Raw genomic sequence first — 124990 nt, 5'->3', positions numbered from 1 at the left:
TTGGGCAATAGAAGCTACTTGGTGCCCCTAAAATCTCAGCAGTTCCCAAACTTTGCTTCATTCATTCATTCATTCAATCATGCAACAAATATTTAATGAGTACCTGCTACCTGTCAGTACCAAGATGGAACTAGTGATACCACAGTGAACAAAATACACAATAGTCCCTGCCTGTCATGGAGCTTCCATTCTAGAGGGCCAGGCACACTGAATCACACTGAAGACTTTGATATAATTCATTTCTTTTTGATATTGAGCCTCAATCAGCCAAATCGTTTAGGTTACAGTTTAGGGTCCAATTATTACCCAGTGTTTCACAGAGATAAAACCCATCTCCTTTGTTTGAAATTGAAAAAGGAAATTTCACAACCCATTCTTCAAGACATAAAGATATTTGTACTCTTCATGGGCAGTTGTGCAGGCATCATGGGTTAATTGTCCATATTTATCAGCCCCAGGAGACTCATCCTGGGCATAGCAGACTAGTGGGTTGACAGGCAACTCAGAAAAGGATACGTTTAAAGCAGTTCAGATGGAACCAAATGAAACATTTCCTTGATCTGAATGCAAGACTATACCAAATTATTCTGAAGTGATTAAAGAAAACAAATACAAAACCAAAAGGCTGATGCTCTTTTTTAGCAATTAGGATTATATGACTAATAGCAACTTTTTAGAAAGCACTGGCTTGCACAGTATGTCTGAGGCAACAAGGACGGCTAGTCTGATTCCTAGCAGGACTTCAGCGAGAATGTTCAGGGTGTGATGGGTGTGGGTGTTGTTGCTGTTTTTTTATTTTTAATTAACAGGAACAAAGGGCTATCGTGCTTTGTGCTGCTACTCTTCTTTCTGTGCCACAGTTCCTTCAGTGTATGCATTCTGTCCTTGGGTCGTTAGTGTTGGAGTATCCTGCAGTGGGCAGCCATTTTTGTAGATAGGGCTCCTAGAAACTTGCAAGCTAATGATGAAGGCAGGATATGAATACAACAACAAATTGTATGAATATGCAAATATACTAAAATGCATGAAGTTATATAAAAGAAATGGAGGATTCTAATTATGATATTTTCTGTAAAATGAAATAATCTATTGGAAGGCAAAATTATCATTGATTTATATTAAATTATAATTTTAACAATCGTGTTAATATACAGTCACTAAAAAAAAAAAAAACACACATAAAACCACCCCAAACTGTATCACATAAATATTATTTAACATTTTAGTGATGTACATCCTTCCATGTAAAACACTCTCTTCTCCAAGCTGTTTTTTTAAATAACAACAATATATCATGAACACCTTTTCAGTTGATAAATATATTTCAGTATTATTTTAATGGCTATCTAGATTACTGTAAAGTCCATCCATGTAGTATAGTTTTATAACTTTAGTTAAATCTTTAGATGACTTTTTGATGAGGAACTAATGAGTCAAAGGACAAAACGTTTTAATATCCTTGCTATATGTTGCCAGACTATCCTCCAGAAAAATTGTATACTCTCCAACATTATGGTAGTACCATTTCAGTTTTTTTCCTCACCAGTTTTTAGGGAAATATGAGCCCACATTGAGTTTTTACATGTATTCTAATAATTTCTTGGGGCATCTTTCAGCTTTCAATACATATAGTTCAGTGGATTACACTGAATCTGGATTTCTCTGATTTTTTTCATTGTGGCTCTCTCTTTGTTGCATTTTACACAGAGGGTGCTAACTCTGAGATTATATCTTGCTCATCATCTTAGTCTTTAGAAATGGACTCTGAGACAGGTTAACGTGCAGGATAGTTATAGGGGAGTGCTCTCGGGACCAATACCTAGTGGAAAGAATGTCTGGATAGAGGGAGAAGTTGAGCTGTGATGTGGTTGCAGTGAAGACCTTGACCGGTCCCATGGGGCACTCGGGAGGTCAGATGGTCCCTCTGAGTTGTCCCAAATCAAAGAGAAGGCCTTTGATCTCAGCATCAACCAGTCATTGGATGCAGGCTGCCCTTGGGGAGGAAGTGTAACTTTAGGTGAAGCAGCTTTTGGTCACGGGCAATTCCCAGAAGGAAATATGGCTATGAGCCTTCAACAGCCAATGCTCCCAGCAGCTGGTGGAAAATGAGGTCCTGAAGAGGGTATCTGGGTGGCACATCACAGTATCCACCACAGTCCATCTTGCATCTGTCCATCCACTTGCTTGGTATAATTAACTCTGCTGCATCTGGGAACAGCACCTCCAGGATCCTGGTTGGCTCTTTCCTGTGGAAACTTACAAGAGGAAGTTTAGTAGGATAAATTATAGCTCTTGCAACTGTAGCTGATCTTGTGGCTACAACTGATACTCATCATGACTCCCTCTTCCACCTTTTCTAGATTCTGCTCACCCTCAGCCAGCACCTTTACTGGTTTAGGTGGCTTACTTGAGGTGCCTGAGTCTTTGGTCACCATACTTTTCTCTGGCCATGGCTAAAACTGGTTAGTGGTTGTATGAGAAGAAGCCCTACTGAATTACCTGGTGTCAAACATTTTCCCCAACCCCCAATGTGTAACAGCTGTCCTCCCTCCTCCTGCCAATCAGGTCAATTAAACCTGCCAATATCATGACTCTTTCTTGCCCCCTGGTTTTTGGCATGAGGAACATAAAATGGCAGAGCAGCAGCTGTAGCTTCAAGTTTATGGGGTTCTACTGTGTCTCCTTGTGGAAGTGTTAAGTCTCTGAGAACCAGGACCTCTATATATAGTCTCAGGCTGTGGGGAAGGGAGTACAAATTTCCCAAGTAGATCACCGGTGAGCAGGGCCACCCCTTCCACCTCTTGTGTCCTGCACCTTACAGTGGTTGTTGTCCTGGAGGTGGTATCACCTCCTTGCACAGTATCGCCACGCTGATGCCTTGGCTGAGGCTTCAAAAGGCCCCTCTATCATTCTATAAGGCTTGAAGCTTCTGAGTGGTATAGTATGTAATAGAATTACATACTACAGTATATAATTTTCCTACAGTTTCAGGAGCTTAGCTGAGTTGAGAAAGAACTGAGCTGTCAAGAGTTCAAGTAGTTGATTAAAGCAATGAGCCAAAATGAAAGTTACACCTTTAATCATTTACTTCAATGGCTAAGCAAGAGGCTAAAACCAGAGAAAGCATTCTCATTTTCCCCCTTGGGAATGACAAGTGGTGGATGTAGGAGTCATCTCACTGTTGAGGGAACCTGGAACAACAGGCTCAAGCATTTTATGGATCCTGAGGTGGAGGATAAGGTGAGGGGAAAGGGCTAAGAATGGAAAAGCGCTGGATACTGAGTTGGAGTGGGAAAAAGCATCTTCAAGGTTTCCCTCTCTGCCCCTCTTCTATAAGGAAGTCTCAACAGAGGTACCTGAAGAAGACTTCTGCTCCCAGTCTTAGATAAAGGACCTGGGAATGAAGGTGCCTTGGCTAGAAATGTAAAAACATGAAGCATACGGCCAACCAAAGGGGTCTGAGTCCTTGACTTCGCCTCTCTTCAGAGACCGCAGTGCACTGGCCATACACCAATTGTCTTGTGGGAAGAGCAGCTTTCCCCTATGAGGCCTGCCAGGTAAAGGCATTGTAACCTATAGCCAGGCATGAAAAATCACACATAGATTTTTAAACAGGAGCTGGACTCCTTAATTGGTAGATACCATGGTATTGTGCCTACTGCTTTGTTACAAAGGGGGCTTCTGAGTAGCAGTGTTGGGTTCCATGTTGGTGGCTCAAACTTTGTGAGTCCATGGATTCTTCTACTAGAAGATGCCTTGTGGGCAGGAAAGGAAAACCTGTACTTGAAGTATGCAGAGTCAAGTCAAGGTGAACTGCTGCCCTTTCCAGAGTGAAAGGCTCCAATGTAATTAACTTGCTAAAAAGTGAATAGTTGGTTTCCTTACAAGATGGTGCCACACTGGGGCTCCTCATGATTTCTGTCACTGACAGATAGGCCATTTGGCAGTGAGAGTAATCAGATCGGCCTTAGTGAGTGGAAACTCATGCTGGGCCAATAGCCATTATCTCTGCCACCTGGCCTATTGTGCCAGTTGTGCAGTGGCTGATGACAGATGCTGGCTGATATCAACTGGCCAAGTCATTCTATCTACCAGTGCCCCATCTGTGGTGGATATTCTCTGGTGGGCATTAATGTGTTACTAAGGATTTTACATTTCGAGCCTACTCCCGTAGATTCATCCACACACCTCTTCTATCAGGTTCCTGATTGCCAAATTTCTATTCTTTCTCTTTCCTGGCCTCTGACTAATCAGCCTAGCCATTTACTGATGCCCACGAACGTATGTATAGTCTAACCTTGGGCCACTTCTCGTTTCGTACAAAACAGATAGCCAGAAGCACTGTCCAGTGGAAGGATTTCAAGTCTTTCAAGGCCACCTTTGAGTAGTAGTAGTGCAGCAGCGGCCACTTATCAAATCAGCCCAATCATGAACCAACCAAACATGGCCCTTTCCTCCTCTTCCAGCTGGTTTTAAGGGTGTCTCCTTTGTGTTCCCTACCCCCACATGTGACCATAAGTTTGAGCTGAGGAGAAGCACAAAAGCAACACTGGTAATGGCAAGGGGTCCTGGGAGTCCTGATTGTCTGGATTACTTGGGCCTTTTTCTATTCATGCCCAGTACTAGACGTACCAACCACTATCTTTTGATGGACAGCTTTTGATCCTTATGAAAAAAGCGGATCCGAACCCCAGCACATAATGAGAAAGTCTGGCCGCATGGTCATTTGATGTCCTACAGTCAGCTGCTCTATTTCCATCACAACCCTGTAAGCAAGCCAGAGGCTGTTTATTGAATGGTGTATAATTCTCTGTTGTAAAAGGCATAGCCTTGTTCCAGAAGTTAAAGAATCTATTGGGGCCTCCTATAAACTCCACATGGTGTTTTTCTCACCACTGATACCATTAGAACCACGGGTTCTTGAACCACAGCCTGGACCTTCATAAGAGCCCACTCCTGTTCTAAGCACCACTCAAACCTCACAGCATTCCATGTAGATAGGTCAGAACAGTATTCTGTGAAGTATTCTGTTCAATAGTTATTAGTTCCATGTATTCGAGACTTGGAAAATAAAAATAAACTAGGACATTATTACTATTACACTTTTTGAATATCTTATAAAAATGGAGTAACTATAAAAATTTTATGGAGGAAATTTCTTTTTAATCCACATTCATAAAACCAGTACAGTGCATTTTACAAGTAGTGCTGTAGAAACCACCAGGGTAAAGGTAAGGAATTCCAGTGAACAGATCTTTTAGGATGCTCTTCTATGATAGGTTTCTTTAAAAATATTCAAGGAATATTTTAATTTCCTATCACCTTAAAACAAAGAAACAAACCCTCCAGCATTTCAAATGATAAGTCACATAGGCATTTTCAAAAACCAATTTGTATATATAATTAGCACCCACCATGTCTGCTTTCCTTGTTAAATACTCTAGTGACAGCAATAAAAACACAAAAGAGTTTTGCAATTAGCATTTTAATGCTTCTCCCAAGTGAAAAATTCAATTAGGTCTGGTTCTGCAGAAAATATTAAATTGAATATGTAAAGGCTACGACTAATAACCAGTCAGAGCAGCAATAAAGCTATTTGTGTATATGTCAATAGTTTTTCTTCAAATTGGAAATGTTAGCTGTCCCAAATCAGATCTAGTGACAGCCCAGATGCAAGAGTCTGTTAGGGGTATAAAGCATGTTCTGAGTTACTCTATTTAAGAAAGTAGACAACTCATCTCATTTAATTCATGAAACTTGCTCCTGTTCACAAATTCCTTAATATGAATTGGTGCATGATCAACTCTTCTTTGTTAGAACAACTTTAAAGAATACTCATACAGAAGTATGTCTGAATGAATATTAAAAAAGTAATTAATTTGGAAACTTGCATAAATATTTGACTAAATTAGAAAAATAACTATTTTGAAGCTCAGAATAACCCATCAACATATGTAATCTACTTATTTTTAAAAATGGGAAAAAGACAAAGGGTTAAAAATAACATTACTATTTATATCCTTTCAGACCTCTTTCTGAATACATAAATATATTTGGATATGTACATATAATTTTCTACAAACAGTGTGACATTAGGTAGGGTGGGGTCCTGGTGGAAAACATATGGTAGACTCAGGGAAAGTATGTCTGAAGAGAGTTTTGTGAAGATGCCGTAAACAAAGGCTTGGGAAGCTTGGGATGGTGAAGCACCTTAGAGCTAGCAACTACAGGAAGCTATTACCATTTCTAGGCCTGAAGGAGCAAAGAGAGGAGTAGCAACTGGGATCTATGGAGAAGCTGTGGCTATAGCAAGGGAACTGTGATCTTCTGCTCAACCGAACCTATGGCCTTCAGGAGAAGAGAGAAGCCATGGCCGAAATGTGGCCCAGCGGAGAAGGGAAATAAATATCTTGACTTTTCTCTTCTCCTTCCATCTGATCTCCTGTTGGTACTTTCCAATGACCAAACCCAATTAGAAGCCATTGGGAAGGGTCCTGGTTGCTGTAGTCCATAGAATTTGGCACAAAGCAGATTAGAAAAGGGCAGTGAGTGGGAAGGGGAAGGGGGCAAATAGGTATGTCTGGCTCACATGAAGAGCTTTTGCTGACAATGAATATACATATATGTAGTCCTGGTTTTGCATAGTTCTGATAAAATAAAATTTTCAGTTACTGTTTTGTTAAATTATAGCGGTCCCTAACAATATGGTTCAAATTGGTATATTAACTATGAGTAATTGAATAAAATCCAAACTGCATTGCCCACTCTTTAGTCCACAGGTCACTTTGTAAATAACAGATGTCCATCATGATCAGTAATTAATCATGCCACTTCTTTCAAAGTCTTTCAGTGACTGGTCACTGCACATATTATTCAGTTCATACAAACAGCAAAGTGTGTGGCTGTGTTGCTTCCTTGTCTCTCACTTATGGACTCATGTGACATTTTACAAAAATAGGTGATTGAAAGAGAGTTGGCCAACAAAGATAAACATGTAGCAAAGAAACAAAAAATGATAACCCCAAGAATAAAATGTGAATCAAACATAAGTAGAGTTATAAAACAAATAGCTGACTTTGGAACTATTGATACTACCACTGTTTGAGAAAATCCAGATGCAGCTAGAGGAACTTAGTGAAGATGAACTTAGTGACATAAATTGGTTGGATGGAAAGAAAGGATGAAAGTATCTCAGAAATGACAAAAGCAAAAAATTTCACATTAAAGGAACTCTGAGACATTTCATGACATTGCAAGTAAAAAAGATAAAGTGTTGGAAGATTATATGAATTTAGGAAGGAGTATGACAATTTAGCAAAGCATATGAGAGATGGTCACCTCATACTGAAAGTTATGTGACAAGAAGCAAAGCACTGTTCAGATTACCATTGAGTTTTTTTTTTTTTTTACAAATGAATGAAATACATTAATTCTCAATGTTTCTAATGTTTTATATTATAATGTACTAAATATTAGTTTTTACTATTATTTCCCTATATACTTATAATCAATGGTTAAGAGAATTTTTGATGTTTGACAAATTTTAAAAGCCGCAGAACAATCATAGTTTTCACCTTAAATATTAATATTGCTTTGCAGTTTTGGTTTGTATGGTAATTTTTAGAGACTGACACAACTGTGCAAAGCAAAGACTGCTTGTATTGTACTTTTCAATGATTAATATTCTATAATATGGATAAAGCACTACTTAATGCTCTATTATTGGAAATTTAGGTTCTTTCCAATTTTTTCACTGGTATAAACAATGCTGCAATAAATATCCTTATAATATCATTTTGTGCACCTGTATTCTTAGGATAAATTCTGAGTGGTGATTTATGGGGTCAAAGACTATGTGCATTCACATTTTGATATATTGTTAAACTGCCTTCCAGAAAGGCTGGCTGAGTTTCTACTTTACTAACACTGCCTTAAAGTTCCCAACTCTCCATCCTGTGGCAAACAATTAGCATGTTTATCATCATTGCCAGTTTGATATCTCACAGGTGTTTCAACTGGATTGCCAGGGAAGATGAACATCTTGAAGAGATAAGGTTTTAAAGTTATTTGGGAAAAGAGTTCCCTAAAAAGATTACAGATGTTGAAAGTAGACAGAGCATTTATTTGTTCTAGGGACATGATGCCATCTTTATCCATGAGAAACAGTGGCAGCCAATAGTCCAAATTTCTGGGCAATAATTAGGAGTCTGGCAGCTCATTTTAATTAACCAAGGTACACACAATGATTTGAAGAAAGGGTGTACAAAAAAGTGGTATGACTTTGAAAATATTCACTTAAAGGAAAAACTTCTTTTTAAGTCTTATATATGGTTTCAGCCAAACAAAATTTTACTTCAGAAAGTGCTCTCTGTAAAAGAAGTTAAAAAGAAAAAACTTGAAATGCAGGAAGTTATGCGGGAAGGAGGAGATGGTCCATGACAAAAGCCTCAATATAATTTGACTCTACTCCAGAAGAACCCTTTGTTGCTCCATGCAACAGCCAAAGAGAGGACTTCCTGTGGAGCCTGTAGCTTTTAGCCACTGCAAATGTCAACTGGGCAACAGCTTTGTTTAAAAACTACTGTGCTAGGAGATAGCATCTAGTCGTCGTTTAAATATTTTCCTTTCATATTGTAATTAAAATGGTCCAATGAGTTTACATGGGATAACCCCTTCTATCTGAACACATGTTGAGAATGGACAAAAATAAGACAAGCAAAATATTTTATAGAAGAGTATGATAAAGAATTTATCAAAAGGCATAAATGATGGCATAACTGCCACCAATGTATGAATAAAAATAAGCATAAATAAGAATTAGAAATTTTAGAAATAAAAAGTCATTGAAATGTGAGACAGAATAGAATAGTTAGAGGCCCAAATTTAGCTAATTGGAGTTTTAAAAAAAATGGAGAAAATGGTAAAGAAACAATATTTGAAGAGATATTTGCTGAGAATTTTTCACAATTAAAAACAAATGTGGGTCCTAGACAAAAAGTACACTGAATACTGAGCAAGTTGAATAACCACTGAACAGATCACAAAGAACTGGTAGAATATCAAAGATAAACAGGCAACTTAGAAGCTATTAAGGAAAGAGGCCAGGTTATCTACAAAGGAAAAACGGCTATATTGATAGCACACTGCTCATAGGCAACAATGTTATAATATTTTAAAGTGCTTAGGGAAAATAATTCCTAACCTATAATTTTGTCCTGAGCTAAACTATCATTCAAGAGTATAGGGTAGTTTATAATCAATAGACTCTAACTTAAATATGAAAGGAGGTACTTTAGTGAGAAGAAAAGTGAACCTGGATGAAATATACAGATACAAGAAACAATGGTGAACACAAAACGTGATAAAAATAAGTCAGTATTTATTTATCTACTGACACTAAAAAAGAAAACTGAAACTTTGGAAACTAGGTGAAAAAACCTTTAAGAAATCCAAAGTAAGGAAAATAATATAAGGACAGAAATATATGAACTAAAAAAGAATAGAAAGAATAAGATCAAAAGCTAAAGACATTAACTTAAGAGATTTTAAAAAAGATAAATGTCTAATAAAACAATAATTTTAAAGTTATGGAAAAGGCACAAAAAGATAGTTAATTTTTTTTTTAAATCATGAGACTACTATGAACATTATCCCATTAGATATAAAACTTTCTCTGTCTCTAACAGTTTCAAAAAACAGAGGCTAATATGCCATAGAGTTCCAAACTGGAAAGAACAATACATAGATATAAAATCCTTCAATATAAAATTAGCATCTACAAGTGGACTATAAAAGTTAAGAATGTATATTATAATTTCTAGATCACTAAAAAAATTCAAATAAGTTTAGTTAAAATGCCAGTAAGAAAACTAAAATGACATTCTAAAAAATACTTAAAAGTCATTTAAAAAAAGACAGGAAAGGAAAAATGAGAAACAAAAAACAGAGGAAGCAAATAGGAAACAATAACATGGCACGTACAAATCTAATCATTTAAATAACTACATTAAATCTTTTGAGATAAACTCTCCAATTCGAATGTAAAGATTGTCAGAATGGATAAATAAGACCCAAGTAGATGCTGTCTATAAATAAAACCCACTGAATAGAGACACCCAAGTGGGATAAAGATAAAATGATAGTAAAAGATATAACATGCAAATAATAAGACAACGGAAATGGCTATGTTAAGAAAAAACAGATTTCAAGAAAGCATTACAAGAGTTACAAAGGGGCACTTCATCAGATATAAGGGCCAAGTATTCAGAAAGACATAACAATCATTAACAGTGTATATGCCTAATAAAGCTTCAAAATGCATGAATCAAAATTTATAGAATTAAAGGGAGAAACAGACAATTCCAAAATCAACTGCCTGATTTTAGCAGTTGATAGAACTAGACAAAAAAAAAAACCCAAAACAAAAAAACACACAACCCCACCCCAAACTGGCAAAGACACAGAAATTCTGAACTATACTATCACCACTGTTTATAGCACTATACTCAACGAGGACAGAATATTTGTTCTTTCCAAAAGCACATGGTTAGATTTACAAAGAGATGTGATGAAGTAGTACATGGAACACTGAAAACTACAATATATTGCAAAGGGAAATTAAAGAGGACCTAAAAACAATGAGAAGATATTTCATATTCATGGGTTGGAAGAAATCAATATTGTTAAGATAGTAATTTGCATCCAAATCAAAATCTTAGGATTTTTTGAAGAAATTGACAAAATGATATAAAATTTTAAATGAAAAGGCACAGGATTTAGGATTAGTTACAATAATCTTGAAAAAAAAATTTGGAGGACTTTTACTTCCTAATTTCAAGATTTACTTAAAACTGCAAAAATCAAGACATCGCGGTATTGTTGCAAGAACATATAAATCAATGGAAAGCAGAGTTTAGAAAGAGACCCATACTTACTGGTCAACTCTTTTCCACAAAAGGTGCTAAGGTAATTCAACAGGGGAAGGATAGTCTGTTCAACAGATGGTGCTGGATCAACAAAAAGCTATATAGGGGGTGGGGTGGGGAGAAGGACCTTGACCCTTACAAATACCGTATACAAAATTAACTTGAAATGGATCATAAACCTAAAAGAGCTCAAATTACTAAAAAACATAAAATATAAAATACTTGTGACATTGGGTTAGGCAGAGATTTCTGAAACAGATCACAAAAAGCACAACTATAAAATTAAAACTTTTGCTCTTTATAAAGAAAAAGCAAACCACAGACTGAGAGAAACTAGTTGGTAAACATAAATCTGACAAAAGGCTCATACTCAGAATATATACAGAGCTCTTGTAATTTAAGTAGAAGATAATTAACCCAATAAAAGAAATGGGCAAAAGATAAGACACCTCACCAAAGAGGATATTCCAATGGCCAATAAACACATGAAAAGATGCTCAACACCCATTAATCAATAGGGAAGTGCAAATTAAAGCCACAATGAGATACTATGAAACAATCACTAGACAGCTAAAATTAAAAAGATACATTTCTAAGTTTGGTGATGATGTAGAGTAACTTAACCTCCTATTCACTGCTGGTGGAAATGTGCAATGGTACAGCTACTTTGGACAACAGTATGCCGGAATCTTATAAACCTACACTTCTCATACAACCTAGGAATTTCATTCCTAAATACCTACTTAATAGAAATGAAAACATGTCTACACAAAGACTTGAAAACAAATGTTATTTATAGTAGCATTATTCATTATAGGTTAAAAACTGGATACTACCTATATGTCCATCAACTGATGAATGGATAAGCAAATTATGGCATATTCATCCACTGCAATACTACTTAACAATTTAAAGAAATACACTATTAATACACACAACATGGATAAATCTCAAAAATATCATGCTTAAAAAAGTCAAACACAAAAGACTATATGTATGTTATACTGTTCCATTTATACGAAACCATAGATAATGCAAAATAATAGTGACAAAAGTAGATCTTTGGTTACCAGAGAAGGTGACTGACTATAACGATGGCCTTTACACTCGAGATGAATTTTGTTGTATATATTAGCAAGTCACATTCCTAAAATACATAGTGATCATATAATCTTTACTCCAGAAAAATATCTGTAATTTCTATTGTAATTTACCATATTCAAAACTAAAAGTAGAAAATAATTACAACAAATACAAATAAAAGTATTCGATGCTTTAGAAGTATTTAAAATTAAATCAAAATGAGAAAAGCATGCCCCTATTACTGCTTTTATTCAACATTCTACTGGAGGGCTTAATTAATAAGTAAATATGATATAAGAAATAGGATGTTATGAAACTCTTCTAATTTGCCGGACACTATTCTAAGTGTTTCATACTTTTCAATCCCCACAATAGTTCCTTGAGATGGGATTATGCAAATTAGGAGAGTTCAGGATAAGCAAGTTACCCAAGATTATACAGCTAATAAACAGCAAAATCAGCATTTGCTTCCAGGCAGTGTAGGCACTTTTTCTTACTATGCTATTCTTTCTCACATGTCTACTTTGAAAATACAAGACACTCAATTACAAACTATTAGAATTATAAAAAGGCAACACATAAAAACTGCCAACTGATAGTGTTTTTATGCCTTAACTATTTAAAAATGCAGTAAAAAAAAACCAAAAAAACCCCCAAGCTTTCAGCTTTAAGAGCTCTATCCTTACACCCATCTAAACTTGTATCTTCATATGAACACGTTATGAATACATCAGTTTTCATTTGTTTTTAGGCATTTACATAAAAAGTGCCATAGTGCATCATTATAGAAAAAAATTGTTAGGTATTATAGCATAAACTACAAATTAAAAACCTATTTTGAAAGATATTAAGAATACCAATATATTTTACAATTAAAGAATAAAATGCCAAAGATTAAGGGCATTCATTGAATGACTAAAATGCTCATTCATTTAACAAAGAGGAAGAGAGAAAAGAGGTAATTACACTTAAAATCCCATAATATACATATCAAATTAATTTACAAAAATGTTCATAGAAACAAACATTTAGTTAAAATAGAAAAACCATGAAAAAGAATTTAAAAACACTGAATTCATACAGTAGTTACTACTAGGATAGGAAAGAATAGAATCGGGGTAGGTACATTGGAAACCTTAAGTGTATCTACAATTTCTTTCTAAAAAAAATATTAGAAGCAAATATGATAATGTTAAGATTTGATAAAGCTGGGTATCAAGAAAAGGGATATCCTATTTATCATGCTCCAATCTCACTGGCATGTTTGAAATATTTCATAATAAAAATAATTAAAAAGATATCATTCCAAGACTTTACAAACTTTTTGGAAGAAGCTATAATTCTGTAAATTCGTTATTCTTATAGGGCTTAAATTTATTAAGCACTGTTGTCAAGAGGCTTTGATATGAAAGCTATAAAAATTAAGTCTCTATTTTCAAAGAGCTCAATCTAGATGATGAAATAAATTAACTTTCGAAAATAATGGGCAGGTATTTACGGTTCAGGGGTAATAAAGTCCAATATTTCTATATTATTTTTCTTTTCCCACAGGAAAATATATGCATTACATTGTTTTGATCCTGCCCATTAAGTATGGTTCACTGTGAAATTAACATTAGCATCAACATATTTAATAATCTAGAAGGAAAGTGTTTCTAATTCTAATTCTTACGAAGAAATTTCTTTTGGGTAGGGAAAATGGGAGTGCTTTTTAGTGACATTCACTAAATGCTAGTACCAGTTAAAAATGAAACAAAAAATTCTGCAGTTTTTTCATGTGAAATAAACTCTGAAACAACCCAAGCTTTCACCTTTAAGAGCTCTATCCTTATACCCATGTAAACTTATATCTTGATATGAATACGTTATGAATATATCCATTTTCATTTGTTTTTAGGCATTTACATAAACCAGTTACACATTTTTTCTTTTCTCAAATTATAAATGCCAAGAATCAGTTATAAAATCAGACTGCCATGAAATTACACAAAGACCATAATTACCTTTAAATTTTTATTGAATTTAAAGTTTAGACTTTAAAATGTAATACAATATTATATTGCATATTTTCTAACCAGTATTCTCACCTGCATTACATGATTTCTGGATATGACTTTTAAGAACTGATACTGTCTACCTAATTTTCCATAATATACCAATTATACATTCATTAAAATCTCACATACCTCCCCCCAATTTTTTTTTTGAATTTTTATGAGTGTATTTGAATCGAACTCATGACATATACTGAGGAGCAAGATCTCAAATGCGCCCCAGTTTTTCTTATCTCAATGTCAGAATTAAAAAATATAAGTTCAAATATTGAAAATTTAAGACATTAATATTATAGCCACTGTAATATAGAAAATAAAAAAATTTACAATTCTGTTTAAAATTGTTAACATTAATTGTACTAATACAGTATAAATTTTTAACATAACCATATGAATTTTTCATTAAAACATTCAACCTTTCCTACTGAAGTGTGTCCAAAGTTATAAAAATTTTCTGTTTTAAAGTAACTTATACTGAATGAATCCAAAATTAACTGTGGCACTTTAGATAAGACATGTATTCTACTGCATATTTTAAGTACCTAAGGTACAGCCTAATCAATAGTAGGTTGCTGGAAAAAATGTAAAGTATAGCTTTCTTTAAGGAGTGAGTCGCTTGGGATCACGGGGGAACATTGAGGTCTGACGAATATTGTGTAGTCCCAAAAACAGCATAGTCACTCGTTCCAACCCTAGGGAGAACAAAAAAAGTATTGATTCCTTTTCTGAAACTTTTCAGGGTTTTACTTATTGAAAACTACCAACATAATACCACTCATCAACAAAATACTTTCTTTGTTAGAAGGAAAATGACTTCTATTATTTTGAGTTTATTTACAATTGAATGTTTTGGGTCTGATTCAGAAATAGGGATGATGCTGTATGTGGGAAGGACAAAAATGAGATATCCTTAAGTAGTATGGATTCTGTGAAATGTGAACTACAACAGTCGATTAAATGTCTAAAATTTATGATTTAAACAAACAAACAAAATACCCATTTTATAAGCTTGTATATTTTCAAATGAGACCAGATTCCAATGAGTAGTATAGGTCATCAGTATAAGATGAGAGCCATAAAAACTTGTTCAAGGAAGTTTATTAACGGAAGTACCAGAAATTTATTGTAATTCAATAGACATGTAACATGGTCGTTCTTAGTCTAAATGACTCTACAGTACATTACTATACTAAATGCTTTTGAGTGTAGAAGAGGCTGATTTTGACATGTAATTTAAATATCATATTACTAACAAGAATTAAGACCAAGTACCACCTAATAAACAGAGCAAAACTAGTAAGGGAAACGTTTTATGTGCAATTTGGTTCATCTATCACAGAAGCCATGGAAGACTAATAGACCACACAAAGGAGAAGTTAGAGAATATTTTTACATAGCAACAACTTTTAATTTTAAAAGAATATATTTAACTCTAAAATAGAAATATATATAAGAGAATTAACATTTTTATTTGTATTCTCTACCAAAAAATATCTGCAGATGTACATATGAACCGTGTATCATAGTAATCAAACACTAATCTAAAAAAACCACTATGTTCCACCTTCCTTTCAAATGTTAATTATCAAAAACAGGTGGTATTTTAATAACTATTCAAGAATCTTTCTTCACAAATAATATTAAAATTTATATGGTCAATCAGTCATAAAAGTTTGTTATATACAATGCACATTACCGAAAACTCTAACAATAAAACGCTGGTAACAACCTCTATGTCCATCAATAGGAAGCTGGTTAACAAGATTATGGTATAGCCTATCAATAGATTCCAGTAGTGATAAATAAAAGAAAATGCTCTTTAGGTATAGGTATTGATAAAGTTACAAAATAGAGTAAGTGAAAATTGCAAGGTACTGACTAAATGGTTTATACAGTATGCTACAATTTGTACAAAAAACATATTTTAGAAAGTATGTATATTTTTGCATATGAAAAATTACCTTTGCATAGGGAAGTGAATGCACACTCTTCTACTCCCTTTTAAATTGAAAAATTTCAAAGTATATTACCTATTCACCTCTCTCAAATAAACAACAGACAAAAAAATTCAACAGAACTATAAATTCAGAATTTTTTTAAAGAGTTTTTGATATGGACATCCAAAAGTTGAATTAAACACTCATTTTAAATCATGAAGCAATATCTTACATATATACTTTAGAGGTGGTCCTAACAAAGTCAATGACATGTTACATTTCAGTAAAAACATTTAGCAGTGATCTGAGCTAACTTGAGGGAGAACTTTAATTTGGCTAATCTGATACAGAAAGATTACAGAAAGAAAACAGGACTTTCAATTTATAAGACATTTTGCTTTTAAACTCTTAAGAAAAAAAGAATGGCTAGAATTTTATTACAATATTTTAGAACATACAAGTTAGCTGTTCGTTTTATTCCTTGGAAATCTAATTTTAATTTAGTCATAATGCACTTCAAAAATTCTTATAATTCAAATTTGTATTACGCTTTAGCACATATGGACTTATTTTTAAGCATTAACAATATTTACTTTTTGTAGTCTAATGCTAAAGAAATTTAGTTAGAACTGGATGAACACTGCCAAATAAAATCTGGGTTGTAAATATTGTCATCTTAAAGGAATATTACCAATGCCTCCACCAGCATGAGGAGGGGCTCCAAAGCGGAAGGAATCAATGTACGCCTTAATTTTCTCCAAATCTACAAAAAAGCAAAACAAACATAATTTATCATCTTATTTAGCTTAAAAAAAAAAAAGTACAAAAGCAATTACTGTTCAATGAAGATTAAAACAAATGACTGTGTTTTTGAGAAGTCTTTAAAAGGTTTAAAATGTATTGTTTTAAGAATATATATACTCTCCCAAATATATTTAAGTTGTTTACCAATTCCATGATGTAAGGCTCTGTCTGTTAGCAGCTGAGGATCATGTATTCTTTGAGCTCCTGACAGTATTTCTTCTCCTCTCATGAACATATCGTAAGAGTTGGACTGTTTCTGCAGGAAAAAACAAACAAAAACACCACTGTTCAAGTGGCTATCATCCTATTTCCATTACACATACGTGGAAAAAAAACTGTTGCATGAAGAGCAAATTCATTTTTTCCTACAATTAATGGTGTAACCTGCTCCAATGAACCCAATTTGTTTCTCTAAAATAGGATTAAACTAGTGAGGGCTAAATAATAACTTCTTCCTTGCTTCTATCAGATTTTATGCTCCTCTTCTACTACACATTCCAATAACAAATCAGAGCACCATATCTAACTTTTAAGAATTATTGCTGATTCTTATTTTGCTTTATCAACTGAAATGCTTTTAAATGTGATATGCTTTTTGGGTCACTCTTGGAACTTCAAATTACCAATTAATTTTTTTTTTATTTTAAAGAAAGCAAATTAAACATCAATTTACCATAGCTTACCCTATTCCCTATCAGGTTTTAACTTACTTTCCCTGTCTTTGAATAAACTGGAGGTTCTCATTGTGTGAGTCCTGAATCAGTGGCATCAGTATTACCCTGAACTTTTGCACATTAGCAAGCCATACCCCAAACCAATTGTAAAGTCCGGTGATGGGGCCCAGAAATCTGTGTCTTGAAAAATCCTCTAAGGGATTCTGATATACACTAAAGTTTGAGAACCACTGCAATGGAAAAATAGTAAAAGACCACAAGACATTATTCAGATTAGCTCCCAGGACAGAATGTAAATTCTTAGTTCAAGGTCAATAATAAGATAATTTGCTAATGTCTCTATATCTATTAATACTATTTATCATTTATATGGTGTTCCTTGTAAATCTTCAAAAAATAACACAGAAAATGATTTCTAATATAGGTTTTAGGGACTAATTTGCTAGAATATTCAGATTTTATTTTGACCCGAACTGATAGAAACTAGTAGTAATACATATAACATTGTGACCACTAAAACTGCAAATTACTAATGAAAACCATTATTCTTGTACAATTTGACATAGTGACAATAAAGTTTTCCTTCTTCCCCGAAACAGGTTATTTAAAATCAAGTTACTTACAGGATTTCTTGGGTCAGGCATGGTATAGAAAGGTCGTACAGCCAATGGATATTTATCAAGAATATAAAAATCTGTATCATACTATGAAAAGAATAAATATGATTAAAATAGTTTTTTAAAAAGTTTAATAAATGTAAAAAGGCGGCTAAAATTTTGGTAATCAGCTGTCTTTTTTTATGCACAAGTTTTGTGTTTCAAGATTACTGTAATAACACTTTATATACAATAAGTATTTTCCTTCTTTCAAGTAATATCTTTAGCCTATAGTATTTTGCCATGATGTTACAAATTCTTCCAGCTCTTAATTTTTAGGACTGTTACGTATAGTCCAAATGTTTATTTTATTTTTCTCTGAAATATGTAATCTCTCCAATTTGTCCCCCTCTGAAAATTATGCTGCTTGCAAACTTTTCATTTTTTCCTTTGCCATTCTAGCTCATTTAGTCCTTCAGATACATTTGATAGCTTTTTATGTTAAATTATCCCAAATATCTTAGTGTTTTATAAAAAGTGGCAAAAGAAAAGAAATCTATAAATTATTTTGGGAAAACCGACACTTCTATAATATCCATCTTCAAAAAACCTTATCTTTCCAATAATTAAATTTTAGTTTAGATATCTAAAAGAAATTTGGTAGTTTTCTTCATATGACAACTACAACTGAAATAGATAATATGACCATAAATTATAACATTTTTGTTAGAAAGAATACTATGTTACCTAGATATAATTAAAAAGAAATCAATATTTTAACTGTTCTGATGTTTAACATTTTTACTAAAACTGGATTGTAGAGGGCATGTCAACAGAACCGATAAACTGAAATTGGCTCTGCTAAAACAGCATTTTAAAGGCATAAACTCAACATAGCGCAGTTTCAGAAATGTTAGTTCCCCAGTTTAACAGTTGAGAGTGCAACCAGCAGGAGGAGCTCAAGGACTGTTTTCATTTCATCACACAATTCTCTCAATTTCTTTGAAGAACACATTAAGTTTAGCTTATCATCTTTGGAGTTTTACAAAATGAGATGACTGAAAGTAGCTTTCACATAGAGGCAGTAAGAATACTCAGGGAAGACTATTTCTAAATAATATCTAATCATCTTGAGATCCTTTCTAATCTGATACTCTGACATAGATATCACTTTTAGAGATATCTCAGTACAACTTAGTACAAAAATTGAATATTGAGCTAATCAAACCGTTTGGGCAAAGCCCATCTAAATATTTTTTATTTCTCAAGATTTTTTTAAACAAATATTATTCTTCTAGGTTTTAATTTATTCTGGAATCATACTATTCTAGAAAAATTAGTCACCTCTGCAACTTAATGTTAATACCAGAATACATTCAGATTTAGAAAAAGAAATACTGCATGTACAAACATCCTACCTTTTCCTTTACCAAACGACCCAACAGTTTTTCATTTGGTGTACTGAAAAACAAAAAACATGAAATGAGATGTTTGAAGATCAAACAGCAACTTAAAAAAGTTAGTAAGTTAATAAAGCACCTCTTTTATTTGAAGTTCTCAAGGGATAAAAAAAATTCAGCCAAAATACATTGTTGTTTATTCTGCTTCATTTTAAAAAGGCAAGTACTACTGAAAACAACTTATAAATACATGCACCTGGAACAGTGACTAAACATTTATTAGATGCTGCTCAATAATATCTAAATAAAAGCATAAATAGAATTTAGCAATTCATTGATTCAGAAATAACATGGATGTTTTGAAACAATTTCCTACAATTACATATAGTAAAAGTTCACAATACTAACATAGGCTATTCTTGCCATTAAATGGTTCCACTTCAAATCCATTACTCTTTATCAAAGGTTTGTAAAACAAAAATCAGTATTTCCAAGTCTTTAAAATATAGTGTATAAACCAGTTAAATCTCTAAAGTCAATAGGTTGCTACTTTACATCTATCCTATTAAGAACAATTTCTAAAAACTTAAGAAAATATCACCCAACTTAATTATAAAATGTTTGGTTTGCCTTATGATGCCATCTAGCTATGTAGCGGATGCTTAAAACCATACATATAGGTATATTTGTTAAACAAATGAAAATAAAGGGTTTTAAATAAAATGTTAAAAAAAACCTAAAATATGGCAATCATATTATCTCTTTCCCTCTTACATACATATAAATTGTTGTGATGTCTTAAATACTTATCTCTTGAATAAAATAATAGATGGTTATTTCATACCTATATTAAATTAGATAATTTGCTTCAAAATTATAAGTTGTATGATCTCAATTTATATCATCTAAATAACAATGATTTTTGTAACTTTTGGAAAGCTTGACATTTGTATGCCTAATCCTGTATGGGGATGGATTTAGATTGCTGTGTACTTTCTCTACCGCTGATTGAGGTAATATATTAGATGATAAAATCACAGGCAAAAGTCCCTATATCCTTAAAGCATTACAAATATGGTAGGAGGAAACAAACATTAGTGTTTATAAATAAAACTAATGAAGCTCAGCCAAACCACATTAAATCATAACATTTTATTTCAGATCATACATTAAATAAAACAGCATTATACCATATATAAAAAAATTTTATAAAACTAAAGTTTATCAGCTGGGTGAAAAAAGTAATCACTCATTAATATATTCTTTCATATCTTAAACCTAATTACTTAAGTTTTAAAAATCACAAAGACAAACCTCAGATCTTCTTCATCTCCCATTTCAATTCCAGCTTCTCTAAGCATAGCCAATGCTTCACAATACTCTAGTCTTAAAGTTGGCTCCAAAAATTTGAATGGCTCACAGGGGAACTGCTTATTTACCGTCTGAATTTCAGTTTGAAACCTATTTGAATAATAATTTAGTTAATAAAAATGTGTGAGATAAATGTTTTTTCCACAAGAGGTCGCTGTGGCAAAACATAAAAATCATTTAAAAAATTTCACTATTACTAGCAAAATAAGGAGCACATACAGCTTTTACTCTTCCACTCACTTGATACTACACATTTTTTTCTTTTAACAAAGAAACATTTTTAACATTTCACAGTAATCACTATACGTGCAAGGATGAGGAAAGGGTACTGGGAGGTTCAGGGGCAGAGGCTCCATAGCCAGCTAAGTTCCTTCCTCCGCTGAACCACTCAGCCTCGCAGAGCCTCCTAGCTGTCCAGAGATCCTCTTCCTCGCAGAGCCTCCTAGCTGTCCAGAGATCCTCTTCCTAAGTGGCTAGCTGACAGGAACTAAGAGCCTACTGTATATACTATTAGTTTTGTGTTCTACTGATAACAATTTTGAAATTCAGAGTAATTAAAAAAAAATGTTTTTAGAGCAGTTTTCTGTGTAAAATCAGCCTCAGTGCATATTTGTCTCAGGGACTTTAGGCTTGTCAGTAGTGGCAGCAAAAGCAAAGAAAAAATATCTGGTAGGTATTGAGTACCTATCTTTGTCACATGAAATCATCTTTGAATCAGTGTATCTACCACGAAAAAGTGTTATTAAGAAATTGTTTAAGTTAAAGAATGAAATTTAAACATTTAAAATATTTAATACCATCTTTCAGTCTTATGTTGTTTGTCACCATGGTGGCGCTGATGGATTAAAAGTTTATCTCATATCAGCTAACTGTTAGAAACAAATACCCATTTTACTAGGGATTAAAAATTTTGACTTTTCAATTCTTTAATAACTCTCGTTATCATTAAGGAAGACCAAATTAATGAATACTTGTCTCGTCCTCCTCCATTCCCAATACACTGTAAGTTTTTTTCATGAGAATGCCAAATTATTTCTCATTTTAATAATTAGTAGAGTCTAGCCTCTAAACAATAGGCGTAAGACAAATATTTACTACACTGAACTGGAGGATAATATTTTATTAAGATTAAAAAGTATATTTATGGATGAAATGATACTTGAGATTTGTTTTGAAATAATAGGGGGTGGTAGAAAAGGATAAAACAAAATTGGTTATGGAATGACAATGGCCGAAATTGGGTTTTGAGTACACAAGGTTCATTAGTCAACTTTTCTGTTTTAAATTTTTCCATAATTAATAGTAAAAAGTATGTTTACATTCTGTGAAAAGAGTAGAAGTCAAAATACTATCAATTCCCAATTTGTCTTAAAGACTTTCATAGGCACAATAAAGGTTGGCCATTGATTTATTCAAATCTTGATATGAGTTAAGATGACCCCAATAATTGATTATTATTCTTCTATAAGATAAATATTAATGAAAAATATGAAGGGACAACCCAAGTAACCCAATTTACAACTGACACAAAACCTTGAAATTCCTAAATGACTTATAGATACAGAAAGAAGGCTTGTATTTCCAAGTAGCCCCTTTAAGTCTACTGAAGAAGTCCAGTGATCATGGTATCTGAGTCTCTAATTTGTTAGTAGAGGTATGATTAATCCCAAAGGCCCGATTCATGGTTGGTCTGTTGTTACAAAAACCAAAGTGGCAATTTCATATTCCCGTATTAAATTGAACTGTACTGAAATGTTTCAGAGAACAAAGATTTTTTTTTAAAGGCCGTGTACAACTGACTAGTCATGAAAGGTATAATGCAATGTAGAGAATGCCTGGAAAATATTGGCGTATATGCTATATTTTTTAAGATCAGTAATTAATTTGTGTTCTTAAAATTACTCATTAGACTTGCATGGAACAAATAGATTCATAATATTTTTACCCTCTTTTTAAGTATCAATGAAGCATATTCAATCAAATATATCAATTAATAGTTAAATCAGTGGTCTTCAAATAAAAATTTCAAATACAGTACTTTATCAGTTACCAAAGCACTAGATAAGTCTCTTATAACCTACTTAATATTGAAACACTGTCACAAGTATGAAGAAAGGAAAAAAAAGACTCTTGATCCTATTTAACTTGCTTTTCATTTTCTTTTCTTATTTTCTGTTAAACATTCACAAGTAAAAAACTTTCAATGACCTTGAAAAAGGGAGAAAATGTTTGCCAGTTTAGAGGATGTACCTTAAAGAACATTACCATTCTACATAATTCAATTTCTGAACATCAAGAACATGTCTAATAATGTTCTGTAAATGCTTTCAATTTGCTAGGCCCAAATAAGTTAAAAGTCCCTTCAGTGTACTAGTTTCTAATTTTTATTGGGCACTCAATGCAAATATAAATTGATCTAAGAATTAACCGTTCCTGACATAGGCTAAATTTACACAGACAAGAGTCAGTGAAGATTAGAAACAAGTGGACTGAAGGAATCTTTACCTCTGAGGTAAAGTAATAATACTACCTTCACTTCACTTATAACAGCAAAGGAAACTGACACACAGTTAAATAACTTGCATAAGGCCCACACAGATAGGTAGCAGAGCTTGGATTTGAATTTAGGCTACCTGGATCTAGCTGAATCCAAGCTCTTAATCACTACCCCATACTAACTTGCAAATGATAAACTGCTATAAAAGTGATATTGGCTCTATTTCTTGGGACATTCAGGATGTCAGTATAAAGGAAAATATGAATATAGTTAGGCTGTTCACAATCTGGTAAACTTCCCTACGAAAATGAGGTTAACTAGCTGAAGCCCCAATTGACCTAGATACAGAACAGTATTTTGAGTTGGATTTTTTTTTCACTAATTAACTGATCATCTAACTATCAAGTCTTTATATATACACATATGTTCAATAAAAATTTAGTTTAGATGTTTCAACTCAAGAATTGCTTTATTTTGAAGAACTCAAACTGATTCTTAAGTCCATTTAGGGATATGAAACATACATATATTTTACCTTTCTTGAAGTCCTTTGAATATCTGTACTAAGGTGTCAGCAATTTCTTCCACGACCTCATGGTAATGGTAATTAAAAGCCATTTCAATGTCCAAACCAACAAATTCAGTTAGATGTCTGTGGGTATTAGAGTCTTCAGCTCTGAACACTGTAACAAAAGAAATACATAGTAAATGATGTTTTAAATTTTGGAGAAATTGGGACTTAAATACAAAATTCTATTTACTAGTATTTGAATGGTACTATTTTCATTATTATTATAGGGTTGGAAAAACCTTTGATAAGCCATCTGTTTCAGCATTCTCTTGGATGGCAAGTTCATTACAAACTCCTACAGTCATGTAGTAAAAGCTGTAACAAATGTAAATTAATAAATGAGACTCATGAGAACCCTGAGAGAATGCAGGATCTCATGAGCCTTCTCAATAATTAAAAATAGATTCAATATAGTGAGTCCTCAATTTTATTAAAACTTGACTCAAGCTAAACGAAATCTGTATAAACAAAGTAACATTATACATATTTCGGCTTCAGTCCAGCTCTTACCCTCACTGCATTTTCTTCCTTTCCAGTTTTCCTGACTCTAGTTCTGCTCCATTTTTCATATTAATATTTCTATAACACATGCTCGCTCAGTAAATTACAATGGTTCCCAAATGACTACTGTAATAAGACATAAAATGACAAAGTCTAAAAGCTTTATGCTCTCATAATTTAAGCCTACCCTATATTTCCCATTTTTCTTAATACTAACTAGTCTTATTTTTATTTTCTTCCATGTTCTTTACTCATCCTGTTTCTTTTGACTAGAATGCCATCTCCATTGCCTTTATCTCCTACTTTGTCCTCAAAGCCCTTCTCAGTGGCATTTTCTTTTATGTGACTCTAGCGAACTCCATCTTCTCCCTCTTTTTACACTATCTATAACACATAATTAACATCAATCTGTTGACCGTATAGCACAACCTGATTATTTGCTGTGAAAATCAGTTGACTATTCCTTGTAACTGTTTTATGTATACATGTCTTATTCTGTCCTGGGAGCAGACACCATGTTTATTTCTTGTCACTCAAAGCATGGTCCACAAATTAGCAGCATCGGCAGTACCTGGGAACTTGTGAGAACTGCAGAATCTCAAACCTCACCCTAGACCTACTGGTCAGACTTTGCATTTTAACAAGATCCCCAGGTGATTTTTGTGCACATTAGTATTTGAGAAGTACTGGTTGATTCTTCTTTTATGTACAAGATATCTAATGGAAACCTATACATGCAGTAGGTGTTCAACAAATAATTATTTAATATATTCAGAAAATTAAGATGTTTAATGATCTTGCCAGCTTTCCATTAGCAAGTATTTAATTTTTACTAAGCTATCAAAAGACTTACATATATGAAATAACTGGTAAGTTTTAAAGGATGAAGTAAAGCTAGTCTTTGCTTATAATTATCTTCATAAAATAATTTGCTACATGATTATGTGCCTGCACTCGACTTTTAAGCAAATATATCTTAAAAACCATGTTAATATAATCTATTAAATCAGGCATTTGTAATTTCTAATGATCTTTAGCATATTGTAACATTAAGAACAGTACAAATAGTAACAGTAAAAAGAATAGCTTTGGAATAAAACTAGTAGCAAAGTATATAGAGGCACATTTGTAAATTTACAACAGAAGTCAGAAATTATTAAGGATGACAAAATATATTATTTGGAAGACTGCAATATTTGTTCATTAATGTTGATGGAGAGTTGAAAGGACAGTCCAAATAGGAACTAATTCAGTTCTAATTGTACTTAAGTATAATAAATAATATATTTAGATATATTTTAAAGGGTATGTATTTTCAAAGCACGCACTTTAAAAATAAGATATTCTCAAGACAAACGTTTTCTTCGGCATTCTTCTGTAAGAATATATAATGCTTATGATTCTAGTCATATAAATGATGCTCAACTGTTTAAAGAACTATTGAACATACATATTTTTTGAAATGTTTACCCAAGCATATTATCATTTTTACCTTAAAGTCTAGTGTTTATGTAGTCAGCATATAAAAGAATTTAAGCTTTAAAAATCTCTTTATGTAAAATGTGTTTCTAAAACCCTAACTATGGTTTAATTAATGAATTTTGAAAGAACTATGACTGCTAAAACCTTACCTGGTCCAATACAGAAAACCTTCTCAAAATCAGCACAAATACACATTTGCTTGTACAGCTGTGGGGACTGAGCTAGATATGCATTATTTTTAAAATATGACACAGTAAATACATTGGCTCCCCCTTCACTGGCAGCTGAAACATAAACATTTATGTGGTTATAATCAATTATAAGCTTATCGATGCAAACTTGTTAAAACGTTTATACTTTTGATTCATGTACTTCACTAAACAAACAAACAAACAAACAAAGAACTGGAAAATCAAGAATTGCAGAGAAACCATAGTCTATATAAATCTTATATCCGATTCTATACAGTTTATATTTAGGAGAGATTTGCTAGACTTTCATTTTACTTCTTTGGATAAATATGCTTCCTTTCTGTATCACTTTCGAATCTATTAAAGCTACTTAATTGTGAATGTATTTTAAAAAAGAAAAAAATTCTTAATAATTTTTCTAATGATCAAGAATGCAATGTTCAATTTTTTATTTATAACTAAATGATATTTATAACACATTTTAGTGTTATTTAAGCAACTCTAAAAAAGATGAAATGATTTAGATAAGGTTCTCATATAAGAATGAGAATTAAGAGTTTTACCATCTATAGTATTTAGTATTAATTTTACAATGCAGTTTATATAAAACAAAATTACAATACCAATTTAAAAAAAAAACCTACATGATGAAAGTTTCTGGTGCAACTTATATAACAACAATTATGCTTTGTGTGCTACTGCTTCATTTTATAATTATTATCACATAATGATTCCTGAAATAAGGGAACATTAGTGATATGTGACTGCTGCTATACAGCATAGTCTTCAAAATATATAGTCTCATAGAGATAAACCTTAAGGGATATTTGGGATTCTCAAATTAAAAAATAAAATAAAATAAAAAACTAATATTAATCAACTTAAGAACAAGAGAAATGTCTTAAAGCATACCTGAGATAATTTTAGGAGTCTGGATCTCCACAAAACCCTTGTTAATTAAAGTTTCTCGGAAAAGATGGCAGATGCCAGACTGGAGACGAAAGACTGCCTGACTAGTTGATGTCTATAAAATAACAGACTATAATTAAATCAATTTGTAGGGTTTAAAGGACATAATGCCCCATCTAGAGTGCTAGCTGATGTTGCCATGTGGGCCCAAAATTGCCAGATTCACCTCCAACTTTTTAAAGAAAGTCGTCTATCTAATGTACCACGCCCCCCTCCCTTTTTTCAATGGTGGCGATGAATTTAAATTAAAAAAAAATTGATGTGGGGCAAAGAAAAATACTCTTTGGACCAAATTCTAGAAGCATAACCAATTTCTTGTGTGAACGAACAGTACAGACAAATATAGTATGATGTCTAATTGCTGTGGCCAAAATTATGAACCCTGAGGTTTCTAAGGAGTACCAAGAGGACTTTTGATTGCTAGCCTTTTCTATATACTATAAATATGGAAAAGGTACCAGCAGACAAAAAAGCAAATAATCGGGGGAAACATATGCATATATATGAAAAGGTAGACCTGTATGATTGCAGAAAAGTTGGAAAGAACTCATAAGGTGACAAAGACTTTAAGTCTTAGGTAGCATATGTTACGTAAAGGAGGAAGATGTGGTCAAAACATTAAGAAAGAAAGATGACATTGGTTTTACTACAATGATGAAACCACTGAACTCTTTCACTTGCAACCAAGCCAGAAAGGGAAACAGAAGACCTATAGGATTACTATATAAACCACCAGGGCCAACTACTTCTTTATTGTTAATTCTGTGTTTAGATCGAATTCAAAGGATTGAGGCATTAATTACTAATCTCTACCCAGTTGTTCTAAATGTGCATGTAATTTCTTTCAGAATTTTGTAGGGATATTAATGGTTATGTTTACATTTGCTGACTACCTTGTCTAAAACAAGTATCACCTAGAAGCAAGTCCATTTACTGGATTCACGTTCCTTTGTCATTTTAAAATGAAGTAAGTCAATATTCTGTGAACTATTACTCGACTATCCTTATTGAAAGCAATTCTTTTTAGGGGAAAGGTCAGTTGGAAAGTTGTTTCTCATATTATCATACTTACCTATATGCAAATGTCAATTAGTTCTATAAACCCGAGACAGGTATGTTATCCCTGCCCTCCTTGATTTTGGCATAACCAGGTCGCTTAATAAATAAATGAGGCCTACCCTAAGATCAATGACTCTGTTGTCTAATCTTGTATCCTGGTTAACAGTAGCTCTTCCTTCCTAAAAAAAGATGAAAAAAGATTTTACTAATTTTTTTTGAGAACATGAAAAACACTTTTAGAAGCTATGCTATCTTTTAAGTGACAATAGGTGTGTTTATGTACATTAATATTAAACTCAAAAATGAGGGATTCAAGAAACAAGAAGCAAGGCTAGAGAGACATTACTGTTAAAAGAGAGAGAGATGGAAAGAAGAGAAATGAGAATGAACAGGGAGTAATGCTTTCTTTCAGTCCCCCATCCTTCATCTCCAAAAGCCTCGCCTCATTACTGGGGCTTCAGAAGAATTAACCATCTGCACTTTTATTGATTCCTGGATTTTATCAGCTAGTAAAAGACTGAAGGAGCAGATAAAAGCTGATAGAGTAGTAGTTCTCATTGTATGTTCCGGGCATCAGTGAGACACTTTCAGGCAGTGCATGAAGTCAAATCTGTTCTTCATAATATCTTTTTATTCTCATTTTCCCCTGATTATACTGAGGAGTCTTCCAAATGCTTCATGATGTGTGCTATCACAACAGAATGAATGCAGAGGCAGATATGAGAATCTAACTGTTGTCTATTAAGCCAGACATTACAAAGATTTATAGATATATTTATAATATTGTTACTTTTAATATTAAAATTTTTATTTTAACTTTGAATACTGTAAAATATCGACAGATATACCTATAAAAACAAAAACTTGTGAGTCAATTATTTTTAAGAGTATAAAGGAATTTGTAGACCAAAAAGTTTGAAGTTTGATAATAGTTGATGTTAAGAGTACATTTAGATAAAAATAAAGCTCAAATCAATAGGTACCCTTCATATAAAAGCAGGGCATCAAGTTTTCAATGTTTTGCAAACTGAACATACAGAGGAAGCATAGTATTTCAAAAGTATAATTTGTACCTCTTCTCCTTCCACCTCAGGCCGAATGGCATCATCTAACTGCAAGGGCAAACGGGGTTCAGCCAAACTGATCACATAAATCTGAAAGTGAGAGATTACCAAAAATATCACAAAACACACAAAACCTGTTATGCCTTGCTTAAAAAAAAAACAACTGCAGTTGACTTAAATATGAAGCGATGTTTGCATACCTCTAACTGAAACTACTTGCTAAAATCAAACAAGATGGTACATGTTTTTTTTCACCTATAACATGGGGATATTTCTTGCCTACTTCCCTGGGTTGGTGAAACAGTCAAATGAGAATAAATAAGTAATAACTGGAGTTGAGGAGTCTGGGTTTAGGGCCTTACTTTGTCACATAAAAGCTATTGTTAGACAAATCACTTAACCTCAGAGCTTCAATATTCTACTCTGTAAAATGAGTTTTGAAGGTTCAAGGGGTCATTAACAAATTGGTTTACTGTTAACAGCATTTAGCTTTTTCTACCACTAAGGCCAAAGTCAGCCCAATTCAGCTGTACTTCTTCCTTTCCTCATTCTTTTTCCAAACATCCCTTCATTGTCTTCTTTCATCAGACATACTACATATGATTTTCTGCTGTTCTCCTGGGTGGGAGCTGCCATAGAGGGTATTCTTTTTTGGTGTTAAAATCCTTCAATATTCACTCACACTAATTGTGCCTTTTTGTGCAAAAACAGCAGTTAGGTCATAAAGAATTAGCTACTCTTAAAATACCTATTACCCTATTAATTATTCCCAATTATGCCTAGAAAACCAGCTAAGCACAAAAGAGAAACAGATCTCATTTAGTTCAGGAAAGGAAATTATATTCTTCCAGTTGGTAGATCATATTTAGCATTCAGCTGAGACACTTCAAGAAAAAGTATGGAGGATACTTTTACTATAAGTACTATGATACTATTTTACTATGAGTCCTCCTCAAAGTAAAACAGATTTATTTGTCACTACCTCCTACACCGAAGTTGTAGTGCTTCCTGCTTTGGTCAGTTAACTGCAACTCGATCTCCAAAGCAAAGTTGGAGAACTGGGCAGCTACCTCTTTTGTTTTTATAACTAGTACATATTCATCATCTCCTTCATTAGGTTGTGAGCACGTTGAACCCCAGAACATCACATAGTGCTTGGCACAATGTATATACTCAGTAACTGCTGGCTGAATGAATAAATAAATATAGAGAGTCATTGCTAATTATGAGAGAGTCAATGCTTATTGTAAGATTCTATTTAGTATTCAATATTTATTGTTTGTGAGATGCTTTATAATTATTTTTACTGAGGTGAAATTGGTCTGTAATCTCATTAGGCTTTATATTATTAACATTTATTAATGTTATACTAAATGCTAGATAATTAGAATATTTTAGAAGTACATTTATTTGCTCTATTCACTAAAATTTTGAAAAAGACATGCTGCTTAGAAGACAGGGGGTTGTTTTCTTGGTCAGTACACCCTCAGGTTAGTTGTCGTTTACCAGGTTACAGACTTTCCTGGTGGGGTTGGTTTAAAATAAAACTTGCACAAAGAGAACAAAGTAATTTGGCAAGTTAGGTCAGTAAAAAATACAAGGTATTCTAATTCTTGTAGAGTTCTATGACAATTCCAGTTAAATAACCTTACTCCCAAATAAGCATGCATGTATGAGTCTATCTTTCCGCATCTGTCCGTCTGTCAGTCTGCCTGACTGCTCTATCCTACATATGCTCACAGGGTGTGTATGCATGTGTGTAAGCATATGGAAGATAGAGCAATCGGGCAGATTGCTTAAGAGAAATTTAATGATGCATTTTGTGATACAAACTAGGCTTGGATCTGAGAACTGTAGTTTTAAAACTGTAGGGTTATTTCAATAGTACTAAATATATGTGAATTCACTGATAGTATTTTGAAAGTCAATGAAAATGAGCACTTCTAGTTTTTATGTCTGAGAAGAAAATAGATGTGGGATAAATCTTATATGAAAAGAAGTTATTGTTGGAATACAAGATCAATACTATTTCTTTTGATTTTTTTCAAAACTGTAAAATATCAGAAATAAAATGATTATAAGGAAATACGATGATTAAGAATTAGTATAATTAATCAACACTTAGAAGTAAATCATTATAAGAAAGTTCACAGTAAAACAGTTTCATGATATTGAATAAAGCTTTTTTGATGTTTTATATTTTTCCCTATGTGACTATAGTAGATTGCAAAACTGGCTGCAATAATTCCTCTTCCTCCTGAATACATGTCCTTTTCCAATGATGCTGCCTCTCCTCCCATGAAGAGGTAGAATCTACTTTTCCACCTCTCAAATTTGAGTTTTGCCATGTGACTTGCTTTGACCAATGGAATATTTAGCAAATGTGACACAAGAGAAGCTTGAGAAGTTTTTGGACACTAAGGCTTCCCTCTCTTGCTTTTGGAACCAATCTGGCACCATGTCAACAAGCCTGGGTTGGCTGCTGGATGAAGAGAGGCCACTGGAAAAGATGTCCAAGAAATACCAGTGAGCCTAGTCAATGACACATGGAACAGATGAGCCATTCCAGATGGGCCAACCCTATATGCCCAAATAAATAAATGTTTGTTGTTTGAAGTCACTAAGTGTTGAAGTAGTTTGTTATATAACAAAAGCTAACTGATTTGAGAATATAAATCTCAATATTTTATATCAACTCTAATTATTAAGAACATACAGATTTAACGTATAGTTATAAGTACTCAAAACTATTTTTGTATACAATTTTATATTTTGAAAAAAGTTACCTTTTGAACATGTAGCTCTACATCTTGCTGTGTACAGCTTCCAATTTTCTGATTCACTTTTCTCACAACACCTTCTACATCTATGATGCTCTCTTTGTTGATGCTGTTAAAAGAAAAAATTCCCAACTTTAATCATCTCATCAGAGGTGTCAGAACTCATTTGGTGTTTTAACAGTAAAGCTGAATATATTAAAGTCTTCTTTATAGAGTAAGCCACCTGAGATAAAGCCAGTCTATTTAACCTACTTACAATAAGCTATTATGTAGCACACCTTCTGAGATTCCTTGAAAAGATGATTTCTAGATGCCGTAATTTAGTTACCATTTATAAAATACTCTGGACGTAAAAGGCAACAGGACCAGCACTGAACTGTGAAAAGTAGGAAAAGTCTTTCAATTATTTATTAAAGAACATTTCCCTCCCTATAGTTGAAATTTACTAAGATCAGCATTTCCTATAACAAGAAACACTGGCTTCAATAAATGCAATTACTGGTATGTAATGGAACTAAATAATAGAAGAAGGTCAACTGAAAAGATTTCAAGGTAATAAGAAAATATTAGGTTGCTGCAATTAAATCCTCACTGCTCATAGTTTGAGTACACACTGTCATTGACTGGATTTATGGCAGACAGCCTATTGGATTGTGTAATCCCATTTAAGAACATCTATATGAAGCTTAATATACACTAAGAGTAGAATAAATGCATTTTCTGGGCTGTTTAGTTCTAAAACAAACTTGAATTCTAAACAAAAGACACTCAAATTCTGAAATATAAAATTTATGAAGTTGCTTATTAAACTCACCAACTGATTTTTTGATTTCTAGTATGTAACCAAGAAAGAAAGGGTATAATCTAAAAAGGTGGTTCCCATACAAAATGTACCAGCAGTCTCACTTTTATGTACATTCTTGTACTGATAGACTGTATCACAATATAGTTGTAGAAAAGGATATGATTTAACTTTCAAGTCTTGGAAAATGATGTCAGCACCATGGCAACTAAACTGGCCAAAAGTAATTTCCCATGTAAAACTATCAACTAAAACTCTCAGGTGGTAACTGGAGCTGCAGAGTGAGGTGAAAAAAGAAAGGAAGAAAAATGCAAGATTGACAATTGGGAGAGAGTAGAGTTCTTGGGCAGGTAGAGTAATAGAAATGACAAACATATATTATGAAAATCTGTCTTGGGCTCCCTGTTTATCTGCTATGTGATAAACTCCAGTTAACTTTTGTATTAATCCTCTTATGGTTCAAGTCTCTACCTAGAATCTTATAGTTTTAAAAGTGACTGTAGCAAATTGAAATTTTAACCTCTCGAATAAGTAAAATACCTACTTATAGGTGAAAGATCTAAAAAAGAAAGAAAATAAATAAACTTGTAGGTAGCTAGGTGACTCATTAGAAAATGAGAAACATACTTGTGACTCATCAGCTACCAATAAATCACTTAACCACAATGACTAATATGAAGAAAAATATAACAAAACATAACAAAATTCATATGCATACAAATAACAGCTTGAAAAAGCCTTTTATTTTTATTTTATTTTATTTTTTAAGAATCCAAACATCTCTATGCTGGGAGGGAGGGGTGTAACATAAGAGCAAATAGCAAAATGTAAATCTTTAACGACTGCTATTCTAATTAACTACAGCCCTTTAAAGTAGTCAGTTTAGCTTACTGCAAAAACTTGCATTTATATTCACTGTAGACCTTAGTAGCAATCAATACAAAAAGGCCTCTAGGGGTGCCTTCAAAAAAATTTGTCTTTACAAGACTCAGCCATAACTAACACAGATTAACATAACTAACTCTGTGCATTACTTTAAAATGGCCTTAAATAAAAATAATAATACAAAAGGATGACTTCTTGCTTGAACTCAACCACCAGCCACTAAATATTAGAAAATTGATGTCAACATAAGATAGGGAATCCAGAAACACAGGCTTGGATATGTATCCCACCTTCCTGTTTCTAGACAAATTCCATTTAAGGATCTCAAACCATTTTCAGTACACAATTAAGGACCTGTTCTTAAATATCTCTAGGGAACGAAATGTGCTAACCTTCCTATGTAACTCATGTGGATGCTTCATTTTTATATGCATTCAACCATGAGAAAATTGATCTTTCCGACAAATTGATTTAAAAAAAGTGTTGAAGAGTCCTATGTCACTTAAATCCAATTGCTAAGTCAACTTTTCAGATTAGTGCACTGATGAATTGGATATTCCTAGGAAAGATATTTGGAAAAAACAACTGATCCCATATTAGGTTCCAATGTTGCTCTTAAGGAAAATACTCAAAAGCTAGAAACTGCTATTGGTACATTCTAGTCAGTAAGGTAAAGATAACCTCAGATTTAATATCTAAAATAAATGCTAAGATAGTTATCTACTTAAGGTATTAAAAGTGACCTCATATTTTGCCTTTTAAATGATTAGAAAACCCCAGCTGGAACTATCTGATTTGATATTTTTAATAGCAGAGTCCTTGCTTTATTCCACCTGGTTTACGGCCAGAGGGAATAGAGTTAAATGTAGGGCCTCATGGAATTAACATATAAATACCATTATTTCTCCCACTTTGTTGTGTAGGAGTTCACATGTTTTAAATGTCCGATCTTTTTGGATAGCACTATTCAAAATTAAAACAACTTGATAATAAATAATCTGTAGGCATTCCTTTAGTACTTAAGATAATTATAAGCATTTCATATACAAAAATTGATTTAAGACAGAATGAAAATTAAGAGGATAAAAATGTCCTTTTTTTCCCTCATGAACATATTTTTACCTATGCTATTTTCCAAATCAAAGATTCTAGCAGAATGGTCCGTTGGCTCACTAACTAAGCTGCTGGCTTCTCAAAGTGAATATTACTAAATATTCATTTGAGTTACCTCATGCTTTACTGGTCCTCAAATTTCTAAAGTAAGCTAAAAACATCTATAAGTAAGGATTTTTGCTTTATTTAAATAAGTAACAGAAACCACCGGAATTTATCTGTTGTTCATGTGCTGTTTTTAATCATCATAGGAGGCTGATAATATATTAAGTGATGGAATTCAAAGTGTTTTCCAAATTTTTCTTTTCTAATTCTAATTATACTTAGAAACTAAGGAATAAAGAGGAAGGAGATCCTGAAGAGTTCACTGAAACAATGAAAAAAAAAAACCCAGGAGGCTATAAACCTCTATTTTCATGATAAAGTAGAATATATACTATTGGGCCCTGCTGAAGAATAAAAATCAATTGTGCCACAAATGCACAATATACTCTTTGGTGTTAAGATTATGGAATCGAGAGAGTGGCAAGAGAGTGTGTAGGGCATTTGCAGGGGAAAAGAAACAAAGAGGGAACAGATGGATAAGGATGCAGTGAGAGTGGTTTTAGGAATGGAACTGAGGTTGTATGAGGTCAAAAGGGAATAGAAAATACTAAGAAAATGGGGAGACTGATAAAAAGACTAGAAGTCTTGATGAGGTCTAACAGAAGATTATGAGGCAAGAGAAAGAAGAAAGGTGGAAATTAAAGTTAGAGAGAATGACCACTATAGTTTAAAATGAAGTTCAGAGGGGCATAATCCAAGCTATGGCCATGGGAGTGAGTTGTTAAAATGAAGAAATGGTGACGACAGTGGAGGAAAAGTAAGGAATTTTAAGGCAAAGGTGTTCCACAGAGACCTTGAAAAAATTTAGAATAAGAAGAGCAGAATACTGTCAGCCAGAAAAATAATATGGTTTTCAGAAAAACAAACTATTTCAGTGTTTAGGCTTTTCACAAACTCAAAAGTCTGGATCTTCTCTCTAATTTTTGAGGCAGAATGCAAAGGGACTTCCTTTCCCAGTCATCAACATATTTCAATGACATTAAGGTTGTATTCTAAGTGAGCTGTATTGTAGAGGGCTTTGAACTAAATATCATTACACTACCTCAAAGAGGCAGGATAACATAGACTATAGGTGGGTGAGCCCTAGAGTCAGAGACTTCAGTCAAAATACTTAGTATTTTAAATCTCAATTTCCTCATCTGTAAAAATGAATAGACAAAAACAAAACAAAAAAACAAAAAAACAAAAAAAAACAAAAAAACCAAAGACAAAATAGTATCTATACCTCACAGTGTGGAGGAAATACAAGTACGGCACTTTGTAATTCCATACTTAGTATAGAGTAATAGTTAGCTATAATAGCTGTTACTATTGCTATAAGCAAATCTTTCTGTTTTGGTTGTTTCCCTATATATCAGGGAAGCTGCTGGCAACTAACATGAGGAACCTTTACAGGGATGCAGTGCACCCCAATAAGTATAAAAATTCAATGTAGACATTGGAAAGCTTGACAAGATAAAGCAAGGGCAGTCATTATGTGATTTTTAATTATAAGTTAAATTTCTTAAATATTAAAAATAGTATTTCACATGCATTAAAGCTCTGGGTGTGTATGGGAGGACTTCTGTCCATGGTTTTTCATCTAAAAATATATGTGGTAGCTGTTAACAGAGGTCATTACAGACTATCCTATTATTATTCATATAATCTACTTGGTATACCCAAAATCATAATTAAATGGTTACCAGCATAACCTTTATGAATAGTGGTTTTTACCTTTTATTTCCCATTGTTTTAGGTACCACAGATTTAAGTCCCTTGAAGTGCTTTATTATATTAGATTGTTACAATAAAGGCCTAAATATGTATGTATATGAGAAATCCTATAAATTGATATATGTTGATTGTTGTCTGTTAATAATAGGGATAAACTTGGGAATGGTGAAAGCTAGTTGAGGAACAAAATTATAATTTTAGGTAATTATCATATTTTTCAAAACTATTCCCATTTTATTCCTATTTATTCCCCTTACTCCTCCTCCAAACAAACAACAACAAAAAAATCAATAATGGTGAAAAAGACACCATTTTAAGCTTTTCTTTCTACATATTTACATATTCTAATATCAACAAAAATTGTTAAAATTTTAATACCTATAGACACTTTAGTGTTAAAGGTTTTCAGCAAAACTAATAACAAATTCGCTAGCTTTCTGATTGTGAGGAATAATTTGTTGAATCTTACTATACTCAATGAGAAATGTGCTCCATAGATTTACATAACCACCCACATTCAAATTAATAATTTTTAAATGTTGGGAAAGGTGTAATAAAAGATTAGTTAGAAAAGAGGACAAGCTATGAAGTTGCTACACACAAGTTTTTCAAGGTACCAACATAAAATACTTCAATGATGTAAATTAAATTGTACAATTTACTGAGACAAAGAATTCAAAATGCCCAAACATGCATATATTTGCTAGTTAAATAAAAAAAAAAAAATCCAAAACACATAAATTATATAAGTATTTAAAAAATAATAAACCATCTTTAGATAATAAAAATTTATATTCCAATTCTAAGGCAGGCACAAGTTTGTTTTACACGCCAATTATAGTGAATTAGTACCACACTCAATCTTAGACTTTCACATTTCCTAGGCAAGTACAAATAAAGATGTTCAAAGGGTCTTAGCTCTAAAGAATAAAGTCAGACTGAGACTAGCATACAATAAACAATTTATGAAGTCACATGGCTAGTTTGTGGGGGAAACAAGCTTCTAGGCATTCTGGTCCTCTATTACACTCAGCCTGCCTATTAAAGGTTTAAATTATCTTAGCAATTTTATGATTACTTATTTTGTGAACTCATTTTTCTTCACCAAAACCCCAAGAATTTTAAGTTCAAAATAAGTTTGGTAAGAATTAAGCACTACTTAATATGACGTGGACCAGTGGTTCTAAAACTGCCGCATGGGTTCTGTTTAGTGGAACAAAAAATGTCAGGAACCCTCAGTGAACATTTAGTTTTGTTATGTTACTTAAATATCTACAAATATAAAACTAGTATAAATGGCTTACGCTTACAGCCCTTAACTTTAAATCAAATGAATTTTTAAACAAAATAAAAACAACTATAAAAAAACAAAATTCAAATGAACATTATTAAAGTTTGCTAAAACTAAATTGCTGACATTTGGTTAACTGTGTAAAGCTGTAGCCTTGGATCCAGTTCTATGTTTAATGTTTCTGTATTTTCACTTTAAAACTAGCAATGTGAAGAATAATTACATAAAACAGGTTCAGGATAATAAGAACTCATAATTAACCAAAATTCGGAAAGAGCAATGCAAGAATGACAAATTAAATTATCAGTCAATAATTTCATAAAACCATCTTGCTCATGTGAAAGTTAATAATGTAGCACTGATAACAGAAATTTTCATCAAACAGGTATCTAATCTGATAACTACTAGAACTGGAAACAGAAACATTTTTCCTTGCATGGAAACTATTATACTGCTAGTGATTCTTTTGCCCCATAGATAAAAATAGGATTCAATAAATCTGTTTGAATGGCATAGGCTTTTACAGCTTAAGGGTGCCTCTTAACTTTCCAGTACCACTTAGTAACCCAACTTGTTCACAGCATGTGTCACTATTCAAACAGTGAAATCTTTATTTGTATAGCACTTGGATATCATTTGGCTTCAGCTGGCATGAGCACAATTATCAATATGATACTAAATGCTAAATGGAAGTACTAAATTCACACAGCAATTGTCTAAGTTAGCCTTTAAAATGATATAGATTAATATCCTTATATAACTTTATATTCAAAATGTACACTAAAAATTAAAAAATAATAGAAAACTTCCGGCCACCTAAGAACATAACTGTGACTCCAAAGAAATGAAAAGAGAAACCAATCAATGAGGTTCATGAAGGACATGGGCTTAAGCTTAAGCTAAGTGACAAAGAACGAGGATTTAATGAATAAAGCCAAAGCCTTTAAAATGAGTAAAGTAAAAAGGGAGGTCATTGCAGATATGCAGTCTACCCAATTGAAAGAGTGTATATTGAGAAGTAGTGGCAAATAATATTGTAATGAGGGAACCAGCAGGCAGAATTTATATTGGACCTGATTGGAAATAGAAAGTCATTATAAATTTTAGATAAAAACAGCACTTAAAAGGAAACTTCTGGCAAGTATGAACTTAAGGAGGGAATAGAAAAGAGCCTGTATCTATCAGTAAATATTAGTTTAATAAATGATGGGACTATTTTGTTCTAACTCAGTTAACATGTGGCAGAAATGATAAAAAACAACACTAAAAAGAGAAAAAAAATTGAAGCCAAAAATCTTGGAAAACTCATTTAGACAAATAGAAAACTTTACTCTCAAATGTTTTTTAAAATTTCAGTAAATAATTATAGTATTACTATCATTCTAGTGCCATATCTGAAAACTGGATTATCCTTCAAAACACAGCAAGTCCATGTGAGCTTCAGTTAAGGATTTTGTAGTATGGTATAACAATAAGTTAATATAGTCAGATCACAGCAAATTAAAAAAAAATGCTTACTTTTTATGTCAATGTCAAATAGAGAAATTTTTTTATTGCTATTTATGCTTTATGCTTTAACAATATAACCTTACACCTTATATTCTTGTTTTATAGAAGTGTCAGCTCACCAAACAGCTCTACTTCACAGTAGAGCCAATGCACCCCCATTTTAAATAAAACACACTGTTTGTTAAGCCTAGCCAATACATTTTTAGGAAAAGGATTCTGAAATATTTTGAAGGATGAAGGAAAAAAAAACAACACATTGTTATTCTAAGTTCTGAAAGTTCTTTAGAATTTATATTACAGCTTCGCTTGATTTATTATTATTCATAGAGCAGGTCACCTTCAAAGTAAAATTTTTCTGTTCTTCAATTTCTTCTTTAAAAATTGGTACTTTGAAGACAAAATCATACTTCTGGCTTTCTGTCAGGAAGGACATGTGCTTTAGACTTCTACTACCAAGACAGACCAAGATTTCTGAACTGCCTTACAAGTATAGTCTGAAATCAACATAAAGACATGCTGACTGACCTATCTAGAGCATGAAATTATGTTTCTAAGAAAATTATCAACCAATCACAAAATGAAAAAGTCATAATTTTTTACCACAAAATCTTAGTCAAGAGAATTTTTCTTTTTTACAAGGTAGCAAAAGCTATTAACACATTGACATTTACTCTTAATTACTCAGGGTAGATAACATATGAGTAGTACCAAAAGTTAAATAATTATAACTAACCACCACATGTTAAGCTTATTGTATAAAACTGCCTCCATTCACTTACAAATAACCAGTCAAAAGCTTTATAATCTTCAATAGCTCCATTATGAAACCGTCTTTTCCCACATATTACTAATTATATGAAGTCCGGTTTTTTTAAGGGACTAAAAATAGCTAGATGTTCTAATGCTTAAAAAAAAAAAAAATCCAACTCACAACTTAATCGTTCAGCCTGAATTACAACTAGATCTTGGCTGAGTTCCACTTCAGGATTATGAAATACAAGCTAAATGATATGAATTCTTCCCTCGCCTAAGAGAAAGCTCACCCTTACACTATCCTATTTAGATGAAAACCTTTCCTTACTTTATATATCATGAGGGCATTAGTGAGCTAAGTTCTGTTTGGGAGACCATTTGCAAGTAGCTCTTCCAGCTAGAGCTTTGGATGGCATCTGATATGGTCAATTGCTGTTAGTTAAGTCCCAGGAGTTTCTGAGAAGATCCAAACAACAACAACAAAAAATCTATTTATGGATGACTTTAATTTGTCTACTTCTAAAAGCATCAAATGAATTGACTGTCTTCTTGTCAAAAGAATGTCCGTTAGAAAATATTAAGAGTAAGTGGGATTTTCAAGATTTTTTAGACTAGAATTTTTTCTTTAGGAATGTAACAGAGGTTATAATGCAATTTAATGGAAAATTATGTTCTATATGATATTACCATCTTAACATATTAGTTTTCAGAACCAACCAATAAAGAAGACAAAAGGCATTAAGGTTGTTTGAACTGAAGTTGACCTTCTCCCAGTATTTTTTCTTTCAGTATATTAAATATAATTTAGCAGACATGTCTGTGGTTTTCAGAGGCTCTTTTTATTAGAAGGCTCTCTGTGTAAAGTTCATATATTCTAGAGATTAAGCTTATTTATATCCTACTTCATTGGATATAGATTGGTCTTAAAAGGCTAGATGACAAATACATCCCACAAGCACAAACCTTTACAGAGTATGAGATAAAAAACAACAACAGCAAGCCTAATTACCAAAAGATACAGGTAGAAAAGATGAAAGTGACACTCTCTGGGCAACAGGACTGGGAAATAGGGAAGGGTGGGCTACTGTGCTAATAGTATTAATAGTACTTAGTTCATCAGTGAATTGATGTAATTAATGGCACTGGAGTTTTCAAACTAGAGTGCAAGTATTGTTATGATATAATAAAACTAAATTTGATAAATACGTCTCTAAACCAAAACCAGTATCTGGGGGCCAGGAAGGGAGGGCCCAAACATAAATTAGGCTGTTAAATTAGATAATTTTTTAGTATCTTTCTAGTTCTCAAATGGATAATTCTATCTATATTGACTTATCTTTGAAAGCCTACATCTAATGACCAGAGATAAAAAGCATTTACTTTAGATCGAATTTCTCTTAAAAAATATTTATGCCTATGAAGTACTCTCTTACTTAAAATGTAAAAATTGTCCAATTTCCAAGTCTTTGATCATGGAGATAAAATTTCAATTAAATTGAGAAAAACATACAAACAAAACTAGCCACATCACCAATTATTACCTTAGAGCTACAGCATATACAAGCACTACACTATTACATCTTGCCTCTTACAAACTGAACCCTTTTGGTGTCGAAGTTAAAAGTTATAATATGTTAGGACTTTACTTCCTTAAGGAGGGACTCATTTGCAAAACTATATTCTTTTATTTTATACACTTATATTATTCAGTTAGAAAACTTGTTGCTTAACATGCAAATCCCAAACTGGGGGAGGGAGGGAGGACATTAAGCTCAACAAACACAACAAAATAAAGTTGCTCTGCTGTGTTGAGGCTGCCAGGCTTTTTGTTACTCTACTTGAAAGTAAATGTGACTTGTCTGTAGAGAGTGCTGCTTCAGCAGTTCCAAATGAATTTCAAGCCTGCGCTCCATATTTTCTCTTTTGTAAGTTTAATGTATTCAGCAACACTGAACTGACAATTTAAATAACTACATTTTTAAACAAACGAAGCATTGATGTTAATGTATGAAAATGGTCCAAACCCCTGGGAGTCTTGGTTCCCACCATTGTTTATTCTGACAACAGGATATAATTGCTTACTTACTTGGCAGCAAATTTAACCATCTGCTTGCTTGCATGGTCTCCCACTGCCACAAGAGCCTGGACGTTAAACTGCTGCTGACGGAGGACTAAGAAACACTGCTTCCCTGAGTAAGACAGAAAGAACACAAATGTATTAAAGAGAAGCTTCTTTGGTTTTAAAAAGAAGGAAAACGCTTCTCTACTTTAAAATTGGGTCAAAATTTACTACAATCATCAGGCACGTACACACATGTGTATCCGGCTTTCACAGCCCAAATACTCAAACTCAAATCACAAGCTTCAAAGAAACCCAAGTTCCTAGTATGAGTAACAAAACATGCTTTTAACATATTTGTTATGAAAACACAAGCAAATCATTAATTTAAAAAAATTGTAAATTAAGATAATGTCATTGCACTTATTTATTAACCAAATTTCTAGTAACCTCTGATCACTTTCAACATTTGTTCAATAGCTAGTATATTCTACAGGCAGAGGCACTGTGTTAAAGGAGATTCAACAATGCAACCACAAAAGTACTAATAAAGAGCTTAGTAACAAGAACAGAAGCATTCTATGGGGGTGGTCCATTTTACTTCCTACCAAAGTACATTTAAAGAGCATTTAGAAGGATAGGCTAGTTTCTTTCATGTTCTATTTTCTTCATTCTTCCTTTATTGTCTTCTTAATCATTCATTGTTTATAATAGTTCCAAATAGTTTTTTACTCCAAATAACTTATTTTGTCCATAAAAGATTGTTCTTTTCATGCCCTATAACCAGTTTTATACATATTCTGGGCCTCTTGATTTCCCTTTCCTTTCATAAGGAACCATCATCATTTCTTATTCTTAATCTTCTGGAAACTGTAATTCACAATAGATTTCAGTCACTATGAATCCTTGTGACAGCCCTTTCCTTCAAAGTAGATCCTTTTTAAGTCTCTGGTCAAGTTTTAGAAAATTGCTTCCTCATAAAACGAGATAAATCTTTTCAAGACCACTTTTCTCATCGACCTCTTATAAAACATCAAAAGATGATTTTGGTTTTTAAACTAAGAATTTTACACTGAGAATCAGCCTTGCTATAAAAAAAAAGCAAAAATGAAAGCAGATTTATAGTTATTACTTTTAACACACAGTATTTTGAAATGCAAATCAGAGAGCAATCATGAGTTAAAAAGAAAGACAGGTTGCAAACAAAGTGCTAACATAAACATAATCTATGGACTTCTGAGTCATATATGATTAACATGTTTTTATTGCTAAATACACCAATTTTCCCTTCTCTGGAGTATGATCCGGGCACAAAGTAAAATTTTTAAAAAGAAAGTTACATGTACATAACAAATTCAAAGGGATTTTAAGATACTGAATGGATAAAGATTAATAAAATTAGAGAAATTTGCATATGGATCAAAATGACAATATCCCAGGAACTACTGAAACCACAGTCAGATATTAGCCCACTTAGAACAGAATGTTAGCATAAAGTGGAAGCTAATGTGCATGATTTACTAAGTATTTTAGCTGCTCTATTAGTACAGACAGTGGCAGTAAACTCAGCTGCCATCTTGCAAGAAACTCTAATGTTATACAAAAAGACTCTGAGAAAGAATGGAGAGCTCTAGAGGACACACAGGAAAATGTTTCTGAGTCAGCTCTAGATGGGTAAGATTTTAGTGTAAGGGTTTGGTAAAGAGTAAAGGTTTTGAAATCAAAAGACTTAAGATCATATCTTATCACTTCCTATGAAGGAGCCTGTGTGAAAGTTATCAAACCACATTATGCCTCGGTTCTTCATTTGCCAAATGGAAAAAATAACAGTATATAACTCAGGAGGTTTTCCTGGGGTTTCTTACATAATCTTGATAATTATATAAGTAATACAGAGTTGTGACACTCAGTATTAATTATGAATATTAAATATTAACTATAAATATTATTATCAATATCAGCACTACCACTGGTTACTTATTTGAGGACTAATATCCCTATTTCACAGCTGAATTACTATGTGCAAAAACTATGCCAGGTACTTGGAACACAAAATAAATAAGAGACTAATATGTGAAAAAAAGTGATAAAACCATATGTAGAATACAATCTCAATTATGTGTAAAAAGTATATTAAAAATATGTAGAAAAAAAATTCCCACCAAAATGTAGCTAGTAATGGATGGTGAAATTACAGGCAATTATTCTGCTCTTTGTATTTTTCTGTATTTTCTAAACTTTCTACAATAAACATGTACTACTTTTCCAATAAAAAAATAAAAGAATGATAAATCAGAGAGATTAAGTACCCAGAAAAAGATAAGGGTTGAAAGGAAGTTTTCACGTTCAAGATTCAACACAAGCAGTAAGTAGAACCTGAAAGTTCTAGTAGGCTAAACATAGAAACAAATGTACTCCTCAAGATTTGACATGCCTGCTAGGGAAAAGAAGTCATTAAATCAATGGTTATGGGTGAAGTGAAGAATGTTCACTGTTCTCTTTTAATGTTTAATGTATTTATTATATATAATTCTAAAAATTAAACCTTTTTTTTTTTTTTAAAGCCAACAGATGGGAGGAAGGGGGTGAAATAGTAAGACCGGTACCATGAGCATATTATATTGTAAACTTACAGTAAGTAAAAATGTATGAGCGCAAAAACAACTAGATCAATGGAACATAATGAAGAAAGAATTGAGAACAGACCCAAGCAGAGAAGAGATTCTAATTCTTAGATGGAATTCAGGAGTTTTTAAAAAAAAAAAAACCAAATAAAAAACTGAGTAAAAAATGGGAGAACTTTTAAGTTTAAAAATTATAGAATGTCTATATACAAAAAGTTAAAACACTAAAAAAACATTTGCTTAATGACATATAACTTAAATGAGTTAATATCTTTAATATATAAAGATCTTAAAAATTTATGAGTACAAACATTGAAATCTCAATAGATAAATGGGCAATGGACTTGAACAGATCATCTGAAAGAAAAAGAATAAAACCCTATTAAGGAAAAAAATGTTACTGGAAATGAAAGTAATGCAAGTTGAAGCAAACAATAATGACATATTATTTACCTCTCAAATGAACAAAAATTAAAAAATATGTAATATTATCCAATGTTTGGGAGAATTAAGTGAAAAAAAGTTCCTTCATAACTTGCTGATGGCAAGTAAGCTTGCACATGCTTTTGGAGAACAATTTGGCAATGGACGTTAAATGGCTTAAAAAGGTTCTCTTAGTCTCAAGAAATACATTTCTTAGAATATATGTTAAGGAAATTAAGTATGGAAAAAGTCTAGTGGCGAAGATGTTCATACAGTGCTATTTATATAAAAGAACTGAAGTTCTATTATCACTTCATATTTATATAGTCTTCACCAATGGAACAGATCTATATGTGACTCCAATGCTATAATCTACAAGCTTTTTGTGTTCAAAGCACTTTTAACACTAGAACCTTGATGGTTCACGCAAAAAAATTTTTTTTAAAGACTCGAAACAAAACAACAAAAAAATCAGTACTGGTTTCCTGCTACTGGTTGTCTGCTCTGACTACTTCCGCCAAGTACTTTTGAGATCATGTTCTTGCCTGGTGTTACAAAATAAAACTATTCTTTCTTGGGCTCTGGTTGGTAATACACTGCATTGCATTATCTCCTTAGTTCAATGTTTTGCAAGCTACTATTTACTACACACTGGTGAGTGATAATAAGGAGCAGCGTTTGTATAACCCCTTTTATGTAAATTTAAAAAAAGATATACCATGCTTGTAAATACATTTTATTTTTCCTTGAAGGACCCACAAGAAACAATAGTGGTTATTTTTGGAGGGGAAGAGGTTGTGATGGGATGAAGGAGCTAGAATTGTGAGATTTCTAGTTTTCATTTTTTATCTTTCTGAACTATAAGGATCTTTATTTTTACTATATCTTTTTTATTCTAAGAAACAAATACATAATTTTCTCAGTTTGGCAAAAAGTTCTTACTACATAAGTTAGTAGAGAAACTATATGACAGATTAATCAACTGTTAACTACTATCTTTCTTGAAACTCTCCAACCTGGAAGCAGTCTGTATGTTCAAAACAGCTGAATGAATTCACTATTTTTAGACATTTTACATTCCAGTCCTTTACAGGTAAAATTTTGTGTTGTATTTTGATTTTTAAGTTTTCAGAAGAAGTATTTTTTCCCTTTAATTTACATGGGAGTCCTGTTTTAGAAAATGTAAAGTTGGAAAACTGTTAGAGCACCAGGTACAATCTTTATTTCTGAGCTGAAGAACAAACATGGTAGATAGTCAGGACAAAAAGTTAACTATCATCTCCATCGTGGTGATGGCTCCTATGAAATGGGCCTTTGTAGAACCTGGTTATCAAAAATGTGAGGCAATCTTATGTTTTGATCTCTTCCTACTGTTTTTTAGTTTGCCAAGCTCCTTAATACATTATTTAGACAATGTACCTTAACTTCCTAATTCCCAACATTAACATTTTCTATCATTTATGTTAATAGGTTAGAGAATAAAGCAGTAAAGATTTAAATGTTTTAAGTACTATCCATTTATTTCCCCTGAAATATTCTTGCATGGCTGTAAGTTGAGGTTCTGACCTTCGGTATTAGAAATCCTAAACTCTGATTACCGAAATAAATGACCTATTTTTGAAGTATAAGTAAGATTTTAGGAAAAAAGTATTGAAAGAGAATTATTTTATGCCAATGACTTCCATGCAGCATGTATAAAATTTGAAAGGAACCACTGATATTTCAATTACTCTTTTACTATGCAGACTTTAAGCTCACCATCAAAAGAAACTAAGTTTAAATGTATCAATGAGTTAAACATTTCTCCTTGCTCCTATATAAAACACTTGATTTTAGGAATCTAATATATGAACTTGCTGTAAGAAATGATTTTAATTTTTAAAAAGGTATAACACACTGCCCTTTAAGAAAAAAAATAGATATTTGTTATAGACTCTATTTTTTTTTTTTTTGCATAATAGGATTCTAGTTGTCATACTTTTGACACTATGATTTTTACACTTCCATTTCCTTATTTATGGTTTTTCAAAGGTTTGCTCTACTTGAAATTGCTAGCAGGTTTGTTTTTAAAAGCCCACTTTTAATGTGTTATTATTTCTGGAGTTAAAGCACATGAATAATTCCAAGCAAGTCATATTTATTGACTTACTTTTTCCTAGTAATTTGTGGGAAGAAAGGAATAGCAGCAATTGGGGTTTTGCAAATTCAAAGCATAAGAATTTATTTTTTTAGATAATTTATTTTATCAGAAATCAGAATATTGACAATCACTACTGCAAGGATGTGGGAAAAGTGGTACCGTCCCATACTTGTGGTATTTTAACTGAAGATAGCTCTATTGAAGGGTAATCTGGTATTAGAAATTTTAAATATGCATATGCATATCCTTCAACCCAGTAATTTCACTTCTAGATATCTATCTCAGAGATATACTGCCTTATAGATCTGTAACTAGTATCATGGAAGAATCTCCAAGAAAAACTGTTCACTGAAAATTTTTAAAATTACAGAATAACATGTAAAATATGTCATCTACATAAAACAAATTAAAACTCATGCACACAAATAAAAAACTGTGTGTATGCACATACATGCATTAAAAAGAAAGATTTTCTGAAAGACACTGAACAAATTATTTAGAAAAGGTTGAGGCAGAGAATAAGCAGTAGAGAAGAAAAAAGTATCATTTCTGTATTCTTTGAAAAATCCATGTGAAAATATTAGCTTATTACTTGGGTTAAGTTACAACTTAAACATACACACACATCCATAAACTTAACAAAATAAGATTTTCCAATTAAAAATTATGACTAGATTATTGCAAAATTGCAAAAAAGAAATTTTTGAAATTTAACCTACCAAATCCATTTATTTCAAGAGTCCATTGACAAAAGAGTCAACATTAAGAAATCCGTTATTGTAAATCATTACAATTACATATAGTTGATTCTTATTGTTTGTGGTAGTTATGTTCTACAAAGCCTCCACAAACAATGAATTAGCAAATACTGGACCACTGCTCCTAGGGGAAATATACAGTTAGGTTCCTGTGAGCCTCTGGTCACAATATTTTCATCAGTCAACTAATACATAACATTGTTTTACATGTTTCTGTTTAAGGACACCTTATTTAGTATACAGAGCTGGTTCACAGAGCATTATACCTCATGCTTGAACGAAGCTTATCTAACACAGGTATTTTCTCTGTAAGGCATATTACAGCCTTCTTGCAGTTAGAAACACTAGAAAACACTTCAGCACTATGCTTGGGGGCCATCTTAAACAGCCAAATCACGAACAAAAAGCACAAAACTCAAGAATGTGGCATTAAACAGATTGTGAAAAAGACACTTGTTGATGAGAGCTGATACAAGGCAAAGTTTCACTGTGTTTGACATCAGCCGGGAATGTGTGCACTGGGCAATTCAAATTTTTTGCTACTCTGCATAAATGTGTGTCTGCTATTATCTGTGAATACCAGTACAAGTGCTACATGTATTGATTTTGGGGTTACAAAAACAATTTAGCAAGTAGGTGAATTTGTAAATATGAATACACAATCCATAAAAAGTGAGGATCAACTATGTTTTTTATTATATGGAAAATTTCAAACATAAAAGAGAGAACAGTATAATGAACCTCTAGATATACACATTCAATGCAATTATATTTTGAGGGAAAAATCTGCTGGAAAGGTCTGGTAAAATTTAACATCTATTTCTGATAACAGAAAACTTGGACTAGAGGAAAACTTCTTTAATCTGTTTTTTAAACTAGGGCATTGCTTTCTAATATATTTTACGCAAAACATCTAAAATCATAAAATAATTCATCAAGAGTTTAAATCTTTGCTGTATGAAAAATCCTTCCTTGTGGGAATCCCTGCAGTACTGGAAAGAGTCTACTAATTATTGCAAAGAGAACAAGAAATAAGATAAAACATTTGAAAGGACAAAATGATGATTATTTGTAAATGATACCAATGTCTACCTACAATCCTCATGTACTTTAATAATTATCAACTCATGGTCATTCCTGCCTCAGCTTTACCCCAATCCACTTATCCCTCAATTCCCGTACTATTTTGAAGCAAATCTTAGCTATATTATTTCACCAAACATAATCAGGAATGGATCCCTGAGAGATAAGAACTTTTTAAAAATGTTACCACAGTACTATTATCTTAACTAAAAAATAAATACGTTTTAAACACCAAATAACCAGTCAATGTTCAAGGATACAAATAAGTAATGAGTACAGAGATATCTTAAATCTGTTTTAATCCACCAGTTCCCCCTTATCTTTCAATTTATTTTTAAATAAAGTGGTTGTTGCCCAGTAGTTTTCTAGTCTAAATTTTGTTGATTGCATACCCATTGTTATTTAACATGTTCCCTTGTCCTATGTCTTCCTGTAAATTGGTAGTTAGATCTAAAGGCTTAATGAGATTCAGATATACTTTTTTAGGCAAGACTACTTCATTGGATGGTGCTGTATTCTTTCATGAATAAATATAAAATATTTCAGGCTGTCTCTCTATTGTGTTGTTAGCAATCAATGATGAACAATGCCCAGATAATTTACCAGGGGCAAAATGGTGATATTCTAACACTCTTTTTCCTTTCTATTAGCTGGAATAGTGCTCTAAAGAGATATTTCCTTGAAAAGTAAAAAATAAAATAAAAAGACATTTCGCCACATCTACTATAAGATTAGTCGGTGATATACAATTTATACAGAAATAATACTTCCTCTTTATCAGTTTTCAAAATAATGAGCTGTTCCACTGGTGACCAACTAAGTTTTGTTTGTCTTAGCATTATTATAAATTTATGAATTTAAACATATCCGATATGTTTCAATTCATTGCAGTTATCCTTATTGATATTCGAACTGCTCCATTTCGGGGATGGGTGTGAAGAGAAGTACTCTTGTTTCAGCCTTACATGTAGCATGCATTCTATCTTTTAATTTTCTAAATAACAATGTTTAGGAAACAAAGTGCCCACTTTGGACAAAACAAACGTCCCAGAAACGGGAGAAAGACAAGTAAGTGAAGGATTACAATACAGTATGATTTATCTCCTGGTAGAATAAATGGCCTAACCTTTTAGGAATAAAAAAATCAGCATTTTTTTAAAAAGTTAAAACTCCGCCAGTATTTTCAAAATCTACTAGTAGTCATCTACTTAGGGGGAGAATTTTAGTAGAACAGACCAACTTTTAACAGTAGTGATCCTGAGAGAGTGAGACAGATGTATAAAATGCTGAGATTTTAAAATAATGGGTTTGTGTTAATTCTATAATAATTATTTTAAAACAGAATGTAAGAAATGCTATAACACAAAATGTATTAAATACTATAGAAGCAATTAATTCTGTTAAGGAGACAGAGGGTATCTTAAAAAGCTTCTGGATTTTGTTCATGATCCACCAATTACTATGAGAACTTGGACAAGTACGTTTATCATTCTGAACCTTACTCTCCTCATTTATAAAGTGGAACAGCAATGCCTGTTCTGCCTACTTCATAAATTTGTAGGGATCATCAAATGTGAAATAGTGTGTGAAAAGAATAAAGTTATAAACTAACATGTCATTAATATTTTAAGATAATTCTAATAATTCTAGGACAATTTTCCATAAGGAACTGAGGTTTGTCTAAAATACCCTTTTCTTTCTTCTCTGTTGTTAATGCTAAATTCTTAGAACCATCCAATCGAAGGTGCTACAATGATAAAAAATATTTTGTATTTGTGCTAATATGGGAGCCACTAGCCACTCTGGCTATTAGGCACTCAAAACACAGCTAGTGACTGAGCTGTGAATTTAAATTTAAATAACTACAGATAGCAAGAGGCTACTGTATTGGACAACCCAGTCTTAGCCTATTTCTCTTCCACTGCTCTCTTTATTGAATTATTAAAAAATAAGAATATTAACAAATGAAGCTTCTCAAAAACACTCACTTCAAAAAAATACTTTTGAGAAATGCTAGAATAGTACATTAATTTAGTCTGAGATTTCATCTGAGTCTTTAAGGCCAAATTATATTTCAGGATGTCTTATAAGAACCTAAAACTAATTAATCATAGACCAGTTCTTTATAGTGATTTAAGAATAAAAACAGGTGTTTTGTTTTGTTTTGAAAGATTTACTTTGGTAAGTGAAATATAGTCAAAACAAAAAATTCAGAGTCCTTACCAAAAGAGCTTTAGTTATTAAATCATTCTTACCTTTAGCTCTGCTTGTATGAACTCTTGCACGCACCCAAACAACTTCATCAGCTTTTTGTACTGTCAAATCACTAACTCGCACCAAAACTCGATCTGTAGCAAATAAGTTAAACAATTTTTGTAATTGAGAGTTTACAAAGCAATCACAATTATGTTGATCTGACAGCCGGCGTAAGTACTTGGTATTATCTTAAATAATTTTAAATGACACTTTTTTTTTTATCATTCTTCATATGCAATTTGCCTCAAGTTTTATGAATTGTACTTTTTAAATCTATCTCTAAAATCTATCCAATTCTCTTTTCACTGTCCCAAGCCAAGGTACTACTACCTCCTGCCTCAATTAAAGCAATAACCTTCTAACTGGTAATCTCCCAAACATCTAATTTGGTCTATATTGGAGTTAAAGAGTTTCAAAATGCAAATCTGCTGAACACTTCAATGACTTATAAGGCCAAACACAGTCTATTCTCACTTGCACTTGCCTAAGTGGACTAGGTATTTTAACTTGCCTACCAGAGTATGTAAGTCAGCTAGCTGTAGGGGAGGATTCTCTGCCAGGCCTAGCAAATCATAGCACCCCATACCCCAGGACACAATGACTTATCCAGAAAGGCATGTTACTCAAATTAAGCTAATCATAGTCCTTCTCTGAGGCTTAATACAGATACTGGGAATGAATGAAGCTCTCTTTTCTGGAGTCACCGAGATGGTATAGGCCCAGGGCCACTGCCACCATCTGTCCCATTACCTGAGTTTGCAGGATGAGAGTACGAAGCCAATAACCTTAAGGAAGCAGAGCCAAGAAGTGGAGATAGAAAGCCCTGAAGACACTGCTTGAGCCTCTAGGTGTAATCATGTCTATTCCATCTCCCTTTGTTTCCTATAGTTATATGAGAAAATAAACTGCCCTTCTGGCTGTTTAGTGAGCCCCCAAAATTATTCCCCCCAATACTAATTACAAAGTACTACATCCATTTAAGTCCCCCAAACAGGAAAAATGCGACAAAATAACAATTATGTTAAGATAGTGATATGAGGCAATCATGATCCAGAAATCATTTTATTGTTTTAAATATGCAGTAATTTGATTAAAGAAAAAAATTTAAGTATTAATTAAAAGCATAGTAATAGACATGACATAATGTCAAGAGTAATAAAAGATCTCTATTTTCAAGGGTTATATTGCCTAACTAGCCAAATTTGTCAATATCTCATACAGTAAAACCTAGTTATTAAGATACCAAAAACACATTTTTGGGAGGATATTATAATGAAATCAAATTATAAATATATTTTACCTATTTTGTCTAAATGTATTCATAACTTGTCTCTTGAAGCAAAGATGTAGCTTAGAGAGAATTTGATTTACAGAATACCATAGTTCCCATCACCAATAGCAGAGAATAAATGAGGACTTTTTAAGCTATTGGGCAACATGAGAGAATCTCTACAGAACATTTCCAAAGAACCTTATGAGTTAAGCCAACTTCCAAGTCTGCTTTGTAAACTCAGGCAAAATAAAGTATGAAAGAGAAAAGACACACAAGAGTATAAAATTTTAAGATTTGAAAATGCTGAAATTAAAAAACAATCGACTTACTAGGCAATCGAAACTCAAAATCAAATGAAACATAAGAGTAGACTTATAAATGTCATGATTGGGGTAATTTTAATAGTACTTTGAAAAATACAGAATAAAGGCCCTTTTTTCATGTGGTATTCTAACTAATTAGCCTAGGTGCTCTCAACTTTTAACATATCTACACATACTTGAAACACACAAATGTCACACTCCAACCAGTATGACTGGCTGAGGCAGTGATCAGTGGCAGTAGGGTTTCATGTTTCAAAAACCACTGCCTCCTCTATACTTCTAAGTTACTAGTATTAGAATGAAGAATTGTAGAGAAATGGAAGCAAACAGGAAAGGAAATTTTATGTTGAACAAATATTAGGATTTAAGCAGAGGTAAAACCAAAGGCAGAATTTTATTGTTGTTACTATAATCTGGTAACATACATAGTTTATCTTTCCCTCTGGTTGGGAAAGCTTCTAAGAAGACAGTTGTCTGGATTTGCCAGCCACATGGGAACAGTAATTGCGACAAGGGGTGATTGGGGCTTATGTAAGAGACTGAAACTCCAGTGAGCTTCTTTGTGTTAGAGTTCAATAAGTCTAGTTCAGGAAGCTACTTAAGCTAAAAACAAAGTCTCAAATGACCCTTCCTGCTTGCCCCAGCAGGGGAATGTCATTAAATTCCAGTGCTTCAATCCCATTTTATATTCAAATATTTTACTTCATGTTTATCTTTTAGAAATGGTTTATTTTTAGTAAATTATGTTGGTCTTTTATTGACACTTTCCCAAAAAAGTTGGGAAGTAATTTTTTGATCACGTAATAACTCAAATCTGTAACAATAAAACTGACCCAGAGGTATGTTATTTCTAAAGCATAAAATTCATTGGCAGGCCTCTAAGTTATAAGTATTTAAGTATGTTCAGTGGGCCAGAACTTAAATGTCTGCAGTTGGACCAAAGATTAAAAAAGACATAATTTGGGGTGTCTACCAAAAGAAAAATGTTGATAATCTTTTGAAATTATACATATATAAAATAAAAACACACAGGAAGGCAAGCAGAAAACCTACAGGTCTGAGAGAAATAATAAATGTGTGACAAGTCAATTTCAAAAAAAAAATACAATAAAGTCAAAGGGAAAACGAAGGTAGCTTTATAAAGCATGGAAAAAGGCTACATATGATGAAGGCAGTTATTATTAACCATTCTTTGATCTCTTGGGCCAGAGTTAAATCTTAGTTAAATCTTTTACCTAATCACTGAGGGATATCTTTTTAATAAAATTTATCACTTACAATATATTTATTTAATGTATTTTCTTCCCTTTCTAATTTAGAGACCCTAAACTGAAATGTTTACAGATTCTGGCATCTGCTTGGGTTATTAATGCCATTTAAGCATTCAGTGTAATGCCAACCTTAATTAAAACTTCACAAAGAGTTTTTATGGAATTAGAAAGAAAAAAATATATTTATTATCAGATAGCTACTAACCTGGTTTTTCTTGTGACTGTATCATTGAAGATACTCCATATCTTTCTTTAGCATAATCCTACAAAAAATGTTTTTGCATTAAGATTTTATTTAAACACTAATAGCATAGTAAACGCATAAATAACAATGTAAAAATGAATTAGTTTTAACTTTCAGGGCCATTTTATTAATTCAGAGAGTAAGTAGTTTTAAGGTGTAGGAATAGTCATTTACATATGTATTCCATAGAAAAAAGGATAAGCACCCAGTTTCTGGTTAGTTTGTTTAGAAGATCACCACTCATGGATGGATATACTATACATGATAGCACTCTCACATAATACACATTACAACACATCTTAACTACCTTTTTCAAAATGAGAATAAACTACTTCAAAGCAGGGATATATAAATTTCCTGTGAAGGGAACAGGATGATGTACCACAGTTTTATTAATTTATTACAGGAAGAGATGTTCGAAGAGAATCAACATTTTTGGGTAAGCTTTCTGGGCACCAGATGTCCAGATTTTATAAATTGGAGATGTTGGACATAACCTAACTACAACTTTCCATTTGGAAAACGTCATAAAAAAATCCACGAGCTTCGTGTTTCTAAAAATTAGCTTAAACATACCAGGTTGCAAGTGGTTCAAAAATGACAATATCAAACTTCTTATTTTATATTTAAAGTCAGGACGAGGAATTAAGAGACCTACAGTCCAAACCATTATTAATATACTATACTCATTAAGTAGATAAGTGGCCTTTCATTTTAACCTCATTTACCTTTAAAATGACTTCTTATGACCCTTGTAGCTATAAAATGACATAACTCAATCACAATGCCTACCTTATATCTAGAGCTATTAGCAAGGGTGTACTGCTAGTTTACATAATTAATCAGAACAAGAATATATAAAATAATTTCCTTAGATTTTACATACTTAAGATATGTATGAAATAATTAGTTTATGTCACTCTATAATCATCTGTGGAATCTTTTCCTTTAGATTTGGAGGATATTGGATTTTGTTTATACCGAAAATAAACCAGGCAACATGTTAAGAAGCTTACTGCACAATTTTTTTTTGGTAATAAAAAAAAAACATACCTTAAAGACAAAGATAACCCCAGCCCTAGTAAATAGTTACAAAAGATAGCATTAGGGCGGCATAAATGGGTCACTGTTCATATTCAGCAACCTATTTCCAATTAATGTTCTTAAAACGAACTATTCCTTATGTAATTTATCATAAATTCATAATTCCGCAACAGAAAAATTAGAAGCTTGGTAGTGATTAAGGCTATTTTACTACAGTACACATAATTTGCAGGATGGTTTCAAACTTTCATTTCTAAAAATGACCAGAGGTGTTATGATTTTGGGTCACTTCATCTCAAATTCATTCTCTGCAATATTCCCTACCTACCTCACTGGGTCACTTAAGAGGGGAGAAAGGAAATAAAAACGTGTTCTTTAAAGTTGTCACACGGAAAATGGTCATTAAACGTACTGACAGATTGTTTGCAAAAACATTAAGGAAAACAAGGGCTGAGGAAAAAATCTAGCGGGCATTAAAATTTTCCGGGCTGGTGGTAGTGGATTACGTGAGGGACGTGCCTAACCGAGGGAGGGTTAAGTGTGACCCGCTCCTACTTCTGGAGCAGAAAGTGCTTCACGTCCACTCCACCCAGAGCTACGCTTCTTGTAAGCCAGGCCTTCTCAAGCGCCGGTGTAAGAAATGCGGTCCGGAGTTGAGTCTGGCCACGCTGCTCCGGTAAAGGCTCCGGGGGCCCCGGTGAGGGCTCTATGCGCCCGCACCCAAAGCCCGCGGCCAGCAGGCAAAGTGCCAACAGGGAACCCGAGAGCAGGGCCCCGCTCACCCTACTCCCTCCCTCAGCGCGATCCGGCCCAGGGGTCTCTCCTCCCAGGCCCGAGGAAAGTGGAAACCCACTTCCGCCGCGTCCATGATCTCCCGCGGCTTCTCCTGAGTCTTGCGGCTGGTGATGGCACTGGGCATCTGGACAGCGGAACGGGGCAGCGGTCACCACCCTTCCTCGCAGGCTTCCGTAGAGCAGGCCACAGGGGCTTCTCCTCCGACACAGTCTCCGCCCTCTCGGCACTCCTGTCACAGCACACACGCTCCGACCGCGCGTGGAAGGTCGGCGCCGGAAAGATCGCGAGAACTCAACTCTCTCGCAGTACCGGAACGCTGTACGTGGCGGGGGTGTGAGACACGGTCTCCTCTTTGAGCCCCGCCCCTAGGGTGTTTAGTTGGAGTCGGAGGGAAATCCCGGGAATTTGTTATAGTCTCGCGGGATTGGCTCTAAGGGGTGGTGTTTTAGGATATCAGTTGGCGCGCTTTCGACCTCAACACTTTAAAGCTCTATCCCAGCTACGTCGTCTGCTCTGTTCTCTTTTCAGCCCTATCTATCCTTCCTGGCTTCAGCCGCAAACTGTTCCTTAAGCTCAGGCCTCTGCCTTTCCTCCCTTGGACTTCCCGCCTTCATGCTCCCCAGCGGCAGTGTAGCTGCTTGGGGTCATAGGAGACACATTCGCTGTTGCTGTGTGTATTGGGACACATGAGTGCTGGGGTATAGGCAGTTTGCTTGCTAAGGTAAGGCTAGGGTACCGGTCACACGTGATAAGTGAGTTGTAAACACGATGGTACCCCCCAAAACGCACGCGCGCGCGCACACGCGCGCGCACACACACACACACACACACACACACACACACACATACAGTTGCACTGAATGCCTGGATCTCTTGTGTTGTTTGAGGCAGTGCATAATGTTGGTTGTCCAATGGATGAATATCCTTAGGCTTTTTTTTTTTTTAAGTGTCATTCATAAGTCTTATTACAATTGAAAGTAACTTGGGGGCTTAGTTAAATACTGTTTCCACTCTAGACTTCTCTGCGCTCCATCAGGTTTTAACTCTCAGTAGTGTCTTAGCCTGGCACAAAGTAGCACAGTTGATACTTGTTAAGGCGTGCAGATAGACCCCAGTCCAAATGAAAGGGCATTGGAGGCTCCCTCATTCAGATCCTGGGATATAGCAGTGAAAAGTCAGACATAGTGCCTGACCTTGATTAGCTTACTGTCTGACTGCAGGTATGAAGTAGAGGTACCAGGTGCTAGGAAAGTTTCTTTAAGGGTACTCGCCTCAGGCTTCCCTGAGGAAGTGATACTTAAGCTGAACTCAAGTAGGAGTAAGGGTCAACCCCGTGAAGAAGGGGTGACAGAATATTCAAGGCAGAGGGGGTTGGGAGAGAAAGATCATGACTCAGTTTTGGATGTAGTGCATATGAGATGACTGAGACATTCAGTGGGAGACATCCAGGCCAGAGACTGACCTTGTGGGGTCTGGGGAGTAGAAGAGAGATCTGGGCTACAAATGAAATATGGGTAATACACCAGCAGGTAGGTAGTAATTGAAGTCCTGGATCAGGAAAGAAAATGGTCCAAGAAGAGTGTGTTAACATTGTTAACAGCTGCCTAGCTGTCATCAAGATGACTAAAAAATATTTGTTGGATTTAGCAACATAGAGGTCATTGGTGTTCTTAAACACTTTATGGTAAAGTGATGTGTCAGATAAGGCTGAGAAATGAGTGATAGTGAAGAAATGAAAGTAAAAGATTGTAGCAAGGCTTTATTTAGTGCTTACTGAGTGCCAAGCAATGTTGTCAGTATTTTACATATACTAACTCATTTAATTCTTACATTAACATTATCAGAGAGATGATAATATAATTTTTTTACATATGAAGAAATCGAGGCATAGAGAGGTGAGGTAATCGGCCATGGTTTCAGAGCCATTAAATGATGTATTTCAATTCAGGTAGTGTGGTGCCAGAATCCATATCCTTTTTTTTTTTTTTTTTTTTTTATGCCTACAGCGTCTGGTCTTAGGTGGTCTCTCATCCAAGTACTAATGAGGCCTGACCCTGCTTAGCTTCTGAGATCAGACATCAGGCTTGTTCAGGGTGGCATGGCAGTAGACCATGGACTGCGGCTCCACTGGGGCACGAACCTAGGACTTTCTGTGTGTAAAGCAGATGTGCTAACTGCTGTACTATGGAACCACACCCCAGAATCCATATTCTTAACCACTATGCCTCACTGCCTTTTCTGTCTTGGGGCGGCAATGAGAAGATGAGATATGAGGGGAAGGGGAAATATAGGTGGTAGCTAATGTGGAATAAGTGAAGTGATACTTTTATTCAAGAGAGAGAGAGAGACTTGAGTGCATTTAAACTAATGGGAAGGAATCATGAAAAAGATATGTAAGGTAGAGAAGGATTGAGAGATGGTATAAAATTTTTAAATGGGAGGTAGTATTCAAAGCGTAGGAGTTGGGACAGTTCCTCTGTCACAACTGGAGGAGAGGAGTCCGGGTTAGTTGTAGATGTTTGGTTTCAAGAAAATGAGAGAGCTCACTTTTGCTAACTTCTGGTTTCTCTAGAAGAAGCAGCTAAGTCATGAAGGGTGGGGTTGGGAATTAGAGAAGTGGGGGAGAAAAAGGAGATTGGGAATTTGAGGAGAATGGGAAAGGTTGGAGGAAAGGACAGAGGTTCAAGTAATTGAATGTGGTTTCCAGACAGGTCACCCTCAAATCTGAGGAATGAAATTTGAAGAAAAGGAGTAAAATTTTATTTCCCATGTAATTGATCAATGATTAATTATAAACATTTATACTGTGCAAACCATTATGCCAGGGTCTGGTAAGAAAAGGTAAGTTAGGATTCTGTTCTCAATAATATATAGGTCAGTTAGTAAGATAGCATGTAGCTAATGATAAAGAAATGTGAAAATTTTTGTAATATTGGTAAATATATGCATTCCCAGAAGGAGTCCTAAGATTCACTTTGATTGGACCAGCTAAAGGCACATGTCCACTATTGACCCAATCATCATGGCCAGGGAAATTGAGTGTTCTGATTGGCTTAGCTTAGACAACTTGCCCTTTGGAGCTTGGGGTAGAGTTAATTTTACTGGAATTATGTGGAAACCCCTATCAGAAGCTATGGGACAGGGAAATGGTTCCTGGAAAAGCAACTACAAGTATCTACTACAAAGGCCAAGGAGATTTCTGGGCTTTGGGCAAGATGAGCAGACTGTAAGGAAGTGCTTCATTTTATGTGGTCAGGATGCTTTGATATACTGTGGTAACAAACTAACCTCCCAAAATTTGAGCAACTTAAAACTGATTTCTTGCTCCCGTGTTCATGGCAGGTTACATGGCCTGTGCTCATATAGTCATTCAGAGACCTAAGTCAATAGATGCTGCATCTTGACACATGCTTCTGTCATAACTGAGGCAGAGAAAAGAGAACCTAGCTCTTAAGTGGCTACCTGGAGGTGTCATAGTTCACATTCTACTCCTATTTTATTGGCTAAGTCACACGGCCATTCCTAAATTCAACAGGGTGGGACAGTTTACTCATTCCTTAGAGAGCAGCACTGAATATTTTCGATTAGTAAAACATTTTATAATACTCATGAGGTTCCAACATAAATTGGGTTTCCAAAGCTGCTTCATCTTGGGATTTTTAAAAAGATTTTATTCCTTCAATTAGATATAGTCTTATGTATGAATAGTTGGCCAGAAATTTGAATACAAATCCTATATATTGTTCTTTTACTAGGATAGGAAATTTGCCTTTCCATCTTTCTACTGCCCATAAGGCCTACTCCTTAATTACTTTGATCCCCTTGCGTTGATAGATTATTCTTATTTGGACACATCCTTGGGTGAAGACTGTAAAGATATTCTCTTGCTAGTGATGGAAAAGAATTTGCCAAATCAATAGCCACATAACATGTACCTGAGTTCTTGAGAATCTGCTCTAGTTGACTGTCAACTTCCTGAATCTGATTTTTGTGGAAGCCAGACTGGTAGAAATAGGAATATGATGGGAACGATCAACTATCAGGTCTTTAAGCGTTGCGCTAATCTATGCCATTTCCCCTGAGGATGTGACATTATTTATGATTTACTCTTCTAGTGGGGGCTGGGGAAGCAAATTTAGAGGTTTGCTATTTGCTTTTTGCAATATGACAGCCTTATTTCGCAGGCCAAGGAACCGTAAGGAAAGAGCTCCACCATGTCACCTGACCACCTTGCAGGTATCCAAATAAGCCATGTAGGCAAGAGCTGGCTTGAACTGTCACTAATATGAACTTTGGAAAAATGACTTGGGATCCTCCTGAAACAGAAGGGGATGAGAGGCGATCTCCCACTGGCTTCTCTATCTCCCTAGGGAGATTGTGTGATGAGGCCTGGGATTTTCTGCCATTACCCTCCCACCAAGGAAGTTGCACAATAATAGACTGCATAGCTGGAGCCTAGAAGTGGCTCCTCAGCAACAGGGTGGCTCGTAACTGACATTGCAGTCATTTGGTCCCTTTTGTTTCAGTGATGTTCTTTTTGGTGTGTAGGACAAGGATCATGGAGAGCTGGCATCTTTGCTTTATTTTTCTTTTCACTGTCTAAGTAACAAACTGTCTAAATCCCAAAGTGCCTCACCTGTCTTGTGTGTTCCTGACTTGACAGGAATGATTGTGGGTTCTGCCAACTATCTAGTGTGTCCATTCCAAGTTATATATCCAAGAAAATGACTATCGGTAGGCCCCCAAGCACCAGTTCTAGGTGGTGGTGTTAAGAGATTTGAAACAACATTGTGATTCCTAATCCTTTGGACACTGGTCTCCCTTATCCACCATTTCACCTTCTGTGGTTTCAGTTACTTGCAGTCAACCACGACTCGAAAATATTTCATGAAAACTCCTAGAAATAAATAATTCATAAGTTTCAACTTGCATGTTATTCTAAGTAGCCTGATGAAATATCAAAGGACTTGACTCATCCTTTGTCTAGCATCTCTATGCTGTATATGCCCCCAGTCCTTGAGTCACTTAGAGCCACCTTGTGATCAGGTAACCCTTATTTTACTTAATAATGGCCCTAAAGTAAAAAGTACTGATGTTCTCAATTCGGATATTCCAAAGAGAAGCTGTAAAGTGCTTCCTGTAAGTGAAAGGGTAAAAGTTTCCAACTTAAAAAGGAAAGAAACAAAGCATTTGCTGAGCTTGCTAAGATCAATGGTAAGAACAAATCTGTGAAACTTTGAAGAAGGAAAAAGAAATTTGTGCTAGTATTGCTAGTTTTGCTGTCTCACTGCAAACTGAAAAAGTTACAGCCACATTATATGATAAATGCTTAGTTAAGATGGAAAAGGCATTACATTTGTGGGTGGAAGCCATGAACAGAAAACATGCTCTGATCGATGGCAGTGTGTTGCTCCAGAAAATATTGAGCCTATAGGAAGGCTCAAGAGATCCCCTGAAACAAGTGCTACCAAGCCATTTACTGTAAGTAAATAATCCTTCTGACATATGGTCAGAAGGTCAATAGTAGCTAATGCTACATTACAAAGCCTACATCATTCACCTTATTTCATCTCATTATGTAGGCATTTTATTGTCTTACATCAATACAAAAAGAAAGTTGAGTACAGATACAGATATTTTGAGAGAGAGACCACATTCACATAACTTTTAACAGTATATTGCTATAATTGTCTTATTACTATAACTGATAATAAAGAGATTGTTGTTAATCTCTTGCCGAGTTTTAATTTGTAAATTAAACTTTATCATAGGTATGTATGTATAGGAATAAACAGTATACATAGGGCTCCGTACTATTCTTAGTTTTAGGCATCCACTGGGGGTCTTGGACCATATCCCCGGTGGTTAAGAGGGGACTAATTTATGTGATTCTTTTTCCACTGGAAAAAATAATTTTGTGGTATATCTGCTAAGTAAGTTACCAATGGTCCTCCTCTTTTTTCCTAGTTCTCAGGAATTTTACAGTGTTAACCACCTATATGGGTCTAAATTCACATTGCACTGGATAAGGGCCTTTCCATCTGGAAACACATGTTCAGGGGCATTTTCTTGAAAATTTTCTTTGATGTTTCTCTCCCTTTCTAATTTCCTCTCTGCTGTCTTTCTTAAAGTCTTATTATTCAGGTATTGGCCTTTCCGAGCTGGTCTTCTAATTTTCTTATTTCTTTCCTTGCCTCTTGAACTGCTTTTGGGAGATTTCTTTGACTTTATCTTCTAATATTTCAATTGAGATTTTCTTATATCTGCCATTATGTTTATAATTTCCCAAAGCACTTTTCTGTTCTCTGGCCCTTTAAAAGAATATCATCCTGATCTTTTTACATGAATGCAATGTCTTGTCTTTCCAAACATATTAATAAGATAATTTTGGGAGTAATTTTTTTAATTAAGTTTTTTTTGGGTAACATTGGTTAATACAATTATATAATTTTCAGGTGTACATTATCATTTGACATCTGTATGTTCTATTGTGTGTTTACCACCCAAAGTCCAGTTTCCTTCAACTACCATATATTTGATCCCCTTTACCCCCTCCACCCTCCCCCTAAATCCTATATTTGACCCCCTGTATCCCGTATACTCCCCCCACCTCCCCCATCCCACTATTAACTACTAATCTGTAGTCCTCTGGTAACCACTTGCCTATAATCCATGTCCATGAGTCTCTGTTTGTCCTGCTCATTTGTTGCTTTTAGGTTTATATCCCACATATAAGTGATGTCATGTGATTTTCAACTTTTTCTGTCTAACTTATTTCACTTAGCATGATTATCTCAAGGTCCATCCTTGTTGCAAATGGCAGTATTTCATCTCTTGTTATGGCTAAGTAATATCCATTGTATATATGTACCACAGCTTCTTTAACCAGTTATCTATCGTAGGACACTTCAGTTGCTTCTATGTTCTAGCCACTGTGAATAATGCTGCTATGAAAATTGGTGTGCAAATATCTTTTTTGGATAGGGGTTTTCAAGTCTTTGGGATAAATACCCAGTAGAGGGATTGCTGAATCATATGGTAGATCAAGTGTTAGTTTTTTGAGGAATCTCCATACTGTTTTCCAGAGTGGCTGTACCAATTTGCATTCCCACCAGCAGTGTATAAGGGTTCCTTTTTCTCCACATCCTCTCCAACATTTGTTATTACTTGTTTTGTTAATGATAGCTATTCTAACAGGTGTGAGATAGCATCTCATTGTGTTTTTGATTTGCATTTCCCTAATAGCTAGCGTTGTTGAGCATCTTTTCATATATTTTTCACCATTTGTATGTCCTCTAGGGAGAAGTGTCTGTTCAGGTCCTCTGCCCATTTTTTGATTGGATCATTTGTTTTTTCGTTGTTACTGAGTTAGTTGTATGAGTTCTTTGTATATTTTGGATAGTAGGCCCTTATCAGAGATGTCGTTTGCAAATATATTTTCCCATTTGGATGGTTGTCTCTTTACCTTGTTGATGATTTCTTTTGCTAAGCAGAAGCTTTTTAGTTTGATATAGTCCTATTCATTTATTTTAGCTTTTACTTCCCTTGCTTTCGAGGTCAAATTCATAAAATCCTCTTTAAGTCCAAGCTCCTTTAGTTTAATTCCTATGTTTTCTTCTATGCATTATATTGTTTCAGGTCCTTTATTTAGGTCTTTAATCCATTTTGAGTTAATTTTGGTGTGTGGTGATAGACAACATGGGGGTAATTATTTTTTATTATTAAGTTCATGGGAGTAATTTTTAAAATATTCTTTCTGCATAGCCCATTTCTTACAAGTTGCTTTTTGTTTGTCTTTATCTTTTATGTTAGAAACATACCTCAGCTCTCTGATAAATCCTTATTTACTTATTTATCTATTTATTGATTGATTTTTATTTTCTGTAAATTGTGACATTTTAACTTTTTTTTGGTATGTGTGAATCTTTGATTGTCTGCTTATGTTAAAAGTGAAGACTGGAAAGCAAAGTAGAAGCTCTTAGCACTTGAATGGGATTTGTCAATTTGGAATTTAACTGTATGTTGATCTGGTTGGGCCATTTGATGGACAACCCCAGGTATCAGTATTTTTAGATCTTTCCTTTTAGCTGGTCAGTTCGTTCAGGAAAAACTCTTCCAGTCTCCAGCCTGAAGAATAAAGGTCTGCCAGTGTTCTTGGAATATTCAACATACCCCCCTAGTTTTGATGTATCCAGTTTTTTTAAAGTCCAAGAATCTGCCTTTTCTCCCTCTTCAGAGACTATATCCTATTGGGGTGGGAGAGGACTCTTGTCAAAAGGGAAGAGTAGGGAGGGATGCAGGCAACAGACTTTTCATGTAGCTTCCTCTAAACTGAATTTGCCATCTCAGCACAGAAGTCACTTTCCATGTTTTATTTTATAATGCCAGTGTATAGAAAGTTTTTAGCAGATGACCTGTAGTTACCATGATGAACACCAACGCTCTTTCATTCTTCAAGTATCTATTGAGTGCCAATTATGTGCCAGACATTAGTCTAGGCATTTGGGATATATAGGGAAACAAAGTAGATAAAGATCTTGCCTCTTATGGATCTTTTTAGATGGACCGTTTTAGAGGGGGAGGAAGACAATAAATAATAGACATAATAAGTAACTTGTGTAACATGTTAGAAAGTGATAATAAGAAAGAAAAAGTAGAGCAAGATAAAGGGAATAGGGAGTACTTGGGGGCAGGAGGGTGGGGTGGTTTGCAATATTAAAAATGGTTGTCAGGGTAGGCCTCCCTGAGAAAGTGACATTTGAAGGTTTGAAGGCAGTTAGAGAATATATGTGTGTGTGTGTGTGTGTGTGTGTGTGTGTGTACATACATACATACATACATACATATATACATACATACATATATTCTTGTTCCTCTCTCTTAAATGCAGAAACTTGTCCTCAAAAACACCTGCATGAGACTTTCCTTCACATCTCATTGGGCAGAATTAGATTACATGCCTATTCCTGAACTAGTTACTGGGGTGGGTTGGAAGTATTGCCTTCGTGGAGGCACGTGGGTTCATGGGGGAAGGGTGGATACCTAAATAAAATCAAATTCTGTTAGAAAGGAAGAAGAGGAGATTGGATGCTGAGTAAACAGCTGTGATATTATGATATAAGAAATATATATTTGGGTCTATGGCCATGCTACCCTGAACAAGCCTGATCCCGTCTGATCTCGGAAGCTAAGCAGGGTCAGGCCTGGTTAGTACTTGGATGGGAGACCATCTAGGAAGACCAAGGTGTAAAAAATAAAAAATAAGGGATCGTAAGCTGACAAGGTCCTTGCGATCTATGAGGTCAACCAAGGGTTGCCTGGAATCTATCTATCTATCTATCTATCTATCTATCTATCTATCTATCTATCTATCTATCTTCATCTCTGGTTCCTGGCAGAGAACTTCTAATTTCCTGATAGAGGTGATAGGAGTGTCTATTATTATTCATAATCATCCCCTTTCAACACACCTGAGTCTATGTTAAGATGATTGGTGAATGAAAGCCCCCTCGAGAGCTCCAGGATAGGGGTTGGTAACCAACCAGTGATTAAAGGGTTGGAACTTCCCCTGACATCTGGAAAAGGAAGAAGGGCTGCGGACTGAGTTAATCACCAATGACCAATGATTTAATAACCATGCCTACATAATGGATACTTCATAAAAACTCTAATTGAAGGAGTCTGGACAGCTTCTGGATTGGCAAACACATCCATGTACCTGGAGGGTGGTGCACCCCAAACTCAAAGAGACAGAAGCTCTATGCTTGGAATTCTTCTGGATCTTGCTCTGTGTACCTCTTCATCAAGCTTTCCAATTGTATCCTTTATAATATCTTTTATGATAAAATAGTAATAGTAAAATGCTTCCCTGAGTTCCGTGAACTGTTATAGCAAATTTTCAAAGCTGAAGAGGGAGTCATGATTGGTAGTCAAGTTAGACAGAAATGCTGGTAACCAGGAAACCCACTACTTTCAAATGGCATCTGAAGTGGGGGCATCTTGTGGGACCAAGCCCTTAACTTGTAGGGTCTGTGCTAACTACAGGTAGTTAGTGTCAGAATTAATTTGAATTGCAGAACATCCAGTTGGTGTCTACAGGGAATTCGGGAATTGCTTGACATGGATGGAACACCCATACTTTTGGTGTCAAGAGTGTTGTGAGTAGAAAAAGATCGCAGTAGTAATAGTTCAGCCAGCAGTGTCTGTCTACTACACCAAATATGTGAATTGAGGAAAGTCATTTAACTTCTTCGTTTCTCAATTTTCTTGAGAAAATCAAGATACTTGTATTTTTTTTTATATGAAGATTAAATGAGATAATAATTGGAATGAGATAACATATACGAAGCCACCCCGGATAGTCCATGGCACATATTATTCCCTAGTTCAGTAGTTCTGAAATTGTAATCCCTGGACGAACAGTAGCAACATCAGCATCACCTGGTGTTATGGGCTGAATTGTGTCTCTCTCCTTAGCCCAATTCATATATTCCGAGGCAACTTCCAGTACCTCAGAATTGACTGTATTTGGAGATGAGGTCTTTAAAGAGGTAATTAAGTTAAAGTGAGGTCAGTAGCCTGGCCCTGATCCAATATGACTGGTGTCTTATAAGAGGAGATTAGGACATAGACACCCACAGCAGGAGGACTGTGTGAAGATGGGAAGAAGACAGATATTTGCAAACCAAGGAGAGAGGCCTCAAAAGAAATCAACATTGCCTATACTTTGATCTCAAAATTTAAGCTTCCAGAACTGTGAGAAAATAAATTTCTGTTGTTTAAGGTTCCCATTTTGTGGTATTGTATTATGGCAGCTTTAGCAAACTAATATACCTGGGAACTTGTTAGAAATGCAAAGATTCTGGTTCCATCCCAGACCTACTGAGTCAGAAACTCTGAGGGTAGAGCTTAGCACTCTGTTTTAAAAGCACTTTAGATGATTCTGATACACACTCAAGTTTGAGAATGACTGGCCTAGTTGTTAAGGATGTAGGAACCTCACTAACTTGGGTTCCTGTCCTAACTCAACCATTTACTAACTGGATGATTTCGGGTATTTTCTAAAATGTCTCTGTGTTTCAATCTCCTTATTTGTAAGATAGGGATAATCTTAGTCTTTATCTTTTAGGTTGCTATGGTGATAAATGAATCTATACAGATAGAATTTAGAATAATGTTTGGTCCATAGTTAATACTCAACAAGTGTGAACTATTTTTATAGAAGATAACATGTAAATGTTAAATCTGAATCTCATTTTAAAGGTTGGGTTTGGAAAAAGAGATAGTAGCCAAGCTTATTGGAATTATCTGTAAGGTCAGGACCTGGGGACTCCCTTGAGTAAAGCTCAATACTCCAACTCCTGTTTTGGCTGCTTGAAACCCTTTTTTTCTTACTTCCTGGTTTATGATTGTGATGCGGAAAATGTAGACGGTGCCAAGTTCTTTGGAGTGTATGCAAATAATACATAGCACACATTGTTATGTTGCTCTTCATCTTCTATGAAGGCCCATTGTCATCAATTTATATCCTGTTCCCATGAGAACTTTACCTTTTTTTTTTTCTCTTCGCATTCTGTCCTTGATGGATTGTCTGGTTTCTCACTTAGACAACTTATCCTCTTTCCCTGTTGGCCCATTTAAAACTACCTTCTATTAAAAAAAAAAAAAGTTTTCCATTGAGGCATCTCGATACTCTCTTCCCTTCTTTTTCATCTGCATTCTATCTGAGGCAATTCCAATTGCTTTATAGTGTGTAGCTGTCACTAGATACTAATGACATTTTCACTGGTCGAGTTGCAATTCCAAGCCTTGTTTCTTTATATTTGATTGTCTTCAGTCATTTGTGTGAGTTGTAAATACACTGGGTAGAAACAACTCAATAAATGGCAAACAGTAAAATGAATAATAAAAAGTTATAGTCTCATAAAATGAGAATGAGTGGGGCCCCTCTCCCAATTAAAGTAAGCCAGGGATATCTATGTTATAAAAATGCCAACTAGTTGCTACTTTGTCTTAAATTTTTCTTTCAGTCAACTTGTTTTTGTAATCTTCAGCTGCAATACACAATTTACTTTCCCTTCTACTTACCTTCTTAATCACTCTAGAAAACAACCATTTATTTATGAGATAGGCCCCACATCTTGGTATCATTTCTTACCACTTTCTCTCCCAACATTGAAAAATTTATCAAAATCTTTATGCTATTGTCTTTTTAACATTATCCATCTCTAACCTATCTCAAAGACCAGACTTTCTACAATTGTAGGCAACTAGAGAGTTCAGGATAAATAAGAATTCATTTGGCTAGATAATCTCCAATCTTATTTTATAATTGCATAGGTGACTGTAGCCATATCCAAAAATTCTACAAAGCCCTTTAAAGCTCCTTCCCCTAACACATTTAAATGTAAAATACAAAGCAAATGTAAAGTATATCACACTGTAAAAGAATTGTACATGAGCTAGGAGTTGGGAAAAAAACAAAGACTCAGTAATAGCGATTATAAAACTCCTGTAGGCCTCTTGTCTGGCTTTTCCTGTTCATTATTCAGATGCTTTTTTGTTATATTCTGCTTTACTCACTTTAACTTTGATCACTTTAGTTTTTCACTAGAAGCTCCCTATTTATTCAAGGAATAGGTGATTTTATCATCTACCATTTCTATAAGGAGAAGTTACTTTTCAAAATGCTTTTCACCGATAATTTGTTCTAACCTAATGTCCTTTATCTATTCTCATTAATGTTTCTGAATATGACTTTAGACACAAAGGCATTATTTTTCATATTCTGAAGAATAACTATATTCAAATCATGTATAAATAAGTTATGCAGTATTAAAACACTTCCATTTACTTCTTCATTTTAGTAGGTAACTGTGATCCAAATTCAGATTGGTCTTCATAACTGAGTCACTCAATCTAAATATTGTTACAAAAATCTAGTTCCTCATTATCCCCTGAGCTGTGGTAGATCATATTTCTAAAGATTACAGCAACAACATCTCCCATCTTGTATGTTCTTTTGCAGTGTAACTGTGCTACTCCCTCATCAAGAAGGAGAGCTTATTTTCACTCCCTTTGAATCTAGACTGGCCAGTAACTTACAGTTGGCCCTTCATATTCTTGGGTTCCACATCTGTGGATTCAACCAGCTGTGGATCACAAATATTTGAAAAAAATAAGTTGTGTTGTTGCCAATGTATACTACATAGTTAGGCCTACTTTGGTTGTGTCTGTCCTGAACATGTACAGACTTATTTTCTTGTCATTATTTCCTAAATAATAAGGTTAACAACTATTTGCATAGCATGTAATTGTATTAGGTATTATAAGTAATATAATGATGATTTAAAGTATATCGGAGAGTGTGTGTAGGTTATATGCAAATATTATGCCATTTTTATAAGGGACTTGAACATCCATAGAGGTCCTGGAACCAATGTATTTTGACCAATAGAATGCAGCAGAAGTGATGCAGCCTCCAAGACTGGGCCCTCAGAAATATGATCTTTCTGCCTTTCTGCCTCAGAATGTTTTTTCTTGGAACCAGCTGCCATGCTGTGAGGAGGCCCAAGAAGTGACATGAAGAGGCCTCATAGAGGAAAACTCTTAAAGACATTGGCCAAAAACCCCAGCTAAGCTCCCAGCTGGGATGTGAATGAGGCCATTTTGCATGTTTCAGCCAACTCAGGACCCTAGCCAACACTCTATGAACTAGACTTGCCTGATCAACCCATAGAAACAAGAGAAATAATAAATCACTACTGTTTTAAGTCACTACATTTTGAGGTGGTTTGTAATGCAGCAATACCTAACTGGACCACTAGTCTTATTTTTGTGGTCTTGCTCCAAGTTCACTTGCTTACCTTACCGTCGTCCTCAGACCTCTGTAAGCAACTTACTTTTGGGGTTTTCACAATCTCCTTCTGGCTCAGTGGACAAAATAGTTTATCCATCAACGATTATGAAAATGGCTAACTGATGATCACAATACCAATTAACACTTTTTGAATGCCTATGATGTGTCAGGCACTGTTTTAAGTGTAATATATTTATTAATATATTTAATCTCTAGAACAACTTTTTGAGCTAGGTGTTATTATTATTATTCCCATTTTACAGATGGGAAAACCAAGACACAGAGAGGTGAGGTAACTTGTACAAATTCCAATAGCAAGTGGTAGAATCATGTCAGAATCTAAGCATCAGATTCCAGAGCCACATGCTTAGCTGCTGTGAAGTACTGCCTCCGATAAATAATGACTCACATTCATCAGGTTAATCCTAAAGTAACCTAGGTAAGTACAGTTTCTTTCACTTACGTTGCTTGGTCCTCTTCAGTTTAGAAAGTCCTTTAAGACTTTGGTTGCCTTATTCATTTATACTAGATTCTGGGCTAAGGCCAGTGCTACCGCTTACATTTAGAACAGCCTAATAGAAAAGTCTAAACGCTTGACTATTTCAGTTCAGCATAGAACAGAATATTTGCCCAGTTTACCCAGGTTTCTCATCTTCTTATGGCCACCACAGAGGGCAGCAGAGTAACAGGGAGTGACCAGGAGGAGCAGGCAGAGAAGCAGAGCTGGCCGGGAGGACTAAGGAGGTGCTGGTGTGGCTCAGAGCTCTTTCCACATCCTCTGGACGTGAGAGCCAGGTGAGAGCACAGCACAAAGTCCCTTAGCACCATCAGAATGAAGGAAGAAACGTCTGTCCCTTCTAATAATGGGGGCCAGAGCCGAGCCAGTTAGACATAAAGCAGAGGGAAAATGGAAGCTTCTGCCTGTTATGCAATTGTAGCCTTAAGACAAGCTCCCAGTGCCACTTTCCATATAGACTGCTACCTTCAGGTCCCTCCAAGGCTGCCATTGTAGAGATGTCACTGCGAGGGTTTGTGATTTTGCTTCAAATGGCCTTAAAATCTTTCTGCTTTCTATCTGCTTGATAACTTCCTCAAGAACTCTGAGGGAAATATGAAAGTGAATTATAAAATTCAATAGGTCTATATTCTCATGCTGTATTCACAACAAGGCCTTCTGAGACAGACAGATATGGGATCAGAGCCCTATTTCTGCTGTTTAATTGTTGTGTGGCTTTGGGAAGGTAGCTTTCTTCTCTGAGCCTCACTGTCCTTAGTGATATTTACCTTGTGTGATTGTCATGAGGAGTAAATAAGTCCTTTGCTTATAGGCAAAAATCTGGGCCTCATATACACCAAGCAACCATCAGGGTGCCCATTATTTGCATACACGGGATATATTGGACATCTATATAACAGTGTTACCATGTGGACTTAAGAGTGTAAGCTGCAAAGGGTGGAGCTGGTGTTTCATGCTCTACTACACAATGTTTGCTCAAGAAGAAGACAACTGTCACAATCTATTTTAGAAAAGTACTATCTTTTAGTCCCTTCCCTTTTTACTTTCATCCCCTAAATGCTTTGGAGATATGTGGTATGAAATTGACTTCTATAAATTTAAGAAGTATTTAAGTCTCCATGGAATGTTCTTAATCCGAGGAGTCCATGACCCCCTTGATATGATATGCAACATTTGCATGTCTACATATATGTGCATTTGTGTGGGGATATGATTCATAATTATCAACAGACTCTAAAAAGGGTCCATGCTTGGACAAAAGACTAAAAAACTCAAATATACAAGCAATCTTTTAAATCTTTTTCCACTGAAAGTAACTCAGAAGTTTTCCCTGACTTTAGACAAAGCAGGCACAGCTTTGGAAAGCACTAGAAATGGATCCTGTCTTTCAGCTGAGATCCAGTCTCTTTTTTCCTGTGCCAGTGGGGACAGCCAGAGTGGAAGCTGGCTGTCCCCACTGGCACAGGTAGTGCTGTACAGACAGGACCACCTGGATGAAGAGGTGTTGCTTTCTCTAATTACAGCTGACAAAGACCGAACCGTAACCTAAGCTGCACCTTCTGTCTCTTGGAAGTCACTTATGGAGCAGACTGATAATTAGGATTTGTACCTGAAACATAATTCTCGGGATGATGAATATCTAAATTATGTCCCTAGACACATACCTGAGGCAAAACCCTATGGGCTGATGGCCATGGGGGGCAGGGTGGGATATTCTTCATTCAGTGGGGATTAATAAAAGAGGATGATATCATTCAGAATTGCAGAAGGGGCAGGTGTCCAAGAGGCCCTTTTCACTTCTGCAGTGTGGCTTGACAGCCTGTGCACTGGGCTCTGTAATTTATGCCTCCGGCACAGAATCTACACAAAGCAAGAGTGACCACATCAGCATTTTGGGATTTAAGGCCGGCTTCTCTTATCTACTGACCTGCCCTCCCAAATTGTAAGGATGATTCAGCTAATTGATTTCATTTTATTTTTAAAGAAAATGATTACATATAAAGTAAATGAAAATACAGGCCTGGTGGAAGGGATTTAAAGTAACTTAAGAGTTCAATGGATGATGACTAATTTTGCAATTGTTATTATTTCATCTCTTTAATCAATAGATAATTCATGAACTATGGAGTATATAATATAAGACCCGTGGACTATATGAGGGAAACATTCTTGATCCATGTAAATAAATTGACATAAACAGTAGGTGCACCTGTTCCTGGCCTGTCCCGGGAATATATGAAACTCTGGCACAGGATGAACGTCTGTTGGTGTCTGTGTGACAACAACAAAACAAAGCTGGCACTGGGGTCAGGAAGTCATTGGTGGGTGGGGAGCCACCGTCTGCAGTGTGTTCTGATGCCCATCAACCAGGAAAGGGAGTCTAAGGTTACCAAATGATTTTTCTCCTTCACAAAGCTGTTGTGAAATAAAATACAAATCCTTCCTGAATGTTTCTAGCTTTCCTTCCTTTAGGAAGTTTTCGGTCCATGAGAAACAAAGCCTTATTCAAAGGATTAAAGCCATAGTCATTCTATTGTTTAAGGCTTCAATAATATGGCTTTCCTTCCACAGACAAAATTTTCAATTCACAAATTGTTAAAATAACAGGAAATTTTTGGGAAACACGTGCTTATGATAACAAACAAGGGATCTATCCTGTGATATAGAAGTTTATGAAAAGAGACATCTGATTTTAAGATTTTTTTCCTGACTGTATTGCACTTCTGGATGCATTCTAGGAAGATTATTCCTTAAAAGAAAAAGCCGTGTGGCTTAAAACATAAAATTACTCCATTCCCACCTCAGCTTCCAGAGGCTGGAGGAGAGACGAGGAGGAGAAGCAGATTCTGGCTGGATTTTCAAGGCTGCACTCCAGGCAGTGCTGGAGTGGCAATGGGCCTCTTCGGCACCCTGTTCTCCCTGCTCTCTCCTTAGTCCTCTGCTTCCCCTCTCACCCTACCAAGTCCTGCACTCTTACCAGGGGGATAGAGGGAGAAGGGCTGGAGAGAATGTGTGAGAGAGGCAGTGGCAGGCAACTCTGAGCTCTGGCTGCGGGCAGTAGCCGAAGGGGGCCATAGAAGGTTAAAGAGGTTGTGGAAACAGTCATTACTTTTGCAATCAGGAGGAAAACAGGGTTAGTGGGAACCAAGGATGAAGCAGTAGTGCTAACTGTGAGCAAATAAAGTCACTCTGGAAATCTATTCCAGTTCCTTCTAAAAAACAGCCAAGAAAATTCTTATTTTATTTAGATTCTTTATATTGGTTACAATCCTTTAATCTTTTTTTTTTTTTTTTTATCTGCGTGCTAAAAGGAACACCATAGATTCTCCTGAATAATAATTTTTACTGTCTGGAATTCCCTAATATCATGATTTTCCTCTAATCCCCTATCTTCTACCATTGCCTTTAACTTTTGTCCACATTTCCAGGGAAAATGTCAATTTGCCCTAATTAAAAGATGACAGAACCTATTTAGTTCCTAACATTTTCTTCTATGCTCTTGCTACTCAAAGTATGTTCTAGACTGCAGCAGCAGCAGCAGCAACACCTGGCTTGGTAGTAATGTGGACTCTCAGGTCCTACCCCATGACTACTGGGTCAGAGCCTGCATTTAAGGGGATCTTCAGTGGGTTGCATGCACAGCAGAGTTTGGGAAGGGCTGTTCTGTGCCACACTACAGACCCACCTTCATAATCCACACCACCAAGGCCTGCAGGGTCCTACATTCTTTACCTTGCCCGCTTCTCCAGTCTCATCCCACCGCACTCTACTGCTCATTGACTAATTCCGACCTCCAAGCTTTTGCAGTCACTATTGCCTCTGCCTGGAATGCTCTTGCCTCCTCTTAGTATGACCAGATCCTTTATTTCATTTTATGCCTGCTTAAATGTTACTTTTTTAGAGGAGGCTTCCTGGACCACTCTTTACGAGGAGGTAATCCCAACCCAGCCACTCTCTAGCTCACTACCCTTTTTTCATGGCACTGTTATCTGAAATCATTTTATTAATTTATTTTTGGATTAGTTTGTTGAGGGTTATATTTTCAGTGCCCAAAACAATGGCTGGCTCCTCGAAGGTGCTCAGTAAACATTTATGGGATGAATGAATAAAGTTTGGGGGATGAGGAACAGTGAGAACCTATGCCTAGACCAGGGGTCCCCATCCCTTGAGCTGTAGACTGGTACTTGTCAGTGGCCTGTCGGGAACTGGGCTGCACTGTAGGAGGTGAGCGGTGGGTGAGTGAGGGAAGCTTCATCTGTATTTGTAGCCACTCCCCAGCGCTAGCATCACCACCTCAGCTTCGCCTCAGAACATTAGGCATTAGATTATTATTATTTGGTTTCTGGTGCTAAAAAGGGTACAGACCGCTGGCCTAGACAATTCAAAAGTAAAATCAAGAACCCTCTGAACTAACTAAATAGTTTTTCAGTTAATTGGCCTAAGACCAAAGCTTCTTAGTCTCAGATCAGTGATTCTCAAAGCCTGGTCCCCAGACCAGCATCATTATCACCTCTGGGAACTTGATAGGCAAATTCTCAGGCCCCACCCCAGACACACTGAATCAGAAACCATGATTCAGCAATTTAACAATTAACTTAAATTGTTAAGTCTAGCAAATGTGCCTTAACAAGACCTCCAGGTGATTCTGGAGCCCTGTCCTTGGCAATAGCAATACGTTGTCTATGTAGAGAACCCACAGTGTTGAAAGCCCTTTTGCATATATCGGTGTTGTCCTGGACTTCAAAAAAATCCTGAGAAGTAGGCAAGACAAGTGTCATTCCCATTTTATAGATGAAAAAACAGCCCTAAGAAATGATTTGGTTTGCCTATCATTATACGGTTTTATCAGAATCATCTAGGATACTTGTTAAAATTACAAATACTTGGGCACTATCCTGGACCTACTGAATGAGAATAACTGGAGCTGCGGCTTTAAAATCTGGACTAAAAAAAAAAAAAGCTTTTAAGGAGATTCGGAAGCTCCCAAAACTTTGAGAACCAATTATGTTAGAGAATAGAAGAATGGGAATTAGAATAGCCCCTCATTCCTGATTACTGCACTTACAGGATCTTAAAAAGAGTCAGTACAAATGATATTGATCTTTAGTGCGAATAGTTAAACCAAAGTCTCAATAATTCTGTCACTTTTATTAGACCCTAACCCTATTTGCTACCCGGATAAGCTAGGAAGAATAACATTCCATGACAGTGGGCTGTTTCTGGGACAGGTGTACCTTGTTTTATTGTGCTTCACTTTATTGTGTTTCACAGTTGTGTTTTCCACAAATTGAAGGCGAGACCCTCCACCAGCAAAAAGATTACAACTCCCTTTACCGAGGTGGTCTGTGAACTGAACCTGCAGTATCTCCAAGGTATGCCTGTATATGATTTAGTTGTGCTTATTATGGAATTAACTAAATGAACCATTAATTAAAGTTTGGTGGGTATTGTTAGTTTGTGATACAGGAATTAAAAAAATTTTTTTTGGCTATGGGAATCGTAAGATATTTGACATTATTTAGTGTACTCCTGCAGTCTTTTACCAACTATGCTTGCTTTGCTTTGCTTAGATCTAATTAAGAAGAAAATTTTAGATAAGAAAAAAAAAAGTCTTTCAAGCCAAAAGCTATGGCTGTTTAAGCAATCATTACAACTTCAGACATCATTTATTTATTTGGCTAGCCTGGAAAAAAGGAACTTTTAACTAGACTTCTCCAAATTGTCAAGTAAATCCCAAACCTCTCTCTTGTGCTCAACCAACTCCCACAAACTCTAGATTCATAAATTCAACTGTATGTGGGACAATTCTTCTCTCTATGTCCTGCAGACATCTCAAGCTTGGTGTGTTCAAAACCAAATTCATTACAACCCCACCCATTCTTCCTCCTGGATACACTCTGTAAGCTAATGACTATATCATCCACTGCATCATCCTAGCCAGAAATCTAGGTATCATCTCTGGATTCTTTCCTTCCTCTCTCTGGATAGCCTACCAGTCCTTTCATTTTACTTATTAGATCTGTCTAATCCCTCTCTTCCTCTTTATCTCCACTATAGCTCTACCTCAGGCCTTCATCAACTCTTGCTTAGGCCACCATGTTGGCTTCCAAAGTGGCCCTCTTATCTGTGCCTCTACTTGACTTCATTTCCCACTGTTCCTTGCTTTAGTACTACCAAAGTGCTTTCATTTCTTGATGATTTTTGTGCTTCTGTCCCTTTGCATGTGCTATTTCTGCTGTGCTGATTTTTCCTTATCCACCTCCTGCGTATGGCAAACCCCTGTTTTTCTAGATACTGCTCAGTATTCTCTTCTCTATGTAGCCTTTTATGAGGACACCTCTATAGAGTGGACTCTTCCCTCCTTTGTGTTCCCAAACCAGCATGCAGTCTGCCTTCATTATAGTACCTCATTCACTAGGATACATGTGTGTTTATACTTTTCTTCCTCCACCCTCTCCTCCCTTTCTTCTTCCTGCCTGAGTATGCGCTTCTTGAAGGAAGGGAACATAGCTTATTGACCTTTGAATTACCACCCCTTGGCACAGAATCTGGCCTACCAGACACACTGAAACACGTGTTCAATGAATACCTAGCTAGATTTCTGGATTCCAGAGATGGCTGAGGATAAGAGGAACTAAAATGTATTGAGCAACTATTATGTGGGAAAAGCTTAACACTCATTATTTAATTTTTACAGATAATTCTTTGAACTATATGTTATCCTAATTATGTACATGTTGAAACTCAGACTCAAAGTAACTAAATTTCTTGCTTGAGGTCTCAGCAAATGATACTGCTTGGAGTTGAATTCAGACCTTTCTAACTCCAAACTTCATGTTCTTCCATAGGTTTTTAAATGACTTCTCACTCTTTGTTCATTAAAATATTAAAACCTTTCATCTTTAAAGAGTAGTGGTGATATGTGTAATTGGTAGTTTCCAAAGACGGTCCCCATTAGCTCTGCTTCCTAGTATTCACGCCCTTTTATAGTCCCCTCCCATGATTCTAGGCTGGTCCTGTGTAGCCAATAAAATCTAGTCATGAGATTCCTTGCAATGCCCACCTGAAACACTTGTTGTGGGGGACGCCGGCTGTCATGTTCCCTGGAACCATATGTGAGAAGCCCAACCTAGCCACATGGAGAGAAAGAGAAATCTGACCAGCCCCTAGCTTTTTCAGCCATCCTAGCTCAGGTACCAGACACGTGAGTAAGGAAGTCTCCTTAGATGTCCCGTCTCAGCCACTATGTACTATAACTGCATGAAATACCCAAAGTGAGAACTGCCTAGAGTAGCCAAGTATTATTTTCTCTCACACAGGCATGACAATAATAAAAAAATTATTCTTTGAAGCCATTCAGTTTTGTGGTGTTTTGTTAGGTAGCAATAGGAAACTAGAATACCGTGCTTTTATTATTTTTTTAAAAGAAAATAACCTATTATTTATAAGTAAAGCTTTTAAATCTTCTGTTTTGTTATTTCCCTTTTATACAAGTAAACTCTGCAATATAAATAGATTTCCAGCTCAGTCCTTAACAAAATGTATGACCTTGAACAAGTCTCTTTATAATAATGTCACTGAGTTTCACGTACCTCAGTTCAAAAATGAAGAGTTGGACTAATCATGAAGGTTCATTTTAGTTCCACAATCGTATAATTCCATTCAAACTATCAGAGAAAAATTGAGTCTTTGACAAGCTTTAACCTGCAGTGAAATTTTACAGACACGAGAATTTTCAGTGAAGCAATGAACGTCAGAGAAATGCTGACTCAGCAAATGCTGTCCGTTAGCAGGAAAAATAAAACAAGTCAGGAGCAACTATAAATTTGATCCTTTTGCTACTTCTTCCTGAAGCAAAATTCAGAGAGATGATTATCTGTAACAGAAGTCTTGAAAGAGGATTCTTACTTTTCCCCCTTAAAAATCTGCTACTAAAGTCTCTGAATGACTAAAGGACTTTTGGCAGACTATTTAGTGTTGCATAGTTGAATCAGTCTCCGGAAGATCTGTACACACAAATGCTAAGTTTAGGGCAAGTGAACTGGGTAGATTCCTAGAGGAAATAAACTCTCGCCTGAGAACAACAGCTGAAGTGAAATCCCATAAGCCAGGAAAACAACCACACAATCACAGTAACAGGTGGTCGGCTTCAAAACAAATTTCAAGGTCTGACTTGTACAGCACCTGCTCTAGAACCACAGACGGAAGAGTAACTCTGTCTGGGTCTGAGTCAGGTCATCCTTGCCATGCTCTGAAGAAGATTAACTACTTTTATTAGCTGAGCTGAGTCATGGTAGGTTAGATGACTGCCTCTTTGAGGTAGTAGCCCTGTGTTCCCTGTCAGAAGGGAAAAAGGAATAAGAGAATTTGGGAACCACAAGGGAACTTGAAATTACTTCAACTCGCTTGATAGCAGAGCAAAGTGAAGCCTAGCCAAGTCAAATGGAAACTTGCTTAAAGTCACATGACCCATGCAAGCAGAACATTGCCGCCCCTCCCCCCAACAATTTTATTATAAAAAATTTCAAACATGCAGCAAAATTGAAAAAATCTTACAGGGAACATCTGTAAACCTATTATCTAGATTCTACCATTACCATTTTATTAGGCTTGTTTATCATGTATCTATCATCCATTTATCTATCCCCCTATCATTCCACCTTATATCTTGGATGCATTTCAAAGTGAATTGCACACATCTGTACTCTTTCCCTTAAAGCAGCATTACATTATATCATTATTTGTTTAATTATTTGATACCCCAATTTTATACATACTATGGAACCAGAAAAAATTTCAAAAAAATTACTAGACTCAATAAATATAAATTAGCATTAGACAGCCTGAAAGGGAAACTGTTCCCTAACTCCAAGGCCCTTGAGGGTTCTTACTAATAGCAAATTCCAGAGAAGGCAGAAATACCAGTCAGTATATGGTGCTGCTTATGTTGTTCCCGCTACCTTGGAATCCTCCTCTTTCCCCTTCCTGTCGAAATCCTCCCCATTTCTCCAAGAATGATCTCAGATGTCTTCAAGTAACACAAACTACTGTTATATATGTATTACTGTTTTAGGGGGAAAAAAGTTATTTAAAAAATCTGAAATGCTACCTTCTTCTCAATGACTTTCCTGAACCCTGAGTTTTCATCTTTCTCATTTGAATAGTCGCAGGCCTTCCTTACCACTTTTCCTACCTCATTCTACCTTGTTACAGTTTAGTGTGTATTTGTTATCACTACTATTGACAATGTTAGCTGCTGCTACTATTACTACTATTATGGTTAATTAATTCCCCTTTGTAAGGGGCTCTATCTTAAGACTCATTTGTTTACTTCTAGCAGTTCCTTGCACAGAGTCAATGTTGAATGTTAAGTAACTTCAAATTTCAAATCAAAATTACATCCAGGCAGCTTTGTGAAAGTCAGATCTTCAGGACCACTTGCTCCAGAATCACATAAGGGACTTGTTTAATGTACAGATTCCCCATCCTCAGAAATCTTGCTTCAGTAGGTTTGGGGTGGGGTCCAGGAAGCTACAGCTTTAGCAAGTGCCCCCTGGTGATTTCAGTGCAGGTCTCACAGTGATTGCATTTGGAGTGGTCTCCCTACAGGCCCCCATTACCAAGCAATCTTACTTTATGTAAGGTCTTAATCGCTTTTAAAATAGCTATATGAATCTGCCTATCCCTTTGATGGATCCTGGATAAAGGTGTGGCAAACAAGGTGCCTGTCACGGTGGGGTGTGACAGTCATGGCATCACCCCTCACCACATCATGTACTCTGTCAGTCACCACTTCTGCTGTTGCCACCAACCCTCAAGTTTCCCTTTGTCACTTCCTCCTTGCCACCACCAACGGCCACTACTCCACTTGCCCCTCACCCTCAAAGGCTGAGTCATATCCATTGTGGAGCACTTGACAAAGCACATTTTGGAAGACAGGTTGAAGGTGTCCTCATTCTACATTCATAATTCCATGTCTGGGAACAAAGGAACATCTATACCCAACCCTAGTTTCCTGTGAAGCTCTGCAAACCTGGTTAAAAAGTTGGGCCCGTGGTTTGAAGTTCCTGCCGCCTTTTATTTTACAATGAGTGAAAACCAAAATTGAGTAACAGATCTCTTGCCCAAGTATTAAGGGCCACCGCAAAGCATAGAGCAGTGGGACAAGAGTGGGTGAGATGTGGTTGCTGCCCTCCTCCAGGCTAAGTATTTCTGTATATGGAATGCCAACTGCAGTCATTGCCACCGTCTGGTCTTAACAGAGTGTTTTTTTTATATAGTGTATATGCTGAAATATTTACCTTCTTTTAGGTGCCAAAAGGATAATAAGAAAAACTGTGAGCCAGTAATGTTGTTCCATGAAGCATAACCTGAAATAAGTTTTGAGTTGAATATACTTGAAATCAATTTCTCTAAGACATTCTCAGCCTTGTCATTTTTAGTTCAACCTAGTTATCTATTGTGGTGGTTCCCAAACCTTAACAGGCATAAGAGTCACCTGGAGGGCTGATTGCTGGATTATGTGGATGCTGCTGATTGGGGGACCATTGGAGAACCACTGCTTTAAGAGAAAGCAAAGTGGTAGTACTTACTAGACTACTTGCCGTTTTGCCTGCCTATCTTCTCATATCACAGTGGAATCTCATATCAGTGATTCTCAGCCCAAGCTGTCCATTAGAATTACCTGTGAAGTCTTTAAAACATAAGGGTTGGGTAGGCTGCTCAGACCCTGCCTTAGACCCAAGTAAATCCATAGCTCTGGGATTGGGCCTGGGTATTTTTTTTAAAAAGAGATGCCCAGGCGATTCTAATGGGCACCTGGAGCTGAGAGCTATAGGGATCTAGCAAACTCTGGCCCTATTTTGTGTTAACATATAATTCTCATTTGACAGATATTTATTGACTGCTCACTATATGCCATAGAAAATGATCAAGTGTCTAAGAAATGGCCCCTGACCTCAAGCAAAGATAGATTACATACCCAAACATTATAAAAAAAAAAAAAAAAAAAGCTGGTGTATGGTAAGTGTCAATGAGAATAAACTGCTACTGAAAACAGAAGGCTAAATGATCCAAAGTACATCAGTGCTGTACTAAGAGTCTCACATTGTTTATGATAAGTTATGTATGCCTCTGCCACACAGGAAATATCTCCCTTTGGTAGAGGAAATTGCTTATTTATTGGTTCATTGAAGATGCTCCAACTGATTCACCATGGTAGGCATGATTGAACCGTGGAAATGATGGAACATTAAATCAATAGCTAGTCAGCTGGCAACTATTCCTTTGCTAAGTGCGCTTTTAAGGTTCCGTTTCAGAAACCCTGTGCTCAACAGAGGTGAATCTTTTCCGTGGAGAAATAAATCATGAATTATGTTTAGAAATTTCTTCAATCTAAGGTTTTAAATAAATAATCCTTATATGTGTAAAAAATCCAAATTTATTTGTAAATCAGAAGAACCTTAAAATATGTACTTATTTACACCTAATGGAATAAAAAATAACTTAATGATTCGATGACCACTGGCCCATGAAGTGGAGGGTTTTAGAAAGAAGAATGTATCTTCTTTGGGTGTTACTTAGGTATTAAAGGTATTATTTAATTCATTGTTCTATTTAATTGGGTTATATCTTTTTGAGATTTTGTTTTTGTGTGGGGAAGTTTTTCCAAGAATAAGAGAGGCCCATGACAACAAAAAAGAACTATTTTCAAGAAAAGGAAATAAATACTTTTAAACTTACATTTATTTCCATTAAAAAATACTGGAGTTGGCATTCTAGGCATTGCAGGAGATAACATGAATACGATAAAATAACTTGCTCTCAAGGAAACTTACAACCTAGTAGAAGAATAAATTTTAATGAACCTTCTAAGAGCTGGAAGAAAAGGAGGTCAAGGTTCAAAGAGCCTATGATAAGGCATAGAACTGGAGTTCTGGTGCAGTCAGTGCATTACTGCACGGCAAATTTTCAAAGGCCAGCTGTTCCCAGTCAAATGAAGACTGAAGATCGGGGCCAGTACAATCAATCGGAAAATCAGGCCACCTTCTCTTATTTTCCGGGCAATGTAGTTTTGAGAGCAATGATTTCAGGAAGCAAATGAAAATAAATCTGATGAATTCTTTTTGGTCCACTTTTTCCTAGGAAAATTTGATTTAAAGGATTTTATATGTTGGCTATATGACCACTAATATTTGACAAAAATGCTTCGTCTCATTAGTAATCAAGGAAATGAAAATTAGAACTGCCATGCAATAACTGTTTTGGGCTTATCAAATTGATAAAGATTTTAAATGACTACAAAGTATTAGGGAGTATAGCAGGAACAGGCCTACTCCTGCCCGTGCAGTACTCCTTGGTTCATCAGAGCTGGGAGACAAGCTGTATTTTACAGCTTATCAATTTTTCTAAAACTATATTGTAAGGAAATACTATGGGTATGTTCAGAAGCTCATGGACAATAATATTCCTCAGTGTTTATTATTGGGAAGAATCAGTAAAGAAATAAATGCCTAACAATAGTGTAACATAATATATATTATAATATATATAACATTTTATATATATAAAATATTCTATGCAGGGAAGGGGACATTGGTGGTCTGCTCACCTAGAAACCATGGTCTGGAAAAAATTTTCGAGTATTTTAGGTAAGTCAGTCACTTCTACTCAAGATCAGTCCCCTTGCCTTCATTTATTTCTCTTCAGATATCCTGTACTCCTGCCAAATAGGACCACCTGGAATTTGTCCCCTGAACTGACCCTATAAACTTTCTTGCCTGCCTGCCATTTCCCATGCCTTTTCTACTATCTGAATGGCTTAATCACCGAGGTCTCACCTCTTTAGGACCCACTTTTGTAAGCCACCTTACAAGTTGTTTTAATGACCCTCTCCTATATTACCCAGTCAGAAGGATTTATTCCCTCTGTACCCTCACAGCAATTTAGTTTATCATCCATGGCCCTTTCACGTCCTGTATTAGAATGATCTGAATACATATTTTATTTTCCCTAGTAGATTTTGAACAACTTGAGGACAGGGGCCAATCTTGTTCAGGTTTATATCCACTATACTTATAAAGCATGTTGAGGATGGTTGTTGAATGAAGACATAAGTGAGTGAATGAATGCAGAAGCGTCCTTGAAGCTGAATTCTGATGTTCTCTACAGATGTGGGATGAACTTGACTGATGATTAATGCTAATGATGCTATTTGGTGCCTCCCTTTTTTTTGTGGTGGGGTTCGGGGAGGGCTGAAACCTTCCATCTGAGCCACGGTAATGAGAGTAGTGAAAACCATGACTGAAGAATGGTCTGAGAAGGGAGACCAGGATGATGAACCAAACTGCAATTGCTACCCCTCAACATCCTTACACACTACTCCTATTCCCTATTTAGTGCAAGAGGAGTAGTTTGGAAATTTAACCAAGTGGAGGGAACTGATGAAGCCCTTTGCAAAGGAAAATAAGCACTTCTCATCAGTTATCAGTTATTTTACCATCCCAATAACATCTGTTTTAATCAGCAGGTCTTAAATATAGCACAGTTGCCAATAAAATGATGAAGATTATCCAGATAATTGAGGGGCAAAAGAAAAAAAAATTAAGTGTTTTCATTGGGGGAAAGAGGAATCTGAAAGAGTTTTAATGATACACATTGATTTATACAGTCCCAGATTCAATAGGCGGCACAAATGCCACTCATGTCAGTGGTGAAAATGCTTTGATACTTTCAGCAAGGAAGTTGACAAGCTGAGCACTGAACCACTTTTTGAAATGGTCGAGCTTAAGTCGTGCTAAGGCATTTTTTTGTTTCCGCCTGGTACCACGCATACCTACATGTCCTAATATACTTAGCAATACACCTGCTGGCTTTTGTGGGCTTTCAGGAAATGTCTTTACTTCCTTAAGACTGCAATAAACTACAAGACAAGACACGACACAACCTCAGCCAGCTGACACTGAAATGTGAACCGTAGTTCCCTTTTTGGGAGGGTTTGGTACTTGGGTGATTAGTACTTGTGATTAGGTTGCACTGTGGCCAAATTCACAAAAGAAATTCTTATATTAAAAAAAAAAAAATTTTTATATATAGAGAGAATCCATATACTATGGATTCTACTATATATGCATGTATATATATGTATGTATGTATGTATGTATGTATAATTGGGGGGGAAGGGACCATTACTTTTTTTTCTTTTACAGCACCCTAGTGTGACAAAATTAAGCCTCACTAAAGTGGATTATTTTCATCAGTAAACAACAACAACAACTGCTTTTACCAAACAAAGGTCCTTTCTCTCTGCCAAGCAGCAGTGATTTATAGACCCAACATGTGAGCAAATGGGAAACACTACATTTCCAGACTTGGATCATGAATAACTTCTGAGGGCTTGAACTTTTCTCCGTTCCCACAGACTGCATCCACAGAGCGGTGCTCTTGTCCTGAAAGGAAGGATTTGCCCCTCTTTGGAAGGAAGTAAAATAAATAGAACTGGAAGTGGCAAGGTCACCTCTAATATCATACGAACTGCCTCTTAACAAGCTTCACAATTGCCTTGTTTCTTCCTCCCCCTGTGCTATACACAGGCAAAGTCAAAGCAAACTCTTAGAGCATACAGAGTGCACGGAGGAAGCGCCCAGAGCTGCGAGGAAAGGGAGGCTGCAGGCTCCACGGGGCCCATCCCACACGCCAGCGTTACAATTGTGATATGGCGTAGTGGCCAGAAGGGAAGACTGCTTGTTTTCGAAGGAAGGAGTTACATTGTCCTAAATTCCTGTGTATAAAATATAGAACAAACAACTTACGGTGGGAATATTTAATTGGAGTACGTGGGATGGATGTATAGCATATTTGCCTTTCACTTTGCTTATCCCTGCTAACTTACATGTCACATAGTGGATGCATAAATACAAAATTATTTTTAAAAATCCTTCTCCCTAGGACCCCATTCAGTTGGTATTCTAAACACAGTGCAAACGCTTTACTGGCATTTTGCTTCACGGAAAGATTTTTCTTCTTTTTCAAGCCTCTTTGGGCACATGAAGTTGGGCTTTCCTCTACCTCTCCTTCTGTTGTTTCCCAGCACTTCTGTTTGACTGTCTCGCTACCGAGGGGAGGGAAGAATATCTAGGAAGTATGGAAAAGGCTTGAACAAGGTTGAGCTGCCAGATGGCTGGGCAACAGACAGGACTACAATTTCAGTGTCTTGGCTTTCATTAATTTTTACACAGTCCAATATAGAACTTACCTGGGAAGACTGAGCAAGCAGAACTGTCATTATCAAAGCAAGACAGAAGAGTCCAACTTGGGCTTCAAGTCTAAGAGAGATAACCTCACAGTGCTTAAATATATCAAAGGGAGCATGAACCAAACAGAATGGAGTTGGTACTTTGTAAGTTGTTTTTACCCCTCCGTATGACTTATCCACATTTGGCAAAGGTGTCTAGGAAAACCTCCCTCATATTTCGAAAATGCCATAGAGCAGCGAACTGTTGTAATTTCAAACAAGTGATTAAAAGGCTGTAAGAAAGATTTAATAAAAGTCTCTAAGGCATAGAAAGAGAAAACTAAAGGGCAACTCTTCAATCATAATTTTTGCTATTTATTTACAGTTTCAAGATAATATGAGTTTTTGGCATTGCAAATAACGAGTCAGAGCTGAGCTGTTATGGAAACTGCTAGATGGAGCTAGAGCTGTTATTTGGCCAAAGATTTTGATCTGTGGGTAACACATAATATTAAAAGATTCTGTATCTGGGGAGCAGACATTGAGGCATCATTCTAGAAATTCTAACAGATGTGCTCTAGTAAAATGGCATGCTAGAATGGACCTGACCAGGCCAATCATTCGCTAAAGTGCCTCCTGCACTGTAATAGCTAGAAGACATTTCTCCCTGCCTGCGTGAGGAGCGGGGTGGGGGGAGGATGAGCTCTTCCCTTTGTCCTCTGCTGCCCAGAGCAGCATGGATAATTTGCTTTGTCTAGCAATAAGAATCCTCATGATATATTTAGCATGTGTACGCAGGCATGCTCACACTTAGTACCTTCACCTTTTTCACCTTTTCTAAAATATGAAAGCAGTGAATCCGGATTGAAATTTGCCACACTTCAATCAGATACTCCCTTTCCTCAGAGGACAGCGGGACCTTATCCAAAATGTGTCAGCTGTGCTGTTATGCTGTTATTTCTTTCCAGGTGACAAAAGAGTAACATGTTTTATGATGATGAAACCAGTTTTATCACCCCCCCCCCCCCGCCCTGCCCCTTGTAGTTCTGTTCATAGCAGCAATCAAACACCATTTACTCTTTGGACAGAATGTCTCCCAAGTCTGAACTATGTGACTGCATGAGCCCTGCTCCCTGTTCATTAAGACTCCTTCCTTTGAAAGGGAATTAATGAGCTTTCAGAGGCCATTCGTAGCGTTTGAGATCCACAGGCATTAAGGCTTGATGCATGGTCCTCATCTCCGTGGGCTCCTGTGCAATGATTCCCATCCGTCTTGGTTAGAAAGTGAATTAATCTTGACCTTGGCCTCTGGGGTGTGGTTTTCTTGTACTTTCACACTTCTTTAACTTACTCCTTTATCAGAAGCACTTCTTGTTTCAGGCCCAGGCTCCTACAATTTCAATCACATTAGCTTTTTGTCTTTAAATTACACTGCTTTGATTTTAAACAAAATCTATATTGCTAGTATTATATTTTTAGAAAGTTCTCATTCTGAGTTATAAACTAATTATATGGATCATTAAAGCTTTAAAGAATGCTAAAGGGCAGAAAGTGATTAACAAAATGACAGTTATTATTAGGAATTACAAATCACTCCATTTCAACATCACTCATCGGATGTGGGCATTTTGTTGAAAGAGACCTTGTTTTGAACAGTGACAGTGCAGAAGATCTATGGAGGAAACAAACTTCTAACCTGATTTTTATTGTTGAAACACACATGGGAAATTATCAATTATATTTTATATTAACAATGTAATAGATTTAGAAATACTATTAGCAGAAAACTTGATGTATTAGACAGTGCCACACCACCTCAGTCCAACCACTCAACTGTTCTTTCATCTATACTTTCTTTGGATATAAATGAGACTGGTTTTTCACAATGAAAGTTAAATTGTTGGGTATTCTTGTTTATGCCTTTGGTGGTCTGAAGAGTGAAACCATGGTGACAGCACTGTTGGTTAGGAAGGTAATGAAAACTTTAAGTATTTTGGGATTATTTTTATTAGCAAGCATTAGTTAAAAGTTAAATTTAAGAAGACATTACCCAAGTATTAAAAGTATTTGAACCATACCATGCTGCATAAGGTTAATAGTAAAATATCGTATGGCTACATTTATATTTCTACTAAATTTCATTGAGTTTACATATAAAATTTTTATGCCTTAAGCCATGATACCCTGAAAGTAATGTTTGTCTGAAATCAGAAACAGAAAAATATTCCAGGTGCACAGAAAGCAGACATTACTGGAAAATCACAGATAAGTGGTTAGTTATTTGAGTCAGATTTTGCTAATAGCCCATGCAGAGCAAATAAAGAAACAGAATGGTTTTTAATAAGAACATTTACTACCACCGTGACCCCCACCTCCCAACCTGCCCCATTCCCATTCAGCATGTCCTAACTTTATTGCCCCCTTCATTTAGGCCACCACAGGAAGGGTGCTGAGCAGTAAGGAGAGTGCAGCCACCACTATCTGGCCTTCACACTGGCCATCAGTTCCATTTGATATGGCTACAAATTGATATGGCTAGATTTAAAGAACAATGTGGGATTATGGAGATTGCTAATACTGAGTTGCAAGCCATCACTTGTGTTTTCCAAGGAATGACCAAGTTCTGTGGTAACATACCCACAGAGAGGAAAAACCATAGATAGAGGAAATGGCACGAAGAAAGATACCTTCACCTCATACTGTTGATTTTGTTCCACCCAGGCATATAAGAAGGGGAGAAACAAGATAAATCATGGAGATGGGGAAAGCATGCGAATAGGGAGAAATAGAGAAAAAAGAATTTGGGAGAGGCTGGTAAAAAAAGAAGGGAAGAAGGAAGTGTAGCCAATCCCAAAGAATAAGTGGAATCACTGTAAGAAGAGATTTTCTTCTGAATAAAACACCAAAGTCTAAGTATAAAAGAAATAAGCAAAAGCAAATACATCAAGAGGTATAATTATCTAAAAAGGGAAGCGGAAGGTGGAAAGAGGCAAAGTGTGCAGACTATACCAAGTGATGTTTAACGGAGTGGAAGACTTATTTTACTTCTTATGACTTATCCCTTAGCAAAAGGTCCCCACTGCATATTCAGTGACCAAGTAGCTAATTATAGGTAGCTGCCTCAGAGAAGACTTGAATTAACGGTATCTTCTCTTTTAGAACTTAACTGGTTTAATCAAGTTATTTAAAAATTGCGCCAGAACGTATATTTCCCCTAAATCTCAAACTCTGTTAAACTACTTCAAGGAACCGAGAGTCATATTTTTTGTAATCTGCACACCAGAGTAATCTGTGGTGCCTGAGAAGGGAAATGTGAGTTCTGACAGTATCTCAGCTTGAAACACAAGAAGCAGAATCTGAGGTCACACTCATAACCTATCAGGAATTAAAGGCTGTGATTCCACTTGAAAGACCCTAACGTGGGAGTCTCCAACTCCTGGGCCATGGATGAGTAACAGTCCATGGCTTGTTAGGACCTGGGCCACACAACAGGAGATGAGTGGCAGGCAAGCGAGTGAAGCTTCATCTGTATCTGCAGCTGCTCCCCAGACCTAGCATCACTGCCTCAGCTCCACCTCAGATCATCAGATGCTAGATTCTCATAAGAGCACCAGTGTCTGGTGCCAAAAAGACTACTCTAATGTATGTCAAGACTGGAGAAGATAGGTCCCTCCCCAGAGTGGGAGAAAGGGAGAATAAAGGTAGAGAGACAACCAAGAGGGAAAACAGTTATATACATTGTGTCTGGGTAACTGATTATGCTGTTATGTTCTCAATTCTGAGTCTGAATGTCATCGATATCCTGTACAAACTTCCTCTGAATCCATTAAACCGGTGAAGCCACTTCTAGGGTCCTGCACCAAGCTCACAGTGTAGGTTAAAATGTGTTTTTATCGGACTGGGATCTCTGTTTCTACCAAGACTGAAAAGAGCAAGCCGAGGGAAGATGAGACTGACTCCAAGCTGACTCCGTCCCTGGGGAGCACTGGGCTGCAGGCTGCATCCACCACGAGGAATCTCTCAGGGAATTTTTCACTGGGAGCAAGCGCTTGCTTTTTGGTTGTTCGAAACTAGTTGCCCCTCCTCTGCTTCCTTAGATCCTGCTTCCATAGATCCCGCTTCCATAGATCCTCATGGCTTATTAGAAGGCAGATTACCAAAGTGCCTTATTAAGAATATGGCTTCTGGAGGTAGACCACCTGTGTTCACATACAGGTTTACCCTGTACTAGATGTGTGACCTTGAGCAAGTTACTTAACCTCACTGAGCCTCAGTTTTTACATCTGCAGAATGGAGATAATCATAGTATATACCTCCTAGAGTAGGAGGAATCAATAAGTTAACAGTGTTACATGCTTGGAACATTGACTAAATTGTTAGCTATTAATGTTATTTTAAATCTAGCTTTTCTACTAGAATATAAGGTTCTAAAAGGGAGGGAAAATTTGTATCTCCAATCCCTATAAAAATAGAATATTCAAAGTTTATTGCATGTTTCAAGGTGTTTAGGTAGGTTTGGTTTTAGAGATATGATCCATATTTGCTGTTCATTCGTTAGTCATTCAACAAATGTTTCTTAAACATTTAAACTAGGTGCCAGGGATCTTGCGAAGTGTTGGAGGAACCAGAGGGAGAAGATCTCTGCCCTTGGGTAGTTTAGTGGTAGAAGCTATCATAAAAGAATGAACGCAAAACTAAATTTATACTTACAAGTTGTCTTAAACAACTTTCAAGGGACAGACTAGAGAGTTATGAAAGAAACTTTTGTTGTCTTCGAGTCCCTATCAGCAATACAACAGGAAAAAGATAACGAAAGGTAGAAGAGAATTTGTATATATGCTCCTCATATTATGTTAATAAATATGAGTGATCAAGGTGGAAACATCTGTAGAAGTGATCTTTTGCTTGTTCTTCTTATGCTTTGACTTAATCAACACATAATGCTCTCAAATGTCCATGGCTGGTTAGCTCATTTGGTTAGCTAATGAGGTCAAGGTCAGAGGTCAGCAAGGGTCAGTGAGCTTTTCTCCTTTCTGTGACCAGATTGCACTCTTAACCTCAATCATTTTTCAAAAGTACATCTTTGGTCACAGGAAGGCTATGTCAAGAGAATGTAGATAGCGGAGCCCCCAAACCACACTGGTAGTAGGTTTCTACTGGGATTTTCTTATACCAGTGATAGAATGCTGTATTTTATATTCTCTTTCACTAGGGAGGGTCTAGTCCCACTTTTAACAGATGTAGTCAATAATTTATACAATTATTCCCCCCTCCCTTTGAAAACTGCCATTTCAAAATAAGTAAATCATTTTTAAATATCATCTCTACTAGAAGGATGCTGTAGACTAGAGCAGCACTCCTCCAATGGTAATGTGCATAAAAATCACCAAGGATATTGTTGAAATGCAGATTCTGGTGCAGTAGGTATAGGTGGGGCTTGAGATTCTGCATTTCTACCAAATTCCCAGGTGACCCTGTTGCTACTGATCCGTGGACCATACTGTGAAGAACATGGTACTAAACGGTAATGAATCAAAGGTAAGTCTAGATTTTAGAAGTACTAAAAGCTGAAGCATATTGAGTTGACTACTAGTACAACTAGCTGGAGCTGTTTACTATTTGAGATATAGATAAGCTCTCTCTAAACAATATTTTCTTTCAGCTTTTTTTTTTTTTAATTGTGTTCTGTTTTCCTGGGAGGGTAAATACTTTCACTTAAACAATTTATTTATATATACATGCAAAGCTCAAAGGGCTGGAGCTGGAGCTGATTTTACATTATGCAACATAAAATACCTTTGAAACACACACAAAGCCTTTTATTTTATGGAGGAGATTTTAGTTTCATCTTTGACTTACTCCACCATGTGTGACAAGTGTAGTAAAACTCTTTTGTGTTTTCTGTATTTATTTTTGGCAATAAAGGGAGACAGCTCCTTTTTCCCTCTGCCCAGAAGAGGCCAGTTCCCCTGCTGACATGTCTATTGATACTAAGATGGTCGTGAGCATGAGTTTGGCAAAGAAACTCTTTCTCTGAGGAAATTTCCATGAGTGTGAAATCATGGGAATCAAACCTTATGGAAAGTCCCTCCAAACTTGTGAAAATTGCCAGGATTCTTATAGGAAAAAAGCCTAGAAATACCATGATCATCTCTTTTACCATTTAGAGAGTTACATTTCTAGTACCCTTGGAGAAAATGGTTAAGGCTTGCACAGTGCAAAATTCTTCATTTATTTTTCTTCAAATGCTTTAGGAGGATATACATTTGTAAAATTTGGATTTCTGTACTTCATTGAGTTCAATCTCAGCATCTAACAGGCAAGGAAACCCAAGTACAGAGGAATTAAATGACCTTTTTAAGGTGCTATATTCGAGATGGAGGCAGAGCCCAAGTCTCCTGGCCTTTCCAATGCACCTCGATGCCCTGGGTGCCTTCAGATAGTGACAAGGACAGAAACTTTGTCAAAAGCTAATTGATTTGAAGAAAGTTTAAGATTTGCACATATCTTGATTCTTCAATTTATTCAAGCGGTCAATCAATAGATATTCAATTAGCTTCTACTTTCTGTCTAACACTGTTTACATAATGTAAAGTAATTTAATATTTTTTTATTGGTTCAGATTTTTTCTCAGTAAACTGCTTTGGGGTGAGTTAGGCTCTTTGGGTTGCTGAGTTAACTCTTGGAGCCCCCTCGAGAGCTATTTATTACAAAAAAACTTCTGCAAATTTAAAACCCCTATCACTGTTTTCTCCTTCGTGTCATAACCCCCATGTAAATCAGTGGCCAAAAGTCTTTCTCAAGTGCCTCTTACATCACTTCTTTCCTTTTTTCATCTGCTTATCTTGAAGGCCCTGTTACACAATTGCTACCTCTAGTCTGTGTTTGAGGCTTGGGGCTCCTCTTTCCAGAGGTCCTCTGTAGCCCTGACATCCTTATTCTCTTTTCCTTCAAAACATACTTATTTGCCTCCCTGGATTGGCTAGGTAACTGGAGTGAATTTACTACCATCACTCTAGTTACCTTCCTATAATCTTTGAATTAGAGTCTTCCAAAATTCTACCCAGTGTCCTGGATTGAAGCATTTCTCCCTTCTATTTTTCCTGCACATGGGTACTAAATCCAGGTTTCCAAAGTATGGTCATCTGTACGCGTGACCTGCCTTGCCTGGACCTATGTCTGAAACACTGTAGACAATAAGTGCCTCCTTTTTTCTTTTTCTGTCTATCCTACATGCACAAAAGCTAGAAGAGGAGGTCACAAATGATTGTTTAAGTTTCCATATTTGTAAAATGGGGATAATAATAGTACTCATAATTTCATAGGGTTGCGAAAGTTTAGCTATTATTACCGAGAAAAATTTCAAGCTATGAATAATTAGATTGTCTTCTATCACTTGGTATCATTTTACTTATGCTAGTTTCATTTTTAAAACCAAATAATAAATACCTTGCGGAAAAGACAAATATTGTGCCTTTTGGAACTCCCCTTACACCTGCCCCCCACTCCCCCACTCAGTTGCCTAGTTTGGAGCTGTGATCCCAGTGGGTGTCAGCAGCAGTGTTCAGCTGGTTAACACCCATGCAGGCTACCAAACAAGGTTCATGCTCATTGCCAGGGCATCTGCTCTGATGTGTCAGTGCTTGTGCCACATAAGTTGACAAATGTTTGTATGTCACCTCACCCCCTGCTTGATTGATTTATGGAGTTTGACATTGTCCAACTGAAAAAGTTAAAATAGATTTACAGCCTACAGGCTTTTGTTTCTCTTTCTCCCTTTCACCCCCCATAATATGAATTCTGTATTAAAAATAAGTTATAACTGTATAGTTTGCATCCCTCTCATGGCCTTCCTATTTCATTGACACTGGGTTTCAACAGAATGTTTTGAGGAAGGGAGCGGGAATAATGAGAGGAGCATGAAGAAATGTCAGGATGCTGCAGATGCAAGGTATTCCTGGATTCCCACACTAGCCAGCGAGCTGAAATCTGGGGCCGGTGCCTGCGCCTCCACCCTTGGCCTGTGGATGGCGATGTGGGTGGAGTACACATTTGGGAACCCTAGCTTAACAACAGACATTTCACATTGATAATAGTATTTTAAAAAAAAGTCTGGTAGCGTAATGTTACCTTCATGGACTTCTCACTCCGCAAGTACGAATTAGTATCAAATAGCTGATATAACGACTCTTTTTGTCTGGCTAATGCCGTTGAAGAAAAATAGACTATATCTTAGGATGTTTTCCTTTTGGAGGGAAAGCCCTTTCAGCTTTTACGTGCAATTGCTGCTAAGCAGGACTTAAAATTCCTCTTCCCAATTCACCACCGAACTTCCCTAATTGGAACATGGTGCTGAACACTAGGTCAGGGAACAGAGGGTGGTGAATTAAACTAAGTCTCTTTAGACTGGAGGACAGGGGAGCGTTGGGAAATCTCAAGGGCCCTGCGCTGACTTAAGCCTCTGAAGTTTGGGGAGTTTGGTAGACACGCTAGAATAGCTCCCTTCATCTCTTGAGTTGTTAGAGTTTCATGGCAACGGCAGCCTTAGGAACTTGAGAGAAAGGGATGGGGGAGCGGGGGATGGCTGAGGAAGAGATAAGAAAAAAATGACCGAATAGGCCTGGGATTTTTTTATGCGGCGCTTAACTTGAGAGAGAAGGAAGCAAGTAGGGAGGAATGCCTAAGACCGCCGCCAGAGTGATCTCATACCAGCCAAAAGGCAAACGAGGGCCTGGCCGCCAGCTGAAAGGAACAAAGGCGGTAGGTGGGAGGATATAGCGGAGGGAGGGAGGGAGACGACTCGCCCACGTTTGTAAAACGCTTCAGCCTGCGTGTGACAGGCCCGGAGTTCTGGCACCGGGAAGGGACGCCTCTCAGCGCACAAAGGCTCTGGCCCAAAGAATGGCCGGGCGCGTAATTCAATGCAGGCCTCATGACCACACTGGAGTTGTATCCTTTTGTGTTAGCTACAACAATGGAGGGGGAGAAATCAGGCCACAGGCTCGCAGCGCAGACGGGCTGGTGCGGATGTGTCTCGGCCTTGGCGGCAACTTGTGCTGCCTTTCAGGCCGTTGCCCGGCAACTGGACGCCGCCCGCCTGTGCTTGCGGAGCCCATTGAAAGGCTCGGCAGCCGGGAGAAAGGGAGAACCGAGCTGTTCACAGGCCAGGCTGGGGGAAGAAGAAACAAAAGACAGGGAGCTGGGGCAAGGGTTGCGTGGAACCAGGGGACACCGTACGCAGAAAAACATTGGGAGCCCCCTTTCTGAAGGGCCTGAGTTGGTAACGTGCCTTGGTCCTACATATGGACTACTTGAACAAATATAGCTCTTCCTCCATCTTCAAGTTCATAGCGTTCCTAGCCCAGATGTTGAATTAAATTGGCTATTGTGTAAAACATGTAAACAGCCCCAAACAAAAACAAACCTTGTTCAAGTGGCCAGCTGAAATTCATTTGTTAGGCAGGAATATTTTTCAAAGTAAGGCCAAGCACCTGGTAAGTCAAAGGACATGCTGACGTACAAAATTGTTTGCTAAATTCACTGTTATATCCTGGTTTACATCATGAAACATTAGTGGAAAAACTAGCAACATAAAGTGTGTAATTTAGTTAATAGTAATGCAACAATGTTTATTTCTTAGTTTAGACCAGGAGTCAGCAAACTTTTTCAGTAAAAGACCAGAAAGTAAAGACTTGGGCTTCGTGGCTCTATGGTTTCTTGTTACAGCTATTCAACTCTGCCGTAGTAGTGGTAAAGGTTAACAGGCAATATATAAAGGAATGGGCGTGGCTGTGTTCCAATAAAATTTTATTTATGGACATTGAATTTCGAATTTCATATACTTTTCATGTCATGGAATATGATTTTCTTTTGACTTTTTCAACATTTAAAAATATGAAAACCCTCCTTTGCTTGCAGGCCCTACAAAAACAGGCAGCAGGCTGGATTTGGCCTTCAGGCTGCTGCACTTTGTTATCCCCTGGTTTAGACCAGTGGACCAAGGTTATGTAAGATGTTAACATTAGGAGAAATTGATGAAGGGTATACGCAAACACTCTGTACTTTCTATGTAACTTTTTGGTAACTCTAAGATTTAAGTGGAAAGCTTTTTAGGTAGATCGTTTGGAAAGGGTTTTGTGGTGGGGTAAATCAGAGTTTTGCCTGTATGCGAGTGTGCGCATACACTTTGACCCTGAGGGTTGGGCAAAGACTATTTTGAGCTCCCATTGAGCCAGGATGGGAGACACCAGGACAAAGAATCAAACGAATTTTACTCTATTAGGGACCTAGGAAATTTTTGCCTAGCTCAATATTAACCGCATACCCACATATGTGCACATACACTCCTTTTTTCTTTCCTAATCTGGCTAACATCTACACCAAATAGTACACACACAAGACTGCTTTACAAACCAGTATCTGTATTTCTTTCCTGATTTTGCTCGTTGTATGAATATAGACTATTCTTTATATTTGTCTAAAAGTAGTATGATTTACAAGACCCTCTCCTTGTCCTCTTTCAAACTGTGCTCTGAAACATTCTATCTCAAGCTGGGCTTTACTGATTAAAAATGGACGCAAAAGGTACAGGAAGGAATTTAATGTAAAGCATACCTTCTTCCTGACTGTAATACTAGAAGGGTGTGGGATACAGTATAAAGATGAAATAAAAATCCACAGGTAGTTGATTGGTGTAACACCAGGCATTTGGGTGGTAATGGGAGCTGATGCTGAAAGTAAAGAGACCTGCAGTAGTGTCTCTTGGCAAGATGTGAAGCAACTGGAGATTTGACTTCAGGGGTTTTCCATCACCTTGTCTTCTAATTTTTTTCCTGTTCTCATATGCTCAATTACTCTGTTTTATGACTTTGATGTTTGTTTTTCAATCAGAGATGTTTCAGGACTCATTTATTCTACATTTTATTTAATTTTTTTCAAACATGGACTTTCTCTGTGCCATGATTGGTCCTGGATTAGGGATATGAAGCTGAGTAAAGAAAGCTGCTCGCTTTGAGTGCCAAGGGGCTCGGGGTGCAGACAAGGCTGAGTTCTCCGGTGTCGTTTGTGGACAGCAGCATCAGGATCACTAGGGAAGGTTTTATTCACAAGTGCAATCTCTTGGGCCTACTCGACATTTATTGAATCAAAATCTCTGTAGAGGGCAAGAGAGTCTATATTTTTAGCAAATTCCTCAAGTGACTATTATGCTTACTAAACATTTGAAATCCACTGGAAACGTGAATAGATGTGAAAATGTCTTAAGTATGATGATGCTGATATGATCTGGTTATTGTAGAAGCACAGAAAAAGGGTGAGGTTATGGTCAAAAGGAAAGTTCTCGAAAAATGACACCTGTGTCTAATCTTAAAGAAAGGGAAGACAAGAATGGGGATAAGGTTGAGGAATAGTGTGATAAAGGGAATAGGAGCAGGAAACAAAATCCTGAAGTGTAAAAAACCATATTTCTCTCTGTAGCTGGAGTGTAAGCAGCAAGGAGAAATAAATGTCTAATGGTGGATTTTCAGGCTGACGCCTGAAAGTATACATAGATAGATATATAGATAGATAGGTGGATGTAGGTAGGTAGAGGAAAACCTGTTTTGAGCAAGGGATCATCTTTTTATTTCATTTTGCCTAATTAAAAGTTCAAGTTTATTCTCTCAATAAGAGTATTGGTTTTTTTTGTAAAGGCTTGGCTTTTTCTCTCACATTATATTCTCTGTAACACAGGCACATGGAATGAAAATGCTTTTTTTTTTTTTTTTGTCAAAAGGTAATAGCAGATAAGGGCTTATCAGATCATTCAGTCCACTCTGCTTCCAGACTCAAACATTCCTAGAATCAGAGTTATCTTCCTTTTGATTAGAATAGCGCTGTAAGTTCTGTGATGTGTAACCAAGGGAGGATGTGGATAATCCTTTGGTGCTTTTAACAGAAGGCAAGCAATGAATGCCTTTATTTGTGGGGGGATGGTTAGGAGGGTGTCATGGGGAAAATGTGGTCTCTCCTGGTCCTTCATCTCTATTTCAACTTTGGCCTATCATTGCATCCTCATGTATATTTCTGTTTTCTTCCAATGTTTCTTTTTCTGGACTTCAGCAGATGGCCTTGGTGTTGCAAGACTTAGATTTCTTTAAATATGAGGTGATTGAATGGTCAGCCTTATCTTCTTTCCCACGGTTTTATGTTTCCTTCCAGGTTGATCTGGTTTCTTTGACTACCCTATTTTAGGAATGAGGCTTTTTGCTTGGTCAAGTGCATGAATTAATGTAGCCAGGGCAGGTAATCTAGACCCAAAAACCCCAAACAAAACAAAACAAAACAAACAAAACAAAAAACACAACACATAAACCTTCTAACAGCTGCAGAGACCATTATCTATGTTGTTTTTCTTCACCAGCTAGAGAAGAATCTCAATTCATCAAAATAGTTAAAGACAACTTGAAAAGTTAGCACTGACCATTTGTCTCCTGGAAGAAAGAAACATTTGTTTTGTGTTAAAAGTGACCCTTGGTGTCTTTCAGTAAGAAGCCATAGATTTAGGTGAAAGCAGAATGATGACCCGTTATGCAAAGGTAGAGAAGAAGGTTTTGAGGGGTAAAGAAATAAGAGTAAATAAATACATTTCTACCTCGTTTATTTCCTTCCATAGAGCAGTTGTGAAAAAATAAATAAATAAAACTCTAGTTCAGAATATCTCAACCTAGGCACTATTGACATTTGGGCAAGTTAATTCTTTTCTGTGGAAGTGTTGTTTTGTGCTTTGTAAGATGTTTAGCAGCATCTCTGGCTTCTACCCACCAGATGCCAGTAGCAACTTCCACTGCTACCCTCCCCCCACCAGTTGTGACTATCAAAAAAAAAAAAGAATATTTCCAGACATTGCCAAATGTCCCCTGGGAGATAAAATCAGCCCCTGTTGAGAACCACTGCTGTAGTACAAATACTTATCACTTTAATAAATCAAGTAGTATCCAAAGTGTTTATGGCAGTGATAGGAGGACAGGATGCTCTACCGGCTGCATATTTGTGGTTGGCAGCTTTCATGGGCAGATCAAGCTTAAGGGTACATGAAGGATAGCTTCATCTCAAGAATGTGACAGTCACAGCTGCAAGTTGCAGGACAGTTGAAATAATCAAATCCTTTTGGGTAGGATATCCTGTAAACATAATATGTGACATTTATCAGTTTTCAGGAGTACCTTTAAAGTTTTTTTAAAATTTTTCTTCTGAGGCTTGGTGCTGTTGCCGTCCTCAAGCATATAATTTCAATTCTTCACAGTTCATGGGAGTTTCAGGAGAAACATTTTTTCTCCCGTCCTCTAGTCTTTGGGTCTCCTTGACAATATACTGATATTCATAAAAAAAAAAAAGAAATTCACATGAACGTCTAACTTGTGGTATTTGCTTTTAGTCAGAGTCCGAGAATGTTCCACATCCCATGTCCCATTAATCTTATGGTAAAAATTAAGCTATAGACTAATACGTCCTTCAGTAGGAAATTCCCATGGTTCCAGGCCCCTCGGGTGTGTCCCTGTGCTGATTCTGGAGGAAATCCATGCTGCCTTCTCCATACTGTGTTAAGCCTTTCCTTTGCTCTTATCAGGCTTGCCCTGCTTTTAAGTACAATAAGGCCCAAACAATGAAAAAGTAATGGTGAGATTTAGACCAAAAAATCACAAAGGAAGGAAATTTTGAATTACTGCTTTCACTCAAGCTCTCATTCAGCAGGTCTCAGTGTTATCAAAGGATCCGGGAATCATATTACACATCTCATAGCATACGATTATCTACAAATATGCTATTATAGGCTTAGAATCTTAAACTATCTCAATCCTTGAACTATTAGGAAGAAAATTCTAGAATACTAGCCAAGATGTCTGGAAATAAATCATGGCTTCAGTTGTAATTAAACTTAACTGAATGGAGTTAAGATTGGTAGTTGCAATATCTTTGGTCATATTTAATTTTTTCTAGACTTTAACGCTATGCTTAGATATCCCAACCTTCCATTTTTATATTGTCATCATAATCAGATATTGACATTAATATGCAGAGATCTAGTTGCCTTTATTTTCTCAATACTGACATTAGTTATGTCTCTGTTAAAGCCGCAGTTTAAGTCTGCGGGGTTTTTTGGTTTTATGTCAGTCGTAAGTTGGTGATTGTAGTTTCACTCTATTCTCATGAGTGTAACTTAACACTGTTGGGTTTACCTTGGCATGTGAGATAGTCATAACAACATTAAACTTCAAAATCTCTGGGACAAAATCTAGGGTTTGAGTTTCCCTAACTTCTTTGTAGAGCTGTAACTTAGCTGGAAATTACATTTCAATTGAACATTTTCTAATGCTCTGAGGTATTGTAACAAATGAGTGTGAAATGCTGAGCACATCCCATTCTGGCACTTCTTATTAAGCATATGAAATTCTTGAATAAAAGTAATATTACAGAGTAATTTGGTTATTAAGGCAATAATAGCTTATCTTGTTCTGGTGATAAAGTTACCTTTTATTAACAGTGTTCCTCCCCCATTTTAATAGCTACATTAGGAAAGATGAATAATGAATTTTCTCTGAAAAGACTGCCTTTTCTCCACATTATTTTCTTTTATAAGAGTCTACCACTATGTCTAAAGCTGGACGACAAAGCCACATCCTTCGGGCTTATAAATCCAAAGATTTCACATAAATAATTGGTAAACTCAGGACTTCTTAAGTCAGACCTAGAAGGGTATATTCCAAGTGGTTATTCAGAGGCCATAGGGTTACAGGTGGTTTGTTAATTTTTTTTCTTTGTGCTTACCTGTGTTTTCAAAATTTTCTGCAATTAATATGTATTATTGTGTATTTCAAAGGTTTTATTGTAAGATGGCTAATGGATGTAGTTTTCTAGCTGTTTCAAGCTATTCAACCACAGAAATCCAGTAGGAATTTTTTTTCATTTCATGAGGATATTTTGATTGCTTAAAAATACATAAAAGCAATGTTTTCACTCCTAAGTCTTTTTTAACAAAGAAAGGAGCAAGTCATTCTTAGCTTTTGGTTTAGGATTCCTGAGGAGATGTGAGTATATTATGTATTCACTTAAGTATCTCAGGTGGATCAAATTGAAATAAATGAAAGAGTTCATTATGCATTCAATTGACTTGATTTTTTAGAATACATGATGCTTGGAATGTATTCAGATACATTTCTGATAAATGTTTTTAATTTGCTTAAATATGATTTAAAAAGGTCATATCTACACAAGAGCAGCCTTGTATTCTAAAGGTATGAGAAAATGAGAATAGCTACTTGCCACTCAATTTGCTATAAACTTTCATGTTCTTTCTGTGCATTTATTATTACTCAATTTAAAAAAAAAAAGAAAGTGAGGAAGAAAAAAAAGGATAAGTAGGAACCAAAGTGCATATTAATAGCCAGTTAGTCAACAATGTATGTTGAGTACTTACTATATGCAAGTCATTTATATGGCTGTGGAGAGTTCAAAGCCATATAAATTTCCTACCATCACAGAATCTGCCGCATAATAGGTGCTTAATAATTATTTGTTTTAAATGAATGCATGAAATGTAAAAGATAAATCATGATAATGAATAAATAAATGTAGAAATTCCAAGAAGAGCCTAGCTGTGGTTTGGGAAGTTTCCACCAAGAAGGTGAAACTTCAGCTTGGCCTTGAACTATGGGGATTTCTTAGGTGAAGAAGGCAGGGAATAGATGCCTCGACTTGAAGGGTATGGATTCACAAAGATCCGATGTTTCCTGAGTAGGAGGAGAGGATGTATTTAGGAAGAGAGAGAAAGTGGTCAACTAGGAGAAAAACTGTTCAGCTTCAGAGATAAACCCACACCTGCTTATTGCACCTCTGTGTTAGGTGGACCCCAGGTTATGTCCTGAGGGGACTCTTGGGAGTCTCAGGGAGTTTATTGCAGTCTCTGGCCTTCCATTTAGTTTCTGATTCTTGTTTAACTTCTTAGCAGCTCACAAGTGTAACTCACTCCAGCCCCAGCTGGGCTGACAGTTGAGGGCAAATGACAACCTACCCAGCTACAGGGTTCCTCTCACAGATATGAGTTCAGACTTGCTGCTGCTCAGAGCTTAATCAAAACTGAGTGGAGAAAACAAGACAAAGTCAGGTTGTCTGAAGAATTTCTCTAGCTAGTGGGTTTCATGGGAAAAAAATACATAGTAACTGTAAGATACTAATTTATATATCAAAATTTCATATATATTATAGTCACTATATTATATATATGCACACAAATTATTTATTAGGTTAAATTATATGTATTTTATGTAATAATATATATGTATTCATAAAATTTACCCTAAAGAATACTTACTCTAATTGCATATCCTTATAACTTGGGCATTTTAGTATATTCTAGTCTGTTCTAGTTCGTATTTCAGTTTTTAAAATGCTCACCATGACTAGCTGAATGCATTTCACACCCCATAGCGAGTCTACCCACAGACAACTTGCCTCTAGTCAAAGCTTCTCCAACATCAGCATCAGAATTACTTGTGAAACTTTTTTAAAAAGCTAAATTCCTGAGCCCCGTCCCCCAGAGATTCTGATTCATTACATCTTGGGGGAGGCCCAGAATCTATATTTTTTAACCAATTTCTATTGATGGCATAGAGATCACTTTATATTGACAGTATAGAGACCACATTTCAAGGAACATGACATCTAGAGATTGAAAAAAAGCCATCCCCAAACTTAGTCAGACCAGCCAAAAACAGACCCTGTTGCTTTGGAGCCTCTCATTTCCAATATTCCCACTAATTTGGACTTTTCCCCCCTGGCGTTATACAAATTGCCTACATTATTGGATGTATTTACTCCAAGAATATTGAGGATAGTTATTGTTACTAAAGAGCACGACATTTTCTATCTGCAGACCTCAGAGAGAAATTTCTCTTTGTTCTTGGTGCCAGAAACTTATGCTGAGAAACTGGTTTATTTTTTAAATCTTGTATACACAATCATTCATGCTTCAGACTGTTTTCTCTTCATAGCGTGCATTTTGTATAACAACCTTACTCTTGGATTTACCTTATTTTCTAACCATAATTATTTGTTCCAATTTCACAACCAACTTATTTTAAATTTTATGTTATATCATATGAAGTTTAATAAGCTCCCAGAAATTCTATTTTGGAAGAAGAAAGATATATAAGTAAAAAAATAAAAATAATAGGGAAAAATACTTAGGACTCATCTAGTTGATGAGGTGGTTCCGCTATCAGCCCTATGTCTTTGTCTTTCTCCCTGAATTGCTTCTAACTCCTTTCTGTCTTATTCACAGCTGAACAGCTTCAATCCTTAACTGCTCCACTTAGTCTTTTTGCCTCTAGTTTGCCTTGAATTTGTCCATCCTATGTAATTCAGTTGGACCAAGCTTTCTAAAAACTGTCTTTCATCATGTCCTCCTCCTGCTTAAAGACCTTTAATGATTTCCTAGCCAGTCTAAACCCCTCGGTTTCACATGGGGGGCCCTCTTGAATCTCATCTCATTTAACTTCTGTGACAACCTGCCATATATCCTTATATTTCCTGCAGGTCTAGCACAGGCATTAAGGGTAGTGCTTCATACACGTTGATGTAAGATGATAAAATGTACTCAAATTCTACTTCCCTTTTGATATTTAGCCTCCAAAGAAGGTTTTTAAAAACTAACAACATTAAGAGTTAGATATATTCAATATCAAAACTCATAGTGGCAGATACAGTCTCTATCTTCAGTTAACTCACATTCTCTTGGGGGAAAAAAGCATCTATACATGGAAAATAAAAAAGAGCCATGATGAGTACACTCTGTTAAGGTCCATATAAGAGATTCCGACAATATGTGAAGAGTGTTTACTGTCCCAGACAGAGTCTAAAGTCTTCTATTATACCCCTCAACGAACACATTTCAGTGGTGCCAAGAAAGAAAAGCTCTTGGAAGAGAGAGCCGAAGAAGCTGGTTCATTAGAGAAAAGACATTTAAGTTACTGTAAAAATAGAAACTTGGAAGTATTGCTTTATTTAATATCTTTACCTAACTCACTAAATATTTACAAATATGTTAATTTTTCTCTCTTCCTTCTCATTGTAGTAGAATAGGCTTAAAATATAATTAAGTTAATGATGTCTAGAGGTGACAGGCTGAAGCTGATTAAATGCTGTGTATACTGCACTTTGGTTGAGGATCCCATAACTAAAGAGGTCATCAGCAGATCTCTAGGAAAACCCTGCAAAGGTGCTTAAGTCTGCCATGAAAGTAAATAAAGGTCCATATGCCCAGAATCTAAAACATAGTTACACAAAGTGAACCTCATGATATTCAGATAGCATGTCAGAGAATGGGTAATATTTGCTCATTTGCTTTTCTTTAGAGCCCTAGAAGGCCAGGCTTATTTTAAGCAGCTGCAAAATAACTAGATTTTTAGAGCAAAATCAAGACTTCGTTGGAACATTCTTGTTTTCATCAAAAAGTATGTTTAAGCTTTATGAAGCATAAATAAGGTGATATTTGTCTTTAATAGCTGGTATTTGCAAGGAGATGCTCAGTAAAGGTGTAGATATAAAATATCTTCTTGTAGAAATATAGTGTGTTGTCTTTTGTATAAGAAGATAATGTTCCTGACCTAAGATCATTATTTTGAGGCTCTTTCTTGTTACATACTCTCACTTTGCTGCCTTTACAACCAAGCATGTATTTGTTGAGAGAAAAATTTATGAAACAAAACAAAATGAGATGGGATGCATGAAGTTAGCCTGTCACTCATGCTTTTAGAATTTCAGTGGTCTGTGATAGTTAACTGAACTAACCAGTAAAAAATACTTAGAAAAATGTCTAAATCTGGTTCAGGGCAAGAAATACTTATATTATATAAATTTAAATTTTCCCGAATCTTTGCATTACATACACTTAAAAAGCAGCTTTCTTGCGGTATAATCGACATAATAAACCACATTTTTAAGTATACTATTTGATAAGTTTTGATGTATATACACTATGTAACCACCGCCACAATCAAGATAATGAACATATTTCGTATTCATTACTCCCAAAAGTTTCCTGGTGTAATCACTGCCCCCTTCCCCTGCCAACATCTCCAGGCAACTACTAATTTACTTTTTGTCACACTATAGATTAGTTTGCATTTTTGTCTGGCTGCTTTTACTCAGGAATTATTTTGAGATTTACTCAGACTGTAGCATTCATCAATAGTTCATTCTTCTTTATTACTGATGGTATTACATTGTATGGATATACCACAATTGTTTACCCATATACCTGTTGAAGGATATTTGGATCATTTCCAGATTTTGACAATTATACATAAAGCTGCTATGAATATTCATGTATGAGTCATTACACAGATATATGCTTTCATTTCTCTTGGGTAAATATTTGGGAGTGGAATGGCTAGATCATAGGTTAGGTCTGTGTCTAACATTTTAAGAAACTGAAATTATTTTCCAAGGTGGTTGCACTATTTTATATTCTCATCAGTGGTATATGAGAGTTCCAGTTCTACACATCACAAACACTTGGTATGATTAATCTTTTTATTTTTATTTTATTTTATTTTATTTTATTTTTTATTTCTGCCTACAGCACCTGGTATTCCTAGGTGGTCTCCCATCCAAGTACTAACCATTAGTTTTGAGATATTTGATGATTGGGTGTCTTGGTATAGTTTTTTTTGTTTCTTGTGTTTGGGGTTTATTGAGAATCTTCAATCTGTGGTTTTGTAGTTTGCAATCAAATTTGGAAAAATTGTATCTGTAAGTTCTTCAAATATATTTTTTTGATACCTTTAAACCCTTACAGGGACTCCAATTACATGAAGTTGTCTCACAGCTCACTGGTTCTCTTTCTTTTCCTTTTTTATTATTTTTATTTTTTAAATTTTCTCTTTGTATTCCATTTGGATTTAGTTTCTATTGCTATGTCTTCAAGTTGACTAATCTTTTCTTGTGCTATCCCTCTTCAGCTCTATTTCTCTTCCCGTATATTTTTCATTTCAAACACTTTTATTTCAAACATCGTAGTTTTTATCTCTAGAAGTTTTATTTATTTATTTTTGTGTATACCTTCCATGACTACTTAACTTTCTGCAATATGGAATACAGTTATAATATTCGTTTCAATATCATTGTCTGCTAATTCTAACATCTGTATTTTAATTGATAGATTTTTTTCCTCTTTAGCATGATTTATATTTTCCTGCTTCTTATTTTGTGGTAATTTTTGACTATGAATTTTACCTTGTTGGGTGGGAAAGGTATGAATCATGAGGTTTTCCAGGCCGGCTGGTGGTAATAGGCACTATTCTCTACTCTATGTGAACACGAGGCATTGTTTCCTCTAACCCTTTCAGATGGCTGTTTCCCCTAGCTTAAACTTGGGTCGCTTCCTCATATGTATGTGCTTATCAGTACTCAGCTAAATTTTCAAAGGGAAACCCCTCGGCATGTCTCCAGAATATTCTCTCTGTGCAGTTCTCTTCTGTATTCTGTATTATAAAATCTAGTTATCCTGACCGCCTAGAGTTTCAGCTCCATCTCCTTAACTCAGTGAAGGTGGGAGTGGAAGAGTCATTGGGTTCTTCCATGGGTCATTCTCTGTGTGCTGCAGCGTGAAAACTCGCTCAAACAGGTAAGTTGGGGGTAATCATGGGGCTAACCTTGGTACTATTGACCTTTGGGGCCAATAATTCTTTGTTGTAGGTGGGGTCGGAGTGTGTTGGATGATATTTTCCATCACTGCTGGCCTCTATGCACTAATAATAATGCCAGTAGTTATGACAACCAAAAATATCTCTGGATATTGCCAGGTATCTCATGGGAGCCGAATTGCTCCCAGTTGAGAACCCACCGATTTAGGATTTTGAACACAGACCCCTCAACCTGGTAGTTAAGCTTCAAAAACATGTTTCTATCTAACCTTTTCCAGCCTCATTATCTAGCCTTTTGCTCATCTCATTTTCCAGCTAAACAAATACTCGCTGTTCTCCTATCATGCCTTGAATACCAGTGCCATTGTGTTACCTCTCATGCTGTTCTCTCTGGCTGAAAGGCCCTGTCCCCTCTCTGTCTTTCAAAATTATGCCCACTTTAAAAGACCAGTTACAAATACCAACTTTTCCAATTTTCTCACCTGATATAATTTTCCTCTACTACTGGATTTTCCCCAGTACCTTCCTTAGTGAACTTCCTGATGCATCTTTTCCTTGCTTTTGGGTACTGCCCTAAATTACATATAGCAGGTAACCAGTTTACATTTATTAAATTGTTAGTTTGTGTTTTTACACATTGAGTTTCCTTTTAAAAATAAATATCTGTCATGGAGGTAACCTGGGTGTCCATCAATGGATGAATGGATAAAGAAGAGGTGGTATATATATAAAATGGAATATTACTCAGCCATAAAAAAAATTTAAAAAAAGAATGAATGAAATCCTGCCATCTGCAACGATGTAGATAGACCTAGGAGATATTGAACTGAGTGGAGAAAGTCAGACAGAGAAAGACAAATACCGTATGATTTCACTTACATGTGGAATATAAAGATCAAAATAAAACAGAAACAAACTCGTAGACACAGATAACATTTTGAGGGTTGCCAGATGAGAAGGGGTTGAAAAAGGAAGGGATTAAGAAGTACAAATCAGTAGTTACAAAATAGTTGTAGGAATATAAAGTATAGCATAAGGAATGTAATCGATAATATTGTAATAACTATGTCTGGTGTCTGATGGGTACTGGATTTATCAGGTGATCATTTTAAATTATATGGATGTCTAATCACTATGGGGTACACCTGAAACTAATATAATATTGTATGCCAACTATATTAGAAAAAATTATTTTAAAAACATATCTGTTACAACTCAATAATAAAAAGACAACCCAATTAAAAATGGACAAATGACCTGAATATTTATCCAAAGAAGATATACAAATGACCAATAAGCACATAAAAAGATGTTTAACATAATTAGTCATTAGAGAAATGCAAACAAAAACAACCATGAGATACCACTTCATACCTACTAGCATGGTGGTAAGCAAAAAGATAATAACAAGTATTGACAAAGATGTAGAGAAATTGGAACCCTCATACACTTTTGATGGGAATATAAAATGATGCAGCTGCTTTGGTGAAACCGCCAGACTCGGCAGTTTCTCAAATGGTTAAACACAGAGTTACCATACGATATAGCAATTTCACTTCCAGCTATTGACAGATGCAAGAGAAATGAAACATATGTCTTTACAAAAACATATGCGAATGTTCATAGCGGCATTATTCATAATATCCCCAAAGTGAAAACAACCCAAATGCCCATCAACTGATGCACAGATAAATAAAATGTGGTATATCCATGTAATAGAATATTATTCTTTGATAAAAAGAAACAAAGTACTGATACCTGCTGCAATGTAGACAATCCTTAAAAACATATACTAAGTGAAAGAAGAGAGTCACAAAACACCACAGATTTATATCAGATGTCCGGAAGAGGCAAATCTATAGAGACAGAAAGTTGATTGATGTTTGCCTAGAGCTTGAGAGAATAGGAAGATGGTGGGGTGATGGCTAAGGGATGAGGGTTTCTTTTTGGGATAATAAATATGTTCTAAAATTGATCATGGTGGTCGATACATGACTGAATATTCTAAAAGACATTGAATTGTGTACTTTAAATTGGTGAATTGTGTGGTATATGAATTATATCAATAAAAGTTTTAGAAAGATATTTATAATGGCAAATCAAAAGAAATATATAATATATGAAATATCAACATACACAAATTATCTTGATAACAAAAGTTTTTTCTGATAAGAAAACATTTGGACAGCAAAGCAAGTTTTTTTGGCACGAAGAAAATTGTTCAAATTTTCATGAATCTGCCTTTGGACTAAACAGATGAATTCTACTAGCATGGATGCCACTTTTTTTTGCCAAGACATCATCCTTTTTGGAACATTGTTATTAAGCTTTAGCTTAGTACCACTTTTTACAAATTGATAAAAGTCCCACCTGAGCACTCTCCTTCACTGTATTTTATATTATACTATTAGAATATGCACCTGAAGCTTATCTTTGGTCTTTGCAAATAGCCAGAAGAGCCATTACCCTCTGCGTTCATAATATGATCATTCTGAATTAAGTAAGGTGGGCTTTACATGTATTGGGATAAGTGCTTGAGGCAGAATAATTTGAGGCAGGCTTGAGCATCAGATCTAGTATACTCCTCTCTGTTTTCCTTGCGTTCTCTCCTGCATAGAGCTATCCCTTTCAGACACACAGTTATTATGTGAGATGTCTTTCGTGCAAATTGCAGTAGATTTATGTCTTGTGTTTCATAGGTGGAAACACTCGAAGAAATAGGAGCAATGTTTTAGAGGACTCTAAACCAATTTTTAATATAATGCTGTTACCTGACAAAATAAGCTTTGTATACCCAAAGAATGATAGAGTCATTTGGGTGTTTAAAATATTATAAATTTACATTTTTGATATTATTATGACCTAGATCAATACAAATTAGGCACTTAATGTATTTTCTCGTTCTGTTATTATCGATAGAATAAAAACATAAAGCTTCTGCACAGCAAAAGAAACTATCAACAGTGCAAAGAGACAACCATCCAAATGGGAAAATATATTTGCAAGTGACACCTCTAATAATGGCCTAGCATCCAAAATATACAAAGAACTTATACAACTCAATAACAACAACAAAAAATCAAACAATTCAATTAAAAAATGGAGAGAGGACCTGAATAGCACTTCTCTCAAGACATACAAATGGCCAACAAACATATAAAAGAATGCTCAACTTCACCAGCTATTAGGGAAATGCAAATGAAAACCATAATGAGATACCATCTCACACCTGTTAGAGTGGCTATTATCAACAGGACAAGTAATAATAAATGTTGGAGAGGATGCGGAGAAATAGGAACGCTCATACATTGCTGGTGGGACTGCAAATTGGTACAAACCACTATGGAAAACAGTATGGAGATTCCTCAAAAAACTGAGAATTGATCTGCCATATGATCCAGCAAACCCTTTACCAGATATTTATCTCAAAGACTTGAAAACATTTATCTGAAAAGGTATATATACACTGATGTTCATAGCAGCATTATTCATGGTGGCCAGGACATGGAAGCAACCAAAGTGTCCTATGATAGATGACTGGCTAAAGAAGCTGTGGTACATACATACGATGGAATATTACTCAGCCATAAGAAGAGATAAAATACTGCCATTTGTGACAACATGAATGGACCTTGAGATAATCATGCTAAGGGAAATAAGCCAGACAGAAAAAGTTGAAAGCCACATAACATCACTTACATGTGGGATATAAATCTAAAAGCAACAAACAAACATGGGAAACAAACAGAAACTCATGAACATGGACAATTGACTAGTGGTTACCAGAGGGTGGGGGAATGTAGATGGAATAAAAGGGGTCAAATATAGGGTGACAGAAAGAAATCTAACTATGGGCGGTGAACACATCATGCAATATACATACATGACTTCTTATTGAATTGTATACTTGAAACTTATTGGATTTCATTATCAATGTCACCATAAAAAATTTAATAAATTAATAAAAGAAACCCTTGCCACTAGGAATAATTTAAGTCATTATTTATTTATTTATTTATTTATTTTTCAGTTATGAAAATAAACATGTTATCTTCCACACATTCATTTTTAAGACCAGCATTATAAAGCCCACATATTAAACCACTGAAGTAGAATGAATCATGTTAATTCTAATAATTTTTCAGGAAAAAATGTACCTAGCTGGAAATCCATCCTTTGTTTGTGTGTGTGAGTATTCGTTTCGGTGCAAGATGTAAAATTGTGCCCCTCTGATGGTTAATTAATTTTAGATAATCTGCTTTACTGGAAGAGCCAAAAATATAAATGAAAAGTGCTTTTGATTTTTTTTTTTTAACTAGCTTTATCTTAGTGTGTAAGTAGTGAAAGAAAATCAAAGGATTGCTTGGCTAGGTACCTCCTGTTAAAGTAATCAGCTTTGATGTTAGTCTTTTGATAATGCATATAATTTCGGGTAAAGTAGAGGCCAGCTCTTCATTGACCAGGGTCTGATAGACTTACAAATTCTAAATTTATATGACAGCACCTGGAATTCTTGAATTTGCCTGTAGAAGACAATAATAAGCAATGGGAAAGACATATTTAGTGGAAAATGTGAAAATAAGAAAAGAAATAACAACAAAAAACCTTTGAATTTTGAATTGGAAAAGGGTTTAGAGATAATCTCATTAAAAATTTTAATTTTTATCATAGAGAAAAATGGGTCCCAAAGGAATTAAATGAAATATCTCATTTCAGTAGAAAGTTAATTCTGGAATCAGAATTGGAACCCAACACCTTGAGGTATTTTACTCCTATACTAGTCATTTATTCATTTGGTCATTCATTCATACCAGAGATCTTTATTGAATGCATATGAAATTCTAGGTTCTGTGGTAGGCTCTGGGCTTACAATAGTGAATAAAATGTAAAATGGTTCTCACCCTCATGAATCTTACAGTTTGGTAATGGAGACTGATATTAATCTCTCTTTCCTTTGCACACACCCAATTATGAACTCTGGAGGATAGAGACGGAGTGCTATAAGAACATATCATAGGGATATGGCCAGTGCTGAAAGTCAGAGATCGGTCTGCACCTACATATAAATCTACACTCCATTTTTCTTGTCCTTCAGCCTACCTTTCTATTTTGACTTCCAGGCCTGATTGTGTCTGTGTTCATGTTCTTTCTGCTTGAAACCAATTCTCTTCACTTCTTTATATGGCAAATATCCACTTGTCCTTCTGGACCCTTAAATGTCATTCCCACAGGGCAGCCTTCCTTGACCCCCCAGACTGGGTTATGCACCCCCATTATACATTCTCATAGCACCATATACTTTTCTGTAGTATCACTTTCTATGATTAATTATGTAGTTGTTTATTTAAGTTTTGGCCTCTTCACTAGATCGAAAGCTCCTTGAGGGCAGGGACCATGTCTGCCCTGTTTAGTCCCATGAACAGTCCTGCCATGTAATAGATGCTCAAGAAATATTTATTGAACAGCTGACTGAATGAATGACCATGTCTCTGAGCTGTCATTAAAATGTTGACCACCCTTTTCAAAGTCCATGAAGCCAGAAGCAAATTGATTCATGTAAGGAACACCTTTGCAGTCACCCTTTTCCCTTGCTCTTCCTTCTATCCTGAAATTCTGTAGTTCTTAACATAAAACAATTCTCTCTATAGACCTTGTTTTCCTCTTTTAGTCTTTGGAAGAGTTAGCTAAAACTAGCCCAGGGATCTAATTAGTTTTGGTTATAATGGAAAACTCTTTATATGAGGTTTGTCTGTCCACATTCCTCTCCTCCTATAGCTGTCTGACAAGCTGTGGAATAAAGAAACTCCCTCCAATTGATGGTGTTGTGAAAATTCCTTCAAAATATGATTTCCTTGACATGTCTGGGCAGGGGCGTGTTCTAATGATAAGGAAGTTCTGTCAGTGTATACCAGTCCATGCTTTCCTGAAGTGACCCTGATATAGAGAGACACAAAGGAAAAGTGATTTTGAACCAAAATAAGTTTTTAAAATGGGAAATATCAAGAATTATAGAAGCCTGGAGGGGAAATCCATGGACAAAGCAATATGTTGATATAGAAAACAGCAAAAGACACTAAAAAAAGAAAGCATAAATGAATTTTCATAGTCTATCTATACTTTACTCATTGGCTATGCTTATTTAAGGAGAACACATCTTGTTTGTCCTTCGACTAAGTGTAATATATTAATGAACATACGTCAAGTATCTAATCTGTGTAAATCTAGCAAGACTATGGAAATGAATAAAGCCACAACTCTCTTCAGAAAAATAACAATCTAATGGGGTTGTAGATATGTTTATGACTATAATGCCAGGGGTAAACAGTGTCCATTAAATAAGAGACATAAACAAAATCTAGTAGAACCCTAAAAGAAGGCATGGCAATTATGACAGAGGTATCAGTGATGTTCTTCATGGAGCTTTTAGCGGTTAATTAGATTAAAAAGTGGGCTTTAACAGTCAGATATGGTAGGCAGAGGGATTGATGGCAGGGAGAATGGGGGATATGAGGAATTCAAGAGGGGAGGATATTAGAGGCTGAGAGAATGGCTTGACTGAAACCACAGAGTTACAGTACATTTGAAAACAGTTGAGTTGTAAGGTGTGTGGCTGGGGAGGTTTGGTAGAGGATAAGAACAGAAAGGTATTTGAAGCCAAATTGTAGAAGGTCTTCAGTTCCATGTTAAGGTGATTGGATTGGATTCAAGTGGGCTGGAGGCTTTGGAAAATTCATGAAACTCAAAGTGCTTAACCATCCTTCAAACTCAAACTTTAGGGACATCTATTTTAATTTACTTTCAGTTTATCCTTTTTAGATTTAGTTCATGGAATAGTTTTGGTAATGTTTGTCTTCTTCTGTTTTTGTATTCTTGGCACTTAGCACATAGCCTAGCTCATATAGGCATTCAACAATTTGCTGAATGTTGTTCTCCTCCCTTCAGGCATTGTTTATATACAATTTAAAAACTTCTGTCACAACACAGCAACTTGATTCCATACAAGTGACCAATTTGGGCAATTCAGGCTAAATGAACCTTTCCCACTAGTCTGTATTCTAACCTATCTGCATAATCAAGCCAGATTTCTAATTTGTCTTGCTTTTATGGACATAGCCAACTCAAATTTCTTTTGGATTTTAGATAATTTGAGATAAAAAAGAAATGAATGGTTTTTACATCATCAGCAATCCTTCACTTACCCTTAATTTTCTGATAATTGCTTTAACCCTGCACTTCAAGTTGCCTAACTTAGTTTTTACATTTCAGGGTCTGATGCACAGTTCCTTGGAATTCAGTAGACATGTTAACTTTGAACCTTCAAAGAAGAAAAGCTTTCACTTGTGCACAGACACATATGCCTGAACGGCGTGCTTCTTTACATACAGAATAGGTTTGGTCGCCTTTGCAGAAAATTAAATAACTTATCCTTTTTATGTCAGTGCCAAACATCAAAAGGGCCAACTACCTACTGAATAGTGTTCAAAAACCAGCTTAAAAAATCAAGAGAGGAATGAAAGCCAAGGTTTTCGCAAAGCAAATGCTTGTAAGAAACCTCTGGTAGTCGTGGAGTAAGATCCCATTTTCATAGTTTGACTCTGTGCTTTTAGACACATCGGGCCAGATTTTATCATTACTTTTCTTATTTCCAGGGGTAAATTGGGTACTTTTGCCCTTTATGAATGGGATTTATTTAGTCCTTTCTGATGAAATGTGCAGTGAAAATGTATTATAATGCCAATATCAGGGGAAGGAGCCAGCACTCCTGTGGGAAGAATGATATGCCCCAGGGTACTGCTGAGTCCATGGAATGCTTTCCATGGCATTGGATAATACCATTGGAGTCTGTTGGATTAGTCTAGTTTATATCACCCATTAAAACCTCTGTCTTCCATGAAACCATCTCTGTTTCTCATTGGTTCTGAGTTGAGATGGGAGCTGACTTGGACCTCACTCCTCCACAGCTTTGCTTTCTGTCTCCCTTTCTTGCTCATGTGCCAAGTCTGTCATCGACACCTGTCTGTGTCTGTCGAGGACAATTTTTCTCTCTCTCTCTCTCTCTCTGGTCTCTCTCTCTCTCCCCCTTCCTCCCTTTCTTTCTTTTCTCTTCTCTTCCTTCTCTCCTCTCTTCCCCTCTCCTCTTTTTTCCTCTCCTCTTCTCCTTCTCCCTTTCCCTCTCCTCTTTCTTTCTTTCTTTCTTTCTTTCTTTCTTTCTTTCTTTCTTTCTTTCTTTCTTTCTTCTTCTTCCTTCCTTCCTTCCTTCCTTCCTTCCTTCCTTCCTTCCTTCCTTCCTTCCTTCCTTCCATCCCTCCTTTCCTAGTGGCAGTAACCAAATTTTATTTGGAAACATCTTCTCTTTTATTTGCATGGAAAAGGAATGTTTCCAATAATAACCAACAGACAGAAAGTCTTAGAACCAGACTAATTTGGTGGGGGCAGGACATAGATGAGAGATGAGAATGCAGGGCATCAGTATCTCCACTTTTTTGCTCCCACCTGCTACTCTGCTAGACCCTATGTGCCTCTGTGCCTGACCAAACCACCATCCCATGCACAGTCCTGATGAAGGAGCAGCTCTGTATGGCTCAATTTTATACCTTGTGATGTTTATATCTTGGACCAAGATAAGATGCTTGTGCCAAAGGCAATCTGTGGACTGGCCATAGTAACCTGTGGTATGGCCTAGTACAAAAAAGATGTTCTGAGTCAATTATATTCTCTCTCCGAAGGATTTAAACAGAGGCATATTGAGAATTTCTCGTGGGAGCTGCAGCTGAAAGATTATTAACTTAAAAAAGACTTAAGATGCCTTAAGGAAACTCTATTCGTGAAGAAGCACAAGATATAAGGCAGAGAAATGATACATAGAATCAAGCACTGGAGTGAAGACTTCTAAAATTGCAAGTGAGGATTTGTGCCTTAGATTTAGAACTACTGTTCAATTCAGGCTCTGTGAGGCCTGGACTTGTTATTAAAGTTTTATGAGACTCTATCTTCCTGTTATTCATGTGAATCCTTATAAATAAACCCCTTTCTTGTGCCAGTCTGAAAGCATGTTAGAAATGCTTTCAGCTGCAAGGAACAGAAAACTCAACTGGCAATGACTTCAACTAAAGGGCATTTATTATTAATGTAATACATATCTCCATTCTAGTGTTGGTTCTGCAGCTTCATTATCTCAAAAGATCCAGGTGCCTTTACCCTGCTGCATTGCCTTGTTGTTTGAGGTTGGTGCCATTCCAGGTATCACAGGACAGTGCCTACAGCAGATAGGGAATTAAAGGGGTGGAAAAAACTTTTCTTCTTGTACCCTTATGGCATTTTTTCTTTTATAGGGAGGAAAATCTTCTCAGAAAGCTCCTGGCTGATGTCTCTTGTGTTTTGGATCACATGCCCTTCTCTGGGTCTCTCGCCTGCAAACTAGATTGGGATTTCCTTATTGGATTAGATCTATTGTGATTCATGTCCTGAGACTGGGCCCATCGCTGCGCATAGGATATTGGGATGCAAGCAAAAATGGAGAATGGGTGTTAGGTAGGTAGGTAGCCAGTTATTACAGATTGGGTTTTATGGAAGCAGATTATAAAGTAGAATTTGGAGTAAACTATTTATTAGGATTAAAACTGAAAAGAGAGAAGCCTAAAGAGTCATAACATCTAAATAAAATGTGGTATCCTGGAGGTAATTAGAACAGAAAAAAAGATATTAGGTAAAAACTAAGGAAATCTATATAAACTACAGATTTTATTAATAGTAGTATATTAATATTGGCTCATTAACTAACAAATGTATCTTATTAATATAAAATGTTAGTAATAGGGGAAACTGGATGTCGAGTACATAGGGACATTCTGTACTTCTCAATTTTTCTGTTCATCAAAAGCTAGTCTAGAAAATAAAATCTTTTATCAAACAAACAAACAAACAAATGCCTATCAAAAGAAGAGGGAGGTTGCAGAACTGGGCAGAAGATGCTGAACTGCAATGCAACCTTGGCCAACCTTCTGGGGGACTCCAGAGGGCTGTAAATATAGACAATAGTTTATCTGCATTTCTCATGTTGAACTAATGTGTCTGGGCTTTATCCCGCTGCCTTCCTCACTCACATAGATGAAGACTATGCCAGGAAGACACGAACTTGGACAAAGTTGCTCTCTTCAGCTGAGGTTGGCCATGGAGGAGCTGACAGTAGGAGGCTGTCCTTCGACTGTAGTCCTTGCAGCTGTACAGTGAGAACTTCCTTGACAGAGGATCTAGGTGGTGCATCCCTGTGTCCACCACACCAGCAGTGTCTACCTCAGTGATGGACATGAAGATGGACTGCAGATCCATCTTCAAGAAGGGCTTGTTGCCTCCCTGCTTGAGATGCAGCCATTCTGACACTTGGAAGGGTGTAGGTAGGAGAGACCCCAATGAAATGCCTGGAAACTCCCTACTAACCACTGTTGCTATCTTATAGTCATAGGGTATCTGTGACCATGAAGATGATGCAAGAATTTCCAAGAACTATACTACACAGTTTACAGTCTTAAGCTATTTATGAGCCTGTTTTATTCTAAAATTTCATGTGAAACCCTAGGGTAATTTGAAACCCTAAATACATTTTTTTCCCATAGAAATAGTAATAATTAAATTTCCTAATAAGCCCACCATGACATACCTGAAGTACAGTATGATTCCACCTTTAAGAATTACTATTTACAAAACTATTTCTTCACAGAATACAATTGCTATTTGTATCAATTACAAATAATTAATAACAATTATTTATCACCATTAACAGTTGCTATTTATAAAACTATTTCTTCACAGTAGAATATATTCTTGATTCCAGGAAGAAACATATCTTCCATGGTTGGTAATCTAGAATAGGGCCACAGAAGAGAAGGCAGCACTTTATTTCTTACATAACAGAATCAAAGAAGGTTGGACTGGGAGTTAAGAGCTCTGGAGTATAGTTCTGGCTTGGCTGCTATCTCAGCACCATTCGGGTGTCTTTTTTATTCTGTAAAAAAATAGGGGCTAAATAGATCATCTCTAGAGCCCCTCTGTTCCTAGTATTCAGTTTGTCTCTAGAGCAAATAATTTGAATCAGAGAACAAAAAATATTTGTATACAATAAGGCAGAACATGGTTACAAATTCATATTTTTCTAGGGCTACTTCATATGCACAGAATTTCACAGTGATGTAATTAGTAAAAATGGGCCTCTATGCTAAAGCTAATGTGGATTTCCCCTGCATATAACAAAGAGGTCTCTGTCTTTCTCCAAAGGACTGGGCTCAGTTAGACCAGGACAATGTCTTAGTTGGGGAATAAGGTGAAGAGAGTGAAATCCCCCTTCCCTCCACACCCTGCCAATGATGGGAGCAAACTTCCCATAAAGTAGAGGGCCATTCCTCAATGCCTTTGCTACTGTAGTTGCTTGTAGGCATATGAGATATTTTGGGAACTTCCTGGGGTCTGAGTAGAGGTAGAGACCCACTCATTTGCTCCTGCCCTTGTCTGATCTAGCCTGGATTTGGTCCTCTTCAGCTCACAGGCCCACAGCCTGGTGACACCATCACTACTCCTTCCTTAGAGTATATCTAAGGATACTCATAGCCCATGGGACCTGTGTCAGTGCCCTTGGCACAGGCTTATTGTGACCATTTATTTAGGACAAAACTTGTGTTGGTAATTTGGGGTTGTTAATATTCATACCAGAGTATAATTTTGAAACTCTCATTTCCATATGTAAGCAACAAATTATTAAACAACTTACAGTTGTCGTTAGAAGTTTCCATGTAAAGTTATGTGTTGGACTGTAGTGAATAGGACTATAGCTACCATTATATAGGTCATTCAGGAAATAGTCTTAACTTTGAGATGAATTCCAAAGGTGATTCAAATTAGTGATGTCACTGCTTTTGCCTGAGTTGTCTGGGAAATTAGATCGAGCTGACATACTTCAGAAAATTAAATATATACTCTACCTAAATATATGGCTTAAGCTCTGCTGCCTGATATCATAACAAAATTTCATTGATCACTGATCTGCACTGTGTCATTGAGTCTCCTTGAGACTTGACACAAGTCACTGAAACTTGATTAGCTTTAGCTCCTTCATTCATGAAATCGGGAAGTGATGTTTTCAAAGCAGTAAAGCATTTTTATATTTTTATTTATAAATAAACTATTTAAATGGTAGAGTCTTAATGCCTTGCGGATACTTAATATAGAAGAAATTTACATCTAATTCCCCCAAATCTGAAGCGTGCATCAGCTTTGACAATGGTTCTTAATATGCAGGGATCGTAGATCTCAACATATTACTATTAGCCAGTGGTTTCAGAATTTCCTCTCTGATGCATCTTTTTACCAAGGCTAGTATCTTAGTATAAAGGTGTTTGTTCCTCTATTAGTAAAGAAGAATCAAATAACACCCCACTTTTTTTTTTTTTGAGTAATTTAATCTATCCAATGCAGAATTTGTTTGCTCTTCAGTATGAACCTTCCTCTCTTCTGCTACTGAACAGATTGTTGTGATCTAATACAAATGCATCATGCTGCATTTGTAACCCAGCTTTTAGCTTTGGATTCACCAACTAGCTTGTGGATCCAACATACACTGGATGCCCAACAAATGTTTAAAATTAACTTTCTTAAATTCTCTTGGCCTCGATTTTCTTATTTGACAAATAGGATAGTTTTCATCTGTGCCAAATACTTTTGACTGGCTAATCCTATAGTCATTGTAGAACCCCGCTCTCCCTGCCTATTTTTCAGTGTAGAATAGAAACTGGAAAATGAAATATGACTTCGCTCAGCCTCTCTTGCAGCTAACTAGCTCTGACCTGAGGTGCAGTCTGTTGGAGGGTTTTGGGGAAGGGTTATTTTCCTAGATAAAGGGAAGCAAGTCTGTTCCCTGCCTCCTGAGTCCTGTTTTGAATGTATTTGTAGGGGAAAGAGATGCTTGGAATTGTGATGAATACCTTGCCTCCACATGTAAACAACCATGAAGATGAAAAGTCACTCTCAGGATGGTGAGCCTAGAATAGAAACAGGAAATTTCTTGGTCGCACTGCTGGGCCATTATACCAACTTTTAAATTGCTTATCCTTGGACTTATTATATGAAGCAATAACATGTCTTTAGTTCTTAAACAAAGTGAAATTTAGTTCTTACACAAAGTCGTGTTCTCTCTTCTGCAGCCAGAATCACATGTTAAGGCATCTTAACCACTACAAAGTGATGATCTCTAAAGTCATTTTGTTCCATGGTTCTTTTTTTCTCCAGTATTGATGGAACAAATATTGTCTCGGTATTGCCTAATTATAGGTGAATTTCATTTCATTTTCCATTTCTCTAATAGAGGTGCTAATGAGCAGTAAAATAACAATAAAGGTAATTAATAGAAGGAAAAAGTAGGGAATTAAGATTTGAAAATAACCTACATTTGTGCTTAGGAAGTAATAATGAGGAAAATACACTGAGGAAGCTAAGGTGCCTAGCGGGGATGATCTCCATTTCTCTTCTCTATTTCCAGAAGACCAAGGATGCTATGTGAGCAGGAATATAACAAGAATTTCAGTGAGTCACTCTCTCCATTCTATGAAAGAACTTCAGCCTTGACAATTCTCCTCTCCAAATAATTTTTACATAGTACAAGGAGAAGGATGGCTTTCATACACAGGATGGAATATCCAGTGAAGAAAGTCGCATCTGGACAATGGGGTAATTTTTGATTTTGTATTTGCCTTGTGTCTCTAATCCTGGTACTGGATAGCCCTTTACAAAGTCCAAGAAATGGAATTGAAAAAAGACTGGGGAAGCACCTATTCAAAGCTATTTGGGCTGCCCACACGGGGAACTGGCTAGTTTCCACTATGAGGCTGAGCGCTCAGTAGCATCAAGAGGGCCAATGTAGGTCTGCCTGAGATCAGAGTCTTCACCCCAGCATCTGTGAAGGTTTTGCTCTATCTGAGTTGCTGTGAATAAAGGGGATTTCCATAAACATATGTATGCATGTATATATATCAGATTGACTAATACAACTCTGCTCCAGGGGTTCTTCCTGTAATCCACCTGACCTGATACGAATACTCAACACGTGCTCTGGTGACTTTGTACGTTTGAGTTATCAAAGCCTTTTAGGCTTCACCAAGAAATATGATTTTTGCCTAGATAGTTTTTAGATAATAATTTTTTTAAATGAATGAAATAGTCAAAGTTGCTGATAAAAACAACATTATGTCAAAAGATTATTTCTTAGCCATGCTACTTTTTTTTTTTTCCTCTTACTAATCTCACATATACACAGAGATGTAAATTCTATCCCTTTGGGTGCATGTATATCAGTTTTTACATTTATCTCCATTTACAGAGAAGAAATGTAGTAGCTTATGAGGTTAGTGCAAATGTTAGAACTCTGATGCAGAGAGGTGAGCAGTTGTGGGAGAGGTAATGGAGGACTGATCCTGAGCTACTTCTATCACTTCTCTGGGCCTCAGTTCCTAATCCATGGGAAATTGTCTTAAAATTATCTTTAGAATGATTGTCTAGAGCTCTAACATGCTATGATTCTATTGAGTCTTCTATTTTTTTCTAAATTTTTTTTTAACTCTGAAAATTATTTCAAAGGAACAAATCCCTTGTAACTTTAAGAATATTTTGAATAATTGCTTTTTAGTTACAATATTTTCTGTGGGCAATGTACATCTTGAACAAGGTCTCACTGTATTCTTTGGTACTTGATTTTGCTTTTTAAAATAGTGATGCCTGCCATTGCCTCTAATATGATAAACATTTTTAGGGTACTACTAAAACCAATCCTTTCTTTTTTGAAAAAAGTTTTAAATGCATATTCAATGTACATAGAATAATGAAACCTAGGTAATTGTTTAAAATATAAACATGATGCAAAAATTATTTTTAGAGGGAGTAGGAGGACACTTTGGCAGGTAATGGATAAGTTTATGGCATAGAGTGTGGAGACAGTTTCATGGGTGTATACTTATCCCTAAACTTGTTGAGTTGTATACATTAAATATGTACAGCTTTTTATATGCTGACCATGCTTCAATAAAGTGGTTTAAAAATCGCTTTTAGGTTTCTTTAGCATATCATTGTTAATTGGTAGGAAGCATTAGAATTACATGATAACATGTATACAGAGCACATATTGGTTTGTATAACAGAAGCTACGAACTCTTTCATAGAAAATCTTAGAACCCTCAAGAATATGGGTAATAATTACTTTAAAAAAAACACACAAGTTTTAGCAGTGTGCTAAGGACTCTATGCAACATGAGAAAAACGTAATTCATGACGATGACAATGGTGATGAAAGTTGCTATCATGAATTGAATTGAGTGCCTACTCTTTGCCCACTGATTTTTATATCCAGTGTTATTTCTGATCTTTACAATAATAGTAAAGATTCATTAGCCTCATTTTTCAGATAAAAACATTTAGATTCATAAATGCTAGGGAGTAGCACTGGTAATTGAACTCAGGTCTACCAGACTCCTTCCATTAAGCCAGGCCAAAAGGTATTTCTGCTTCTTGCTTTTGCAAAAATGATTCACATACATTAAGGAGGTCTATTGGACCCAAACCATATTTGCAAAGCTATGAGATAAGCAGTCAGAATGAATGCTGTATTTTAATAGAAAAGGAAATGTTAAAAGAGAGAGTAGGAACCCGAAAAATGGTAGCAAACACTTGTGCAGTACCACTTTGTATGAAGCACTGTTCTAAGTGCTTTATGAATATCAACACATAATATTAACAATATTATGTGATAGGAGCCATTATTATCACCCTGGCTTTCCAGATTAAGAAACAGAGGCATAGAGAGGTTAAGTAGCTTGCTGAAGGTCACCCAGCTAGTAAATGGTAGAGCTAAGATTTAATTCCAGGCAAACTGGTTCCAGAATCCATGTTCTTAACTGCAACCTCGCCCCCTCAACCTACATCTTGTGTTTAATTTCTCTTATAAGATACAATCTAATAGCAGATCTTGCTGAGACGCCTATAAACCAGGGAAAGAAGGCATTTGGAATCACTTAGATGTCCATATTATTTTTTGCTTGGAGTGGAAGGAGGGAATATTGCCCCTACCATGGCTGGAGGATGTCTGTGTAGCTGGAAATAGCCTGCACCCCAGAGAGTTTTGTAATGGTTGCCATTAGATATATTTAAGATATTTTTCTTGCCCTTTGGAAGTTCATTGGCAAGAGAGAGAGAGAGAGAGAGAGAGAGAGAGAGAGAGAGAGAGAGAGAGAGAGAGAGAGAGAAATTATACAAGGGAGAATAGTAACCAATTACAGAACACTAAGGGTCAATGTGACGAGGAACCAGTGTGAGCTGCTGTTGTCCAGGAGGTCTTCACTGGAGATGTAGGATTAAGCTGAATATTGAATAATGATCAGATTTGGCCATGCCAGCAGGAAAAGGAAAGATGGTCAGAAGGTAGAATGAAAGGAAGAGGGCAGAGTGGCACTGTGGCTAAAGGGTGGTCATCTTTACCACTCCCCCTGCATCTGTTTATGGCTTGTGTCCTGGTGCTGCTGCTGAGAGTCTTTGATTTACCCTCCCTGGAGTCCCAGCCCTTATGCTCAGGAAGAACGATGGCTACCATATTCCTGTGAGTGAAATGGGCAATCCAATGAGACATTCATCTTCTGTGAGTTCTCTATGAAGAAATAAAACTGTATTTGAAGAAAGTCAAGGGGGTAGCTACAAAAGACAAGGCACTGGCACAATGACTAGATGGATTGAAGCCTTAGGCTATTAAAGACCCAATAATTACATAATGTAATAAGATAAAGCTGGACGAGGGGTACAGTTTACTCTGCCTACAAGAGCTCAGGACAGCCAAATTATTTCTTCACAGAAGTACACAAAGGCCAGTACATTTTGCAGATGAGTTTTCTCATCAGTAAAATGAAAATAATAACTCAATGGTTTGTTGTGAAGATTAAATGAATAGATATACATAAAGTGCTCAGACCAATCCTTGTTGGTGTATATGGCACACACAGGGAAATGTTCTTAGGAGAATGTGCTATCTAGCTACAGAAATGATACAGGGCCACATGTGAAAAATGTATCTTGAAAGAGGTGAATTTCAGAAATGGGGCCCAGAAGAGCACACTCTTTTGCAGGGCCCTAAAGGGGGATATTTAGAAGAAGACATGCTAAGTCTCCATTTCTTTTAGGCTGTAAAATGAGTGACCTTCTCTAAGAAATATCATATGAACCAGGTCTGGTTTGTTTTATTTTAGACACATTCTTAACAAACTGGTAGTTAACAAAGCTTTATTATATTTAATCTGAAGCAACAACCAATGAAAAACTGTAAAAAATGATCCCAATATGAGAACTCAGTAGCTCTCATTCTTTTTGAAAGTTATCTGCGCATGGGGTGGGGCAAAATGAGAACAGAAGGGGGCTTCAGTTAGATCTGTAACATCTTATTCTTAAAACAAAGGAGTTGAAGGAGAAGGGCATAATATTAACATTTGTTTAATCTATTAGATTATTAGATTATTTTCTCTACCATTCGGCATGTTTGAAGATTTTTATCTTTCATCTCAAAAGATGTAGCAGCCCCCAGCTAATTTTCTCTTGTCATATAACTGATTTTGCACCATATTCACACCCTACTCCCACTTTGGCTCCACAAATCTCTCCATCCCGACTAGAAACAGTAGAGTGTTTTGCATCTTTCTCTTTGGGGATTTCCATTTCAGCCAGACCAGTTTCAGTAAATACTAACCCCATTTTTCTTTTTATCTCAGCCAGCCCAGTTGGTAGCAACTATTTGCAGGGCTTCATTCTGTGGGTAAGATGTCTGTGCCCACTCCCTAGTGACGCAGCAGATATATGAAACAGTAAGAATGAAACTTCAAGGGCAGTCTTGATCAGTATGAGTGTCAACACTAGGGTCGGCAGTAGGTAGAAGTGTTGTGGAGGAAACAAGACAGTCAGGGTTGGGAAATGTCATCAAAGGGGCAGAGGGCTGGGAGTAAAGGCACTTGGCAGACAGCTTCAGGCCTACCTCTGTTGCCTTGGTGATGGGAAGGCAAGCAAGGAGGCAACTTGTTGATTGGATAAGAGCTGATCAGAAGACTTGTTAGCCCAGCTGGCCCTCTAGCTGATGCTGACTAGAGCCAACATGCAACTGGAGCTTGTTGATTTCTACAGAGGAAAGAGTTTCCTTTCACTGCACAGACCCCAGGAACAGCTTTCTATGCTGGTAAACCTGTAACTAGCATTGAGCCCAGCACATAGT

At 36.0% G+C, this 124990-nt stretch overlaps 1 protein-coding gene, 2 long non-coding RNA genes and 1 pseudogene across 5 annotated transcripts in view; 3 read left to right on the top strand and 1 right to left on the bottom strand.

Annotated features, from left to right (window-relative positions):
* Positions 1 to 14007: 14007 nt before the first annotated feature.
* DARS1 (aspartyl-tRNA synthetase 1) lies at positions 14008 to 56731 on the bottom strand. Its single transcript, XM_016145421.2, has 16 exons — positions 56484 to 56731; positions 54548 to 54605; positions 51475 to 51567; positions 42219 to 42321; positions 31965 to 32067; positions 29188 to 29268; positions 28234 to 28293; positions 26999 to 27110; positions 26045 to 26179; positions 23877 to 24024; positions 20788 to 20934; positions 19492 to 19534; positions 18101 to 18181; positions 16948 to 17059; positions 16691 to 16762; positions 14008 to 14754 (listed from the first exon to the last, which is right to left on the bottom strand). The coding sequence occupies exons 1-16, from the start codon at positions 56547 to 56549 to the stop codon at positions 14663 to 14665; spliced, it is 1506 nt and encodes a 501-aa protein (XP_016000907.1). The 5' UTR covers positions 56550 to 56731; the 3' UTR covers positions 14008 to 14662.
* Positions 56732 to 56811: 80 nt separating this feature from the next.
* LOC107511208 lies at positions 56812 to 89565 on the top strand. Of its 3 annotated transcripts, XR_004955616.1 has the most exons (5): positions 56812 to 57146; positions 74702 to 74733; positions 76072 to 76172; positions 83384 to 83450; positions 85008 to 89565. It is a non-coding gene; the product is annotated as an uncharacterized LOC107511208 (long non-coding RNA). The 3 variants fall into 3 exon arrangements; XR_001597026.2 differs by lacking the exon at positions 74702 to 74733; XR_004955615.1 differs by lacking the exons at positions 56812 to 57146; positions 74702 to 74733 and adding an exon at positions 70556 to 71078.
* On the top strand, positions 65562 to 65681 carry LOC118613955 (annotated as a pseudogene).
* Positions 89566 to 115095: 25530 nt separating the features above from the next.
* Positions 115096 to 124990, top strand: part of LOC118613653 — a 10250-nt gene continuing 355 nt past the window's right edge. The window contains exons 1-3 of the long non-coding RNA XR_004955617.1: positions 115096 to 116244; positions 116821 to 117107; positions 120239 to 124990. The exon at positions 120239 to 124990 is cut by the window's right edge and continues 355 nt beyond it. This is a non-coding gene — a long non-coding RNA (uncharacterized LOC118613653). The remainder of the gene's footprint in view (positions 116245 to 116820; positions 117108 to 120238) is intronic.

Source organism: Rousettus aegyptiacus, unplaced genomic scaffold (assembly GCF_014176215.1).
Source record: "Rousettus aegyptiacus isolate mRouAeg1 unplaced genomic scaffold, mRouAeg1.p scaffold_m13_p_2, whole genome shotgun sequence".
Classification (NCBI taxonomy): Eukaryota; Metazoa; Chordata; class Mammalia; order Chiroptera; family Pteropodidae; genus Rousettus; species Rousettus aegyptiacus.
The sequence above is the reverse complement of the archived record's forward strand: the minus strand, read 5'-3'. Positions and strand labels throughout refer to the sequence as shown.

Coding starts and splice junctions, on each gene's coding strand:
- DARS1 (XM_016145421.2), bottom strand. CDS start 56,549: ATGCCCAGTGCCATCACCAGCCGCAAGACTCAGGAGAAGCCGCGGGAG. Junction 26,180..26,998: donor GACTCCTAAAATTATCTCAG/GTATGCTTTAAG, acceptor TTTATGTTTCAG/CTGCCAGTGAAGGGGGAGCC. Junction 20,935..23,876: donor TTCAAAGGACTTCAAGAAAG/GTAAAATATATG, acceptor TTATTCAAATAG/GTTTCAAACTGAAATTCAGA.